Source organism: Mercenaria mercenaria, chromosome 15 (assembly GCF_021730395.1).
Source record: "Mercenaria mercenaria strain notata chromosome 15, MADL_Memer_1, whole genome shotgun sequence".
In the NCBI taxonomy this organism is placed as follows: Eukaryota; Metazoa; Mollusca; class Bivalvia; order Venerida; family Veneridae; genus Mercenaria; species Mercenaria mercenaria.
In genome coordinates this window covers 23,006,313-23,128,208 of record NC_069375.1, presented here as the reverse complement: position 1 = coordinate 23,128,208, position 121,896 = coordinate 23,006,313, and the positions used below count along the sequence as shown (strand labels likewise).

Below are 121,896 nucleotides of genomic sequence, written 5' to 3'. Positions count from 1 at the left end.
AGAGGAAATTACGTGAGTGTCTTTCCATACTGAATTTATTAAACGAGTTGAATAAAATAAAATAAAATAGACTCTGCGAAGCATTCTATCAATTTTATTCAACGAGTTTAATAAGTTCAATGTGGAAAATGACAAATGTATTATTCTTTTTATCACATGTTAGCTTTTCCTGTGGAAACATTAAAAAGTTATATTATAAACAAGTCAATTTGACCAACGTCTCCCATATTGTAAACGACGTCGATGTAATGACTTTATTACATTCCAGTGACGTGAAACATGTGATAAATCATACTGTTGAAAAGAGTGATGAAACCTAAAAACATCAAGAGGATTATTTTTTGTAGATAATAGATATAGGAATATACCTCTATGTCGCAAAAACTGAGAAATAACTAAATTGACAAATAATGACAAATTGTAGATAGAGGAATATTCCTCTTTGAAAAGATCGAAACTTACTAAATGGACCAAATATTTTAAAAAGAAGACTCCCCTTTGTCTGAAAAGCTAAAAGAGTTACATAATTTGCCATATTATTTCCCTATGTCCAAGAGACTGAAAAAAGTGAACCATTTTGTAAACAGAGGAATATTCCTCTATGTCTCAATAACAAAGAAAATTTGTCTCCGCGAATTCATATACACTTACAGTAGATGGACCAAATTGCAGATAGAGGAATATTCCCCCATGTCTGAAAAGCTGCAGTAGTCATATGATTTGCCATGTTGTAGATAGAGGAATATTTGTACTGTGTAATTTTAACGTCGAGTTGTTTTTCGGCATAAATGATAGTGATTGTTAGGAAAATGACGTGGGGGATGTTCCCCTATCTACGGCTATACTGTATGTGACTTTTAAAACTCGAGTTCTTAGTTTTTTATGCCTACCCGGGCGTAGAATATTATTTAAAGAAAAATGATTTTGATTGAACAAGACGTGGGGGATGTTCCAGTATCTATGGCTATACTGTATGTGTCATTTGAAAAACTCGAGTTGCTAGTTTGTTATACATACCACGAAGTTGTATACTATTTTTCAAAACATGAAAACTGATTTTGTTGAATAGGACGTGGGGGATGTTCCCCTATCTATGGCTATACTGTATGTGTCATTTGAAATGCACACCTAGACGTTGTATATTATTCAAAGAAAAATAAAAAGTGATTGTAGTGAAAAAGACATGGGGGAATTTCCCCAATCTACGGCTAAACTGTATGTGTCTTTTAAGACGTGGGGGATGTCAACCTATCTACGGCTATACTGTATGTGACTTTTAAGACGTGGGGCGATGTCCCCCTATCTACGGCTATACTGTATGTGACTTTTAAGACGTGGAGGGGAGGGGATGTCCCCCTATCTACGGCTATACTGTATTTGTCATTTGAAACTCGAGTTGTTACTTTGTTATGCATACCACGACGTTGTATATTACTTTTCAAAACATGAAAAATGATTTTGTTGAACAGGACGTGGGAGAATGTTCCCCTGTCTATTGCTATAGTGTATGTACCATTTGAAACTCTGAGATTTTTAGTTTGTTTTTCATACCAAAACGTTGTATATCATACAAAGAAAAATTAAAAGTGATTGTGTTGAAAAGGACGTGGGGGAGGTTCCCCTATCTATGGCTATACTGTATTTGCCATTTGAAACTCAGAGTTGTTAGTTTCTTATGCATACCACGGCGTAGTATATTATATAAAAAAAAAATAAAAGTGATTTCGTTGAACGTAGGGGGTTGTTCCCCTATCTATAGCTATACTTCTCATGCTATTTTGCCACACATTGTTGGTTTTTATACAAAGTGCATGGAGGGATGTTTCTCCATCTTTCCAGTAAAACTGAATAATTATTTCATGTATCTCTATATTTCAATATCCCCCAGAAAAAGGACAAATGGAATTTCCTTTTTTATTCTGGAAAGCCGTTTATTTATTTTCAATTTAAAATCATATTAAGGGAGGTAAAACACCATGATTTATTTCCCTTAAAAAGATTTTGTTTTCAATAAGAACACTATCTGTAGGTGTTTGTATCCCTGAGCTGTCTCAGTTGACTACAAAAGTCAGCGTTTTGGCGGTTAAGGCACAACCATGGAACGAAAGATCTCTGCGCTACATCCAGGCGAGTAAAATTCAGAAAACCTCGGGTAACATACTTCCGGGTCGTGACATCACCAGGTAAAAAGTCGTCTAGTGGAAGAAGCTAAAAAATGTAACATATGGTAAGCACCATAGCAAATACAAATAAGGGCATAAAATTGCACCTTTGGGTACATCATACCTCCGTAGACTCCCATAAATAATACGTGCTACTTATACAAAATATACGTGCTACTAACTTCATACGTCACGTGATTACAATACGTCACTTATTACTTTCATTATTTCTCAAATTAATTTCTTACTAGTCTAAAGTTAAAGTATGAAAATATATAAAAAGATTATGATGAAAAATTATAGATAAAGAAATGATGAACTGCAGCTATTATTTACAACCACAAATTAACAAAATGCAATGCAAATCAAACGTAACACTATAGCTGGTATGAATGTAATATCTACTACCATGCAACAAAACGAACATTTTATCGATATGCTATAGACTGGCACACAGTAATTTCAAATTACAATTACATATCAAATACACGGTACTATACTTGCCAACACATACATTTATACATTACAATGCATTGCAATACCGGCGTTAAATAATTTACAACGAAAAGATTGACATATACGATTTATGACAAAGATAACTTTCTAATTATCATGTTACACATTTCATTTCCTAAATTAACAACTTACCTGACATATGTACCTAAGGATTCCTTTCTTGAACAAATTTAACCCGCTGTACGGTAAAATACCGTATGGTGTAGGTTTTTAAACATACCCGGATATGATGACCTACACATTCGCACACAGTTCTCTCCATTTCACGTGGGCGCATGGATATTCACTTTTTTTCTTGTCGTCTTAGAAGACACACTATTGTTTGGTCGTTTATGACCCGCTGTGTTAAAATGACTGAATTACAAGTTCAGTGTCAGAGAGATGTTTCATCGGAAGTTGATGACGAGGAGATTTTGTCAGTTCATAGTCACGACGGTGAAAATTCGTCACGGACTACAACGAAAACCACGAAAAAACGTCGGTCGAAAGTCGACATTTTAGAAGAACGTTTTGAATCTAGATTTTCTAGTATGGAGAATAAAATAGACAGTATTTTAGCTTCTTTGTCACAAAGACAAGAACTTACGAGTACGGAGAATGGTAAAAGCCCCATAGATGACTCGCCACCCACACCTGCACAAAACCAGGGGAATGGTAAAAGCCCCAATTTTGAAATGGATGACGAAGATACAGTTTCTTTACATCCGTCTGGTAGTGAACAATTTGACAAATATGACAGTGACAATTGCAGTGACGATGAAAATTTAAATCCACATACCAAAAAATGTTTGTTAGAAATTTTTGGTGAAGAAATCTGAAACAAAATCAGGAATTAACATTGAGACCTCACAAAGAGAAGTGTTAGAACAGAGTTATCGTTCTGCTTCACCTAACAACGTGACAGCTTATGCTGAAGAAAATAATGATCTTTTCCCGGTAGATGAACAGACGGAATTTTTTTTACAGGTACCAACTTTAGACGATTCAATAGAATCTTGTTTGGTACGCAAGTATGGTGCGAAGGCAAATTTTAATAAACATGGGAAATATTTATTATCACAACCATGCAAAATGGTGGAGAAAACAGCCTACCGCGGCCAACAGGCGGCCTATATGGGAATAGTAATGCAATTATATATTCAACAAGGTATTGGTGCATTAATTAACATGTTACCAGATGACACTAACATTGTGCAGAAGGTTAAAGACATTTTTGCAATGTGCACTCGCAGTTCAGATCAGTTAGGACGTACTGGTGCGTTTTTCCATATCATACGCAGACAAGTAGCTATAAGTGATACGTCTCTATTTGATCTAGATGATGCCCTCATTATGAGTAATTTACCTTTAACAAGTGATGGTGTTTTTGGGGCAGACTTAGAAAAGACTCCTAAACAGAAGAAAGAGAAAAGAAAGACATTAGATGATTTGTTACCTGAAAAGTTAAACAGGAAGGAAACGCTGAAACGCAAATCTAGTGACAATTCTGGACAATTGGTAGTAAAAAAGCCATATACAGCCAGTTATACATCTTCAGCAAAATCAACTAGTTATGGCAAAAGTCACTCAACTTTTCGCATTCCAAAGTTGTCAGAAACACAGTCAGCTTTCAGAAACAAAATACGACAAAGCTGACAGTAGGACAGATAACAGAACCAAATCTTTTCAGTCCATTACTTCCAGTACTGGCAGCAAAACTAGGACCAGTGGAAATAGGTCCACAAAACAATGATAAGGTAAATATGTTAATATTGCATCCGTAGATACCGGAAGGGGGTCGACTATGCCATTTTCTACAAAACTGGAAACAAATAACTCAAGACAAATGGGTGTTATCTCTTATAGAAGAGGGTTACAAACTAGAGTTCATTCAAAAATCACCATTTTTGGGTATAAAGGAGACATTTGCAAATGCAAAAGAAAAATCACATTTAATGGAAAAAGAAGTAAATTCTTTATTAGAAAAAAAATGCCATAGAAATTGTCCAAAAGTCAGAATGGCAAACAGGTGTTTACAGTACTCTCTTCTTAGTCATAAAGAAAACAGGAGATTTAAGACCTGTCATAAAGGTAAAACCTCTAAATCAGTATCTCCGGAAGGAACACTTCAAAATGGATACGTTAAACAAAGTGATCGGCCTAGTTCAGAAGGGAGATTGGGCAATATCAATAGATTTAAAAGATGCATACTTCCATTTAAGAATATTCAAAAAACATCGCAAGTATCTCAGATTTTGTTGGAGAGGTAAAGTTTACCAATTTCGAGCTCTTTGCTTCGGTCCAACCGTTTCACCTCGTGTATGTACAAAAATTGTGACAGTAGTAGCAGCTTATCTGAGATCAAAAGCAATCAGAATGTCGGTTTATCTAGACGATTGGCTACAGTTAAATCAACTAAAGCAGTTACTTTTAAGAGAAAGAGAGATAACGCTCAATCTTCTTCTGAACTTAGGCTTCATAATAAACAAGAACAAATCATCCCTTGTACCAGTTCAGGTAATGACTTATCTGGGATCAGTTTTTCATTTAGACAAGGGTCTTGTTTGCCCGACAGAGGAACGATATATAGCTCCTATCGGAGCAATTCAGAAATTAATCCAGGGACATGCATTAGTCAGACAGTATCTGGTGATTCTAGGGATGATTGCTTCTTGTTTAGAGTTGGTACCGAATGCTCGTCTGTACATGAGACAAATTCAGTTGCATTTGTTAATAAACTGGAACCCAGCAAGACTACCGTTAGATTATCACATTCCATGTATTCCTTTGCTCATATCACATCTGAAATGGTGGTTGTCCAAAGCAAACTTTCCGAAGGGAAGATCTTTGGAGGGTTTTCGAGCAGAAATAACAATGACTTGCGATTCATCGAAAATGGGATAGGGTGGATATGTGAACAATCAGGTAGTTCAGGGCAATTGGTCAGAGAACATGAGTTCACAGCATATAAACTTCCTGGAGTTAGAAGATGTGTACAGGACTATGAGTCATTTTCTCCCGGTTCTGCAGAACAAACAAGTTCTTGTTCGTTCCGACAATATAACAGCGGTACAATATCTGAACAAACAGGGTGGTACTCATTCAGTGAAACTGTGCAATCTTGCCCAGAATATTTGGTCAATGGCTCTACGCCACAATATGAAGTTGAAATCAGCTCATTTCAGTGGACATATGAATGTATTAGCAGATTTTCTGAGTCGACACAAAATCAGCCGACAGAATGGTCACTGAACAAAACAGTAATCAAGAGTCTGTTTCAGATGTGGTCGGAACCAACAATATACTTGTTTGCGACAGCAGAGAATCGACAGTGTCCTGTGTTTTGTTCATGGATAAATCATCCAAAAGCCTTAGCACAGGATGCATTGTCGATAAGTTGGGAGAACATGATAGCCTATGCGTATCCTCCAATTTGTCTTATACCCAAAGTTCTAGCTCACATGATGAGATACAATTGCGAAATCTTTCTGATAGCCCCGATGTGACCAAGGCAACATTGGTATCCAATGCTTCTACAGTTGTTAATAGCACCTCTAGTCAAACTACCAAATTTATCAGATCTGTTGATTCAGAAAAAGGTAGTACACTCAAACAGCAAATTTCTAAACCTGACTGCATGGAGGCTATCAACAAGCAATTCAAAGCAGAGGGGTTTTCTAAGAACACTAGAAAACTTCCCAATACTTCATGGAGAGCTTGAACTCAAAAGGACTATAAATGCAAATTTAGGAAGTTCAGTAGCTGGTGCTGTGAAAGGGAGATTGATCCCTATTGTGCATCTTTAAATCAGTGTGCAAATTTTCTGTCTGATCTCTATAGACAAGGGCTTAAATACAGAACTATTGCAGGTTACCGCTCAATGTTTTCATCGGTTCTACCTCCAATTGATACAATCCCTGTAGGACAACATCCATTCATTATAAGATTTCTAAAAGGAGTTTTTAATGAAAGACCTCCTATTCGTAGACTAGTACCTGAATGGGATTTGTTACTTGTTTTAGGTATGCTGAAACAACACCCTTTTGAGCCGATGGAGAAAACAAGTTTGAAATATGTAACATATAAGATAGCCTTTCTGGTAGCCATTACAACTTTCCGCAGATGTGGAGATCTTCAATCACTGAAACTTGATGAAAATTCAATGAATGTACAGAAGAAAGGGGTAACTTTCATAAGGCATGGTTTGTCCAAACAGGACAGACAGGTTGTCACATCAAGGTAGCACAATATTCATTCCAGCATTTACAGCAAGTAAGTTGTTAGATCCAAAACGTGCTCTGACAATATATCTTAGGAGAACAGAAGATTTCAGATCTTCTGGTGAAAATGAAAAATTGTCTCTGTTTTTGACAGTTAACAAACCGCACAACAGTGCATCATCTCAAACTATTTCTTCATGGATTGTGAAAACTATTCAAAAAGCATACAAAATGAACAATAAAGATGTTCCAAAAGTCAAAGGTCATTCAACTAGGTCTATTGGCCCGTTCCTGGGCCATCTTCAGTGGAGCACCATTGAAAGATGTAATGGACAGTGCGGATTGGAGTCATGCTTCTACCTTTGTAAAATTTCATTTAAAAACTCTCAGTGCGAATTTTCTGGGAGATTAGACTTACTTTCCTTGCGAGTTAAATTTGGGATATTGAAGAGTCACAGTGTATATATTTTGTTGTTCATCGATAATCAGGTCGTATTCATAAAGCATCTTAAGTATAAGTTTTGACTTAGGTTGAAGATTTTACTTAAGTTTGTGGTGATTTCATCTTAAGTCTAAGTAAAAAACTTAAGTCCTATTCATAGAACAGCTTAAACTTAAGATATGCAAAAAATTACTTAAGTCAGAAAACAAAATGGCATCGTGAGTATGAAAAGTGTTGTTTTTCAGATAAAATCACTTTAAACATAATTGTACATGTTGTATCTGTCTGAAATTAATGTTGTCTTTTATAATGTTTTCGTCCACAATAAAAGCCAAGAATTACTTATTTAGTTGTTTTATGAATAACAATTATACTTAAGTAAAATAAATTTCTTACCTAAGTAATACTTAAGTAAATAATCAATTTCTTTTACTTATACTTAAGATGCTTTATGAATACGGCCCCAGATTAAGTTTTCTGGTGTCTTCTAAGACCCCAGATAGTGAATATCCATGCGCCCACGTGAAATGGAGAGAATGGTGTGCGCATGCGTTGGTTATCATATCCGGGTATGTTTAGAAACCTACACCATACGGTATTTTACCGTACAGCGAGTTAAATTTGTTCAAGAAAGGAATCCTTAGGTACATATGTCAGGTAAGTATAATTTACTCATAAAACTAAAATTTGAGTACAAATTAAAAAAATTTCAATATAAATTGTACAAAATAAACTAACGAAACATTTTAGATCCCTCTTTCGAAATAATTTACAAAAGTCTGAAATATTTAATAAATTAGCCTGACATACCGAAACTAGCTAATCTCTTGCCGAAAAGTAAACGTTTTACAAAATTCTGTAGAATGAACAAAAATTTACTTAATAAAAATCGTAATTCAAAAATCAAACAAAAATCTAACAAATAAATTTCTTACCTCGATCGAGCAAAATTTCTACCAAGAATATCAAAGAGACATAATTTCGTCTGACTGTCAAAAATGTTATGCACCAGGCATATCTAGTCCAATCTATTTGTAGGGTTATGTCCCGCCAAATATTGGATTATTGGAAATATTGGACGACATAGCCGTGAACTCATGCTTTTTCGATTTTCACGGGAATCATGACATAGCCGTGAAATAAGATTACTTTGGCGCGGATGTAAATTGGACAATTTAAGGCCCGTTATAGTGGTTTTGGGGATACAAACATAAATTACTGATGTTTAAAAGATATCAACTTCCTTATTACTGAACCGAATTTAATAAAATTTACATGGAAATTTAAGTTATGAAATACAGAAAAACATGAAAGGTATTTTATTTGTAAAATCTGAAATTTACCTCAATAACTCAAAAATTTACAAAAAGATGATGCAATACCTGCATTTAAACTACGGATACATTGAGGCCAGTATGTCAGTTTGTGACATAGGGTATATAGCTACGTCTTCCCGTGGTTTATACGTTTTTTATATGCGCAAACTTGTGTTCAGGACGAAAATTTCGATTTTCCGAGCTCCCTGTGTTGGAGCTCATTGTTTACCACATAAAATGTCATGTGCTCGAACAGAGAGGGATTTGTTTTCTAATTTACCACAGAGATGGCTTTGATAAACATACACACCGTGCTTCAGTCAACTGAATTGAAGCAGCAAATACTTCCCCTGATCTTGATTACTCACTATATACATTATTCACAGGGATCTACACAGGGCGAGTCAGCTGATTCACCTGAACTGAGCAAACAGATGACTCACATTTACTTATTTCTAGATAGCTCAGCCTATAACTTGAATTTATGGGGTTTATTTGGTATGAAAAGGGACAGACCCCTAAAATTAAATAGTATGTTTTTTTCCACATTTAAATGCTAAAATCCATAGATATCCAATTGAAAACTGAGAAAAAAGATTTAGAGTCTTTAGTGGTATCTATAGATGTCCGAAAGTGCATTTTTATGACAGCAATGCATTGCTGTTATGCGCAAGTTCTTGCAAAAATAATGTAATTAATCATTTTCAAGGTGTATCCCTTCTATCTGAAAAGGCATCGACCTCATTTCAAAGCATAGTGAGAAAAAACACCGATTAGCGCTGTATGTATAATGGAAATTTTAAAAAGTGATTTTAAGTACATATATTATATAGTTCCATTTAGTCTCCAGTTCAGGAATATGGATCTACCTAAACAATTGTATATTACTACATGTACAAAAAACCCTTCATCTTCAGACGATATGATAACGTCAGGTGATGGTAAACAGACGTGTGCGCATGGGCGACAGGAAGGCGATACTACAATGGGCCAATTCGTTTCACTCAGCCCGGGGCATGCCGGTCACGTTAGCGGCAAGAAAAGAATCATCGCCGGTTTATTAATAAACGAACGTTTCGGCGTACGCCGGCCACGTGAGCTGCAAATACAAAAAAAATAAATCTCCAATTTATTATGATTTTCTCTTGTGGCCTGTTCCAAATATGTTAGCAAAATGTTCTTGCAGTATGTTTCTAAAAATGTGTAATATTAAACATGGGGATGTATTACATATAAACGTATATATAGGTATAAACGTATGCTAACAATGAGGTAAAAGAACTGCATTTATATGCAACACTGGTCTTACGATTGAAAATGCAGTCAACCTTTCATAATGTTCAATGGTATAATCTGGAAAGTAGATGTCGCAGTACCATTATGACCCTGCGCTGTTTTAAGTAAAAACACGTAATGGGAATTTGCTACAGAAATCCCAGTAACCGAGACTGTTGAAATATCAAAATAGTTTAATGAAAAGTATTGTAAGTGTGCGGACATTAAAATATGATCGCTTTATGGATAGCGCTGCTGGGACTACTTGTTAGGTATTTTGTTTTATTTATTTAATTATCTATAACCTTTTTATTTCTTATTAATTAGAAATAAAATTTAATATGCATAGATTTATTGTGTATTTCTAAAAGGTACTTGAACTTTCATTGATTCAGGCCGAGAGCCCGCAATGTCGAGGCAGTCACTATTATTACCTTACACCTAACGGCTACTTTTAAAAACTGTATGTATGCCTGAATACGGCAACTTTAAACGAGTGTGAAGCATTACGTAGGTCTTGTTTATATTTTAATTTAATTAATCAGATCCTTGATAAATGATTTTTATTCACCTTTGTATTGGCCCTCTCAATTTAATAAACCAAACTTCTCGAATCCTGTGTTGGCCCTGTTTTCTCGAATTGGCCCTATGCTTTTCATATTGGGCTTGCTGTTTTCACATTGGCTCATTTGATATTTGTATATTTTATATAATATGCGTATTTTATTTTATACTGAGTTTATTACTCCTTCGCTGAATAATGAAACACAATGTCTCATCAATTTGAATAAAATAAATTTCATATATGTGAAATATAATCCATATCACTTATACTGCGAATGATATAGAAGTTGTTTACTTGTTTTGATTGTTTTGCATTAATAAGTATAGAAGAAAAGACAGTATGCTTTGTTTTTCGTAAATTTGGGATATATCTTGCCTTAAGTATTTTCACTCACATACTGTACTAGTAGAAATTTTTTCATGGAGAAGATTATCTCACTTTTCTGTGAAATATATCTGCTTTTACTCAGTTATATGCATTAAGGCAACCAAAACGCATCAAAATAAAGTTATTTCTCATAAAACTAGTGTATGTATTTAATATGAAGATGTAATAAATGAAAAAAAAGTGAATATTACAACTATTTTAGACAGAAACTATTAGCCTGAAAATTAGATTATTTTGGACTAATTTTCAGAAAACATGTACTTTTTGAAAATTTGAATTTTGAAACAATTTTGTAGAGTTTTTAAAGTGTCAAAATGATTGAGTTATTATTAACAGTTTATTCTATAGATCAAGAGACAGTTTTGAAGTTTAACAACAAATAAATAAATATTAAATAGATACCCACGAAGATGATTTTACTTTTTCGTACACACATGAGCATTGTCATATTGCATAGGTAAAAATGAAAGGTCTGGTGTGCATGAGTTGAAGATAGTTTAATCTTATATGTAAAAGAAAATATTTTAGTTCTTTTCTTTTCAATGTGCATCGTCACGACGTTAATTTGTGACCATGTTCACGCGGTACGAAACTATAAAATAATTTTATGAGATTTTCTTGCATTTCGATCGGTATGATGCGTGCACGTTATTTTTGTGCAGTAATTATGTACGTCTGTCTCTACTGAAGTGTGTTTTATAGCAATACCCAATTATTTACAATTTACTTTTTCGCACTCAAATGTTTAGATCCGTACTTATAAAGAATATACTCAACGCCTTTTCTAGCTCCGTAGCTGGGTTTTTGTTTTTATCTCCGCTAAATTTTGACAGATTTGAATGAAATTCTGGCACAATATTTAATGATTATTTTATTGTAATAAAACATAAGAACGATAATAATCAGAAATAAACTCATTTAGCCGTAAAATTGTTTGATCCCGCAGATGGCATTATTTGCCGCATAGCGACGAGCGAAAAAGTATATATTTTTGGGTTGCGTTAATTTCAATTGCCATTGCTCAGTGAATCTTCGTTGGTATCTACTAGTATTTATTTATTCATCTTTTACTTATTTTTATATGTTTCGATCATATAAAGAATCATCAGTAATTTTCAGGCTTCAAAAAAATAAACAAATTATAGCTTGAACGACACTGGCTTTTGTAGCTTTCTTCAGCGAAAGCATTCACTTTTTCACAATGTCCGGTTTTATTTATGTTCTGAAATGTTACGCAACAAAAATATTTTGATTGGTCAAATTTGTAAGAAAGAACTAAAAGATTTTATTTAAGACCAATGAAATGTGACGACTGAAAGCGTCACGCGGAATTCAGAGCTATTACTGTAAAGACGCATGTATTCCGCGTGCGGTTTCCAGATGTAGATAACAAAACCGCCTAGAAGCGGTGTAAGATAACAATCGGCGGACGCAATAATGCAGAATGAGTTAAAGCAATTAACCCGCCCTCTGATCTTTTGCCAAGTTCCTAAAAAAATCTGAACGTATTAGTGGCATTGGTCTGCTGATGCGTCAAGTGTGGTGTGCTGTTTGTTTTGTGCTTGTCACCTTCCACTTTCAGCCTCCAGCGCTGGCTAGCCTTCCGGTGAACAAGGAGTTAAGTGCGTAAGTCTTGTCTTCCCTGCCAGTACATAGCCTCTCTGCAGACAAGCCCTTTTGCAGTTACTCCCAGTTGGCGCCACACGGTAACTGAGCACCTTGCTGCCTCAGGCAGAACTGCAGGGGACTCGGAGGAGGTCTGCCCCCAGAATAACGTGGGGAACAAATGAGCTAATACTCAAGACAGTATATCAAGGAACAGTGAGACCCCATTTAGAGTATAGCTCAACTGCCTGGTCCACTACTGCAAAATCTAACCAACAGACTCTAGACAAGGTTCAGAACGAAGCATTGCGGATCATGACAGGACTGGTGCTACAAAGTCTACACCAATCTCCTTCATGGAGAAGCTAACAGGTACACAGCCGTTACAAGACAGGAGACATGCAAAGGTCCTGCTTCAAGCAGAGAAGTTCAGGTACTTTCAAGACCATCCCATGAAAGCCAAGCTAGATGGCAACACCAAAAATCGGCTCTGACGCAGCAGCTTCGTTTATGAGGCAAAGAAACTCAACCGAGAGTTCAAAACTGAGCTGAACATACCAACGACTCCTCTAGGTAGTGAAGACATTATAAACTCACTAGCGAATGATCTTTGACAATATTTTGCAATCTAAGATACAACATACTATTGGAAAATCATTTCTAGATGAAAAATTTCTCGTTTTTGTTAAACTGATGAAGTAAATTGAAAGTCAACAGAAAACATTGAATTGACTGATAATTTGTCATAAATGTAAATCTTACTAAAATATGTCAACTCACTATTAGTACGGGGGCCAATAATGTCTACCATGCACCTCTCCCAAGACATTTTTTTCGTAGGTACCAAATTGTTCAGCAGGACCAACTCTTTCAAAATAAAAAAAAATGTTCCCATGAAAAAACTCTTTTGAACTATATATGATTTCACTGTTTCCATGGCAACCATTCATGTTTGGAAAGGACAACCATATTGATGATAATCAGTCATATCTTGGTCAGTTTTGGTGATAAAACAATGAAAAATGGTGTAAAAATGGAGCAAAGCTATTTGCCTTTAAATAACAGCACTTTTATGTTAATTAACTAATTTACATATTCATGGATATTAATGAAAATGTTACAAAATGATAAAATTTTGTTAAAAAATAACATTTTCTAAGTTTAAAATCAATTTAGATGTACCAATCAGTTTTGATCTGGTCTTAAAGTCTCTCGGTGTTTTCTATAATATTATTTTGTTACTCTTATGGTAATTGGTAATTTGTTTTACTCCAAACTAGGTGTGCTTAGCTAATTTGCATAAAATAAACCAGTGCCACAAACAACGAATACAATTCTGAGACCACTAAAACTAAAATAAAATGATATAATTAATTGTTATCAGTGAAATAACGATTTTTATGTGATCTATAATGTTCGCAGACATAGCGTTAACACTTAACTGACTGAAGGAGGAATAATAATGTAACATACATTACACATGTTACGTTATCATTTCAACAACCTTGTTTCATTGCATCAATTATTCAGAAAATTTTCCAGACACAAAATTAATATTAGTTTTTTATGCTATAAGAGTATAATACGTTTCTTTACTTGTCAGACAGTGAGATGTTTTTCCGTAACACACTTTAAAATACGTTACTACGTCTACGTTACTACTACCATTGCTTTTTAAAAAGATATTGAAGAAGAAATTGAATGACCCGCCCGCTTAGCTCAGTAGGTAGAGCGTCGGTCTACGGATCGCGGGGTCGTGAGTTAGATCCTCGGGCGGAGCGTATGTTCTCCGTGACTATTTGATAAACGACACTGTGTCTGAAATCATTAGTCCTCCACCTCTGATTCATGTGGGGAAGTTGGCAATTACTTGCGGAGAACAGGTTTGTACTGGTACAGAATCCAGGAACACTGGTTAGGTTAACTGCCCGTCGTTACATGACTGAAATACTGTTGAAAAACGGCGTTAAACCCAAAACAGACAGAAGAAATTGAAACCATAATTGTCATATACTGATTGATCTAAACTGTTAGGGGTAATTTTAAAGATATTTTTCTTCTGTTATTTCAGAAATTGCCTAAAATATATATTGCACCATCCATGTAACTATAATTTTAGATGGAAATATTCCGTTTCAATAAAACACACAATAATATTTGCATTCATATGATCATACAGTTGAAATGTACAGTCTTCCTGTAATCAAAAATCCAGTTTTATAAAAAATACGTTTAGAATTTAGAATCAAGATATAAGAAATATGTTAAACTTGACAGATATGAAATAAAGAAGACTATTGTAGTCATTTTGAAACATTTACAAGAATGACAGAATGTACAAAATGTTTCTTTAATATTTTAAACTGTACAGACAAGGACTAAATTGCACCAAGAGAAACACTAAGAGAAACTATGCATCAATCATAACAAATAAAGTTTGATTATCAAGTGAATTTGGTATATAGAGGCTATGATGAAGGCATGACCTGTCTTGGTCTAGCAAGAGACTTGAGAGCATGATATAAAATGCTTCAGAATCAAGGTGTAATCAAATGTCATTCATAAAGAATAAATAGAATTCTGGAGAGCCTATGATCTTCTTTTGTCAGTTGCTTTCAATTTTATAAATAATATGTTATAAAGCAACACATTATTCAGAACAGCTAACCAACAAGAGAGCAAATATGCTATAGTAGATAACATTAAAGTGAAAATATCGTAAGTCACATGGTTGTAAAATGTCTTCGCTAGTGATGCTAGATTTTCTGGTCTTTTTGGATCATGTTTACTTAAACAGAATTCCGTTTTAGCTGGTGCTTGGTGATGTAAGGTGTGTTTCTCATGTCATTATCTCCCATAAACAGACTTGATCCAACTGAGTCTGCTATTTATTTACTTGGCTGCAAACTTTGCTTCCAAAGCATCTGCAAAATGTTTTTAACAACTCTTAAGTGTCGTTCAGAAGGCACTCAGTAGCTCTCTAGCAGTTTTGAATAGCATTAAATATTTGTTTTCTTAACAATTTTGGTTTTCAACCACTTAATATTGTTCACATGAATATTTTATTAGTATGCACATAAATATCTAAATACAATGCATGTGTTTCTGAATTTCAAAGACAAAATGCTTTATTTCTCACATAAATGACTGCATAGATACACTTCACAATCACACAAAACAAAGATAAATATTGATTAAAAACACATTTTCTATGTAAGACAGCCCCAAATTGTACCCTATTATCAGTGTATGGCTGTTTGCAGGGATGTGTACATAATTAATATATACAGAATATATACATAAAATACATAATCAATGTAAAATGTGATTATTGAAAACAATATTGAAACAATCAAATAAAAGAAAAACATAATTAAGAAATTGTTATAAGACTTAGTATGATAAAACTGATAGATACATTAATTCAAAATGAAAAAGGAACATTGAGAGTGTAATGATATTTCAGATGATTACTTTGTTGACAAAAGTAAAGAAAAAATGTTAGAATTACTACTTAAAAATTTAAACAAATCAATGATATCATAATATTGATAACAATGATTCAGGTTTCTTCCTACATACTTCTAAATATAACAAAGTACAGTGGTAACGTATGTCAAAGTGCCGTTATGGAAAAAAATCTCATTGCTTGAGAAGCATAGAACTATATTATTTTATAAGAGTATTTAATAACTTGATAACTAAATATTCCTATACTATTTTTTTTTTAAAGAAAATAACAATACAATAAAACAACATTACTGGAATGGTAACGTAACATGTGTAAAGTATGTCAGAAACAGATTCCTCCTTCAAATAAGTATTTACACTATATTTTCATATGATGCAGCTCAAATTATCACCAGTTTATTGATCACAGTTTATTTCATCATTTTGTTCAGTTTTAGTTATACCTCGTTTCCAGAGATGTCTGTGTTAGCATAGTTTCGTTATGTGCAAATTAGCTAAAATACCTAACGTAGAAAATACTATTCTAGAATACACTTAGAGACAGTAAAACCAGATCAAAACTGTACCATATATATTTTCTAAATAATTGATGTAATAAAACAAGGTTATTGAAATGGTAGCGTAACATGTGTAAAGTATGTTACATACGGATTCCTCCTTCAGATAGATGTTTAAACTATATTTCTAAACAATATAGCCCACATAAGCGTTATTTTATTGACAACAATTAATTATATTAATTTATTCATTTCTCGTATCCTGAGAGTTTGCTTGTGGCAGCGTTTCATTTTATGCAAATTAGCTACATATACCTATTTTTTAGTAAAATAAATACCATCAGAGTTACAAAATACTATCTAAAAAACACCGAGATACTATTTAAGCATATCAAATCTGTTTTGTACATTTAAATTGATTTAAAACTTAGAAAATATTATTTTCTAATAAAATTTTGTCATTTTGTAACATTCTAATTAATATTCATGAATATGCAAATTAGTTAATCAACATAAAAATTTGCTACCTAAAGGTCAATGTCCTAGCTCTAATTTGATACCATTTTTATTGTTTTATCACCAAGATATGACTGATTATCATCTATATGGTTGTTTCCAAAAACAGAACGGTTGCCATGGAAACAGTGAAATCATTGTTCAAAAGAGTTTTTTTCATGAGAACATTTTTTTTATTTTGAAAGAGTTGGTCCTGCCGAACAATTTGGTACCTATGAAAAAAAAAAGTCTAGGGATGGGTGCATGGTAGACCTCATTGCCGCCCCCCCCCCCCCCCACCCCCACCTATTTGGAAGTCGAGATATCTTCGGGAATTCACTTCCTGCGATTTTTCAGAAACAAGGAATGCCATTGTTCAGATATGACGAATTAATTGTCTGCTTACATTTCATATTTGGGCAACATTCTTTTGGGTATTAGCAAATTTTCAATATTTACAGATGCTGATAATATTTTTCGTAACGATAACGTCCTCGGCATTAAACTTGAAATAGCTACCTTGACATAAATCTAGAACTGCAGTGGTACAGGAAACGGATAGAAAAAATAGTAGAACTTGCTTTTGGTCAGGAGTTATGCTCAAGTTTTTTAATATGACATGTGTACATTTACTGAGATTACCCATTTGTGTTTGAGGCTTAAACGACATATATACTTGACAAAAATTTATGAATCATGTGACGTGACACTTCCTATAAAAATCTGGTATTAATGATAAAAATTTTGATACTTTCAAGAGTATCATGAGTCCAAATGTTAGCTGAGGCAAAGAATACAGTAGTTAAATTTCTGTCAAGTCATCAATAATGTCTTTAATAGTTGTAATATCCTTGCGGATAACTTATTAAGCTTTAATCACTTGGTTTAAGTGTTAAAGAAATAGTATATGTTTTCTCTGGCAAGAATAGTTAGTGTTGTATTGTTTTATTTCATATCAACAAAAATATATGCGCATAAATTATTATTAAATCGGTTTGAATCAAATAAATGTATAGTTGTGGATGGATATGGATATTGTAACATAGTTTAACTTTACTTAATGTATCTTCTAGGGATGGTTACGCTGGCTATTGCACACAGTCGTACAAAAATACTTGCTATAAATCGGACACCTACTATACAAGCTGCGGGGTGTTTGGTTGGAGCAGATGTCCAAAGCACAGGTAAATTATAGTTATATGTTGACCAATCGGTTTCCAGATAATAACTCAAGAACGCTTAGGCCTAGGATCATGAAAGTTGATTGGAAGGTTGGCCGTAACAAGAGATGACCTCTATTGATTTTGAGATTAGTAGGCCAAAGGTCAAGGTCACAGTGACCAGCAACATTTAAACGGTTTTTGGACAATAACATGAGAACACTTGGGCCTAGGATCACAAAACTTTATATGGTGGTTTATCATGACCCGCAAATGACTCCTATTAATTTTGACTTTAGTAGGTCAAAGGTCAAGGTCACAGTGACCCGGAACATTTAAACATTTTCTGGACGATTACTTGAGAACGCTTAGGCCTAGGATAACGAAACTTAATGGGAAGGTTAATCATGACCAGCAGGTAACCCTACTGATTTGAGGTCAGTAGGTCAAAGGTCAAGGTCACATTGACCAAGAACAGGTCTACGGTTTCAAGATGATAACTCAATAATGCTGAGGCCTAGGATCATTAAAGTTGGTAAGGTGGTTGGCCATGATCCGCAGATGACCTCTATAGATTTTGAGATCAGTAGGTCAAAGGTAAAGGTCACAATGATCTGGAACATTTAACGGTTTGCGGACGATAACTTGAGAACGCTTGGACCTAGGATCACGAAACGCAATAGTATTGTTGATCATGACCAGCAGATGATCCCTGTTGAGTTTGAAATCAGTAGGTCAAGGGTTAAAGACACAGTGACCCGGAACAGTTGAACCGTTTCCGAGTGATAACTTGAGAACGTTTAGGCATATGATCACGAATCCTAATAGGAAACTTGATCATGACCAGCAAATGACTCCTGTTTATTTTGAGGTCAAAGGTCAAGGGGGTGTCATTTTTTGATCTACGAGCTCTTGTTCAATATTTCAGTCTGTCTGTCCGTGTCTATACCTGTCAATATCCCAACACATTTATCAGTTTCTTGCCTTCCGCACCATTATTTAATGTTGTTTAAATTTGCGTAAGTATCATTTCATTTGACAGTAAAGAAATATTCAACAGTGTTTCCTCAGGGTCAAGAACAGGTTTAAACCTTCAGAACAAGGTCAGATGTGACTAAAGGCCGATAGATTATATAAATAGAGGATATTATATGAGTGTCTTTTCATACTAAATTTATTAAACGAGTTGAATTAAATAATAAAATGCGAGGCTCTGCCGAGCATGTTATCAATTTTATTCAACGAGTTTGATAAATTCAAGGTGGAAAGTCACAAATGGTATATTCTTTTTATCACATGTTAGCCTTTCCTGTCGAAACATAAAAAATTCTACTTTCTTTTACTATATAAACAAGTCAATTTGACCAACATCTCCTATACTATAAACGACGTCGACTTCAAAGTTTTATTACACTAGTGTATTATCATTTTTATTTAATGGCGTTATTACACTCCCGCGACGTCAAACATGTGATAAACATAGTTATTAGCCATAAGCTTGTCATCATTACAAAAACTTTAAGATGTTCCCTTAATGTAGGCTTATCGTTTGCAGGACATGATGTTAATATGATTTAACAATTATATAAAACAATATTATACACGTGACGTTTTAAATTCAAGTTAATCGTGAGTCAATGGCAAAGATAATTTTGTAGTATCCGCAAACGCAAAGTCTAAAATGTCTTGTTATAAAAGAAGATGTCAAAAAGTTTCTGCGTAAAATGAAATCGCGTTGTTACGTTTGAAATATGATTTTACGGTTTCTTATAGCCGCCGTAATCCTATTTTGTTGATTCCACGTCAAAGGTCATGTCACCAATTTTGAAAAAAATGACACATTAGATACATTTATATCAAATAATTTCTATATCAAGTACTTTAATATTCTAAGAACACAGTGTTAGTGTTTCTTATTGTCAACAGAATAAAGGTCAATGCCATTTGAGAAGAATTGCATTTTGACATTCACAAGTATTTAAAGTTAATCCTGTTAAAAATCACCGTTAAAATAAAGCATATAACTTTGTAGATTTGTAGAAAACAGTCTAATGAACAAATTCGCCCGTTAGTTAGACTCGATGGCCAAATATTGTTGAGATACGAATGGATATAAAACCATGAAATATTTAATGACCAGCTGGTCACTAATCCACTCGCCAAGCTTCGCCGAATTCCGTAAACCAACGAAAACAGTGTCACGTGACAAAAATTTAAATACGTCGAAAACAACAATGGCTGATCGGTCGTGATAGGATTTTGTGTAAAGACGGCGGATAAATGCAGAAATTTACAAATATTTTGCTTTTCGATGCCATTTCTACAAACAATACATTAATGTTATAAAATTAAGCCTGTTGTTAAATAAAAGGAAAGGCAGTTTACCAGAAAATGCGATACGAATGTGCTAGACATGTTGTTGTTTTGTTTCTTAAAATAGATTAACAATCATTTAGCGTGGCTCGTATTACGGTCCCGTACGTTTCACAATCAATTTGTCTACATCTGCACAGTAGTCCCTAGCTAAAAGTTCAGCTCAGAGATGTTTATATAATATGCTTTTACGGATCTCTGAGCTTAAATGAATCCCGTACTGACACCTGACCAGGAATCGTTCCAGAAGTCTGTCACGCTATAATTTTATCAAATGCAATGGACTCACCTTTTACTATACAATATTTCTAATCAATTTTCCTTTTGATCTGGCATAAATAACCCATGCAACACAATTTGAACACAAGTTTCAAATTGGTACCCCTGTCTGCAATATTTTGTCCGTCATTGCTGTTGTCACCCGATCAGGGTACTCTTCATTTTGAAAAACCAATAGGCAGTAGAGAATCGTTATTTATTGACATTTTCTAAGAAATTGTATGTTGTTTTATAGATTTTATGTGATTAAATTAAATTCATAAATAAGTAAAATTTTGATACTGATTTTCAAGAATAACCACGTGCTCTGAACTGTTGCATGACATCATGAGTTTCTCACGAAAGACTGTAACCTAATGAATGCGACCATCAGAAAATAAAAACAGTGTCAGTAAAGTTATGTTAGCCAGAACTAGATAGTCCCCATTGTCAATGACTGACTGTTACTGGGAAACTGTCTGGTCGACACTTTGATGATTAAGCCTTTATTGAAAACACAAATTAGTGTGCAATATCAAAATCAGCACTATTATTTTACAAGTTACAGGTTAAAAGATGATAAAACATATATTTCAGGTTTGAACATCAGTAATCTAGGCCACTCCGGAACTCATTAAGGGTAGAACTAAATTTAACACGATATGGTAGGTTGTTTCAGAGTCTAGTGGTTCTTGGGGAAAAACTGAGTTCTTATGATAATTGGTGCGAGAGGAGGGAATATAAAAGTGAAGGTCCTCAGAGTCTAGCCGGTACTGGTGATCTACAAAAAAACAACAACAAAAAAAACCCCCAAAAACAATCGAATGACGGATTTTATATAAAAGAATCAGGGATGTAGAGATGTGAAATTTCTCCTTGTTTCTAACGTTTGCCAGTACAGTTAACATTTCTGTGATGCTTCATCTACAGACATAGTTGATTTTAACATATCTGGCGGCAGCCTTTCGTACTCTTTCAATTCCATATGTTAGAGATTGTTGAATGCCAAACAGTTGAGCAATATTCCAATTATGGTTGAACATGTTTTATACGGAGTTTCTTAGATTTGTACATTTATTATCTGTTTGATAATTTCTTTTCATGTATTTTAGGGTCTTGGTTTTTTTTTTTTGGGATCTAACACTGCTGGTTTGCCTAAATATTAAGAATTTTTATAGTTTTAAATTCATGGATATGTAGCTTATAGCGAAAAGCAATGTTTTTTTTATTTCCTTTAATATACCCTAATCACTTCGCTTTATCGAAATTCAACTCCTTTGACTGGGTCTTTTTCCAAAGCTCTAAATTATGGAGGTGCTGCTAGAGAGTCTCACAATCATGCATGATATTTATAGTGAGATAAACTACTGTATCATCAACAACGAGTCTTACGGTGCTTTTAAGTGAGCCTGACAGGTGACTGATATGTTAAGAAAAGGCAAGGCCTAAGGACATTCCCTTGTGGTACCCCTGATACCAAATGTTGTATATCTGATTGAAGGCCTTTTGTGTTCGTATTTAAAGGAAATATTTAATCCACATGGATGTTTTTCTATATATACCTAATTGAAATAGCTTGTAGACCAGACGATTGTGATCGACTTTGTCTTGTCAAACGATTTGATAAAGTCCATTACTATTAGGTCTGTCTATTTACTAGCTTCAAGGTAATCAAAAATTCTTGACTAAAATTTAACAATTGAGATTCACAACTGTGCTTTGAGCGGAAGCCATGTTGGAAGGAATTAAGCAAATTTTATTATCTAGATGATTAATAATATTTGATACTAAAACATGCCCCATCAGTTGGAAGCAATTGCAAGTAAGAGAACAGGTTTGTGATTGCTGGCTTTGCTTCGTGGGCCCTTTATGTATACAGGGACAACGATAGCCGTCCTCCAATCTTGTGGAACACTGCCGGTACCAAGTGAAGACATGTAAATTTCAGTCTCATTTTTATAGAGGAGCAGTGTTTAAGCTGTGGGCGGACATTGTGTTGTAAGCTGTTTCTTTTACTTTCCTGTTTTTTTGTTTGTTTTTTGTTTTGTTTTGTTTTGTTTTTTTCCCCTTCTGATGAATCTTAGTGAATTGTTTGCTTTTGATGTGATGTTATCAACATATTCTGACCAAATGAGATACATGTATTTACTTAGTGTGACGCTCAGATATTTAGCAGCGTCTCTAGTTTTCAGTGGGGGAGAGAGAGGAGATAGATAGAGAGAGAGAGAGAGAGAGAGGGAGAGAGAGAGAGAGAGAAGACTTATTATTGTCAATAATTAGTTCCAGTTTATCAACCGAAATATGAAAGAAAAAGTAAGCATATTACATGATATTCAAACGATGATGTGAACTTCTATAGAAGACATTTTTATTATTCACACTTATTGTATATGTGTCATACGATGACAACAATATTGCACGCAGACATAAAATTAGCCTTTTTCTATATTCGAAATCATTTCCTGTTTATGTGCGACTGAAAAGTAAAGAAAAGTAAAGAAATCGGTTGAAAACATAACAGTTGAATGACTGCAGTACAATGTAATACAAAACTGCCGTACGAATAGCCACCTGCGGTTTATTTCACTATTCATACGGGACCGTACGATTAGCCACTTCCTTTAGCGTAGTTACGGATGTATCCGAATGATGGCGGTTGTGTCACTGAAACCGAAAGTAACATTTTTTTATATCCGTCTCCATCAGTGGAATCTATCAATTTACAAGTCAATTTATCCAGCCAATGTCTTCGTGAACGGATGTTTTATGCGTTGCTTTAGAAAAATGACATTCCTATTACTTTCACTACGTAATCTTATCTGGCCAGTATTATAACTTTAACCAATTATTATCTTATATAAAGAATGCGGTATCCTTTGTTCAGTTCTCATGGTATTACTTTGCTTTGATGTCATATTGTTTTAACCAATTGTATAGGACTCATTTGAAAATGAGACATATGTTGTCTGCCCGCCTCAAAGCATAACTCCAATTTGTCTCCATACATGCATATATTCATAATATTGAACTAAATTTAAAAAGAAGAGTTTATAAAAATCTACAAAACGAGTAGTCTTTGTTTGTTTGTTTTGGGTTTAACGCCGTTTTTCAACAGTATTTCAGTCATATGACGGCGGGCAGTTAACCTATTCAGTGTTCCTGGATTCTGTACCAGTACAAACCTGTTCTCCGCAAGTAACTGCCAACTTTCCCACATGAATCAGAGGTGGAGGACTAATGATTTCAGACACAATGTCGTTTATCAAATAGTCACGGAGAGCATACGCCCCGCCCGAAGATCGAACTCGCGACCCCGCGATCCGTAGACCAACGCTCTTACCTACTGAGCAAAGCGGGCGGCCAAACGAGTAGTCAGGTGATTAGAGGGGCATTATGGCCCTTGCACTTATTAACATTATCATGTTCTTCACATTTTATCGTCACTTATAAAACCCTGATTAATACATACGAAAAACCATTGCCGCGAAAATGTCAACTGATGTATACCTTTTTATTTAAAACTTGTCTTTTTGTATTCAGCCCGTTTAAACAAATTTCATTTCGTCGATGATAACATCTGAAACTCGTCGTCAAATATTTTGCTTGATGTTTTAATTCTTATACGTAATAAGTTCAGCATGTCGTCAGGTTTAAAGGCTGCCTGCCGTTGATTCATCTATGGTGGCTAGTTTAGAATGTTTCGTGATGTTGCGTTAGCTTGCGTGCGGTTTATAAAACACGTTTCTTTGTGTCGTTCTGGTACACACGCCAACACACCATAACAAAATTTTAAACATTTTGTTTGTTGTATTGGTACGCACGCCAACGCGACAAAACGAAATTGATAAAGATACACAGAACGCGGCAGAAGAATGCATTTAATTTAGTATTTAACAGGGAGCTCGAGTAACGTAAAAACTTTTATACCTTTGATGGATTCTAAGACTTTCAATGGAAGATAACGAGGCACAGCTGTTGGCGAGAGAGTGTTTTTCTTGTAGTGAAGAGAGAACGTCAACAGGTTGCTCAAAGTTACTTATCAATTTTAAGTCCCTAAAGAGAGGTTTCCAGCTAGATGAAACAAAAATGTAACATTTTTTTCAAAGAAAATTCTAGAAAGGAATTGGAAAAACAGAAATGTCAAAGGTTTAAAAATCATTAAAATTTTGGTTACAATAAATAATGTACATAAGCCGATTATCAGCTGTTTTGCAAAAGTTTGATAGAACGGTTATAATCTTACTTTTCTTATTTCTTTACTTTTCAATGGTCAGCTGTAAGTACTAGAAAAGAAGTCGATTTCTATCCTTGATGCGAACCCAAGGTACGGGGAACACCTTAAAAATCCGAATTAAGCCTAATTGCTGGAAAACAGTCTCAATTTTGCATTAAATATGAAAATGACATACCATCTTTTTCTTAAAATGGTGTTTATAATAAAATGCTGATAAGAAAATACTAGTTTTACATGAGTTAAAGCAATTTTCACGAAGTATTTCTTTTTAGGTTAAAATGTACTGAATGTCTCCGCTACTATTTTCAATGTAAAATGACAGTGCATAGCATCTTTTTGTCGGCATTTCCAGCCTTTCACGTTTTGCGAGATAGTCATTGTCTTAAAGGTTTGTCTATAGACAATAAAAAAATAAAAAAAATATTGGATTTTCCATAATGCAATGAAACCATGGTCACGTGACTGAGATACATGATAAAAACAATAATATTGCAAAGGAAGACATCGGCAGGTACATACATTCACTTTCATTCTATCCAGCGGGTTCTACACAAACTTGGAAGAATATAACGTTACGTAGCTTTAAATCATCCACAGACATTCTTCTTTAAAATAAAGTATTAATACAGCTCATATCTGGCATGAAAATGACCTTTACTAGGCGGGAAAATAGCATTATATACTGATATGGACTACTTTTTTGGCTTAATTGGCAAATTATTACCTTCGTTCCTTATTTGGCATGAAGATAGTAATTCGCTGGATATGCATCCTTGGTCCACTCGAATGTAGTCTATTTTATTTTAATATACAGTGCAATTTTCCCGCCTAGTATAGGCCATTTTCATGCCAGATATAAGCTTTGTCAATTCTTGATTGCAAAGAGGAATGTCTGCGGATGATTTTAAGCTAAGTTATATGCTTCAAAATTTGAGCCGAAGCTGTTGTGTAAAATGAAAGTGAAAGTAGGATTTCCTGATGTATACCTACGTGATATTAGCGTTTTCATCACGTGTCTCAGTCACGTGATCATGTTTTCACTGCATTATGGTCAACCCCATATTTTTCTGGTATTTCTTGATTGCCTAAAGACAGACCTTTAAGACAAGGATAGTCTCGCAGAAAGTGAAAGGCTTGAAATGCTGATGAAATATGTTATGCATTGTTATTTGTACATAAAAAATAGTAGCGGAGGCGAATAAACCCTTCTAACCTATTTGAATACTTTCTTACGAATCTCCATTTACTTTCTTTTGAGTAGTGAATGGCTTCTTTGTAACAAAATCGTCAAGCTTGCTTTGACGCTTTACCTTATTTCATATGAACGTCTTATTGGCTATCATTTGCATATTCTTTAAAAAAGTATTTTTTAATATTTACAAATGAACACGTGCATATAAGCAATAAATACAATTGTCACGGTCCAGTGGTTTTCGTCATAAGCTTCAGACCATTGTAGGACAAAATTGCAATAAAATTGTCAACCAAAAAAATTTTACATAAAAGTCTACTTATGTTTTACAAAATAGGTCAATGTCTTCATGTTTAACATGCAAAATTGCTTAAAACAATAAAGTACGACGCGCTCCAGTAATTTTGCATCTAACATCAAACAAATATATGTATCGCATTGGCATTTAAAAGACAAATATTTGTACAAAATATTTTTAGAATTAAATATTTTTTTTTAAAAAAGTACAATGGAAAACTCCACTGGTAGAGTTTCAAATTTGGCCTATATAGTGTTAAATACTTCATGCAGCGATGGGTTCTACATCAGAATTGCAATATTATGATATATTTACATTCGCCCTATTCTTTCCAATTGAAACCTTTGATGTTCATTTTGAATGAACAGTTAAAGGAAAGGCGCGAAATTTACGTTATCGCTGCTTTGTGATAACCGACCGCTGTTTTGACGATGTCCGCATATAGTCAGGGAGAACGTTCCTTAGATGACGTCGCAGTTGTTCCGTCTGGTGAACAGAATGGCCGGGAAGCTGATTTAAATGTTAAATGCTACAAATTATATGCAATTCATAATATTATATTGTTTACAAATGGAAAGGGAATATAATGTGAATATAAGAAATTAAACTATTTTTTTTCGGTGTTCATACGAAATGAACGACAGAATAGGATCGGCAAATTAAACATGAATCGCTAACGCGATTCATAGATTTACCGATCCTATTCTGTCATTCATTTCGCATGAACATCGAAAAAAAAAATTTTCTTTCTTAAATAATACGCAAGAATCATATAAAACAAATACTCTTCTATAAAGTATACAATCTTTCGTCTTATAACCTACACTAGTAGCCTTCTGGTGAACGCCTATTGTGTCTGGTCTTGCTGGTGGAAAACGGAGTTGTAGGGTTTCAACTAGAGTAAAGACTGAGTTATTAATAAGACATTTTACCCAGGATCACGGACCTGATCCCAGGATGGAAATAATCTTAGCTATGTCGGGGACTTAGGGTAAATGCTTTTCGGTCCAATCGACGAAGGTTGACACCATGACAACTGAGACAGCAGTGTTTGAATTCGATTCTTCTTCCATCTCGACCTGCGAGTGATCTAAACCCAGGTCCAGTTTGGAAAAGAATTTGGAACCTATTAGAAGGTCAACCGTGTCGAATATAGACAGCGAGTATGCATCTTTCACGATCTGGAATTTAGTATTCGATAGTCTAAACAGAAATGAAGCAAATCATCTTTCTTCATACCAAAACAACATGGGATGAAAAGGGGCTATTGCTCTTTCTAATGTCACTGCTATCAAATATTTCTCGGAGATACTGGCGTACTTCTTCGAACATTTCCGGAGGAATCTGCAACTCCGTGGACGATTTGGTGTTTCAATTGATTATTACAACCATGGAAAAATGTGTTTTCAGTTACCAAGAACCTGGGGTACACAAAGCAACTGATAGTTTCTCAATATCAATACTCAAACCAAGATCCTCAAACGAACTAGAAGTAGTAGATGGAGGTGTCGTGTCAGAGGCAAGATTATCTACTAGAGCTGTCAGAAGACATATTCTTAATATCAACTTTCTGAACATAATGACTAAAATGGAAAAAGTGGAAACTCCACAGGTCGCTTAACACGACAAAAACAAAAATGTTGCAGGCTTGGTTTGACTGAGCCTTGTCATGGGCGGTAGTGGAAATGCATGCTACCATCCACGTCCTCTTGCCCCAGGTTGAGCAGAACTAAACGTTTACACATGCTACAAGTAAAAAAACAATTTAGAGACATCCGCAGCTGTATTAATACGGCGGTGCACATGGAACCTTCAATGATACACTAGCGTAAAATTCCATGACAAGCAGCGTATATCCCCAGTTAAAATGGTGGCTTTGCCCGTAACCAGAAAGCAATGGGCAGAACTTAACTTGGGACCTGAAGTTATGGAGCCTGCATATCACAGGAACTGCCAAAAGACAAAATTTAAAAGTAGACACCATATCCAAGGGGATATTATACGATACCCAAAGCTATTAAAGCGGGAATATTGGAACCACCCGGGCCAAAATGTTCAAGCTGAGAAACTAAACAGTACCAGTAACACGACATAAAAGTCGTGCTGAACGATCTGAGAAGATCGAAATACAACAGCCCTGATTGAATGTACGGGGATACTTTTTAAGACTTTTTGCAATCATGTTCTTATACATGGACTCGTAGGGTCCAAGTTTAACTGTATGCTCATTAGTAGACTTAACAGTGACCGTTTGACAAATAAGACAATCAGAAGCCATTTTCCATGCGTCTGGCAAAGTATTTGCTACTGGTGCTGCAGCCGACTTGGTACGTCTAATAATGTTGGTGCCAAAAATAACTGGTCAAGACTTGTTACAATAAGTATCAAGAACAACGAAAATTTAAAATCTAAAAATGGTACTGCAAATGAAGCTTCAAGCCAGCCCGAAATATTGAAATAAATACCGTTGGAAACTGAAACATTCAAATTAACGCCAATGTCAAATAGATCAAATTAACGATGGCTTGTTAGACAATGACTGATAAAAAGAATTTTGGAAAGTTGTACCCATGGAAGTACTGTTATTAATATCAGTATCAGAAGCATTTCAATAACCTGTAAGTCTGTCAGTGAGACTACCTAAATATGCAACAACGTAAATGAATTTTGACATAATATCATCAGGGTTTGGTCGAGTACAAGTGTCAGTACTCGAGGCGAGTATTAAACAACTTTGTACTTTCTCATGTGAGTACCGAGTACTGATTTTGCAAAAACATTTGAGTATCACTTGAGTATTACTCTCAGTATTCTCGGGTACTTTATGGGTACCATGGTAAAGATTCAGAGTTACTACATGTAGTGAATTTTATACCAACCAAATAGTCACAGGCATATACTTCTTAATCCGTCAGTTCTACGCATTGTACTTTTAAATGATAATAGTTGCTCCATTTCACATGAAAACTTAACAGCACATCAGTGCCATTTGACAAAAAGTACTTTTTTGATTATATCCAAATTTTCACTACTAAGGCTTAGCAGTTGTTACTTTTAAATATCTGTTAGTGTTTTATTTGATTTTTAAGTTTCTGGATTGGGATTTCGTATGCATTTGCAAAATTGAGAGGGGTTAGGGGATTTCGTTCTACACTTCAGAGTTTCAAGTGTTCCAGTTCCTGATACTGGCTTTAAACATTTTCCATTGAATCCTTGAGAGCTTTCAAAAGTAGGGTATTGGGCATTACACTAAGATCCATTTTTTTTTTCCTAATGTTGGGTGGTAACAAGTATGGCTAGACTGTCGGATTAGACTTGTTGTTTCTTAGAAACTTCATAGAATTTCACACAATTCCTTCACATTACCAACGATAGCATAGGGTATGCCAAAATGTTAGTGTACTGATTATTTTGACATGTTCCAGTGATAAATACTAGGTTAATTAAATTGCCCAAAACCTGTGATTTAAGTGACTGCTGTTTTGGCAAGTGTTAATTTTGAAATATCAATATAAGAATTAATCTGTTAATCTGTACAGGTGATAATGACATAAATGGTGTTTATACATACTTTATATAATGATACAAAAGATTAAACGAAATATTTCAGAGTAGGTCAAAATTGAATGCCAAATACTTAGTACTTTTCAAATATAAAAAATATTCATGAGTAATGCACATAGTACTCAAGAGCACTGAGTATTTTAGAAAAGTACTCAGTACTCATGAGTACGAGTACCAATACGAGGAGTGTTCGAAAAGTATTGTGTATGGTGGTCTGTAGCCTTGAAAACTGATGGAAACGTGCATGTTGTCATTTCATAATATTTCCCGTGGTGGGAAATGCATAATTTTAGTCTATGGATCCATTTCCGGAAAGCGTCACTGTAGGCTGATTTTGGTATACTACGGGGGTACTGATGGACAGCAGAACCGAGAGCTGGTCGCGATCAGAAAGGAAGTTTTTCAGTTTTGGAAACAGAAAGAAGTCGCATGGCGCCAGATCTGGGGAATAAGGTGGATGTGGTAGCACATCTCTCCGACGTCAAAAACTATGTTACTGTACTAGAGATGTGCGCTGGAGCATTGTCATGCAACAGTCGAACATGTTTGAAACCTGTGACTGGGCGACGTTTCTTGTAGTACAACCTCTCCAGAGCAGCCCTCTCTTTAGCAAAAACCTCTCTATACCAACATCATCCAAATTTCCCTAAGCTGAAATATACTACCAAATTTACCTCTCCAGAACAACAACCTCAGCATAACAGTCAATATTTGTATCTCCCAAAGGATGTTGCTCTGCAGAGGTTGCAATGTACTTCTTTAATTTTTTCAAGATAACGTCACGGAAGTAACTACCAGTCACACTTTTATCCTTTTTTTACTGGAATCTGTACTGCTTTACCTTCAATGGAGAAGAATATGGCATATAAAACTTTCTTTGCACTCAAAGTGCGTTTTGCTTTTATTGGTCCTTTGGCCATGTTTGGTGGCCCATATTTTGTTCCTAACCTTTCTGACAGGTTCAAAATAATGCACCCAGGTTTCATCACCTGTAACAGCATTTGCAAAAACCTTTTTGTCGTATTTTGGAAACATTTTTAGCAATCTTTTGGCAGTTTCAACACGTAGCCTTTTTTGATCGTTAGTCAAAAGATGGGGTACCCACCCAGCAGAAATCTTTCTAACTTTCAAGATTTTGTTTGAAATAAAATGAACTGTTGATAGGAAATGCCCACAATGCGTGCAATATCGCGTACAGTATATCGAACATCATTTTGAAGAATTTCTGTGACTTTCAAAACATTTTGGTTAAACGTTGTTGTCTTTGGCCGACCTGATCTTGGGGCATTTTTAACAGACTCTACACCACAATATTTTTTTCCAACTGCGAACCGTCTCATAAGACACCCTACTAGACCATTACACGGGTTACTTCGGCAAAAAGCTCTTTCAAAGAACAACCGAGTTTACTGCGAACTTTTATATATGACCGAATTTACTCAGTATTTGTTATTCGTTTTCCAACCATTTTTGCTACAATGGTCAACGACTGTCCAAATTGAAATAGCGACAACTCGTTAAAACGGTTATTGAATGGATACATGTATATACCATTGTGTAAATGCTGCATAGAGGTAATCAGCTGTATAAACATCTTCGTGAAATTCCTCGTGGAAATGGCGTGTCACCACAATGCACAATACTTGTCGAACACTCCTCGTATTTTTCGTAAGTACTGATTACCGGCGAGTACATGTACTCATGATACTCGAGTACTCAAATACTCGACTCAATTCTGAATATCAGAAAGGGCAGTGGTGATTCTGCTTTTGAGTCGTATCTTGGCCTCGTAACGAACGTTCTTGACCGTGTGTAGGTTTCTGCTGTGTAGGTTTCTGAAAAAGCAATTGAGGCGGAAAATGCTGTGATTGCTGAGAAATAGGCATTGGAGGTCATGGAGAGGGCGTTGAGTGTTAAATGGAGCCATCGTGTCTAACCTGTTGCATAATAAATGCAAACATTTTGTCAATACTGGACTGCAGACTGTCTGCTGAATCTGTAGTTTACACGCCGCTCCAGAACTATTTTTGTAACTAAACACTAAACAAGTGAAACTTGATATTGCTACATGCACATAAGCATACATGTATTTTCTTGAAATGCTAGACTACTGACACACCGGTTACGGGGGCCATGCTATACAACGTCACCCTATGACATTAAAAGCATTGTAAAAGCGCTGCAACTACAGTAAAATTGTTTATTAGTACTTAACAAAATTAAGAAGCTCTGCATAGCAAACAAATATAATTTGTTTCAAATTGTTGATCTTGTTGATGTAGACTTTAAGGTTAGATTCAATTCCGTATAATTGGAAAGTGTTATAAATAGAAATCCGCTAACGTTTTGCTTGAAGTTACATTCATATTCCCTTTCAAGAAGTACATTAAATTCTCATCTTTGTCATCCTCTGTCTGTTGATGTGCCAAAGAAACAATTCTGGACTGATAATTAATCTTATAATGTACCTTTTCAAAAAAACAAAAAAACACACACAATATTTCACTATATATCACTTTGAATATTTTAAACTACATTTTGTAATTGGTTAAAAGTTTGACAACGAAAGTAGATAATTATTATTGGCTGCATGCTTCTTTAGAAAACTATTGTTGACGGTGAATTTAGTCGATTCCTGAATTGTCCGAGAAATAGCCTCCAACAAACTGTTCGCTGGTTGCTTTAAGCATTGCTTACTAGAGATAGGTAAACATATAAGGCTTTAAGTTCCTAAGTGATGTTTTCCTTCCACATTTTATAGGTAAATATCAGTAGCTTTTATTTAATGTATAGTATTGCATATATAAATATATGTCATAACACTCATATACAAGTGTCATTTCGGTTAAATAACTTCTTTAAGCTTTTCCAAAGATATATACCTATATATACTCTATTTTGATAGTCCCTTGTTTCACAAATGAATATAAACTGACAAAACTTAGATTTTGCAATCTTTATTTTGCCTGTGCCTAACATATTTTCATCAAAACTCATCACCCGATAAAGGCGCCTTTTCCTACCAGCGGAATATCCTTTTTTTCTGAAACATATGCGGATAGATATGGGTCTATTTTGGATTTCATTTTTTTATCAGGCCGGACCACACTTGTCGCTTGTGCGCCTCGTGTGATCCAGGCAAAGGAAAACCCACCTGGGACGAATAAAACATACCAGATCAAGCGACCGTTTTTTTGTTCACTTTTCTCCAAATTTGAAACCATAAATGTATAAAACTGAGAATGGATTTTTGTGTTTAAACAGGACAGTAAGCTACAGTTGTACAAAGTATAGACAGGTGTGTTGTTCCGGTTATACTGAAAGTGGCTGTAATACACGTAAGATTTTTACTTTTTGCGTCTTTTAGTTAAGAGTTTTATCTTCAAACAGCAGTAACAAAAACAAACCTTCAAGAAATTAAATCAGTACTTAAGGCAATTTCTATAACAAAATCTATCGTTTAATGGACAAAAGTCTACCATATGAAACATGGAAAAACACTACTTTTCACCTTTTATTCAAAGTATGACTGAAGCCCAGTGTGGCATTACAAATATGTTCTTTTAGAACAGACTTTTGTCGTCGGAAAATAGCAACAAAAGTAAAGTTAAGAAAGGTAATATTATACTGTTTCCAAAACACTTTCAAAAGTAATCTGTAATTATTATTCAGTTACTAGTTTCTACCCCCAACCATGATAACTTTGCAGCTATATGTTAAATGTACTCTGTATTGATAACTTTGAAATTACATTTGAAAAGTAAGCCTTACTGTGCAATTTCCACCCTCAGGTACACAAATCATATGTCAGCCTTTCAGTTTGAAGTTTTAATTGATATGTTAAAAAACACCACATTTATCAGTCAACAAATTATAGTAGTAATTGTACAAATCCCAAACTGTAGTTACCATATAACACCTTAAAAATAATTGTTACTTTAGTATCCTTTAGTAATCATACTAGTGGTCATTCGCAAAGTATCGGCTATTACATATTATTTAAATTCTGTATGGCTGAATATATTTGCAAAACTAAATATAGTAGCTAAATATATTATATTAATTTCTATTATGTGTGATGAATACCGGTTATGTTTTTTATATTTTACGCAGCTATGTGCTATGGATCAAAAACCTGTCCTAATGGAGGCACGTGCCGGTCTCCTAACATGTGCAGTTGTCCTAGCGGGTATTCCTCACCAAGATGTGATGGTAATATGACATACAAGTATCAAAATGACAAACAACTTCAATTCAACATTACGTTATTAACTTTCAAGGACTAATCATAAATAGTACAACTAGTTGATATACATTTTCCTTCAGACACTATTACTTTGTTCTTGCATATAATATTTGTACGCCCGAAGGGACGTATTATATTATGACGCTGGTGTCCGTCTGTCCGTCCGTCTGTCCGTTAGCAATTTCGTGTCCGCTCCCCTTGAAGGATTTCAAGGAAACTTGACACAAATGTTCACCACACCGAGACGACGTGCAGAGCGCATGTTTTGGATGTCTCGCTTCAAGGTCAAGGTCACACTTAGGAGTCAAAGGTCATATCAGTTTGTTTCTTGTCCGCTCTGTAACTCTTGAACCCCTTGAAGGATTTCAAAGAAATTTGACACAAATGTTCACCACACCAAGACGACGTGCAGAGCGCATGTTCCGGATGACTCGCTTCAAGGTCAAGGTCACACTTAGGGGTCAAAAGTCATATCAGTTTGTTTCGTGTCTGCTCTGTAACTCTTGAGCTGCTGGAAGGATTTCAAAGAAACTTGGCAGAAATGTTCACCACACTGAGACGACGTGCAGAGCGCATGTTCCGGATGACTTGCTTCTAAGTCATGGTCACACTTAAGGGTCAAAGGTCATATATGACTTTGCTTTGTGTATATTGCTCTGCATTGCAGTGCTCTTGTTTTAATTTGGCAGATCTCTTTTTTTGTTCACTTACAATATTTTTTTTTGAATTACTTCCCTTTTATGTTACTATAAATAGCTTATTTTGAAACTTTTTTATTGTTGGCCTTAGGGAAAACCTAGACCACTTTTCTGTGGTTCAACATGGATGGTACCTCCAATTTTAGGTGTATTTTTACATACCTGTACCTGATAAGGATTTTTTTGTGGACTTTGAATATTTTTTTTGTGGACTTAGATTTGTTTTTTTGAAGTTTTCCTTTTGTTGTTCCAGTCCTTTGGGCTACAACAGTCAAGTTCTTTAAATTTTGCTCCCATCCTATGATATAACCCTTCGGGCGTATATTGCCCCGCTTGGCGGAGCTCTTTTTGTTGCATGTTTTAGCTTCACATATATCCATCCGTGCCGTGCGTTAATCACAAAATTCTATTTTGACATAGAAAGTTAGGAAGAGTCTGCTTAATTATCTCTTTATCTTTTATATTTAAGATATCAATGAATGTGCCAGTAGTTCACATGGATGCAAACAGACATGTGTAAACACCCGCGGATCTTACTATTGTACGTGCAGAACTGGCTATACACGTAGTTCGGATCTAAAGTCGTGTCTTGGCAAGTATCACCACATGTTTTTGTCTAACCATATGATAAGTCAACAAAATTCTTTGTGGCATATTAAAAAGAACAGTCATTAAACATGTGTTATGTATTGTCTAAGTTTGCTAATGTTCGAAACTTAAAGACGGGATATATCTCGAATTCAAACGGATGAAAATTCCTCATATCTTGGAAGTCAATGTGTCTACAATTTTATTTTCCATATATAGTTTTAGTGTTAAAATGTTTTCCCTTTCTGCGGTATCAAGGCATGTGCAGGTCTTTGCATTTCGTTTCCATTTCTTTGAGAATAATTTTCTTATCCTAACCATAAAACATTTATATATGACACATTACTATATATGACATATTGCTATATGAGACATTGCTATAAGACACATTGTTTATATTTTAAGATTTGAACGAATGTAATAATAACAATGGTGGATGTGACCAAACTTGCAACAACAATGTTGGATCATACACGTGTAGTTGTAGAAGTGGGTACAGGTTAAGCGGACGAACATGCTATGGTACACTGTGTAGTCTTTACATTTTACCAATAACGTAAAAATCGTACTTGATAACATGTTAATTAATCTTCTAAATTTTAAGCAGCTTTTAAAATATGCGAGTTACAAAAAGCTGCATTGTAGAGATAATTCTTGTATTTACATGTTACAACGTTAGTGGAATCACGAGGGTTTTGTTTTTGCTTGAGCCCGTTAGGTGCCCCGGTAATTCTGCAGATGCTATGACAGAATGCAAAAATGTTTTAACTAGTTTCTATTTTCTAGTGAGAATTCGGAACTAGCATTTTAAAACATGAATATGTATATAGATCAGCGTAAAAATGTTCATGCAGTGCCAGGATACATCAGCTTTATCAGCGACGAGCCTTGTAGTCCTTTCAAACGTTATAATTATGCATGTTAGGACCAAAGTAAACATTGTATTCAACCATGTTTAACAATGCTAGCGATATTTTGTATTTTATTTTAATATTGTGAATTAATTTCTAAGAAGTGATCTGCATCTCAGTTTTATTTCTAATCAAATTTATTGTGATTCTTTTGCAACTTCTATATCAGACCTAGACGAATGCAACCTTGGCATATCAGGATGTGAGCATCAGTGCAGAAACACAGTAGGCTCCTACGTATGTTCGTGTAAGACAGGTTACACATTGGCTGTTAATGGAAGACAATGTGAAGGTAAGTTACTGAATTGTTCGTGTAAATCCCTCACAACATAAAATTTGTCAACACTTTATCCTGTCTGGGAACACAAACTACACTCAACAAAATTCCTAATCGGTCAGTTTTTATTGTATTACTATTTTGTTAATAATGCATGTATTTACACGAAATTTCACATACAGACATCTAAATAGATACTGCAGCTAATTATTGATTCATTTTTGACCGACTCACTGCCAAAGTAACCGCATTAGGCGTATTGACCAATTTAGCATATTTTGCACGTGCAGTGCATGTGCACCAACGTGCACGTGTTAATGAATACTTTTGACATTACTGATGAAAGTCCTTTGGAAACGTAGAACGCAAAAAATAAATGAAATATCTAGCATATGACCGAACCGCTGGAATGAGGACGGGATACTGAATGTTTATGAAGAAGTTTTTACAAAAATATACACATCATGCAAAACACTGTGTCTAGACCATTAGTTGTGTTTAACATAAATTTATTAATGAAATGCAATTACAATTTTCGATGAGAACATTAACACAATTTAGAAAGTTCTTATCGCAATGAGCTTTTGTTATGACATTATATGAATTGTGTTTTCTAGTACACATTATTGGTAAAGTACAACATTGTTTTTCGGCAGATAAAATTACATGCATTTAAAAGCTGTCGGCAGATAGAAAATCTATTTATGTTTTAGACATTGACGAGTGCGCTGAAGACACTGCTCTTTGCAAAGGTTACTGTACCAACAACCTAAGGTCTTACACTTGCTATTGTAGTTCGGGCTTTATTCTTGAGGGTGATGACTATTCTTGTAAAGGTAGAACAAACTTTATGTCCATGTATGCTGTTGTTACTATGCTTTTTGATCACATTTTATCAACTTTATTTTAGTAGGCGGATTTCTGTAAATTCATCAACAATGAATTTTACACGTAATTGTCTTTTATTTCTGACAAAAATTATTTCTGTTCGAATCATTCAGCAGACATATCATAAACGTTAATCGAATTAAAGCGGCGATTGCAATAGCTGAGCTTCGATTTTTGCTTGAAATACATTTTAGTAATTTAAATTAATTAGCCAAACTTCAGCATTCTGTTGGAACTTAGATTTCCTCAAAAGATCTTTTACAGGTTTGGTTTGGTGTGAAAAGTAATGTTTCCTTTGCCATCAATGAAAGTCAGATCAGATTTGAAACAGTCTTAATTATCATCATATGAATTTATTTGAGATATAATTTATAGTTTTTTGTTGACTTGTTAGACGTAGTGACTGAATCAGTGGAGAATAATGAACTTAGCACGGTTGTGAACTGCTTTCCTTTTAATTGTAGATTTAGATGAGTGTGCTATCAGGAATGGGAACTGTGATCAGCAGTGTATAAATGAAGCCGGTTCACACAGATGTGAGTGTTACAGCGGATACAGGATAACAGGAGAAAATTCAGGCAGTGTGTGCAAAGGTCTGTCGCGCTATTTTTTAGTGTCATATTAGTTTCAATTTTTGCATATATAACTGCATTTGATTTTACACTTCCAACTTGCACTTTCTGATACACCATCTTTTCTTACTTACATTCTGCCGTATTTGGGGCACATTTTTAGATGCGAGAGTACATATGAAACCGTGTTTTAGCTCAACAAAGCAAGGTGCATGGGGTTAGATTTTGTGATTACACGCCGTTCGTCGTACGTCTGTCAACATTTCTTCAAGCGGCATCTCCTCTTAAATCTTTAATAGGTAGCATGGTTATTACTTTGGTAATACTCTTCAGAAATTGTTCAAACGCTTTTGTTTAGCAAGTGCTTATACATTATAAATTGAAAATTGCTACTATCCGTAAGACAAGAGCACATATATTTAAATTGTTTTGTTTAGGTATTAGTAGCTTAAAGGCAAATTTCGGTGTTAACAGAATGCAAACTTCTTCACTTCACCTTGATGTTAAATACAAATTTAAAACGCACTTTCACATCGTTCATATCTTTGTTCACAGACATTGATGAATGCTCTGAATCAAGTGCCAGATGCACACAGATTTGTAACAACACTGATGGATCTTATACCTGCAGTTGCAACTTGGGATACTATCTTGATACAGACGGGTACACTTGTATGGGTGTGTATTTACGGGTGTTGTTTTGTATTTCAAGAAAGATTGCATATGTAAGTACCTATTTTCAGATTAACATTTATTATTTCTGTTAATGTCTTATTTTAAATCAGCAATGAAAGTCACAAGTCAATATGTAATATTAGTTTCGAAAGTTGATGGTAAATAATATTTAAACTACAAGGTCACCCTGTTAATCAAAGGAAAAGCTTGTGAACAGTCTAAAGGCCACAATTGTGACCCTATCTTTATGAAACTTTGTCAGAATGTTTGTCTTGATGATCTCTAGGCCAAGTTCGAAACTAGGTTATGTGGGGTCAAAAACAAGATCAAAGGAAAATATTTGTAACACTCTAGAGACCACAATTTAAGTTTGAAACAAATGAGAATTAGTCAGAAAGTTTGTCTTGATGATCCCTACGTTATATGAAATAAAAAACAGCCGGATTTAGTGGTTTTCAGCCTCAGTTCGCAGATTATTCCATAGAAGTAAAATTGGTCGATTTATGGTAGTAATTGATTTTTTGTCGGAATCCGAATGCTAGTTGTCAGGACCAATGTCATTTGACGGAATTGTTACAGAACCGTCGATTGATATCAGGAATTCATAGGTAGATCTAGGTGGTAATTTGAAAACTAAACCGACAATTGTTCCCTTGTGTCAATTTAACAGATGCCCATATTTCCTTTCAAGAGCAATGATGGTAATAAGTGATTTTTAAAACACGCCGAAATTGTAACAAAGCCCGTTTTATAGATCGCCATCTTTGCTCAATACGTGTTATAATGTTAAGCAATATTTGCAAACAGTTGGCATGGGGCGTGTGTGTGTGCGGGAGGTGGGGGGGGGGAGGTGTGAAGGTGGAGGTGTTCCTGAATACAAGTGTCCGCGAATATATATAATTACTCGCTCTTCATTGTGTAACTGTAATTAAAACAAATTTTCAACTTGAATGTAAAAACTAAGTCTATAATTACCTTTGATACAGACAGCAGTGAAAATAAATTTATACCTATGTCATTTGTCCGAATGTTCTTATAACCCAAATAAATACACTTTCTGTTTAAAAATTACTGGTTTCCTTTTAAATATGGATACTTCAAGTAATTCCAATTAAGGGTGATTATCCATATTTTTGACTTAGAATATGATCCCTCAATAGATTTATATAATATTCATGTAAACACATCTGTTTACACAAAAAAATATTGAAAAATAAATTACAGATACAAATGACTGTGAAGGTGTTACATGCGAGAATGGTGGTTACTGTGTTGATAGTTTAAACTCCTACACGTGCATTTGTGAAGCAGGTTTCAGAGGTCAACATTGTGAAACAGGTATAAGATAAATTTGTTTCATTTTAACCATTGGCTAAATCATAGCTATAAACTATTATTCATTTTCATCTGTTTCTTTGATAAAAGTCTTAAAAAGAGAACATAGTGCTAAATAGAAATAAGTGCATGCATGCTTTAAGTGATATACCTGTGGACTTTATTTAGCAGTTTACTGTTGTTTACCCATATGCTAATAGCTACGCTGGCATTACGAGTAAATAATCTACATTGAATTAAAGGATTTCAAAAACACTCGAAACCATTTTCATAAAGTTATAAAATATTACCAGTAATAATGTTTGATATTAGTATGGAACTACACATGAATGTGAAAGAATTTGAAAGATAAATAATCAGAAATTCTTTCCAAAATATACTTCAGTACATATACAAGTATAAATTTTACCTTTATGACCATAAAGATATATGTTCCGCTGTCTCAACATGTAAAGGAAATCTAGAAATCGCATAGAACTATTGTGACGTCATGACATTGTGACGTAACGACGCAATTCACGTGCCTTACCACGGGTAAAATTAGTATAATTGGTTAAACCATTGAAAATAGGAAATCATCTCAACACTGCGATTTAATTTTGATATTCTCTGAAAATTTAAAATCAATAGATCATCTATACAATCGGTGCCCACTAAATAACAATAGTACGCACCCTGCTCAGCACTGAACTAGACTGGTACTATTAAATATAGTCATGTTTGATCACCAGTAAACTTTGACTAGTATCGCAAGAGTTATAGCCCTTGAATCAGTCAAAATTACCATTAGTGGCAGCGCCCGCTCGATAACTTGTTTGTTCAATCTCCACAATAATAATACAGAGGATGCCTCACTCTAAAATCTGGGTCATGTTTGGACTCGGTTTTGTTATATTTTCTGGTCCTTTGTGATCATGGTGTCCATTCAATGTTAATGGATAATAGAGTTCCGCTTAAGCCGGTGCTAGGGGGCGTGATGAGTGATGCATATTTCATTACCTCTCATGAACAGACCCAATCGAACCAAGTCTGATATCATTTTTACTTGATTGCGTGCTATGCTCCCAAAGGTTCTTCTTATAGATTCTGTTGATAACCAGAAAAATCGAATTATTATCTGCAGAATTATAGCCATTGAAATACATCAAATTACTAACAACTATCTATGCCCACCCAGTAACTATAGTATATTTTCATAAAATGTGATTCAAATTTAGGTGTTCGTCCTGGTATATCTTGAAGTATTGCCCTTTTTTTAAGTAAACAGTGTCAACATTGACTGTCCGTTTGATAACCACAGTATTTTTTTAATTGCCCTCAACCATATCTATCAAGAATAGCCAGTTAGAATCATTATCTCCAGAATTATGGCCATTAAATTAGTTAACATGAGAAATTTGTCGGTGTCCGTTTAGTTGATACGTTCGATAACCAGCCAATTCGGACAAGTATCTCAAGTGTTATGATCCTGTAATTAGTTAGAATATCCAAAATTAAATGTGTAGACACGATAACTAGTATATTTGTTCTTTGATCTCAACCATATTTATACAGAAGGGTGTTCATTATTAAATCTAGATCAAGTTTGATATACTGCCAGTTCAGACCATTCTCTTTAAACTTACACCGTGAACTTAGTTAAAACAGACAAAGCCACTGATTGTCCAAATAACCTACTTCTCGGAACTAAGCCAGAGTGTGTGGGATTAACTTAAGTTACAACTAGAAAAGAAGAGTACGAATGAAAGCAATATTTCGTATCATTAATAGCAAGTTTTGTCTCTTCATTTCAAACTAATCGAGTATAGTGTTATCCATAATTTCAAAAGCAAGGTTGATATATATTTTTAAGATATCAATGAGTGTGACTTAGCAAATGGAGGTTGCCAGGACATTTGTATAAATACAGAGGGTTCGTTTCAATGCAACTGTTCCGGGGAGCGTGAACTGCAGGAAGATGGGGTTTCCTGTGCCGGGGGTAAGTACTTATTAAGTGTTTGTGTGTTTCGACACGTTTCCTAATTGAACATGAAGCTTAAATAGTATCTAACGAATAAGCGGGAACTTAAATCAAGTCCTGAAATGACTGATAGCCAGTGCTTATTGAGTGATATTTCAACCGATACACCTGAAGAATCAACATTAACAATTTGAATAATGTTGGTAGAGGTCCACTAGACAATGATATATGCCAAATATCTAAGCTCTGTGCATTGTGGTTCAAGAGAAGATGTTTGAAGGTTTTTCCTATACAACTCGACGTAAAACTATGTTTGCCCCAGGGCGGGGTCCATTTTAACCCTAACCCTTACCCTAACCATAGAGCAGAGTGATTCCGAATTATTTCAATGTAAATATAAAGCTCATAATTATTCTAGAATCCGTTGCGGCTTGTTTTTGTTGTTTAATACAGCAGTCCTCAGTTGCTCATACACTCACACAATACCAAGATTATAAAAGATAAATATGGGACTATTTTTACACATCCAGAACATTTGTGTGATGCGGTCAAATAGAAATACATGTAGAATGAAAGCTCAAACGACGAGAGGTTGAAACTTGTTAGTTGATTTAGAGCTATAGCCAGTTACTAAAGCACTGGCTAAAAACAACTGTGTCATGATCTTAAGTAAGTGCACTAGCTGCTGAGGATATCTAAATACAAAATTATGCTTGAATCGGTACCCCATTTATTGAATGATGTAATTTTATCATTATTGCCTTGACTTACGAATTTTGTCGCTTGATCACATTTATATTGACATAACGGATGAATTGTACTTTGTCTAATCCAAAGGTGAAGCAGAAAAAGACACAGTGTTTAAGCGGCTAGAAATACCTCGGCAGTTACTTCCAAAACCATGTTTTACTGTTCAACTTGTCCATTGCACAGATGGTAATGATATCAAAATCTACCTCGCTTCAACCTCAGAGTGGTACCGACTGACTGATGATACCGATGTCATGTATACGCTTGGCATAGTCTTTGTGGAAGTAAATGATTTATCGATTCCAATGTCTCTAAAAGGAATCGAAGTTACTTTAAGAAATGACGAATTCGTCTTTAACTATGGAGTGCAGTACGGGTCGGCGCAGGGAACACTCATAGAAAATGATTTGACACCAGAAGACTGTCGATCTTTTGAACTAGTGGAGGCTGATTTCTTTGATTTTACCAGCATGGACTCTTTTATGAAAACGTTTCTTTTATCGCTGTTTCCGGCACTTCCTGACTGGTTGAGATTTGAAAAGTCTAGCACTGAAATATTGTCTGTACAAAACTTAAGGAGCGATCTAATATATGGCAGAAATATGGAAAGGGTTTCATGGTGCACAGGGGCGCCCGTACTCCCAGACCATTTATACACAGTGTTTAGATTTGATACCGGATTAACACTTAGTGTTATGGGAAGCGAAGTTGATATTCCTAAATCATTGAATTCTCGAAAATTTTGCCTGATTGTAGACCTTTGTCACAGCTACGGTGGAACAGTGTTTTTAATGATTCCAGAAGAGTCTCGTAATTTCCTGTTAGATATAAATATTTTTCAGACACTTAAGGAAGAGCAGAACATTCACATCCTTCCTAGAGGAATCGGTATTTCATTAGTAAATGGAATAAATGCTAATTATCATACATTATCTCGTCAGCTTTGGAATGGAGATTTGATGTTCAAGCCGTAAGTATCACTTATGCTCTACTTCTACGGCATTGTTCTGTAAAGTCAGGTTTGCTAAAAATGGGAGGGACATGTGTCTGAGTTAAATATGTAACACACATACACGTGTGTTAAATATATATGATACACGTATGTTGACAATGATAACATTATAACGCCTTTTCAGTCGACTAAAATAATTTAAGACATAACCACATAAAATGAGATTTATTGTACTTACTTCTTCCAGGGCGTTGACGTTAGCATGCATTTCCACTTACGTCTATGAACAGGCTCAATCAATCGTGTAATAATTTTCTTTTTGTCGCGTTGGGCGACCTATTGGTTTGCACGTTTCAAATTTGTTATCATAGCATCGGTGTTTTTGCTTCGTTGCCGCTGTTTCCCAGTAGATTCTATATTCAGTCACAGCGATCTTCTGATCTTTCACCATCGCATGAACACAGACATTCCGTGGATGACCCTCTTCGACGATTCTTCAAATTATTATTATGTGTATAGGACATGAATGGACAAATTGGCAAATGCAGTCTCCTCTTTAACCACTGGTCGGATTTCAAAATAAATTTACAGAATTATTCCTTGGATAACTCTTTACTAGGATTGTTAAAGCCATCTCAGTTTGCAACGAAAATGGCTGCTGGTGGGGTGGTTGCTTGCAATGTGTATGATATTGCTTCGTAGAAAATTTTCTCTGAATGAGCAGACCCGTTTTCAAAGTAAATTGGCAGAAATGTTTCTTTGATGACTCTCCGCTAAAAATGTTACCTGTTTCAGCCGTACAACTTATGCGAACAACCGAAGCCCATCATTGTCATCTTTTTACATTGTATGCAATAACCATGTGTTTGATATTCAAGCTTACTACCGGAAGTAGGTTTCTGGATTGGCGGCAGCTTCATCAAATATGATGAATATTTCACAATCGACGGAAATGCAAATATTTATTTAGCCGTTCCGAGTGTTCAGACGGTAAGTAATTCTTCCTCACAAGACTTTAGTTACATTCATCAACTCTTCTTTTTTAATATGTCGCAGTATACTTACCAGTGTCTGATAACTATGGTGGTTGATTTCTACCATTTCGTGTTGGGGTATTGGCGGGGCGAAAACACAACACGTTCTACGCGAAAACTCGACGTTTAGAGGGCACCGACACGACAAATTTATTTGTCGAGTTTTCATGTTGTTGGGTATGAATATGACGTACTGCCGCCTTTTATTTGTCGACTTTTGGTGTTTTCGTTTTTTCGCCCCATCGGCACGAAAACACGACAAATACCTTATTTATCAAGTTTCGTGTTTTCGTGTATTCGCCCCGCCAACACGAAAACTAGACAAATATCTAGTGTTTTCGACCTTCCGACACGAAAACATGACAAATACTTTTCCGCCATCTCTAATAAAACGTAGAGTTATTCGGAGGTTTGAGAAGCATTTCTCTTTCTATTCAAAGGAACCTTATTTATATTCACTAAAGCTGCTTTAGGAGATTTGAGATTATAAAACAGTATAATGATATGTAAGATGTTCTTTTATCGTTGTAAGAATACGTAGTGTATGTATAACAGGCCGGGATCCAAAAATATTTCATTGGGATTGGGGTGGAGGGCACCAGTTAAGAATAAAGGCGGTATCGGCGAGCCGTGTGTGGGTAGGTAAGGAAGGGGGTAAACCCCACTGTTAGATGAGTCAGAAAACCCGTCTGGAAACGTTTGAAATATAGGTATAAAATGTTGGCTCCAGCTACAATTTTTGAGTACAAATGTTGAGGTACGGGAAGAGTTAATCCCATCTCTTCCTGGTAATTCTTTAAATGTAGGTATGAAATGGTGGCTCCTGTTGCATTTTTGGAGTCTAAAATTTTAGGTACGGGAGAGGTTTATGCCCTCCTCTTTAGAGGTTTAGAAGATATCCCCACGGCAATTTTTGTAATATAGCCTAGGTATGAAATATTGCGTCTAAATTGTGAGAAAATATTATTCCTTTGCCGAATGTTGGGTACAATTTTGGTTAGTACAGGACACAATTTTGGGCGTGGGCGCGGCTTCGCTCGGGGTCCCCAGGCTCCGCTTTTGATCTGAGCCTGTATAAATAGAAAAAAATAGAAAACAATACGTATACGCGAGGGCCTCTGCATGAAGATTAACTTAATAAAATGAGTTCCCTCGTTTAATAATGGCTTTGATTTATTTGATATGATATTGCTCTTATAAAACACTATTTTTTTTTGGCAGAACACAATATTTCTTTGCTGCGTAAACATAAAATGAGATGATTGTAATTATACCCATAGAAACAAAATTTAGTTGGTGGGGGGGGGGGGGGGGGGGGGGGGGGGGGGTGGAGGAGATATATAGGAGTGAGCCGTCCGTTGGTTTTCATGGTTTCCGGACAGTAACTCATGAAAGGCTTGACAGATTTAGATTAATTTTAGTATACATCATAAAATACAGGTCAAGTTTGACTTTGCTTACAAATCACCATTTTTTGACGTAGTTATGGCCCCTTTCCAACTTAAAATTTGACAACCCATGGTTTCCGGACAATAAATCATGAAAGGCTTCACATATTTAAATAGTTTCTGGTACACAGGTCTAAGAACATAAAATACAGGCCAAGTTCGATTTTGGCTACAAACCACATTTTTGACGTAGTTTATAGCCCCTTTCCAAATTAAATTTTGCCAAAATCATGGTTTACGGACAACAACACAAAGATTGTTTATGTTTGACATATGTCTATTAAATAAACAATAATCGATAATTTCCAACCTTGAATATTTTGAATGCTATTATAACAAACATTTACATAATTAACTGTATAATCAATGAAATCATTGTTTAATTATCACACTAGGCTCTTTCAGAAAGAAATAACACTCTTTTCAGTTTTTATACCTTCAAGTTAAACGACTTAGATTGCACCTTCTTGTGGTCATTTCTTTCTTTCTTATTGTTGCCATACTTCTGTGACAAGGCCGTATTGTGGGTGTATTATTCGTCACTCCTGTGACAGTTTTAGTTCTGCATTGTCGTCATGGGATTAATATCAGGTATATGGAATATTTATCCTGCAATTTTATAATAATGTTAATATGTGTATAACACGCCACTTTCGTGCTCGTAATTATCTTCGTTGTAATATGTGTAGAGTTATCAAAATTAACAATAAACTGTCAAAAACACAGACTTTATCAGATTTGGTCATTATCAAAGAACGTTTTCATTCTAGTAAGAAATTGCTTTGATACATTATGAGAAAATACATAAAATGTAGGTAAGGGGTAAAAAGTCAGGAGTAAGTAATTCGATATTCGACGTTCGTCTTTTGATATTTTGTTTAAGAAATAATATGTCTCATCCAGTGATTTGTCGTTGAATAAAATCATTGTTTGGAGTTTAGATGCAAAGAAATTATACCACGAGGGCAAATCACTAAATGATATATATTATTTTGATTCTAACACGTTACCAAGGATTTTTAAGTATATGCTTGACGACATCCATCAAATATTTACCTGTTTTTTTGTTGGCTTCTTTTCCAACGCGCCGCTATGCCGTTTGACGCTATTGAGACGTCAGAACAGGGCATTGTTGTAAAATAACACACAATTTTCATCCTTCTTTGTTGAATAGGAAAATGAATCAAGTCGTGTTAGAATATGTAACAAAATGGTATTCGGCCGAAATATACACTAATATACAAAAATGCTATCGGTCAATCCTTATTCTTAAACTTACACTTTCTAGTTGTTTTGGCATATGTTTGCATGCAGTTATGTTATGTTTAGTTCAGTAATTGTTGTGCGCATGTCTTGACGAAACGAAACGAAAATACGAAACTAAACAAATTAGACAGTTGTCGTATATTCGTGCGGCGGGGCGAAAACACGAAAAAACTTAACGAATTACTAGATATTTGTCGTGTTTTCGTGTTGGCAAGGCGAAAACACGAAAACTCGACAAATTAGGCATTTGTCGTGTTTTCGTGTCGGCGGGGCAAAGTCACGACAACACGACAGCACGACAAATAAAGGTCGCCAACACGACATATTCATACTTGCCAACACAAAATCTCGACAAATAAATATGGTATGTAGGCGCCCTCTAAACATCGTGTTTACGTGTAAAATGTATCGAGTTTTCGTGTTGTCGTGTTTTCGTCCCACCAACAGGCCAACACGACATGGCAGAAATCAGCCACCATAGATAACAGTGATGTAAACACAGGTTCAAACATTCAAAACGCTTCAAAGATAACTAGTATGAACATTTGTCAAGACTTTTAAATGTAGATAACCTGTTTTCATACAATGTCTTGTTTAATTGATCCGCTATTAGTGACTTTACTGTAGTCGAACTACTTGTAAACTGAATTTATAATGAAACAACTTATTATGCCTCCTTAAAGAAGAAGGGGTATATTGTTTTGCAGATGTTGGTCGGTCGTTCGGTATGTAGACCAATCGGTTTCCGGACTTTAACTCAAGGACGCTTAGGCCTAGGATCATGGAAGCTGATAGGGAGATTGGTCATGATCAGCAAATGACTCCTATTGATTTTGAGGTCAGTAGGATAAGTTAAATGGTTTCCGGACGATAACTTAAGAATGCTTAGGCCTAGGATCACAACATTTCATAAAAATATTGATTATGATCAGCGGATGACCCCTATTGATTTTGAGATCAGTAAGTCAGAGGTCAAGGTCACAGTGACCCGGAACATTTAAACGGTTTCCGGATGATAACTCAAGAACGCTTGGGCCTAGGTTCACGAAGGTTGATAGAAAGGTTGATCATGACCAGCAGATGACATCTATTGATTTTGAGGTCAATAGGTCAAAGGTCAAGGTCACATCATTAACCCAGAACAGTAGAACTTTTGTGTACAGTGACCAAATAATTTCTGTTCTTTGTGCAATTACTGAATGCATCAAGGGGGTCATTTCGTGTTCTACGAGCTCTTGCTTTATAAAAACATATGATTCAAATACAAAGTATATCGGTATTTGTAATTTTCAGATGATGACATCAATTTTTCGAGAAGAATGGACAGGGTTAGTTGATATACAGCTGTCCGTGTCACCAGTCCTGAGATTCAAACTTTTTGGCAAGGACTATTCAATTTCCCTACAGCTAGTCACAGCATCATTAAATACTTACATTTCAATTGGAGGTAAATGTTAAATGAAATCCGCATTAAATAGTATAACGCATTTTGTATCAGTGCTCTAACATTTATCCGTTTCTCCGATTTTTCATAGTTTTGTCATGCTTCTTTATAAATACATATATTCTTATCAAATGTCTTATTAAAAATGATTTTTACCATCAGATTACTTTATCATGTCTGAAATATGAACAGGCATTCTTGTTAGGATTCAAAACTTTAAGATTGTGAGATATATTTTTTTACCACACTCAAATTTAGTATGTTACCCAGGTGTTCGACCGTACCTGAAATAATACACGGAGGGGCTTCTTTGGTCTTCCTTCACCGTGAAGAGAAGAAAAGTTGTCACATGACCTATAGTTTTACCGATGTGACGTCAAAAAGCAACAAGAACAACAACAACAAAAAAAAAAAACACAAAAAACACAAAAATCATTTAATTTATGTCCCCCGCCGAATAGGTTTTTTTGTTATTGATGGGGACTATATTTTGAAAAATGTTTGATTTCCAGATATATTTATGAATTTTAAAACAACTAAAGGGCAAAAACTATGCAGTTACTGAAGAGATGCTGATTAAAGATGTGCATGTACCTCCGCCCTATAGTAATTCATATTTATTTTAATTTGATAAAGATCCATCAATAGATTACCTTGTTATCTTAGAATTCATAGATTATTAAACAATTAAAGGGCAGAAATGTTACTAAAGTGATCCTGTCGAAAGTTGCCCACCTTCCTATAGTGACGTGCATTTATGTACAAAGACAAGGACGAATATTCTACAAGTAAATCCACATTCTTCCATTAACGCAGCCTTCTCAAAGTGCAACCCACAGCACGCGAACGTGCACAAGACCAGTACAAACAAACAAACTCACGCACGGACAAGGGCAAAGCAACCAGATAAGGCGAAAACGAACAAATAAAGGAAACAGTGATACACAGGCACACCCTTCGAACGGTCTGTGGCAAAACCACCACTGGGGAGCATACATTGATTTATGGTGCACCTCGCCTGACTCTTATCTCCACTAGTTGATCCCCGCTAGTTGAATCCCTAACACACGCAATGGCAAAAACAACAGGCAAATTATGTTAAGCACAAAACTGCTCTTGGAAATTTATATAAATAGCAGACATGATAAGAACCAGAAAACGCATGTACTAATATCTTTGCAGAAGACAGAGCAACAAGGTTCCGACGAAACAGGTCAGAAGACAGATATCAAAACAGTTCCATACTGACTGTTCTGTCATTCATGACGATTCGTCAATAGGTTATTCGGATACAGTAAAAAGCAGGGGAAAACCTCTGCTTTAGCTGTGTCCTAGAAGATAATTCTATATTAGAGCAAAGGGCATGCACTTATTAATAGTTATGTAATGTTTGATTATTCTATCTAAAGTACATTTTGAATTATAAACATTTTCGTTTTTGACACTGATGCAAGGACAGACGGACTTACAGCAGGGCGGGTTACATCTTAAGCTATATTCTACCTTTCGGCGGGGGAAAACAAAATGAAATCGATATGTTTTAATTGAATATTTAATGCATTTCAAAACGTACCTAAAATAGTGACATATATATTACACTAATTCAAGGAAATTTCCTTTCTGTATGTAAAACAAGGTATGAACATACCGCAGATATAGTGTGTTTAATTTCTATTGATTCAGGCTCAAATCGAAAATGGTGTGGCGAAGATTCAAATCCTCAAGGTATATTTCTGTCTGCAATGGTTTTAATTAACCCGTTTAAAGGGGTTCCTTACCTTGAAGATTTCGTGTTGTCATTAACAAATCATTTGCACATGTTTGTGACTACAGACCCGCTAGAAAATCCTCTTGAAGAAATTAATTTCAACATAACACATGATATATTAAAAGTAGACAAGCTGCTCAACAACACTGTATCCATTCTTGACGACGCGATCGACAATATTGAACTTGCCCTATCGGAAGCAATAAAAGCGATGGTTGTTGAAATAAAAGAGAGCATAGTAGCAATAAAGAATATAATAACTATAAATTTTAACGATTTACTCTCTGGAAATTTTGAAGAGATAAAAGGTCACCTTGAAGATATTCGACCAAAGTTTTATCAGATGAGGTCTGCTGTTTACAACTTTGCCGATGAAACTGAATTTATTGTCAACGAAGCGAAAGATAACTTCACAAATTTACTCGAAAGCCACGTCAAAATCATTGAAGAAAGTATCAGAAACATTTTTAACGAAATAACAAACAGTATTATTTCATCGGTTGGAAACTATACAGGGGTTGGTTTAAAGTTCACAGCGAACTGAGTAATATTTGGTTTGCAACTATTTGACTTTGATATAGAAATCGTGTATTCAAAGGGAGATTTATTTCGATGCAGCCGGTTTGAGGAAGTAAAGCAGCTCCTCGATGGGGAAAATGCTTTACGTGTTTTAGGTAGGGCATACCAAGAGAGAGATCTAGGCAAATTTCTTACATATCAGAAAGGATTTGGTTTAGGCGGAGCCTTCGCTATAAACTCTAAAAATGTTATTTTACATTTGCAAGCGTTTGTAAATATGCTCGGAATAAAAGCAACTGGAGACCTCTTCATTAGCAAAAATGGAATATATTTCTATTTAGAAGGTAATATCTGGGATATCTTTCTCGCTCAAATAGAAGTTACAGCCGAGATTGGAAAAGAATGGTATCAGCTGACATTTAACCTTCGTGGTCGTTTTGTTGCAAAGGCGCGAAGAAAACGTCATTTACAAGAATATACTGAAGATACGGCAATGCAGTATAAAAATACGGATGTGTTTCGGCAAGCGAGAGAAAGGCGACAGGTTCAGTCCGATAGCTCTTCCTTTCAAGGCAGTTACTTAGATGGTTTAAAAAAGGCCATACGTCTGGTGTCCCAAGAAGCGCAGAAACGATTGTCCCAAGCTCAAGCAGAATTAACATCTGCGCAGAGTGGTTTGACAAAGGCACAGAACTGGCTGGATGAAAAACAAATGGCAGTTAGAGATGCCAATATCATATTTGACAATGTAGTTGAAAAGCTTGAAAGAGCAAAAGAAAAACTTGAAGCGGCAAAGGGACCGTTAAAAGAAGCGATAAAAAAATTAGAAGACGCACAAATATCTGTTGATAATCTTTGTAGAATAAGAACATGTTCGAAAATATGCATTCCTGGAATTAAATGTAAAATTTGTCATATAAAGGTGTGGGGTGTTAAGATACCATACCCATGTTGCAGATTCACAAGTTGTATGATAAGCTTTCCTAATCCTCTTTGTGTTCTTGCTAATTTAGCTTGCCGGATTATACGAGCGGCCGCTTATATATTGTTAGAAATCGCAAAAATATTTGTTAGAGCAGCAATGCTGGCTTTTGATGTTGCTAAAGCAGCAGTAACTGTAACACAATTTATAGTAGACAAGTCTCGTGTTGTTTTAGTAGTAGCGGAAGGAATATTAGAACTAGCAAAAATTGGTCTTGAAGTAGCAAAAGGCATCTTGGAGGCCGCTAAAGGTGCACTGGAAGCAGTAAAATTAGTAATAGGTGCCGCATTTAAGGTACTGGAATTTGTTATAGAATATGGTTTGAAAAGTATAATAGAAGTTCGAAACTGTGAATTTAATATTGAATTATCTACTCACGACTTGCCGGCTTTCGAGGTTTCGTGTGAAGTAAATGCTTTTCGGTTGGGCTGGACAGAAATTAAATTGAAAATAAACTTTAAAAACATTCTACAGAGTATATGGCAGGCAGCGAGGGCAACAATAAAAGCTATCATTGACATTTTTGATGGAATCTTTTCTGGACGAAAACGAAGGGACATTGAATTTGATGGGGCTTCACGTATGCATGTGCTGCTCCGGAAGATACGGGAATCAGATGGTTTAAACAATGCTGATACTTACTTGAATGAAACTATCAATATCATAAACAATATAACAGGTTTTCGTGATACAGGAGACAGTGACTCTGAGAACAGAATAGAGCTTTTTCGTGAAAAATGTATAACAATTACTGTTATACAGGACTTCATGCAGGATGCCTTTGATTCCTTGCAAGGTGTCGTAAACGAATCAAAATCTTATATTGATGAGATTGACAATGTAAAGATGCAGTTACAAGAATACACCAGTATTAATGTAACGACTGAAACTGTTACTGCAGACAGTGTGGGAATAAGTACAGAATATGCTGCTAACGATTATAACATGACAGAGGAAGACATAGACAAGGCTATAAATGATTCAAAAGCGGCAGCGGCTGACGATCCATTGCTTAATGAAATACAGTCAGCAGCAAATATTTCTGTACAAAGTGTTGATGCTGAAACAAAAGCAGTTGAATCTGTGAATTATCAAAGCGCTTGGTTTTCCTCAATGAAAAATATGACGCGAGGATACTTTAATGAATCGGAGTGTGAAAATTTCCAAGACTGCATTTTCTACGCAATTTCAAGCTTGTATGTCCTCTACGAATCAGAAGATCTTCCAAATATAACTTTTATACAGGAATCTATTTTAGAATTGGAAAGCATATTGATAGAAACGTTTCAGAACGAATCTTCGTCAATTATGGATACCTCAGTAGCTATGGAGTATGTTGTACGTCATATCAACAATCTTGTTAGTATGAATTTGTTCTGTTCAAAAGCTCCGCAGTTTCTGACACGTCTAAAAAACCTAACTGCACTGAACGGTAGCGAAGTACAATTTTACTGCCATGTTACTGGCGATCCGGAACCAGATTACACTTGGCTGAAGAATGATACAATTATTCCCGGAGAAATTTCAAGCAGGATCACTATTACAAACGTTACAGAGAGGGATACATTTGACAAGTACAACTGCGTGGCTGAAAACGTGGTTGCCAACGTAACGTCTAATGATGGATACATTACTGTTGTCTTGGAAGGTAATTTCACGAATTATTTTCATCATAGCAAATTTCAAAATGTCCAGTTATGCGTCAAGGTGTCTTATCTTTATATTAGAAAACATTTTTAACATTTTTAAACAATGCCACATATGTTTTACTCATCTGTGAAGAGAGACTGGCTCTAAAGTTCCGAGTTAAACATTTGCAATGTATTTAAATGTGACTTAAGATCATCATATTTTTATTGTTCCAATCATTTTCTGTTTATACAGATATGGCACATGTGATGAAATTTTAACGTTTAATTTTCAGATGAAGACGAATGTCTGACTGAGGGTAGTGATTGTAAACATTATTGCAACAACACGATTGGGTCATACACATGTTCTTGCTATAACGGATATATGCTTGAGGAGGATGGGATCTCATGTTCAGGTATTACATTTCAGTGGTAACGAATATTTACCGGATAATTTGTAATACACTTTCAACGGAATGTAAATAAAATAAATCTATAAGAAGATTGTTTTGAAGCATAGAACGTAAATAAACAGCAGACTAAGTTCGATTTGGCCTGTTCATGAGAGGAAATTAAATATGCAACACCTCTCACGCTGCATGATATGAAATATATGACGAAGGTAATGCTTGCGCCTTTTATATCTTGAACAATGAAATGAGTACACTCGTTTAGGTGACTATGTCTAAGATTAGCTGACAAACAATGTTGAATGTCCTTTGTTTAAACGCAAAGCTGGTTAGACTTTCTATGTTGTATACTATTTCATGATGTTTGCCTATGGTCCGTTTCTAATTCCTTCTTTGTTAATTTGTGTCAAACCAAAAATGTCAGTTGGTAGATCTAAGTCTAAGTCTTTCTACTGAACTCAACACAAAACGTACAATTAATTGACAATATCTTGGGATGCCAGACGTTTTTATTTTCATAACATCATGTATTTATAGTATAAACATGTGGTCAAATAATAAATCAGAAATAAAAGATCAAATTAATATTAAGTAAATTACATGTTATCAAAGTTGGATATCAAAAACCGTGTTTCCCGTAAGTTAATGCAATTGCTGGATTGGGTTTAAAGTGGCATTATGCGCATCTTTCCGTACATAGTGTGTTTTTGGTGAATGTTTTATAAAAGCAAGTTTTAGTTGCTTTGCATTTAAATGTGTTAAATTAACGATATGCCGCATAAGTATTTGAAGTTGATGCTTTAGAAATAAAGAAATCGGACTAAGAAAATAATAGTTCCTTTATTCAATCTTCTTCGCAGAGATCTCCCTTACCTATAGGCAGAGATTTCTGAAGTTGAAAGGAAGCAACTCCTGCGTGCAGTTTGGCTTCTTTAAAAGACTACCCCAGTCAAAATAAGATAGTAATATTTGGAAAGTTAATATTTCGTACCGGAAACAGGAAGAGTTTGGTATATTTGGTTAAAAGCTATCATTCTCTCCACCCTTTTTACACACACACTATTTCAGCTGGAGTTTTACTTGAAAAATGCGCATATTTCCACTTTAAAGAGCCGTGCTGAAATATATATGTCTGGTTGATCTTCAAGTTGAGCGGTAACGGCATTAACTCTGTGTCCACTAGCAAGCTGTTTTTAAACATAGAAAATGTATTCCATATATGTATTACTTGATATGCCCAACACCCCTCACGCCAACTAGCATAGGTTTAAGAGGAACTATTATTGAATAGAATCCATTAAACCAGAGTGCCAGAAAATATTATAACTCTAAACTTGATATTAAAACTGACCTAAACTTGAAAATAGCAACTGTATTATAGACCACACAAACAAGAAAATGGAATGTCTTACGTGATATCAAACTTACTTTAATTTCTGTATTCATGAACGTGTTCGCTATATCCTTTGCGCACCGGTAACGTAGTGAAACGAGTAAAATTTTTAAGTCCTCAAAAACGGGCCAATCTTTACAGTGAATGCCTATAACGTTTTAAAACGGGGTAAAATTTCTATCCTCAAAACCTGACCCCATTTTAGCGTAGGAACCCTGAAACTTTTATTTTTTTTATTTTTAATTCCTGAAATTGAAACGTTTATTACTTATGGTTCTGAAAAGCGGATTTAAATTTTCTTTCACTATTTTAATATTTTACCTGTTAAATTCATGATAAATGATTTTTGTTAGGAATGTCTTTATTAAAAATACCTATTTTTATCGATATAAATCAATAAATATCAAATTTGCATAATTTAAGCATTCTTGAGAAAACCCTGGCCTATTTAAATTCAAATCACGCATAATAAAGCCTTATAAGACAAACATAAGACTTACGTAGATTTGGAGACAATATATGGGTTATCTCGATAAAATTATAAAAGTGATCAATAAAATCGATAGTTAGGACTCCTTTTGCAATACCCGAAAGAGCACTGTACCGTTGAAGAACGTATATTTGGTTCTTACCCGAAAGAACACTGTATCGTTGAAGAACGTATATTTGGTTCTTACCCATAAGAGCACTGTATCGTTGAGGAACGTATATTTGGTTATTTTATACGCTTTTAAATGGTAAATGAAGTCATTATAATTGTATATCTGCTCTTGAGCTGATGAACAGTGACAACAGAAAGAAAACGTACTTGGGTTCATTTCAACGTTGTTAAACGTACCTTTTTCTGAAAATACGTCAAATCTCGCGTCCGGTTTTAAACCTGCAAAAAAGGCACCCGTCTCATAACGCTGCAGGCAATCGCTGTAAAGATTGGCCCGGTTTTGAGGCAAGGATTTTTTTACCCGTTTCAATACGCTACAGCCCATCGCTGTAAAAATAGGCCAGGTGTGCAAAGGATATGTAAGGTCATTGAATCCAAAAGCGTAGATGTACATTTTGTATTTTAATCTGATAGAAGATAATTTCGAAGCATTTGAAGGAGATTGTTCAGAAAACCATATCACATTTTCAGATTTGAATGAATGCAATGAAGACAATGGGGGTTGCAAACAAACATGCAATAACACAGAAGGATCATTCACGTGTTCTTGCAATACTGGATACCAACTCGATGCTGATAGGAGAACATGTAATGATATAAACGAATGCTTGACAAACAATGGGGGATGCCAACATACGTGCAGTAACTTGGCAGGAACATTAGCGTGTGTTTGCAATGACGGATTCGAACTAAATATTGATGAGAAAACATGCAATGATATAAACGAATGTCTGACAAACGATGGAGGATGCCAACACAAGTGCATTAATGAAGAAGGATCTTTCACGTGTTCTTGTGATGATGGATACGAACTACATACTGATAGGACAACATGCATTGATATAAACGAATGTTTGACAAACGACGGCGGATGCCAGCACAAATGATTTAATGAAGAAGGATCTTTCACGTGCTATTGTGACGATGGATACGAACTACATACTGATGAGAGAACGTGCAGTGATATAAACGAGTGTCTGTCAAATAACGGAGGATGCCAAAATACGTGCCTTAACGTGGAAGGATCATTTACGTGTTCTTGTGATGATGGATACGATCTACATACTGATGTGACAACATGCATTGATATAAACGAATGTGTAACAAACAAGGGTGGATGCCAACACAAGTGCGTTAATGCAGAAGGATCATTCACGTGTTCTTGCGATGATGGATACAAACTACATACTGATGGGAGAACATGCATTGATATGAACGAATGTCTGATAAACAAGGGAGGATGCCACCACAAATGCATTAATGAAGAAGGATCATTTACGTGTTCTTGTGATGATGGATACGAACTTCATACTGATGGGACAACATGCAATGACATAAACGAATGTTTAACAAACAAGGGAGGGTGCCAACACAAGTGCGCCAATGAAGAAGGATCATTCACGTGTTCTTGTGATGATGGATACGAACCACATACTGATGGGGCAACATGCATTGATATAAACGAATGTCTGACAAACAAGGGAGGATGCCACCACAAGTGCGTTAATAAAATTGGATCATTCACGTGTTCTTGTGATGATGGATACGAACTACATACAGATGGGACTACATGCATTGATATAAACGAATGTCTGACAAACAAGGGAGGATGCCAACACAAGTGCGCTAATGAAGAAGGATCATTCACGTGTTCTTGTGATGATGGATACGAACTACATACTGATGGGACAACATGCAATGACATAAACGAATGTCTAACAAACAAGGCTGGATGCCAACACAAGTGCGTTAATGGTGAAGGATCATTCACGTGTTCTTGTGATGATGGATACGAACTACACACTGATGGGACATCATGCCATGATATAAACGAATGTGTGACAAACAAGGGTGGATGCCAACACAAATGCGTTAATGGTGAAGGATCATTCACGTGTTCCTGTGATGATGGATACGAACTATATACTGATGGGATATCATGCAATGATATAAACGAATGTGTGACAAATAAGGGTGGATGCCAACACAAGTGCCTTAATGGTGAAGGATCATTCACGTGTTCTTGTGATGATGGATACGAACTACATACTGATGGGACATCATGCAGTGATATAAACGAATGTCTGGAAAACAAGGGAGGATGCCACCACAAATGCGTTAATAAAGAAGGAACATTCATGTGTTCTTGTGATGATGGATACGAACTACATCCTGATGGCACCACATGCATTGATATAAACGAATGTCTCACAAACAAGGGAGGATGCCAACACAAGTGCGTTAATGGTGAAGGATCATTCACGTGTTCTTGCGATGATGGATACGAACTACAAACTGATGAGGCAACATGCATTGATATAAACGAATGTCTGACAAACAAGGAAGAATGCCACCACAAGTGCGTTAATAAAATAGGATCATTCACGTGTTCTTGTGATGATGGATACGAACTACATACTGATGGGACAACATGCATTGATATAAACGAATGTCTGACAATCAAGGGAGGATGCCAACACAAGTGCGCTAATGAAGGAGGATCATTCACGTGTTCTTGTGATGATGGATACGAACTACATACTGATTGGACAACATGCAATGACATAAACGAATGTCTAACAAACAAGGCTGGATGCCAACACAAGTGCGTTAATGGTGAAGGATCATTCACGTGTTCTTGTGATGATGGATACGAACTACACACTGATGGGACATCATGCCATGATATAAACGAATGTGTGACAAACAAGGGTGGATGCCAACACAAATGCGTTAATGGTGAAGGATCATTCACGTGTTCCTGTGATGATGGATACGAACTACATACTGATGGGATATCATGCAATGATATAAACGAATGTGTGACAAACAAGGGTGGATGCCAACACAAGTGCCTTAATGGTGAAGGATCATTCACGTGTTCTTGTGATGATGGATACGAACTACATACTGATGGGACATCATGCAGTGATATAAACGAATGTCTGGAAAACAAGGGAGGATGCCACCACAAATGCGTTAATAAAGAAGGAACATTCATGTGTTCTTGTGATGATGGATACGAACTACATACTGATGGCACCACATGCATTGATATAAACGAATGTCTCACAAACAAGGGAGGATGCCAACACAAGTGCGTTAATAAAGAAGGATCATTCACGTGTTCTTGTGATGATGGATACGAACTACATACTGACGGGGCAACATGCATTGATATTAACGAATGTCTGACAGACAATGGAGGATGCCAACACAAGTGCGTTAATGCAGAAGGATCATTCACGTGTTCTTGTGATGATGGATACGAACTACATACTGATGGGACATCATGCCATGATATAAACGAATGTGTGACAAACAAGGGCGGATGCCAACATAAGTGCGTTAATGATGAAGGATCATTCACGTGTTCTTGTGATGACGGATACGAACTACATACTGATGGGACATCGTGCCATGATATAAACGAATGTGTGACAAACAAGGGTGGATGCCAACACAAGTGCGTTAATGTTGAAGGATCATTCATGTGTTCTTGTGATGATGGATACGAACTACATACTGATGGTACATCATGCAATGATATAAACGAATGTGTGACAAACAATGGAGGATGCCAACACAAATGCGTTAATGAAGATGGATCATTCACGTGTTCTTGTGATGATGGATACGAACTACATACTGATGCGACATCATGCCATGATATAAACGAATGTGTAACGAACAAGGGTGGATGCCAACACAAGTGCGTTAATGAAGAAGGATCATTCACGTGTTCTTGTGATGATGGATACGAACTACATACTGATGGGACAACATGCCATGATATCAACGAATGTCTGGAAAACAAGGGAGGATGCCACCACAAATGCGTTAATAAAGAAGGATCATTTATGTGTTCTTGTGATGATGGATACGAACTACATACTGATGGGACAACATGCATTGATATAAATGAATGTCTCACAAACAAGGGAGGATGCCAACACAAGTGCGTTAATAAAGAAGGATCATTCACGTGTTCTTGTGATGTTGGGTACGAACTACATACTGACGGGGCAACATGCATTGATATTAACGAATGTCTGACAGACAATGGAGGATGCCAACACAAGTGCGTTAATGAAGGAGGATCATTCACGTGTTCTTGTGATGATGGATTCGAACTACATACTGATGGGACAACATGCATTGATATAAACGAATGTCTGGCAAACAAGGGAGGATGCCAACACAAGTGCGTTAATGAAGAAGGATCATTCACGTGTTCTTGTGATGATGGATACGAACTACATACTGATGGGACAACATGCATTGATATAAACGAATGTCTCACAGGCAAGGGAGGATGCCAACACAAATGCGTTAATGAAGAAGGATCTTTCACGTGTTCTTGTGATGATGGATACGAACTACATACTGATGGGACAACATGCATTGATATAAACGAATGTCTGACAAACAAAGGAGGATGCCACCACAAGTGCGTTAATAAAAATGGAACATTCACATGTTCTTGTAATGATGGATACGAACTACATACAGATGGGACAACATGCATTGATATAAATGAATGTCTGGCAAACAAGGGAGGATGCCACCACAAATGCGTTAATGAAGACGGATCATTCACTTGTTCTTGTGATGATGGATACGAACTACATACTGATGGGATAACATGCATTGATATTAACGAATGTCTGACGAACAAGGGAGGGTGCCACCACAAGTGCATTAATGAAGAAGGATCATTCACATGTTCTTGTGATGATGGATACGAACTACACACTGATGGGACCACATGCATTGATATAAACGAATGTCTGACAAACAAGGGAGGATGCCACCACAAGTGCGTTAATGAAGAAGGATCTTTCACGTGTTTATGTGATGATGGATACGAAGTACATACTGATGGGGCAACATGCGTTGATATAAACGAATGTGTTACAAACAAGGGAGCATGCCAACATAAGTGCGTTAATGAAGAAGGATCTTTCACGTGTTCTTGTGATGATGGATACGAACTACAGAATGATAATAGAACTTGCAATGATATAAACGAGTGTCTGTCAAACAAGGGAGGCTGCCAAGATACATGTCTTAACGAGGAAGGATCATTCAAGTGTTTCTGTGATGATGGATACAAACTACAGTCTGATGGAACAACATGCATTGATATAAACGAATGTTTGACAGACAAGGGAGGTTGCCAGCACAAATGCATTAACGAGAAAGGATCATTCACGTGTTCTTGTAATGATGGATACGAACTGCATACTGATGGAACAACCTGCATTGATATAAACGAATGTCTTACAAACAAGGGAGGATGCCAACATACGTGTAATAACACGAAAGGATCATTCACGTGTTCCTGTGATGATGGATACGAACTACATACGGACGGGAGAACGTGCAATGATATTAACAAGTGTCTAACAAACAATGGAGGATGCCAACACACATGCCTTAACGAGGTCGGGACATTCAGATGTTATTGTGACGATGGATACGAACTACATACTGATGGGACAACATGCAATGATGTAAACGAATGTATAACAAAGAAGGGAGGGTGCCAACACACGTGTCTGAACGTGGAAGGATCGTTCACGTGCTCTTGTGATGATGGATACAAACTACATACTGATGGGAGAACGTGCAATGATATAAACGAGTGTCTAACAGGAAATGGAGGATGCCACCAAACCTGCAGTAACACTGAAGGATCATTCATCTGCTCTTGCATTGACGGATTTGAGTTTTATATTGGCGGAAAACAATGTTTGGATATAAACGAGTGCGAAACAAATAAAGGAGGATGCGAACACTCGTGTTCTAACACGGAAGGATCATTTAAATGTACATGTAATAATGGCTATGAGTTGCAAAACGATGAAAAATCTTGTACAGATGTAAACGAATGTTATGCAGACAACGGAAATTGTGATCATGCGTGCATTAATATGGAAGGGTCATATAAATGTTCCTGCAAAGAAGGATACGAACTTCAAAACGACGCAAAGTCTTGCACTGACGTTAATGAATGTCAAACAAACAATGGAGGATGCTTACAGATGTGCATGAACACAAATGGATCATTTGTGTGTTCTTGTTACAATGGTTACTATCTTCAAAATGACGGTAAAACGTGTAGCGATGTTCAAGAATGTCTCACAAATAACGGGGGATGCGAGCAAATGTGTGAAAATACAGAAGGGTCATTTAAGTGTATGTGTTGGGATGGATACGAGCTTCACCCGAATGGTTTATCCTGTGTTGATATAAATGAATGTGCTGTCGACAAAGGAAAATGTGAAGACAGATGCCACAATTTTTTTGGAACGTATACTTGTGCTTGCCCAGTTAAACATATTTTAAAAACAGATGGATTAACCTGCACTGGTTTGTATTATTTAAGTTCAGTTTTTACGGTTTTTTGAAATCAGTTTAATAGCAAAAAAATGTAAGCTCAGCTTTAGTATAGGAATCAACCGTGAGTCGAATCTTTGCATAGAGCTTCTAATACATTTGTCAGATGATTTTGCTCTGCTGTACATAGAGGTTTGGAGAGGCTGAAAGTGAAATTAATCCTATCAAAGGACTTCTTCTATCTGACCACTTGATACATTTTCCCAAACTTGGTAAGAAGCATTCTCAAGTGTGTCGCTAATAGAGCTAAAATAGAAAAATGAAAAAATGCATTTATAAATGATGCAGCTACAAATAATTCAACTTAATTCACACAAGGGTCAATAGACAACATTTTAAGGTTGAAAAGTTAAGGTCAGGTGAGCACCATTTTTGTTAAAATATTCCTACATAGAAACTAGAGACTATACAGACTTAAACTATTTCAAATGCTATAAAACGGTGTTTGTTAACAGCTGATTATTATTTCTACGTTTATTATAATTTTAATAACAAGTATTGGGAACGGTTTATTAATATTCTCTCCTAATCACTTGTCACAATGTATGCAATGAAGTTTCGATTTACTTAATATATTTTTATGTATCTTTATTATTCTTTTAAAGACGTCAGTAAGCGGTCCGTTTCATCATCGATCAGACTTGCCTTAGATGACGAAACAGCTATTTCAAACTACACGGTATATGTTGAAATACAGAAAATGGTAAATACATCTTATGTTTAAATCCATTTTATATTTTTTGTACTTTAGTCAATTACAATTTGTTTTACTGTTGATACATTTAGAATATCTAAATATTATTTTGATTTATTTAAATGTTAACGAAAAACGTTTAACAGAGTGACCATCAGTTTAAACACTGCGATAAAAGCTTTTTTTCAACTAGCTTCATTACAGTACAGTTCTACAGCATGTACATTACTAGTATTAACCCAACGACATTAAAATGACTCATGCAGTAGGGCAGTTATTTCGTTCATGCAACTTGATTTCAAATATTTTGATGTTTAGTTGTCATTGTTCATTACATCCGATCCAATATGCTGGTTTATGTTGTGATTCTGGAAGCATAACCGTCATCTATGCACGTAATTCATGTCAAACAAATTTCACAGCGCGCATTTACAAAAAGTAAATGTTATTACATGTTGAAACAATAAAAAATGCATTTTTCAAAGTGCCCCAGCTTATATTAATTAAATAAAAGGTATATTCATCAAAATCAGTACTGACTTTTATTTCTTCTAATAGTGGGCGCTTCTTAAAATCTAATATTGAAACGCTATTAAGCGACAATATAAACAAAGAATAATCCCCAGTTATTTTGGTAATGGGCACTCAACACTAACTTAAAAAGGACAGGCTGCGGCTGATGTTTTGCACTTTTGCTTTTCATCGTTAAAAAATGGATCAATTTATTAGTCCCCTACTGGTTGAATACCAGTTTCGGGGACTATATGAATGCGCCTTTCCGTCATTCCGCCCGTCCGTCCGCGATTTCTTGTCCGATCCATAACTCTGTCATCCATGAATGGATTTTAATATTACTTGGCACAAATGTTTCTCATGATGAGACAACGTGTCATGCGCAAAACCCGGATCCCTAGCTCAAAGGTCAAGTCACAGTTGGAGGTGAAAGGTCAACAGGGCTTTTTTTCCTATCCGATCCATAACTCTTCCATCCATTAAGGGATTTTAATATTACTTACCACAAATGTACCTCATAATAAGAGGATGTGTCATGTCCATTTTTAGACCCCTAGCTCAAAGGTCATGGCATGATGAGACGACGTGTCATGCGTAAAACCCGGACCCCTGGCTCAAAGGTCAAGGTCACAGTTTGGGTCAGAGGTGAACATGGCTTTTTTTCCTGTCCGGTCCACAACTCTTCCACCCATTAAGGGATTTAAATATTACTCGGCACAAATGTTCCCCATGATAAAACGACGTGTCAGGCACAAAACCCGAACCCCTATCTCAAACGTCAAGGTCACAATCGGAGGTCAAACGTTAATAGGTTTTTTCCTGTCCGCTCCAGAACTCATCCATCATGGAATTACAATATTACTTGGCATAAATGTTCCCCATGACGAGACGACGTGTCATGTGCAACACCCAGAACCCTAACTTAAAGGTCAAGGGCACACTTTGAGATCAAACGTCAATATGATTTTTTTCCTGTCCGGTCTATAACTTTGTCATGCAAGACGGGATTTAAATATCAGTCGGCACAAATATTCCCCTGGATGAGAAGGATTGTCATGCGCAAAACCTGGGTCCTAGGTCTAAGGTCAAGGTCACACTTAGAGGCCAAAGGTCAGATACAAAAATGACTTTGTCCGGAGCATTTCTTCTTTTATGGAGGGATTTTGATATAACTTAGCACAAATGTTCACCACCATGAGATGGATTGTAATGCGCAAGAACCAGGTCCCTAGGTCTAAGGTCAAGCTCATACTTAGAGGTCAAAAGTTAAATTTAAGAATGACTTTGTCCGGAGCATTTCTTCTTCATGCATGGAGGGATTTTAATGTAACATGGCACAAATATTCACCTCCATGAGGCACCCTAGTTTTTAGAATTACGTCCTTTGTTTTACTATAAATAGATTATATTGTTACTATTTTATTATTGGCCGTAGGGAAAAATCGAGACCACATTTTTGTGCTATAACATGCATGTTACATCAAATTTTTAGGTGTATTTTGTTTCTCTACCTGTAAAGAGTTTTGTGTGGACTTATAATAGATTTTTTTATTTTAGGATTAATTTCCCTTTGTTGTTACTATAAATAACTTATATGATAACTTACTTTATAACTGGCCAAAAGACTTCCATATGAAAACAACTGTATGTTTTTATATATGCAAATTTTAGTGTTTTGTTATAACATAATGTATATATATTGTATAATATTGGTTATACATCGTTGACAGATATCAATTCATTATGTTATACTGCAGTAAAAAAACTTAGGTGCCTTTTAGTAGGGGACTTTGTATTGCATGGCAATACTTCATTCACTTGTTAATTTTTCTATATATATATATATATATATATATATATATATATATATATATATATATATATATATATATATATATATATGTGTGTGTGCATGCGCGCGTCTCTGTGTATGCGTTTTGCAATAACGTTTTAGTTAGGAACTATACAACTTTGAAACAATGTATTTTCAACATTTATCTTTGCCGTTTATTGTGTAATTATTTGAAGAAAATCCTGTTTAACCACATTGTTATTACAGGTCATGTAGTAGCCTTAAAATTTATAACACTTAGCCGTGCAAGCTTTTTGCAATATCAAATTAAAATTATGAAATTGTAATTGTAAAGCAAATGATGCAGTAGGAGGCTCAAAAGCAGGAGCTTAGGGCTGACAGCAACCGTTGATTGTTTGAACTCTTTTTCACAAAAATATTATATAAAAGCTTAACCAAAAATTACTTAGACAAAATAAAGATATAACTTTGTAAACATGCTACTAGAGTTATGAATCCTGTGCATTGCATTTTTAAGCATCACAGTGAACAAATGCATGCAAACGAGTGGTCACTGAGACTCCAGTTTACACGCAACGACTTAACCAAACATTACCAAGTCGAAAAAGGGGAATAACTTTTTGGCAAAAGCAAATATTGCGCATCACCGACTTGACCTAGGGTGTTAACAGCCCAATTGTTGACAAGCACAATGACTGACTTATGGTGATCACAATAGCTCACATTGAAGTAACTAGATGGCAACACTGTAACAAAGACACATGTGCAAATCAATTTGCATCCCGACAGGGTAAGAGCATGGACTATGGAGACATATTAGCCTTCTTGTGCAGGCTTGATTTTTTTTATTTGTCTTGATTGTAATTTTGAAATTACTCACTCTTTGGTACCATGCTCGGTAAAACAAATACTAATTTTGCTTAGACATTACAACGGACTTGCACCAAAACTTAATTCATTTATTTTGAATAAGCTGTCCACTTGTTTAAGTTTTATCTATATACACATTTTTATGATGACAGATCACATAATTTGCTTTATCCATTCATGAAATACAGCTGATATGTGAATAAAAACTGTTACTAACAGTACTGGATGCTTTTCGATAGAATTTCAAGCTTGAAATAAGTTTGTATCAAAATCAAAATAAAGAAAAAGTGAATTGCTTTAATTTGCATTTTATAATGCACCAGTTTGTCAACAAAAACAAACACAAAAAAAACATTCTCTTTAAAACTGCTTGGAAAATATTACTAAAATATAAGTATGTTAATCAATAGACAACCTTTGTGACAATTATCGGAAATAAGATTTAATGAAACATTAGTGTACCATTTTTTTCAACAATAACAAATCAAAATAAAACATTCTCCTTAAAATTGCATGGAAAATATTACTGAAATATAAGTATGTTAATCAACAGACAACCTTTGTGACAATTATCGAAAATAAGATTTAATGAAACATTAGTATACTTTATGTGTATAACAAAAATAATGTGATAATAGTAGTTTATCTATTAAAGTAACAGAACTACTGTTCTCATTATAAATGTAGTTTCCGCGTATATCATGAATTCATATCTTTAAAAGTTTATTTAATTCAACTTCCCTTGCTCTTCTTTCTTTGCATATTTTCTGGTGTATCTTTCTTGCTTTTTAAGTATACTGATTTTGTTGACCTTCCATTCTGTAGTAGCCTGCACTCGAGAAGTAAGCCTGTAAAACACAAATCAAACATTGTCGATTGATAAAAGAGACCCTAACAAAAAAGACATGCTTATTTCCAGAAAGCAGGCAAACTTAAACAACAATATCAATATAAAATTTCTAATACAAATTGGACATAATGAGGGACTTTGGTGGGTTTCAAATTGTCTCCCTCATTGGATTATGTCAAAGATAATAAAATTGTAAGTAGGTCCCATCATTTGGAATCCTCCGACTTTATCGATGTTTTGCCTATGAGATATCTCAGTTTTAAAGTATGAGATATCTTGCATTTTTGTTAAATTAAATGTCTGGAATGTTAAAATTAGACACTTGAGTGTTTATAGAGGATGTAATTGAAGGCATTTCTAAATCAACAGTCATGATGATCAATAACTTAGCTTCATTTGCATCATATTGTTACAAATAACATAGCGATGACAACAGAGTAATCCAAATGAAAGGACCTTCTTACTTTAATAGAGTATGAAAGGGGGATAACTGACCAAAGTCTCCCATTCTGAACAATTTGAAATTACAACAGTTTCAATACAGAGTTGGCCTGCCCCCTGGTAGCCATCTTATGACAAATTGAGTTGTCTTTATATGAAAATCAGACAAATTGCTTTTGAGAAAGTGATTTGCTAGATTTTCCCATCCACAAATGGCCTGTACATGTGATCAACCAAGTAGCTTGGTTTAGGGTGGCCATGTTTATGTGACCAACCAAGTAGCTTTGTAGAGGGTCACCTGATGCTCAGATCTATGAAATCACATCATATTCTGACTTTTAGCATTTGAACAGAAATTGTTTAACAGCTTCAGACTTAAAACAAGGTTTTCCAATGATTCAACCTAATGGCCTGGTTTATCACCTCAGTTAATTTGACTTGAAACTTATCTATAAATATATATAAACACTTTTATAAAGTTTCATTACCATTAGGCAGAAAATGTAGCCTCTGAACTGTTAAAAGTGTGTCTAAGATTTGACTAAATGACATAGTTTTTGACTCAAAATGACCAAGTAATGGTCTTTTAGATGATTTATGAGGCAAATATACTGACAAAGTTTAATTAAGATTAGATAAAATTCTGACCTGAAGTGTTTACAACTAAAATAGGTGACGGCATATCACGATGATGACAGACACTCAGCAATAACAATTGCTTAATGGTGTAAAATATTAATTGTTTAAATTTGCATGTATAAAATTTTGTGGTTTTGCCCAGAAATGCTTTTTCATTCAGATATGATATCATGCATTTTCACTTGTCAAGATAATTAATGGGAACTTTAATTGTTCATTGGGATTTGATTTTGTGAACTGACACAACCACAAAAATTTATCCACACTAAAATTAAAGATTTTAGAGTATACCGTTCTCTTTGAATGATTGAAACTGCTTCCAACAACCGCAACTAAAGAAAAAGAAAGACGAAAATACATACCTTATGAACTGCAAGCAAGTGGCTTCAGTCTGTTTGCAGTACAACTATACTCTGTATATTGAGACCATATCTATAGACCCAGCGTTCATTTTAGGGAAAAAGCACTCTGTGACTGAGATGCCTGAAAATAGTGAAAAATGTGCCAATTAAGAAATATGGACAACAAGTGTTTTGAAATTTTCTAAGATCTAAGGGCTAACCTCTTTTTGGCAAGTGCTGTTTTTTTGAGACTCTAGTCATTAGTAGATAGTTAAATTAATGGTCATCAAAACATATTTTGGTATCTCTTTTTGAAAACAAGAGGGTCATGATGACCCTGGATCGCTCACCTGAGTAATGGGAGTTACATGTTTCAAATGTCAATCTGATGCTAAAATATAAAGAAAGTAGGTCACCTTCATGGTCACTGAAAGTCAGTTTTAAGATCGGTGAGCAAAACTGTATATGTCATTCAAAGTTCAAGGCTGTACCTTAAAAAGGTCGAGCACAGTCAAGTGACCCCTAACTACTTGAGGTCATCAGGTAATTATAACTAAATAGTCTTGGAAATATGATCAGATAATTTTACCTATATAGCTCATATAACAAGTGACCCCCGGTGCGGGACCTCTTTTCACCCCAGGGGCATAATTTGAACAATTTTGTTAAAGAACCACCACTAAGGCAATGCTACATACCAAATATCAAAGGCCTATAGGCCTTGAAATTTCAGACAAGAAGATTTTTAAAGGTTTGTTTTTTTTATAATTCTATGTAAAACTTAGGACCCCCAGGGCAAAGCCTCTTTTCACCAGGGGCATAATTTGAACAGTTTTGGTAGAGGACCACTAGGCAATGCAACTTCGATGTTGGCAAAAAGCCAGTCAATATGAGTGCGGTCAATACTGGTTAAAACCGATCAATACTGGTCGATTCAGTACTATGGTGGTCAATACTGAATTATTCAACACTTATACATTCTTGTGGTTTTGGATAAGAAGATTTTCTAAGTTTTTCTTTTCGGTTGCCAAGGCAATCAGAGTTCTGTTTGGAATTCAATTCTTTGAACAATTTTGAAAGGATGCCACCAAAGGATCATTCCTGTGAAGTTTGGTGTAAATCTATCAAGTGATTTTGAAAAAGACTTTTTTAGAAATTGTTGAAGGTCGCATGCTGGACTACTAACATCAAGCGGTCACAAAAACTCACAATGAGCCTTTTGCTCAGGTGAGCTAAAACACATAACAAAACGAGGATTTGGAAAATATGAATGTTTCATAACTAAACAGATCAGCAAAACGATACCACAATTTGACCATTTAATACAAAAGCAAATAAAACAAAACAACAAGAGCTGTCCGTAATACAACCAATGCTCGACTTTTCGAATTATTGTCCCAGAAGCAGGAAAATATTACCCTAAATGTTAAAATATCTATAGAGTTTCAATCCAGTTTCTGCATTAGTTTTGGAGATAGTAACTTGCATGCAAAACTTTAACCAGAAGTGTTAAGTTCAGAAGGGGATATATTTTGACCAAAATGCATGTCAGAGTTATGGGACTTGATGCAATCAACTAGTATTATAACCCCGATGGCACATGTGAAATTTCAATTTAATATCTGCATCTGTTCTGCAGATAGTAACTTGCACGCAAAACTTTAAACAGAATTTTCTAAGTCCAAAAGGGGGCATAAATTGCCCAAAATACGTGCCAGAGTTATGGGACTTGACCCAGTGAGGTTGATAATTGATCAAAATAAGTTTCAAATCTATATGCCTTTAAGTAATAGTTGTATGTACTTGCACGCAAAACTTTAACCAGGAGTTTTTAAGTCCAAAATGCGTCATAATTTGGCCAAAATGCAGGTCAGAGTTATGTGCCCTGATGCTATCAACTAGTTTTATAACCCCGAAGACACAAGTGAAGTTTCAATTCAATATCTGCATTAGTTTTGGAGATAGTAACTTACATATCAAACTTTAACCAGGGTTTTCTAAGTCCAAAAGGGGGCATGATTTGCCCAAAGTACATGTCAGAGTTATGGGACTTGACCCAGTGAGGTTGGTAATTGATCAAGAAAAAGAAAAATAAGTTTCAAATCTATATGCCTTTCAGTAATAGCTGTATGTACTTGCACGCAAAACTTTAACCTAGTCCAAAAGGGGGCATAATTTGGCCAAAATGCAGGTCAGAGTTATGGGACTTTATGCTATCAGCTAGTTTTATAACCCCGAAGACACATGTGAAGCTTCAATTCAGTATCTGCATTAGTTTTGGAGATAGTGTCTTGCATGTAAAACTTTAACCAGGATTTTCTAAGTCAAAAAGGGGGCATAATTTGCTCAAAATACATGTCAGAGTTATGGGACTTGACCCAGTGAAGTTGGTAATTGACCTAGAAAAAGAAAAAATAAGTTTCAATGCTATATGCCTTTAAATGATAGACATATGTACTTGCATGCAAAACTTTAGTTTTAAAATGCGACCAAAACTAATGAATAACAGCACAGACCAATGTTACAAACAAGAGATATAATCCGCCGTGATAATTCATTCAAAGGATCAGTTAACGCCGATTAATTATGTGCCAATTCTTTGTCGCCAGCCTAAATCAATCATACTTCACTGCATACTTTCAGGTTAGAGACCACCAAATGTTTTTCAAAAGAATTCCATTATAACATTACGGCGTGTATTGCCTTCCATAAATCGAAACATTACGTTTTTCAAGAAATATCTTAATTCCATCAAAATATTGGACAAAAAACATGAATACTGATACTTTATTTAAGTAATTTTCGTGTGAATGAGATAACCCGGTTTACATTGTTGGCATGGTGGGAGAAATTTTGTTTGATAAAACTTTTCTATATAATTTAACCAATCTTAAGCAGCCAGCCAGGGGAAACAGACAATTTGGCTGCTAAAGCCAGGTGACCGCTGATTGGAGGGACAGCCAGTATATATATATTTCAGACTTCTGACCAGTATTCAGTCATGACTTTAGGCCCGTTTCTTTTTCGTTTTACTCTTTTCAGATTACCAGGATATATTGACGTGCAATTAATTTCGCAATACTTATGGTCTTCTTAGCAAACGACAACTCCGGCGTGTGTTTACAACCAAAAATAAATTATTGTCATTTTTGCCATTTTGGTAAAGGGAAACTACTCTCCATGCTTACTGTCTACATTAAAATCTAAGATTGCCGTTACGTTTCATAAAAGACTGAGTGGTTTTATATCTTTCAAACAAAGTTAATTTCATATAAATTTAATAGTTTTTGATGAAAGAAATAAAATTTGGTTTTGGAAGAATCATTGACGCTGAAAAGGGTCAAATAAGGCGGTGTCCAGAGGCAAATCCGGTTGCTGCTGACTGCGGATGGGTGGTGACCTCTGAATAAATGATGAAATAGAGGATTTCAAATCCGTGTGGGGAGTCACAAAATGACCGCTGAAAGGAGGTGACCACTGATAGGAGGTGACCGTTAGTACAGGTTAGACTGTATACATAAAATGTAGCAAATTTTGTAAAAATGTATAATGAAAGACTGTAAATGCAGTAAAAAATTACAGTTTTGATAAAAAAATCACTGTACGGGTTTGTTTACACAATTGACCAGTAAATTTCCTGTACTTTTCTGACTTGGTGGTTTCTGACCTTCAGTTTGCTCAATACCATTGAAAGGCAAAACCAGATTGGTAAAGCGGCTAGAAGTATTTTTCTGCCTTCATCAGTTTAGAGTGAATGTAGGGGCCAACAAATTATTAACTGCAACAATTGTTTATTGGTATCTAACGGCCATGATTTATGAACATGAGTATGCGTGCATGTTAAAAGCTAGTTCAATAACATTACACTTGCACAGGGTGCCTTTTAATATATGGACGTTCAAAATGTTCCTGTGTCAAGTTTAATCGAATGACAATCGTTTGCATAGTAAATATTTCAACCTTGTTTTATTGAAGCGCAATGTATGAAAAGTCCAAAACACGTTTTATATTGGTTTACAGTAATTAAAACTGCGCTACCAATCACTTCCCTGACGCATTACACAGACTCTTTTAGCTAAATTTAATGAAATATTATGCACAGTGCAATACTATAAAACATACATAATCAATTTAACATGCTTAGACGAAAACGAATACATTTAATCTACGGTGCCCACTAGTAAAAAAAAATGCGGTCATTATTGGACGCAAGGGTACCGCCGAATGCAAACTGACTGGCCTTTGAAACTGCTTTGATATGAATGTGTTACTATATGAAAAGAACTTTTAATTAAATTACTACAGATAAATGGTGGTAACACGTATCAACTATATATACACACTACATAGCCAACGCAACGTTATTTATAAAATCCAACCAAGAGAATATTTTTCATCTTAGTTCATTCTTTATAATAAAGAATATTTGACAGTTCTGTGTTCTGCTGCAAAAGTGAATGGATGCTAATTTCAATTCAAAGCGTGGACAGATCTTCGGTGCTTTCAGTAAGACAATAAATTATGTTCAGTGGATGTGTAAAATAGGTTTCTTTGTCAGTTGTTGGTATTTAACTTTCGCCTGTTTGTCACTTTCATCGTGATCTTGTAAAATTTACCGGGAAATATAGAACTTCGATAAAACGTCTGACTAATGAAATGTCAAAATCGTAAAATATTGAAGGCCGACGTTTATTTATAGAACTAGACAAAAGCATGTATACCTGGGATTCATTGTTCAGCTAGCGTTTTAAATCAGATGTGTGCAATTATTGGTTAAAATTATTTCTTGTAGAAAAGCTGATCAACGAGCTCAAATTTTGTCAATTTACTAAAAAATAATGCAGTTCATGCAAGATTCTGCTTACATGAATTGCACATACAAAAAACACGTTTTAAAATATTTTGCGTACAAATATACATGAATGGAAACACTGCAAAACCCCCGGGTGTCACACCTGCTGCACCACCCACAGTTATTAAAAACTGCATCAGTTCTTTTTTTCAACTCTTCAATTTACAATGAATATTTCCTCATTTTACCGGAAGCAGGTATCATCTGAAAAAAAAAATCCGTTTACACAGCACATGGGCAGAACCATTAGCTTTAATTACTAGCTATGCAGTGAACCATAAGAAATAGAAATCTAATAAGCCGATTTAAAATTTATAAATAAAAAAAAACAAATCTTTGTGTCTTCTAAATGGATGGGCTATTTGTTTACATTGGAAAATTAGTTACTTACGTTTCTATAAATGTCAACTGGTCCAAACAACATGCTGTACTGAAGCGCTGATCATTTTGTACATATGAAATTAGAATAATTCCATCCGTCAGACTGACGGTCAGTCATGTCTGCAAGTAAAATCACGGATTTCTTAAAAATCTGTATGCAATTTTTCTAAATGTGAGTAACAGGGAAGTACCAAGAAATAAAAAGTACCGACAAGGAATTAAAATACAAATTGAAAAGCGACAAAAAGGTGAATCTATTCTTTTATTCCCAGATATAGAACTCGTTGGAGAAAGATTTTTTTCTCAAATTTTGAAAATGTTGGCGCCAGTGTATCAGTAAATCATTGCAAAATATACTAAAATTCAAAATGTTCGAGAAATGGGCGCCGTTTAAAAATTCTAATGAATAGAACATGGTTGTACCACAATACCAGTGTAGTCATGTTAGCGGCTGATTACAACAAACGTAACAGCTTACTTCAAATATATTTCGTATCGCAGACATCTTATTGTGCGGATATTGCGATTGGCCTAATGATCCCAAGGACGCTTATTGACATTAACGAAGACCGGCGACGGAAGTGATATCCCGAAATTTCATCGGGGTCGTCGCACGCCCACGGTCTAAACCGGAACTCCGTACTTCTTTATAGCAAAGCATGCGTTGTTTGGAATATCTCGGATGATACCGTAGTGGGATCAATCGGTAGATCGATTCCCTATTAAACGATTAAAACGATACAAAATAGAAATTCGAATAAACAAAATATTCCAATTCTTTGTTTCCGCCAGCGCTTCCTCTATTGAACTCTGGCCTATGCACCCAGTGCAGTTCCACTTAATCAAGCTATTTTATTGACTGTGCAAAGTGCGTGCAACTAACCAACTATCGTTAATGATGGATATTGGGATTGTTATCTACATCTGGATCTAATTAACTGGTCAGGCAGGATGTACATACACCGACCACTCATACATGTTCACTGTCTATAAGCTAACCACTCAGTCAAACATAAACTGCAATTAAAATATTTGCCCTGACTTTTTGATGCTCAGCACATATATGCTACCATTTATAGCATTCAGCTACCATGAATGTATGTCCACGATGCCTTGGCTGTACTTGGCCAATAAAGCTGACCCTGTATATATGCTGGATCTATGCTCAGCTTCTCGATGCTCAGCTTATATATGCTAACGTCTATAGTATTTGAATGCAATAACGGTATAACCAGTCTATACTATATACTACATCTCGATCTCAATTTGACAATGGAGCCCGCCCGCTTAGCTCAATAGGGAGAGCGCAGATCTACGGATCGCGAGGCGTATGTTCTCCGTGACGATTTGATAAAAGACTCAAATAATTCGTCTTCCACCACTGATTCTTGTGGAGAAGTTGGCAGTTACTTGAAGAGAACAGGTTTGTACTGGTACAGAATCCAGGAACACTGGTTAGGTGAACTGCCCGCCGTTATATAACTGAAATACTGTTGAAAATCGGCATTAAATCTTAATAAACAAACACACAATAAACAATTTGACAATGGAACTATCACTTAAAGTTGTTAGATAGCTGCAACAGTAAGCTACAATACCCTATTGTGTCGTGATCCCAACAAAAATTGTTTGAAATGAACACTCCACAGACAGGGTTCAGAATACTTCCATATATCAAGTCGTGATGATTAAACCTAACTCAACGTTTGATCCAAAAGTACCGAATAGACCCCAGAACAATCTTCTATTAGTATTCAAATACCTTAGCTTTTTTTTCCACAGCTGATCATTTCTTTAATTACCAGATAGATTCACCTTTTTTCGATGTGACCTCGGCCGTTGCTGGATACCGAATACCGAATCACGGATCTCATTGCCTGCTGACTGTCCTACTTTTTATATCTCAGAACTCCTGTACTGTTAGTGGAAGTGCGTTCTGATTGCTGTTAAAGATGACGGTTGTGATTGGTCCTAGTATTTTACAACAAGTATTGTCTTCAACAATTCGTTGGCTCCCTTTAACTATGGTATATACTAGCAGCTGAAGTGGAGCTTTATAGTTCAAATACACTGAATAGAGTCAAAGTTCGGGTCCGCCACACGGCATTTATTAAGCAGACTCAGTATGATTGAGTCTGTTCGTGAGAGGCAAAGGAATGTGCAACAACTCCCACGTCCCCTTGCATAGGCTTTTATTCAAGCTCTTATGTCCAAAAGGAACAGAAAATATAAGATTAGCCCAAGTATGAGGAGATTCCTTACGCACGCAATACAGCACTTGAAGACTATTGTGGTGATAGTAAATACAATCGTTAAGCAGATCCTTTGGAAGCATAGAACGCAACCAATCAAAATAAAAGCAGACACGGTTTAATTTAGTCTATTCATTAGAAGTATTGAAAAGTGCATTACCTTTCATTTCGTTGAAAAGTGCATCATCTTCCTTTTCCATTTGCACCGACTACAGCGGAACAATGTCATCAAATGGACTCCATGATCCGAAAGGAACAGAAAATAGAACAATACTGAGTCAAAGTACGGGGAAAGTACAATGATAACACACATTATAAATACAAAAATGACTTTCAACATAACTGTCTTTCATAATTTTGAATTTATTAACAGAAAATGTTTGAAGGTAAGCGAAACTTCGAAACTTCTCTCTCTAATTAATATTATAATGTCGGCTAGAAAGTTATGAATCGATACATTAAAAACAACAACTCATTTTAAGTAAACAAATGTTAAAAATAGGTAGATTGTTGTAATATGGCCAATTTTTTTTAAATTCTACATTGAATGTTTAGTACGCGACTTACTGTCCGAAAATTGATATTTTCCATAGTTTTCTTTCACATAGACTGGCTGAATTTAAACAAACTATCGTAAATAATTGTGTTATAATAAACTTATATTCATAAAATATTTTGATAAAATTTTACTGTATTTCGTAAATTGTCTGTTGGCTTTGAGGTAGAGATAATTTCTGGTTTATCTTCAAGTTGAGGGTTAGAGTTAATGCCGTTAGATATTACCTCTGTGTCTACTAGCAAGGTGTTTTTAAACATAGAAAATGTATTTCAGATATGTACATGTCAAAAGTTTTTCCGCCACCAGAAATGTATATTCAGATCAGTCATAATGAATGTCCTTTTTAAGTGTGAGCAATGTTTTGTGAGCTAATGATCTCAAAAATAATTGGGGTCATCTACAGGTCATGGCAATCTAAATATATTAAATTATATCCTAAAAAAAAAAAAAAAAAAAAAAAAAAAAAATTGGGGCCTCCGTGGCCGAGTGGTTAGAGTCGTTGACTTCAAACCATTTGCCCCTCATCGATGTGGGTTCGAAACCTCATTTGGGGCGTAGAATTCTTCACGTGAGGAAGCCATCCAGCTGGCTTACGGAAGGTCGGTGGTTCTACCCAGGTGCCCGCTCGTGATAAAATAGTGCACGGAGGGGCACCTGGGGTCTTCCTCCACCATTAAAGCTGGAAAGTGCCATATGACCTAAAATTGTGTCGGTGCGACGTTAAACCCAACAAAATAAATAAATAAATATATCCTAAAAAATCTAATATCTATAGTTTATGCAAACTAACCACATTTTCCTAAACAGAAGCCTAACAGAAGTAATGTAAACACATTTCCATTACTCAACAAACTTTACATATCTCTATCAAAGGTTATCATCTCACTGAACAGCTGATTATTTGGTACATGTTATTTACGCAGATATTGATGACGTCATACACATCAACCTGCTTTTACAATTTAATATTAAGAAAAAGCATACTTCTACAAATCTCCGATAATCGTGGTAATCATACATTACCACCAAATTATAAAATTCTTGTATCTAAGCCAAATGTACCACATGAAAGGCGAAAATGTAAAAGTAAAAATGTAAACAAAAGGATCGTGTGAATTAGGTCACGGTCATCCGAAAGCGAAAGATGAAGATGGTCGTAACTTACGGTGTGATATAAGATGGTCGAAACGTGTCACGTGACCCAAGTTGTCTTCTTATTTTTTAAAAAAGTAATAAAATGTATAAATATAAATAGAATATTTTATCATTTAAATAAAGAATTAGTGTATCACACATCTACGAATAAAACAAATCTGTACAAAATCGAAAACCTGTCACATGACTTGTTCCATGTCCCACACGCGAAAAAAAATTAGCATACCAATAAACCTGCCGCCTCCTGGCGGCGGGTAATGACTTGATATGACCAACACCCTTCACGCCAACAAGCATAGGTTTAAGAGGAACTATTATTAAATAGACTTCATGATACCAGAGTGCCAGAAAATATTATAACTCTAAACTTAATATTAAAAGTGAACTAACTAAAAATGAAAATAGCAATTGCACTATAGACAACAAAAACAAGATAATGGAATCCTTTACGTGATATCAAACTTACTTTAATTTCTGTATTCATGAACATGTTCGCTATATGTAAGGTCATTGAATCCAAAAGCATAGATGTACATGTATTTCAATCTGATAGAAGATAATTTCGAAGCATAACATAACCAGGCAAATATTGAACTATGTTTGAAGGAGTGTGTTAAGAAAATCATACCATATTTTCAGATTTGAATGAATGCAATGAAGACAATGGGGGTTGCAAACAAACATGCAGTAACACAGAAGGATCATTCACCTGTTCTTGCAATACTGGATACCAACTCGATGCTGATGGGAGAACATGTAATGATATAAACGAATGCTTGACAAAAAATGGGGGATGCCAACATACGTGCAGTAACTTGGAAGGAACATTAGCGTGTGTTTGTAATGACGGATTCGAACTAACTATTGATGAGAGAACATGCAATGATATAAACGAATGCACTACAAATAGAGGAGGATGCCAACACTCATGTAGTAACACGAAAGGCTCATTCACGTGTTCTTGTAATGATGGATACGCACTACATACTGACGACAGAACGTGCAATGATATAAACGAATGTCAAACAGAAAATGGGGGATGCCAACATAGGTGCATTAACGAGGAAGGATCATTCACGTGTTCTTGCGATGATGGATACGAACTACATACTGATGGGACAACATGCATTGATATAAACGAATGTTTGACAAACGATGGAGGATGCCAACACAAGTGCGTTGACAAGGAAGGATCTTTCACATGCTCTTGTGATGATGGATACGAACTACATCCTGATCGGACCAAATGCTCTGATATAAACGAGTGTCTGTTAAACAAGGGAGGGTGCCAACACAAGTGCATTAACCAAGAAGGATTATTCACTTGTTCTTGTGATGATGGATACGAACTGCAAAATGATGAGAGGACATGCAGTGATATAAACGAGTGTCTGTCAAATAAGGGAGGATGCCAACATACGTGTCTTAACGAGGAAGGATCATTCACTTGTTCTTGTGATGATGGATACGAACTACATACTGATGGGACAACATGCAATGATATAAACGAATGTCTCACAAACAAAGGAGGATGCCAACACAAGTGCATTAACGAGAAAGGATCATTCACATGTTCTTGTGATGATGGATACGAACTACATACTGATGGGACAACATGCAATGATATAAACGAATGTCTCACAAACAAAGGAGGATGCCAACACAAGTGCATTAACGAGAAAGGATCATTCACATGTTCTTGTGATGATGGATACGAACTAAATACTGATGGGACAACATGCAATGATATAAACGAATGTCTGACAAACAAAGGAGGATGTCAACACAGGTGCGTTAACGAGAAAGGATCATTCACGTGTTCTTGTGATGAAGGATACGAGCTACATACTGATGGAACAACATGCATTGATATAAACGAATGTCTTACAAACAAGGGAGGATGCCAACATAAGTGTAATAACACGAAAGGATCATTCACTTGTTCTTGTGATGATGGATACGAACTACATACTGATGAGAGAACATGCAAAGATATTAACGAGTGTCTAATAAACAATGGAGGATGCCAACACACATGCCTTAACGAGGTAGGGGCATTCAGGTGTTATTGTGATGACGGATACGAACTACATACTGATGGGACAACATGCAATGATGTAAACGAATGTATAACAAACAAGGGAGGGTGCCAACACACGTGTCTTAACGTGGAAGGATCGTTCACGTGCTCTTGTGATGATGGATACAAACTACATACTGATGGGAGAACGTGCAATGATATAAACGAGTGTCTAGCAGGAAATGGAGGATGCCACCACACGTGCAGTAACACTGAAGGATCATTCATCTGTTCTTGCACTGACGGATTTGAATTTTATATTGCCGGAAAACAATGTTTAGATATAAACGAGTGCGAAACAAACAAGGGAGGATGCGAACACTCGTGTTCTAACATGGAAGGATCATTTAAATGTACATGTAATAATGGCTTTGAGTTGCAAAACGATGAAAAATCTTGTACAGATGTAAACGAATGTTATTTAGACAACGGAAATTGTGATCACGCGTGCATTAATATGGAAGGGTCATATAAATGTTCCTGCAAAGAAGGATACGAACTACAAAACGACGCAAAGTCTTGCACTGACGTTAATGAATGTCAAGCAAACAATGGAGGATGCTTACAGATGTGCATGAACACAAACGGATCATTTGTGTGTTCTTGTTACAATGGTTACTATCTTCAAAATGACGGTAAAACGTGTACCGATGTTCAAGAATGTCGCACAAATAACGGGGGATGCGAGCAAAGGTGTGAAAATACAGAGGGGTCATTTAAGTGTAAGTGTTGGGATGGATACAAGCTTCACCCGAATGGTTTATCCTGTGTTGATATAAATGAATGCGCTGTCGACAACGGAAAATGTGAAGACAGTTGCCACAATTTTTTTGGAACATATACTTGTGTTTGCCCAGTTAAACATATTTTAAAAACAGATGGATTAACCTGCACTGGTTTGTATTATTTAAGTTCATTTTTAACGGTTTTTGAAATTAGTTTAATAGAAAAAAATTGTAAGCTCAGCTTTAGTATAGGAATCACTCGTGAGTCGAATCTTTGCATAGAGCTTCTAATACATTTGTCAGCTGATTTTGCTCTGCTGTACATAGGGGTTTGGAGAGGCTGAAAGTGAAAGTAATCCTATCAAAGGACTTCTTCTATCTGGCCACTTGATACATTTCCCCAAACTCAAGTGTGTCCAGATGTTTGTTTCAGAATCGCATAGGAGCTACTAGAGCTAAAAATAGAAAAATCAAAAATGCATTTATAAATGATGCAGCTAAAAATAATTCAACTTAAATTCACACAAGGGTCACTAGACAGCATTTTAAGGTTGAAAATTAAGGTCAGGTGAGCACCATTTTTGTTAAAATATTCCTACATAGAAACTACAGACTATACTGACTTAACTATTTCAAATACTATGAAACGGTGTTTGTTAACAGCTGATTATTATTTTATAAAAAAGGGCTTTTTTCGTTTTCTGTTAAATTGTATTATTTCTACTTTTAGAATATTTTGGAAATTATATTTCTATGTTTCTACATTAGTTATAGTTTTAATAACAAGTATTAGGAACGGTTCACATGTCACATGTATGCAATGAAGTTTCGATTTACTTGATGTACTTTTATATGTCGTTATTATTCTTTTTAAGACGTCAGTAAGCAGTCCGTTTCATCATCGATAAGACTTACCTTAGAAGACGAAACAGCTATTTCAAACTACACGGTATATGTTGAAATACAGAAAATGGTAAATACATCTTATGTTTAAATCCATTTTATATTTATTTACTTTAGTCAATCACAATTTGTTTTATTGTTGGTACATTAAGAATAACTAAATATTATTTTGATGCGTCACACACCGTTTATTTAAATGCTAAAGAAAAACATTTTACAGAGTGACCTTCAGTTTTAAAACATACTGGGATAAAAGTTTATTTTCAACAAGCTTCAGTACAGTACAGTTTTACAGTATTTACATAATAGTATTCACACAAAGACATTGAAAATATCTCATCAAGTAGGACAATTATTTCATTCATGCAACTTGATTTCAAATATTTTGATATTTAGTTATTATTATTCATTACATCCGATCCAATATGCTGGTTTCTATTGTGATTCTTGAAGCATAACCGTCACCTATGCACGTAATTCACGTCACACAAATTTCACAGCGCGCATTTACAAAAAGAGTTGAACTAAGGCGTAAAAAAATTGTTTGTTTCCTGTATCCCGACCTACCTTAAATATTTGGCCCGATCCTAAATGTTTTATGGCCTTGGTTTTTTTTTTCAAATTTTTAACAAAAAGTTGCAAAACTGCACTTTTTATGCTTTAAACATGGTCAGTGATGTTAGAAATCAACTTACTGATGCTCTACAGGCATACCCTCCTTATTTGTGTTCATTTTTGACACGAAAATAATTTCCGAAAAGTCCCACTAAATTTACCAACCTACCTACCCTATTTTTTTAGCATGTTACCGGAAACAAACATTTTTTTACGCCAAACTAATGAACTACCATTTTTTCAATGTGCCCCGGCCTGATTAAATCTTATATTGAAACGTTATTAAGCGACAATATCCAAAAAAAAAAATACTGTGTTTGTGCGCGCGTGTGCGTATGTTTTGTTTTGCAATAAGGTTTTAGTTAGGAGCTATACAACTTTGATGCAATGTATTTTTAACAAATATCTTGACAGTTTGTTGTGTAATCATTTGAAGAAAAACCTGTTCAGCCACATTTTTATTACATGTCATGTAGTAGCATTAAATTTTATAACACTTAGCCGTGCATGCTTTTTGCAAGATCAAATTATAATTGTGAAATTGTTATTGTATAGCCAGTGATGCAAGATGCATGGCTCAAAAGCTGGAGCTTAGAGCTGATAACAACCGTTGATTTTTCGAAATCTTTTTCACAAACATTATTATATAAAAGCTTAACAAAAAATTACTTAGGCAAATAAAGACATAACTTTGTAAAAATGCTACTAGAGTTATGAATCCTGTGCATTGCATTTTTAAGACTCCAGTTTACATGCAACGACTTAGCCAAACATTACCAAGTCGAAAAAGGGACATAACGTTGTGACAAAAGTAATCGTTGCGCATAACAAGTCTGTGAAGTTTCAGTCCATTTCAAAAAGTGGTTACTGAGATACAAATTTTATATGCAACGCCATAACCATACATTACTTAGTCAAAAAAGGGGCATAACTTTGTGAAACATTAAAAACGGAGCTGTCATAAGTGCGTTACATGTCCTATCTTCACAATTAACAAATCTATGAAAATGCAATTTGTTCCCAAAAGGGTTACCGGCTTCTTTCCAAAATTGTTCAAAATAATATTCTTTGGTCCAGCTCTTTTGTCTGAGAAATGTAGCTAGCCTTAAAAGAAACTAAAACTGTTTTTGAGATTTTCAGATCTTAGGGTTGGACTAGATAAGTTGTCAACGTCAGTTTTGAATGAAAGTTATCAAAACCCGGACATATAAAATTGTTATTTGTCAAGTTTTAAATAATTTAATAGTTTATTAAAACGCTTTATACAGCCAATATCATATGGAGTCTAGTTAGAAGTTCTGTTCATGTAAATGATAACAGTAAAACTTACTCCTCGTTTATGTTTTGTACACATCTGCATGTCACATGCTCATTTATTTTTCAGTTGTATCTTTACTTTAGCACTGTTACCGCAGCACCACTATCTGTTTTTGTCAACAGTCTAAGGTTTGTTCCTGTTCTCTGCACAAATATGTTGTCATAATACAATAAATCACATGGTACTGTAATTTGAAATACGTTGACTGGTGATAATACCCGTGTCGTCTCCGTTACCGGCATATATTTTGATAAGATAAGACTTCCGAAATTACAATATAGATTACAGTGATCACTTGGTAAATCATCTGACTTAATTGAATAGTAAATCATTAGGAAATAATCCTGTTATATTGAATCGTTGAATTTTACAAACTGATATATTAGCTTCAGTGACTGACAACGTTTAATTTAGTACTCGTACATATATCTTTCAGACAGGGAAGCATTATTGCAGACTATACTGTTGTATTTGATGAGAAAGAAGATGTGAATGGGACAGCAGATTTAATTGTTCGTGCAATAATGGATTTAGAGGACGATGGAACTCTTGTGTTTGATGAAAAACAAATCCATGCCAAATCACGTAAATTTTGCATGTTAATAACTTATACTCTTCACATTAAATAGACACAATCAATTAATGACTTTCTCTTGCATCATTGAATATTATTAAGCCCTATACAAATATATTTCTGTTTACCTTTAATTGTGATGTTCATGTCTAGAATTAATTTATCTTGTAATAGTCTGAATGAACAAGTATACATTTCCAGGTGGAATGTTTAGGGATGAATGTGACTTCCTATTGAACTTTTGACACTTACATGAAATGATAATATCTTTTAGTTTTACCGGTCAGCGCTACTGATCCATGTGATGTACGTGAAAAACTAGCTGGTCAGTGTGAAGAAGGTTCTTATTGTGAAGTTGTTGGCAGAAATCCAAGTTGTCGGTAATACACAATGAGCAAATCGTATTTTGACACACAGAGATATGTCGAACATTAATATATGAAACTAAAACTGAAAGAGATACCTATACTAGTACACAAATTGGGAAATATTTTTTACCAGTCATAATTTTCTCCTGTATAAACACTATTAACAGGTTATAAATTGATACTGCAAAAATTTGATTACTCTAAATAACTTAGAATACAATCTATTCCACAGAGAAATACGACACTTCTCAGTAAGAAATAAGTGGAAATTAGTGTTTTATTATTGCGGGCGTAAATAATCAAAATAGTTTAATTAAGCGAAATTATTACGGATAGATAGTCGAATATTCTTTACACGAAGGTTATGATTGTACAAATATCTAGTGTTTTAGATCATTGTTGATTTTGCCTGTATTTATTTTCAGAAAAGTATCGGATTCCATTCACAAAGGTAAGAACAATTCAAACATGCTGCTGTTTATAGAAAGTGAGGGAATATTCAAGACACAACAAAGTAGTTACTAATCACTGGAACAGCATACGAGTATAAATAAATATATGTAGTGAATATCAAAATAAACCTTAAAATACATTTATATCAATGAGTCTTACCTCAAAATGGCTTCATTATTTAACATTATTTATTCAGTATCATTAGCGGAATACATTAAATTCAAATGATTCTGAATAAATAAGACGTTTTCCCTATGACCAAATTGAATTTAGTTTATAGGGTGAGAAAAACAGAAACAGTTTTCCGTATTATTTAATGAACTTTAGCACATATTTTGCGACTAATAAATCAAAACACTTTTCACAATATTTAAACAGGCAGTCTGGTAATTGTACGTTTTAGAAGCAGAACAGCTTTTTTGAGGTTTCGCGACAGACTGAAGATGAGTTATTTATCGTCAGCGAAATGTTTATAGCACACTTGTCAGGTGTGGTAATAATGTTACAAAGATATCAAGCCCGAAAATTGCCGACTGTTTCCACAGGATAAATGCACTCCAGAAATATTTGACGGCGTAGAACAGAAATCGTCCTTATTATATTTTCTATCACCACTTTCAGATTACAACATAATATACGCTGTAATTGGTGTAGTTGGTTTCCTGCTCGTACTAGTGCTGCTGACATTGTGTGCCAGACAGATAAGATTATACCGCAATGAAGACAGGTAGGCATTATGGCTGGTGTTTGAACGAACATATTATATTTATTCAACAGATTAGCAATGTTCTCAAATATACATGAGATTTTTGTACATTAACTTGATTTATATAAATTTTATTGTTTTATCGAAGATAAAATAATGAAAACATGTACCTCTTTTACATTGATTGTCTAGTCCGATATTGCAGATATAAGCTTATTTAAGAAGTTACAAGCATTTTGTTAGTATTTGGTCCAACATACATTTTTTATACATATTTTGGGTATGCTGAATCCAAAAATATATTTTGGCCATCTGGCAAATGCCTCTGAAAGGGTTTAAAATGGGGGCAAAAATGACCACCATTTTAACAAGAAAAAATCCATTGATATTACTTTATAATACAAATGTTTATCTATAGATATGTTTGAACAAATCATTTTATATTATAAGTATAATTGAATAAATATTTATCAATAAAATATATCACAAATTAAAAATGTGTACTTTATGGGGTTCAAAAAGGGGAATTTGAAGACAATTAAAAAATATCCAACGTCATTTATAGAATAGAAAAATGAGAATAAGTATTAGATTGAAAAGTCTGCTGGAATTTTAATGTCAAAAAGAAAATGATATTTTTGATGAAATGGCTTTGCAGTCTTACAATAGTCATTCAAGACAAAAACAAAGGGGACATTAAAACTTAATTAACATGACATTGCCTATAATGAACAGAATACCATATATAACATATTGTATCTTGGTAAGATCGTTTTATTAAATAATCAACTTTTTAATACCTAAGCATCATAATAATTGGTGAAAATAAAGTGTCACAGGGATTAAGATTAAGGCTAAATGTGAACTTAATCAGTATAAACAATCCAGAGGCCGTATTCATAAAGCATCTTAAGTATAAGTTTTGACTTAAGTTGAAGATTTTACTTAAGTTTGTGGTGATTTCAGCTTAAGTCAAAGTAAAAACTTAAGTCCTAGTCATAAAACAGCTTAAACTTAAGATACGGTAGAAATGACTTAAGTCAGAAAATAAAATAGCGTAGAGAGTACGATTAAAGTGTTTTTTTTCAGATAAAAGCACTTTAAACATAATTGTGCATGTTGTATCTGTCTGAAATTATTGTTGTTTTTTAAATGTTTTCGTCCACAATAAGAAACAAGAATTACTTATTAAGTTGTTCTATGAATAACAAATATACTTAAGTAAAATAAATTTCTTACCTAAGTAATACTTAAGTAAATAATAAATTTCTTATACTTATACTTAAAATGATTTTTGAATACGACCCCAGGTCTCTATTGCAATAACACTCTGAGTCTGATCATGTTTTTGTTAAAGTCCTTATCTAAACACTTTTGAGTGCTTTACCTGACAGGAACACACTATTTCATGATCATTAGGGTTTTGGAGGTGTCAGCAATACTTCATGGAATCAGGACTTTTCGCAGGAATTTTTACAGGTAGGACAAAAATAAAATGTACATTTTTTGTATATTTTATTTCTAAAAAAAAGGAGCTGCTTTGATTTATTTACTTCGTTATATTTTAAGATTTGGTGAAATTGTATTTATTTTAACTTTCAGTATCTGTGATAAGTTCATTTATAAGAATCTGTTAAAGTTAGCTTTAAATATACCATAATTGCCTGTAAATGGTAAGTAATAAATATTGTTTTGTTTTCATAGGTGTAAAAATATTCCACAGTAAGAATGGACAAGAATTTGCATCTCAAGAGACCATTTCAAGGTAGCGCTGGAGGCAAAATCTGACAAACTTGAAACTTAACAGCCTCAAGACGTAACATCTCTAAAACAGTGTGCTGAATCAAGAAAGTTTTTAGACAACATTCCAACTATGAAGCCATTAGTAGAATTAAAAAAGAGCTGAAAATGACAACATACTTTGCCATAGGGAGTGTTATTTTATTTTTTCCACAGAGAACTAAGACAAAAGCTTCAGTCAAAGCTAAATGTTAATATAGAACAAGCCTCCACACAAACATCAGATAAAGCTGCATCCTCATCAAACTTATCATATACTCCAACAAGAAGATGGTTAAGCCAATAAATTGGGAAATGTGTATGTTCTGTCAAAACAAAAACATGAAAATCTCTTTAACATAACTACCTTCCAAGTCAGTGATAGTATTTTAAAGGATGCTAAACTTGACAACACAATGCAATTGCGACTCTCTGATGTCAAGGACCTCATAGCTACGGAGGGCAAATATCATAAAAAATGTTTAACTTCTTTTAGATATGGAGTTCGCAAAACCAAGTCGGACAACTCAAATACAGATCTTGCCATGATCTTTCTTATACATGAACTTGAGTATGCTGCAACGAACTCGCAAATACTGCAACTTTCAGACATTTGGAACAGATACCGCATACTTACTGAAGAGACTTCTTCAACAATTCCTTTGTCATTTAATTCCAGAAGATCATCATTCAAAGGAGCCCTACAACGTTAACTGAGAAACCAGTTTCAGTTTGTAACTCCACTACATAGATCTTCTGATGAAAGGAATACACTTCTTTTTCCATATGATTGTGGTTTGTCAATCCTTAGTGAAGCCCATTATGATACTACTGACAATAGTGATGAACGGCTGACAATAGCGAAATATAATTCCAGTGACGACTTCTTGTCATTGGTACACATAACACTTAAATTAAGGGCTGATTTGTTCTCTCTGGAAGGACATTTTGGACTGAGTGTGAGTAAAAATCATGCAATAAACTGTGTTCCGGAGAGTCTGTTCATGTTTCTGAATTTAATGTATGGTGGCCAAGAGCTTCTAGATGAAGAATTTGACCATAAAGATCCTAAATCTGATAATAAAAGTGTAACACAAGATATTGTTTATGGAGTGAGTGATGGTAAAAAATGAACATTGGTCTTGCAAGTGCACTGCACCAGATGACTAGGTCAAAACATTTAGTTAACTTACTTCGTAGTGCAGGACATACATTGAGCTACAGATATATACTAAGAGTAGACACATCTTTTGCTGAAAAAAGACCTGGAATCAATGGATCCTGAAACTGGTTATGTTTTTCCGCTGAATCTTACTGAGAATGAGATATCGACACATTAAACACTGTTGTTCAGAAGTGTATGCATATATCAGAAAGACTGGGACAGTCACATACAGTTAAAACTGTAGACACAGTTAAACCGCAGACCAGCCTCTTTACTTTAAGCTTATGGATTTGAAATGGGCAGTGCCTGCATACAGAGACAAGCTTATACATAGAATGGGTGGTTTGCATATATCAATGAATTATTTGAAATCTGATGTAACTTTTTAGAACTTCTTGCAAATAAAATTGACCAAGCTAGATTTTTATCAGAAGAACTGATCATGCAAGCCCCTACAGAAAAGACGGTGGTTGTTGGCGGTGGTTTTCAGGAAAAAGAAACTGTCAGTGAACTTAATTTGGATGAATTAAAGGCTAAACACGAGGAAGCTGACGGAAGAATCATTCTCCATGCTGTTCACTGCAGTATATGATCAAATTGTAACACTGCTGTTGTTTTTCTGCCAGAGATACTGACGTCTTTTTGCTCTTACTATGCCGCCTGCAGGAAATAAATGCAACAGTATGGATGACGGCTGGAACAGCGAAAAAGACGAAAATACATTCAAGTCAACACAGTGTTAGATAAATCATCCATAACTGAAGAGTTGCGTAGAAATTTACTTACCTTCTATGCACTCACTGGCTGTGACACATCATATTTCTGTGGAATCTCTAAAAAATCTGCATTTAAAGTTTATACAACCAATGCAAAACTGATAGAAGGTCTTCGATATGGACAACTGTCTGATGAAGTAATGAAACACTGTGAATATTTCATTTGCAAAATGTATTGTCAAATACTGACAGTGCTCGGAATGTTATGTTTGGCAGGTCTGCAAGTCCTGAACACATGCCCCCAACCAGTGATGCTTGCTCATTTCACATTAGAAGAGCTCATTATCAAGCTTTGGTATGGAACCAAGCAACTGTTCCCAATTCAGACCTGCCTGCCCCTACCGACATGGGATGGAAGGTGGCAGATGACACACTTAAGCCAGTTTTTATTTCCCGTGGTCCAATTCCTCAAGCTTGCATTGAGTTCATTGCTTGCATGTAGGAACCTCAGATATATATGTAAAAAGACTGAGCTCTTATGCACAGATATATGTAAATGCGATAAATGTATTACCAGCTGTATGAACTTGAGGCAGTAAATTAAATGAAATGGGACTGTGAAAGCATACCTTAAGGTTCAAATATTTCAATCTATATTATTTTGAAATAATTATATCATAAACAGTATATGGATTTAGATTCTTTCCTGTAAACTCATTCCGATATAGAATTAGTGTACTGTATTCAACAATAGCTTTACAATTATAACCAACGTGAATTGTATAATTATCTTTTTGGCGAAATAGTAAAGTTCGAGTGGTTTTTAATGTTGTTCTTTTTTCTCTCTAGACGGAGCACACATTTAAATTAAAAGTTGTTTATCTTTGAAAAAAGTGTTGTTTATTTCATCTGTTACTATGTTACACATTACTTTGATAAAGAAACCCACATATATTTGGATAATTACAATACTATTACATATTTATATTAGAAATAACTTAATTTGGCGGCCATTTTGTTTTCTGTCAATTGGACCTTTAAAAATCATTTGTCAGATGGCCAACATATATTTTTGAATTAAGCATACCCAAGTTATATTAAAAAGTATATGGGACCAAATACTAACAAAATGCTTGTACCTCTTACATTTATTGAAATCTGGACTAGACTGTTAAGTAATCACATTCTGGTTGTTGTCACTTGGTAGTTAGTTTTGTGACCCTGTATCTGTATTTAATCATAATAATAGCAGCCTACGAAGTGTTTTATAATTTTAATTCTAATGGTCGGGAAATACATTTTCGATTATGTTATGGTATTTTATGACAATTACAGGCACTTGAACGGGATGACAATAAATTCAAGTAAAACAGTGCAAGATTCAGGTATGCTTTTATTGGCGCAAACAGTGGCATGCTTGGTTTAATAGTGTTTGTATTATGTACGTATCGTACATGTTATCATTTTTGTAAATATATATACTAGTATGCAAATATAACATATATATAAAAAGATAATTGGCAAAACTAATAATTATGGAGAATATTTAAGAAAAACTTATACAAACTCGATATACAGTATGACTGGCAGTTACCATGGGAGTCTTACAACACTTGTCGAACCACATTGCTGCAGATAGTTACCACGGTTGTCATAAAATACTTGTTGATACGCATTGCGACAGATAGTTGGCAATAGTCATACAATACTTATCGATCGCGACGGATAGTTGGCAATAGTCATACAATACTTGTCAATGCACATTTAGATGGACATTTAGCACAATAGTCATAAAATACTTGTCAATACACATTCAGACGGACAGTTAGCAATAGTCATACAATACTTTTCGATACACATTGCTGCAAATAGTTAGCACGATAGTCATACAATACTTGTCGATACACATTGCTGCGGATAGTTAGCACGATAGTAATACAATACTTTTCGATACACATTGCTGCGGATAGTTAGCACGATAGTCATACAATATTTGTCGATACACATTGCTGCGGATAGTTAGGAATAGTCATAAAATACTTGTCAATACACATTCAGACGGACAGTTAGCAATAGTCATACAATACTTTTCGATACACATTGCTGCAAATAGTTAGCGCAATAGTCATACAATACTTGTCGATACACATTGGTACGGATAGTTAGCACGATAGTCATACAATATTTGTCGATACACATTGCTGCGGATAGTTAGCAATAGTCATACAATACTTGTCGATATACATTGATGCGGATAGTTAGCACGATAGTCATAATAATACTTGTCGATACACATTGCTGCGGATAGTTAGCAATAGTCATACAATACTTGTATATATACATTACTGCGGATAGTTAGCACGATAGTCATACAATACTTGTCGATACACATTGCTGCGGATAGTTAGCAATAGTCATACAAGTCTTGTCGATATACATTGATGCGGATAGTTAGTACAATAGTCATACAATACTTGTCAATACACATTGCTGCAGATAGTTAGCATGATAGTCATACAATACTTGTCGATACACATTGCTGCAAATAGTTAGCACAATAGTCATACAATACTTGTCAATACACATTGCTGCAAATAGTTAGCACGATAGTCATACAATAGTTGTCAATGCACATTGATACGGACAGTTAGCAATAGTCATACAATACTTTTCGATACACATTGTTGCGGATAGTTATCACGATAGTCATACAATACTTGTCGATACACATTGCTGCGGATAGTTAGCACGATAGTCATCCAATACTTGTCAATACACATTGCTGCGGATAGTTAGCAATATCATATAATACTTGTCGATATACATTGATGCGGATAGTTAGCAGGATAGTCATACAATACAATACTTGTCAAGACACATTGAGACGGGCAGTTAGTACGATAGTCATACAATACTTGTCGATACACATTGCTGCAAATAGTTAGCACGATAGTCATACAATACTTGTCGATACACATTGCTGAAATTAGTTAGCACGATAGTCATACATTACTTGTCGATACACATTGCTGCGGATAGTTAGCACGATAGTAATACAATACTTTTCGATACACATTGCTGCGGATAGTTAGCACGATAGTCATACAATACTTGTCGATACACATTGCTGCGGATTGTTAGCAATAGTCATATAATACTTGGTGATATACACTTCGACAAATAGATAGCTCAATAGTCATTCAATGATGTGGTTATCATATTAATCTAGTAAAATAAGATAAGACACAAAGTTATACAAAATAAATTCAGATTAATGATGTAACCTCCAGCCTGCTAGCGATAAGTGATTCTGCCTTTGCGACCAGACCAAGATGGTCAGCACTGTTTGCTATTTAGTCAGTTAATTTTCAGGGAACACCCCTTGAAATAATAAGTGGTACTACCCAAATTGAATGATGGAACAGGCAATTTTAGAAATTTAGCAATTTAAATCGTATGTTCAGTGTTGACATAGTTTACTGTCTGTATGTCCTGCTGAGAAATCAATTGGTATTACCATATTCCTTGCATTTAAACTTTTATAGGTGACTACGAAGATCCACCTTATTTGAATAGAAAGGATCTGATCTGGAATTTTCGAAGGAAGGCGCATTCTTCTAGCTCCACATTTAACGTAAGATTTATGATTATCTTTACAAACATCACATCCGGAAGGAGAAACGTCTCTCGAAATATATTTGTGCAAACAAAAAACGTTTCTCAGCAACCGCTGCACCACAAATACATTACCCAGTGCTTACTTTAAAGCAGGTGTACTGAATAAAGTATTACATAAAAATGTCAAATTGACTGTGATGCAGTCAGCCGAAAAGGATTCAGAATTAAAGGGATACATCTGCAGACAACTTTCACATTTTCGAGGAGCATGTTTCGAAAATATTTGTACTTTCATTAATTTTGTTTGTTACGTCACAAAACATATTTCAAAATATAATGTTAGTTCGTTTTAGGCACAATCTATTTTTAAAAAGCTCATATGGTGAACTTCTAGACTCAGAACTTGAAGCTTTAAAGGATTATTGGACATGCCCAGCAGACGATCTGTAACGATTTTGTGCTCAGTAGGTTAAAGGTCAAGCTAACAAGGCCTAGAAACAGTTTCTGATCTATAACCTGAGAACAACATGACCCAGAAACTTCATAGCATGATTGGACTTATCGAGTAGTATGACTCTTCCCTGTCCCCAAATGGACATGAACAATGAAATCCATTTCCATATAGATGGCCTAGATGATCGCTATTGCTTTCAATCGCTTAGCCAACAATCAGGAGGGTCACTTTGCATTTGATTCGTGCCCACTATTGACTTCTTGCCTATGACTATGCTTTCGGGGTAGACATCTGCTTTTCTAAAAAAACACCTTCTATTTCTTCTTTGCTATTGACATGATCCGTTGAATAAAACAATAAAACAGTGGTTGTTATACGCGTGATGTTATTGCTTATTATTTCAGTTTAAACGTGAAAAGGGTAAAAACTCTATGTCTACAACATAAAGCTCTACAAAGCAAGAAGGAGTAAATGTTGACCATAGTTTAATGCCATTTATTTGAAATTACTCGAAATAAAAATAAACACACATTGCCTCCTCTATATGTTTAATAATTACCTTGCAAACAATTCTATCATAACAACAAATGTAACAAAATAAAGTGATCATAAGTTAAATAATTAATAACTTTTTATGTCAAAAATAAGTAACCTCCTCAACGGGACCGGGTACGCCTGAGGCTCCTGCCCAGCTGATGAAGGTTAATGAACTTAACTGCCTTGCCAACAATTCTGAACATACTCAACAACAAAAATTAAATATGACAAAAATAAAGTTATCCGTTAAGTAATTAAAACCTAATACGCAGTAACATTTTCAACGAGACAGGGTAGGCACAGAAGCTCCTGTCAAGTTGGTTTGAAGGTTCAGTTCCATTTACATAATATTATAACAAGATGGGATAGTATTATAATAAGATGGGTTGTTACGGCCGCTCTAATTAAACTTGATAGGGTAAGCGCGAGGGCTCCGACCAAGTTGATGAAAAATTCACTCGACGGGAAGGAGACCAAGCGTGACATGCCAGTCAGTCCGAATAATCAAAAATCATACCTTAACGGAAAATATGTAACTTAACTGCAACGCAATGCAACAACTTAAACAAACTAAGGTTAAATACCAATTGCGGTTCACGTTACTTGAGAGAAGTTTGGGACTATAAACAAGCGAGGCTCCATTCAAGCTCATAGTCTTGTTACTCACGTTGTTGACGTCGAAAAAACAAATCATCGAAAGAAAGATAAGCAACCTAACATTACCTAAATCCAATTATTTACTACAGTGGTTTACTGTTTATTAATGCCTGTTACACAACCCGAGCAATATAGGTCCTACCACACTATAAGAATCGGTCATAATACTTAACTAGGGAACGGCATCAAAACTGTGGTATTCTACTGCAATCTTACACTACATTACTAAATATTTACTGTAAATATCTTTATCTTATTTAACGATGCCTTTTTACGCAACGCAAAGCAATCTAGGTCCTACAGTACTATAAGAGCCGGACAAAGTGATCCAAAGCAACTTCGAGTCATACGACTTTATTAAAGAATGGCATCAAACCTGTAGTATTCAATTGCAATCTAAACTAATTATTTACTGCCGAAAACTTTGTACTATTTACTGATGCCCTTTACGCAACTCAACGCAATTTGGGTCTTGCCGTACAATAAAAACCGGACCTGTTGATCCAAGGCAACTTCGAGTCACAACAGTTTATTAAAGAATGGTATCAGACCTGTAATATTCCACTGCAATCTAAACTAAATACTTCCTACAGAAAACTTTGTACTACATACTGATGCCTTTTACGCAATGCAACGCAATCTGGGTCTACCGCACTATAAGACCCGGACCTAGTGACCCAAAGCAACTTTTGAGTCATAACATTTTATTAAAGAATGGCGTCAAAGAATGGCGTCATATATTCCACTGCACACTTAACTAAATACTTCCTACAGAAAACTTTGTACTGTTTACTGATGCCTTTTACGCAATGCAATGCAATCTAGGTCCTACCGTACTATAAGAGCTGGACCTAGTGACCCAAAGCAACTTCGAGTCATAACATTCTATTACAGAATGGCATCAAATCTATAATATTCCACTGCACTCTTAACTAAATACTTCCTACAGAAAACTTTGTACTATTTACTGATGCCTTTTACGCAATGCAACGCAATCTAGGTCCTACCGTACTATAAGAGCCGGACCTAGTGACCCAAAGCAACTTCAAGTCATAACACTTTATTATAGATTGGCATCAAACCCGTGACATTCCACTGCAATCTTAACTAAATATTTACTGCAGCAAACTTTGCACTATTTACTGATGCCTTATACGCAATGCAACGCAATCTAGGTCCTACCGTACTATAAGAGCCGGACTTAGTGACCCAAAGCAACTTCGAGTCATAACACTTTATTATAGATTGGCATCAAACCTGTGATATTCCACTGCAATCTTAACTAAATATTTACTGCAGCAAACTTTGCACTATTTACTGATGCCTTATACGCAATGCAACGCAATCTAGGTCCTACCGTACTATAAGAGCCGGACCTAGTGACCCAAAGCAACTTCGAGTCATAACACTTATTAAAATATGGCATCCAGCCTGTGAAATGTCACTGTAGTCTTAACTAAATATTTAGTGCAGAAAACTATGTACTAATTACTGATGCATTTATACAATGTAAAGTAATCTAGGTCCTACCTAGCTATAAAAGATATACCTAGTGACCCAAAGCAACTTCGAGTCAAAACAAATTATCAGAGAATGGCATCAAACCTTTGGTCTTCTACTGCAATCTTAACTAAATACTTACTACAAAATCTTTATACTATTTACAGATGCCTTTTTTGCAATGCAAAGCAATTTAGATCCTACTGTACTACGAGTGCCGGACCTAGTGACCCAAAGCAACTTCGAGTTATAACACTTAATTAGAGAATGGCATCAAAACTGTGGTATTCTACTGCAATCATATAAATACTACATAAATAAATTTTCACTGAAAAAATCTTTATACTATTTACTGATGCCTTTTATACAACACAAAGCAGTCAATGTCCTACCGTACTATAAAAACCGGACTGGGTGATCCAAAGCAACTTCGAGTCATAACACTTTATTAGAAAACGGTATCAAAACTGTGGTATTTTACTGCAATCGTAGATAACTAAATATTTACTGCAAAGTGTTTACTATATACTGATGCCTTTCATGCAACGCCAGGCAATCTAGGTTCTACTGTACTATAAGACCCGGACTTAGTAACCCAAAGCAACTTCGTGTCATAACACCTAAAACATTATGCTATTATGTATTGTAGTCTTAGGCAAAGCAAACTACACAACAGCGATTAAACTCGTACAAGCAACGGTTTGCAAGAACGTATGTGGCAATTGCGATGCAACAAGCTAACTACATTATTGAAGCTGTCATGTCCCCTCGGGTACGAATTGGAAACGACCGATGAGAAATGATAGCTGAATGTCTAACAAAGATGCTCTAGATTAGATATAATTATAAACGCTTACTAAATGCATTTAATATAGATATCACGCAGTCTCCCCCCTGCCAACTAGAATTCTCCAGTAATATATCATGATAACGTAGAGCGACAATTAAATTATTGTGTCGTAGGCTACCATAAAAGCATGAAATAAATAATTTTATCCCTTCAAAAGCAAGTTCCATAACAAGCTTTAAAACAATATATTTGTAATGAACGTTATCTGATTGAGGATCCAGAGTATACAAACACTTGGCATTTAAACGCACATAATTAGATAACACACATTAAAATTGATAACACATCTTATGTTACTGTTTATCTCCACACTTGCTGAATGGCATATTATCCGTGTTCCACATCTAATCATTGTCTTCAGCAGTCCAATACTTCGAGCAAATATGTGTGAAATCGTCTTTGGAAACCTTTTGATTTATTTGTACACTCATCCTCGTCAAGTAACGATCTGAAATATATGACTAGAGCAGAAAATCTGTCTCAACTCTCCTACTGAAACAGCTCGAGATAGAGAGAGGATAATATAATAATGTTGACAAAATGAACATGTATGTAAATTATGTGGAACTGGTAAAGAAAATTAAATGCACTTCCTTTTGCTATGTCCTTGTTTACAGAAATTAAGAGCAAAGCATATTCCAGGAAATATTGTATCAATTTATGTCTACTCATTTATTATCCTTATAAGCAGTAGCAATAACTACAATAAAAATGTTGCCATGTACGCATACTATGATTTCATAGAACGTAAACGTTTGCTTTAAATATAATAATATGTACTATATACATGAAACTAAAGTATACAAGTTAATAGGTTTATATTATGAATAAGATTTGAATTTACGTCCCGTATTCCCAGATTGTATATACATGCATATTTTAATTTTGGGCCAGTGGCCGCTACATCAAATAAACTTCGTCATTATCATTGTCATATTGAAACTGGACGGAAACGCATTTTATAAAACAGAACATTGCAAGCGGCGCCTTTGTAATCTCATTATGGGGTGTGGCGGGTGGGCAAAATTGTCAACTTTACATGTACTCGCTCAGCCAACGTACAAAAACAGACAGAGAGCTGCACGAGAATTCTCAGCTTTTTATGCAAGTTTAACAGACTGTTTACCGATATCAAATTTAACTAGCTACAGGCTTGTATAAACTCGGGTACCAATTTATAACGATAAGAGCGAGGGCGTATCGGTTCCATAGCAACGGACGTGACATTTGATTTCTCTAAAAATAAATCAAATTATTTTAAAAGAAAAATAATTTTTATTATTTTTTTATGTTTTTCAGGCTCGTATTAGATACTTCTCAGAAAGATTCGTCATAAGGCTGATTACTTTCTTGAAAATATGTGATGAAATATACAGTGAGATAAGTAGCACTGAAAATATGTAAATGAAATCAAAAATGAAATCAGCGACGTTGAAAATATGTGAATGAATTATATGAGATAAGCGACTTCATAAAGAAAAACTGAATTAATCTCTGTCTGTCTGTCTGTCTCTCTCTCTCTCTCTCTCTCTCTCTCTCTCTCTTTCTCTCTCTGTCTGTCTGTCTCTGTACGTGTGTGTATGCGTGTGAATATAGTCATCAGGTTAATATAATATGAATGCATGGAAATCGACATCTTTTCTAATCCATTTCAATGCTACTTCCTTACAATCCAGACAATGTTTATCAAATGGTATAAATATCATATAGTGCTGGTGAAATTTCGCTACGTCTTGAAATGTCAATTTCTTTTTATTCAAAACTTGTATTAAAATCTTACATAAAACGGGTGTGTAGCCGATTATTGCCACAGGGTAGATGATAGAACATGGAAAGTACTCTTAAAAGTAAACTTGCTTATAGCTCTGGAAATATGATGTACTTGTTTCATATGTTTATTTGTTATTTCAATCATATGTACTCATTTTTGTTTATATATAGTTTTGTTACACTTTTGGTCGTTTCCATATTTTCACAGTTTTATTTTACCCCTTTTTAGCTCATCTGAGCACGAAGTGCTCACGGTAAACTTTTAGGATCGTTAAATGTTCGTCGTAGACAAGGTCTATATACAACATCTCCGAAGCCACCAAGCCAATTGCAACCAAGGAATACCTAAAATAAGGTAGCTAATTTGTAAAACTGGGTCTTTTGAAATGATACTTATGCAAGCATTTACACCTGCACCGAGGAGTGCAGTTTCCCATGATGCCGTTGTCTTGTCAAATTTTTCATGATCTTACAGTAATGTATTAAGTGCAAAATATACACCTCAAAGACAGGCACAAGGGAAGCAATATTCGTTGCTGCTGTCTAAAAGAACACTAGCTTTGAGATGTCTACCTGTTCTTAAGATCTTCCTAACCACAACCCTGAAAATAGTTCAAGGCTTTCCACAAATACATTTCTTTCTACAACGTGCAGTGCACTAGGAATAACTTAAAAACTTTTCATTGTTGGTGACTACATACAATATAAACTGAAGATTACGTTTTAATTAAAACATGCAGCCGTATGAATACACTCGTATGAATACACATCTTCGAAACAAGACCTCGCTGTCACCGTATTTTCCTTATCATCTTACCATACCATAATACTGTCCCACAGGTCACGTAGCTAATAACAAAGATGGGTGGAAATCCACTGGTCGCCAAACATGACACAAATGAAAATGTTGCAGGGTCAGTTCATGGACGGTAGTGAAAATATATGCTACCGTCTTACAATTTGTGGGTTCGTGATGAACTGGACAGAATATGGACCGTATATATAAACTAAACTTATATGAGCCTACAGCGATAATGATTGCCTTTCTGAAACGGTAATATTTCTTGGTCAACGGAGACAAATATTCATATCCAAATATTCCCTTCGGTAAAATAATCGATTTGTAGACTGTAGTCGCCCGTGAAACGGTATTTATACCATCTTGTGATAGTCCTTGTTAATTGCCCAACTTTCTTTTAGACTACAGTTGCACGCTACGATTTCCTTTTTTGATTGTGTCTGACCAAACAAGCAGTGAAATTGTTTCCCCTTAAAACATTATCTAAGATTTTGTTAGCTGTGGCAGCCCCTAACATCAGTCAAGCAGAACCATTTGAACAAATATGAAAGAGGACATTACAAAGATGCTACAGACTAAGTTTGGTGACGATACATCAAACGGTTCACGAGAAGTCGCTTATAGTCTTTTCTATTTCCCATCTGCACCTACAACCAGTGAAAGAATCTTATATTGTACCTTGTATGTTTGGAACCCTTTCAATACGGTTAAAATGTCAAGGCCTTTTTCAGGTGAGCGACTTAGGCCAATTTTAGCCTCTTGTTTATGATAATGTTTCATTTTGATAACAAATCATATGTATGTATAATATAAATAGGAATTATTTAAGCTTTATAAAGCTTTATAATTATTTGGTTATATAACTGCTGACAATATTCAAGTACTGTTTGCAAAATATTAGATATACACGTACGCTCGTAGGAATAACCGTTTTGTGAACTTTGTTATGTAACTGTAGTTGAATGTTATATGTTTGAGAAAACTTGTAAAAGTTATAGCTTTTCACCAGATAAATGCGTTCCCAGAATATGATATTCAGTAAATAATGTTTGTTTAATAAGGCATTTTTATTGTGTGTGTTTTTATGCCCCACACATTTATGTTGGGGCGCAAAGCGTCGCTGCTGTTCGTTAGTCCGTCCGTACGTGCTTACATTTGCATACATAGATGGCTATAGAAACAATAGTTAACTGTACTTTTTCTCTGATGTCATTAATTCCGTTAAACTTTCATATGGCTATTTTTCTAAAGGAACATAGAGGGAACTGAAGAGTAGCCACATAAATACCCTTATGTAAGACCTCCTGTCCGTACGTCCCGAAACTTTGTGTGTCCAACTCCTTCCACGCTATTAGCCTGATTTGCTTTAAACTTTCACAGATGAACAAGCTTCATGTGCAGTTGACCTTAAAAGATGGATATTTTCTGTGAAAAGTTTAACTACAGTTATGGCCCTTTGATAGGTTTGCTATGTAGAGAATGGCATATCATGTGGGGGCATCCTTGTCCTATTGACACAATTTTTCTTTTTAATTCTCCGCGCTCACAAACGCGAAGTATTTGTGATGTGGATGTCGTAAATGACCATTTTGTCCTTTCGATTTGCAAAATTTCAAATTTTTATCTTTAATGTCTGATCTGGCCCATAAAAATGGCATCAAAATTAACAACACAAAACAGAACAATACGTTTCATTAGAAAGAAAAAGAAGCAGGAAAGGAATCAAAGAGCAGTAAAGAATGCAATTTGTGTCGGACATCACGCGGACAATTCCTTTCGTTTTCAGTTTGATGAATGCGCAGAAAGAATGTTACCCTTTTCGTGTGTAATAATTTTATATGTTATTTTATTTTAAATATTGATTTATTATGTTGTAGACATTGTTATTTGCCACATTTCATATGATAGGGGGTATAGTAGAGATCGGTTCTAAAATTTTCAATGATAATATTACATTAAATAAAGTCTAGAAAATAATTTCCAAGTCTTTGAAATAACTAAAAATGATTTCACAAATGTGGAGTTTATGATAGTTTTGTTAATATCAATAACAGAAGTTTTAATTTTTAATTTAAAGTTGTGATCCACAAAGAATGACAACTCTTGCCTTAAGCTAGTGCTTATAAGTTGAGATCTATAAGTTTACTTCCCTTGCAATTACACAATTGAGTGGAAAATGAAAACTGTTTTCTACACTATATCATTCATTTTTGCACAACAAAATCATTAAGGATTTATTCATTTGTGTTTGATTTACCCCTCAAGACATGGTTCCTATGATTCTGTCAACTTACATATGGTAAAAAATTAACTTTTAACAAGCCAATAATAAAACGAAGTACCAGTAGGTAAATATTAGAGCAGATAATACAGTTTTGCTTGTATCAAAATGTCACAATAGATCCACTTTTTGTAATACAGAACACCTGGTAGGATTAGCAAAGGTGCAATTATATTGATCTCTATTTCCTATGCCTAGGTATAGGCCTTTTATTCCAACCGAAATTCTGGATACTGCTCTGTAAAGTTAATTTATGCTTATTTTTAAACCCATTTTATTATGTTACTTTTATTGGATTGTATACAAGTAAGTTTTATACTACTACTTCTATATAAGCATTTGTTAAGGATTGTTGTATATTTTGTATCGTGTTGTTACTATGTCGTTGTTCACTCTTCAACTCCCTATAGGTGCAAAGCTCTGTCATCTTAATGTAGGCATGACCTTGCCCATTCGTCTTTCGGTCATCAACACCAAACTTATTTCTGGAACAGTGTATAATATTTTTAGTTTTATACTTCGATTTTGTTTTAAGTTAAGTATCGATGTGTTTAATGTTTGATATGCATAATTATAATCAAACATTTTACAAATGTCGCCTAACAATAAGGCAAAAAACTGGCCTTTGAACCAAGATGACTTGCATTTCAAAGTATCCTTGCTCTTTTATGTCAATGTAGGTTTCTTACAGGCTGACCTTTAGCAATATCAGAACAATGGTCTTTCCAGAGAGTTGGCTGGTTGCACAACATTGACCGAGTATACGACTGTATATAGTGGTAAAGGTGTTTATAGTGAACTGTTTAGTCAATATTCATTGCTTCTAAGTAAATGCACCAACGTAATCGTCAAAATATAATACTACAGTTATATTTATCTTGTTTTCTTTTTTTAAACTGTAGGTTTTAGCCCCTAGGCGGGATAAAATGATATTTGTTCTGTTTCATTCATTGTACATCTTAGTCCTTCATCATCATTTAACTTAAAAGGTATCATATAGAGCCCACATTCCTGATTAGACAATTATCAGAATAATAGTCTTGATACCATTTGAGCTAAGTTTGAAACTCATTCATTTCAGATGAACAACTACGTAAGTCTGAATTTAAGCACAATACACCAAAACTTGGAGGTCAGTTTCGCATAACGGTCATGGTCAGTCAATAATTAGGTCAATAAATACAACACTAAAATCCTGCTCACACTACAAATTTTAAGGCAATGATTTTTCTCCAACATACATGAAACACTATCAGACTGTCTAGGGTCTACAACAAAGACACAAGTATCGTTATATTATCTCCGGTTCTTTCAGTACTACATACACTGCTTTGTTTGATGCGGAGTTTCCTTTAGCTGAATCTTGCAGCAACTTTCGTACTTGTTGTATAATATTGATTGGTATAATTCTAACATCAAGAACAATACTAATGCATATATAAAGCCTGCCATTTTTAAATTATGCTCTTTAGTGAAATACTGAAATTTATCAGTGAATATAAAATTGATATTTTCACTTTTTCAAACAGTGGAAATATCATTTTTATTTTTCACTGACTTGAATGCGAAAGAATACGAATTATGAATAATAAAAAATTCCTTGTAAATATACTTCAGCAGATCTAAAGATTTAGATGTATAAAAATAGTAACAGGATCATAAATATATACTTTCTATCATGATAAAAAGTAAAACAAAACCAGGGAACGTAATAGAACTATTTACAGTTTGTCTATAAAAATATCATGACTTCACGACATTATGACGTCATGACGTTGTGCGGACAAACTGGGTATAATTTGGCTAAAATCATTAAAAATACATTAAATAAATAGAAAATTTGCTGCGCCACTCGTGAAAATATTACATTATAGTGTTCACTCGATGAAATATATTTCGATCTTACACTAAAACAAACAAATATCCTCTTTTTATTCAGATTGACCATTTAGATTATACAAGATCTATAATGATAATGTATTCAAGCCCATGGTAACACCACTGCATTCCACCTGGCCATTTAGATAACTTCGTTTGAGGTCAAGTAGAGTTTATCTTAGATTTGTGGCACATTTGTATGTCTTTCTCTTACATGTGATTTAATAGTTTGGCATTTGCTTTGTTACAAAAGATTGTTACATAGTTCAAAAATATATTACTAATAATGTAATTTATATTCGAGACATTTATAGAATAAAGGCGGTGGAGGTTAATATTTTATATTGAAGTTTGTTGTTTTTGCTTTATAAAGTTACTTTTAGTACAGGTGACATGACATTTTAAATAGACAAAACGTAATTTTAGATATTGTCTGCTTTATCCTCGTTGTTAATGAATGGTATTGAGGTACACAACAGTTATTATAAAACAGAAGATAAATCTACCAAAACCCGTCCACACCAGACGTCTCAAGACTTTGATTATTTTGTTTTACATCAGTCATTTATTATGGTTTCCTTCATAAATGGGCACTTTGAATAAGAGGCAATAAGTCAACTTAGGCCATGCCAAATTGATACGTAGCTTTTTTTCAACAACCTCAACAAAATTTCATCTTTGAGACAAAGAAATAAAATTCACTGGTATTCACAGAAACATTAAGGACAATGTGCGGCTGATTAGTAACACCAAAATGATCAGGTAATGTATTTTAAACACTAATTATAACTTTAACATAAAATTACTTAGCCTGTTGAAAAAATAGCCCTGTACTGGGGTTGGTTTCAAAAGATAACAGTGTCACATTTTGAAGCAATTCACATACTTTCTTTCAGTGCACATTGTTAAGTAGAACCATTAGTTAGATGTTGTCATAATTTTTCACAATGATCACTGTGTATCGAGTATAAAAACAAACAGTATGGAAGAATGTCAAGATTTTAATGGCCAAGTGGTAACATTAATTCACTTTAAATCACATTCCCTGTTACCTGTGAATTTGAGAAGAAAAATACCTTCAGTATTTGTCAGTTTGTCGTAAATTGAAACTCTGTTTAGCTGTTTCTTTAAAAACACACTGTACAGAAGAGAACAAGTGTACCAAAATATTCAGCCTAAGATTCCAATAAAAGCAGAAGTTGGTGAAACTTGGCTGTTCAGGAACTCTGTGGGTTAGCTTTAAGGCATTGAGCGTATGCACGTATTAAATGTATACTATTAAACCTATCATTAACCTTTAACCAGTATATTGTACACTCAATACGTGCGTACATCCAACAGAGGCGATTTAATGTTAGCGGAATTCGTGCCGTATTATCTAAGACTATAAACATTATAAACACGTGAAGTTTTACAGGATTCAAGCACCTGCATATTTGACACTGGATTCAATAAGTAAGAGCAGAATCATTGCTCTTGCATTAGACAAAATGACATTTTCGGACACAAAATACGTTTTGGTCGCCATTTTTAATCAGTAACATAGTACTCCATGGGGTTTGTAAGTAGTTGTGAGTTTGTAAATGCAAAAAAAAAGAAAAATCAAACTAAACAAAAGTGTCTGAAGTTCACTCATGATCTTTATTTATGCGGTTATGCATCCTATTCGAAAGACAATTTCAGTCTGCAATTTTCGGGACAAATATAATTTTAGCAGCTCCATACAAGTCTGTAAATGTATATATTTCACAGACTTTCTGTGAATATACCATTTTCATAGACCTATATATGCTATGATTGGTATTATTTGGAAACCTGTCATTAAATTTGTTAAAGTAAATTTTAAGATATGAACAAATAATTACCTTGCTCCATAAAAAGTGCACCCGTGTGTCAAAAAGTCAAAACTAAGAAAAAAGAAGTGGAAACCAAAATTTCGCCAGCTCGCTTAATCTCTTTTTGAAAATTTTTTAGATAACTATTATTCAGTTTAAAGTGGCGTATGTTAGATTCAAGTTTGCAAATATGAGCTGTACTTCTCAAGACGATTACGTTCGAATCATATAATGGGTATATAGCCCCAAACACTTTTTAACAATTACTACACAATATTCAGTGCTATTATTTTGCTTGGTTCCAACGGATCTTCTTACAGATTTTATTATCTATTTAGCATTTGTATAATTTATGTACTTATCGCAATATTCATATTTCGCACTCTGGTTGCTTATATTCTGGTAAATTAATAACATGATTCTCAAAATTTGAACGAAAGGTTTTATCTGACATTTTTATAGTTTTTGAGAAAATCGACTTTAAAGGATAGAACCTCTGTATCAAATCGGGAAAAAAAACTTTTGTGCAAATATCATTTATATTACTTCAATATTACATATAATACTTCGAAATACACATAATAAGTATGCACGGACAAACTATTCCATTTAAATTTTCCGGTTAGCGGACGTGTTTCTGGTTTGGCATGCTGAAATTGCCGAAGATAACTGAAACATATACTAGACAATTGCATGAGGTCAAAACACATCATTCGCTGTAAATGGCGCACAACTGTAATATCGTCACGTGTCTGTTCGGATTGAATATTTTACGAGGATTGATATCAAAATACCCGAACAAATGCTGGTCATTTTTTTCATGTATCATAAAAAAATCAACGAAACTTACCATATGGTAGATTAGGGTATTTACTGTTGAAAATTAATAGTAAATGCTAGTCCCCATGGAAAGTCACGACATGGCCAATTTAGTCCTTTTTTATTTTGCATTCGTTAAGATACCTACTTTTACACTTTTACAATTACTGCAACAATATTCGTGCATTATTTTGCTGGTTCCACGACTCTTCTTAAGATTTTAATTATCTATTTAGCATTTAGTACTTAATTGCATATTCAATATTTCGCACTCTGTTGCTTATTTTCCTGGTAAATTTAATATATGATTCGCCAAATTAGAACGAAAAGGTTTTATCTGACATTTTTATAGTTTTTGAGAAAATCGACTTTAAAGGTTTAAACCTCTGTATCAAATCGGGAAACAAACTTTTGTGCAAATATCATTTATATTACTTCAATATCGCACAAAATAATTCGAAATACACATAACAAGTACGTGCGGACAAACTATTCCAGTTATATTTTCCGGTTAGCGGACGTGTTTCTGGTTTGGCATGCTGAAATCGCTGAGGATAACTGAAACATATACTAGACAATTGCATGAGGTCAAAAACACCATCTTCGCTGTAAAATGGCGGCAACAACTGTAATATAGTCACGTGATCTGTTCGGATTTGATTTATTTATACGAGGATTGTTCAATAAATACCCGAACAAATGCTGTCATTTTTTCATGTATCATAAAAAAAATCAACGAAACTTATATATAGGGTAGATTAGGGAATTTACTGTTGAAAATTAATAAGTAAATGCTAGTCCCCATGGAAACGTCACGTCATCCGGCCCAATTTTATGTCTTTTTTTTATTTTGCATTCGTTAAGATACCTATTTTTACACTTTTTAACAATTACTGCACAATATTCAGTGCTATTATTTTGCTTGGTTCCAACGGATCTTCTTACAGATTTTATTATCTATTTAGCATTTATGTACTTATTGCAATATTCATATTTCGCACTCTTTTTGCTTATTTTCTGGTAAATTAATAATATGATTCGCCAAATTAGAACGAAAAGGTTTTATCTGACATTTTTATAGTTTTTGAGAAAATCGACTTTAAAGGTTTAAACCTCTGTATCAAATCGGGAAACAAACTTTTGTGCAAATATCATTTACATTACTTCAATATCGCACAAAATAATTCGAAATACACATAATAAGTACGTACGGACAAACTATTCCAGTTATATTTTCCGGTTAGCGGACGTGTTTCTGGTTTGGCATGCTGAAATCGCTGAGGATAACTGAAACATATGCTAGACAATTGCATGAAGTCCAAAACACCATCTTCGCTGTAAAATGGCGGCAACAACTGTAATGTAGTCACGTGATCTGTTCGGATTTATTTTACTTATACGAGGGTTGTTCAATAAATACCTCAACAAATGTTGTCATTTTTTTATGTATCAAATCCGAAATGCTTGATAACTCATGTTAGTATTACGTATTTTATTTAGTTCTACGTACGTACGCCGGTAAAAGTGTAGTTTTTATGTAACAGGCAGAAAATATTTCTGTTTAATAAAGGTTTTGCATTCAATGATACTTGTCTTTTGTGTGTTGCTGTGTGTTGCTGTGTGTGTGTGTGTGTGTGTGTGTGTGTTTGTTTTGTCTTTTCATCGTTATGTCTGACTCATTAAAAGAGATATCAAAAGGCTCAGCATTAATTCATGCGTTTCTAAAAGAGGTTTCAACAATGTTTCTAATTAGAAATGTGAAATGTAGACTGTATAAACATTTTTTTGATCGACGCATCCTGGTAAATCAAATAAATTACCAATGAATGGTGCTTGCACATGTATCAGATTTTTACACGTATCAAAACTGTCACCGATATAACAGGTCCGGGGAAAATACTGAAATATTTTGTTATTTTACCAGACTTATATAGCGCCAATTACATGATAATTACGTTCAAAGGTTCTTTACATATAGCAAACGCAGCCAAAGAGGGCGCGAAATTCATCCTCTGCTAGTACAGACACAGAGCAATCTGACCAGATAAAGCCCCCAGAACAGATCTCACGTTTTAGATACAGGCCTGTCCGGCTAACTTAGCATAACTCTTTTCGAATACATAGTCTTGTTATTTAACGTGCCCGGTGTATAGCACTGATACACGCGAAGCCGTCTTTCCTATCAAGAACCAGTACAGGCCTCTTAGGTGGGAGACACTCGAGACCATAGAAATACTAATAGGTGTCTTCCGTAATAAAGACGACAACTTTTTGAGTCTATATAACAGCGAGTGAATAAAAGTCTTACATACTGTATATAAATAACTTCTTATCTAAAGTCTACTTGTAAATATTTTAACTGAAAGTTGAATATAGCACATTTTAGTCTGAACTTTCAACACACACACAAACATTCTGTTTATATTAAGTACTTTGTTATATAAGTGATGTACGTCAAAGTATTTTTCATCCTAGGGATTATATGCAATGTTTGCGACGCGTTTCTTTTTGATGAGCCTTGCAACAGGACGATGTAAGTAAAAGAAAATTTTCTGTGCGATGAAATCTTATAGATAGTCAGATATATAGTGACTGTTTACTTCGCTTATCTTTATCAATGTTCATGGTAAAAATAAAGATTAGAATCTACAGAGTGCAATGTTTTTGTCCAGATATCTCAGTACTCGGTGGTTTCAGTATCGGACTGAAGTAAAACGTGTGTGTGGTTTAAGAATATATCATTCTTGACACCGTTACATCCGCTCGATCGAAAAAAAAAACAGCAATTATCTCAAACCCACGGAATGTCCTTATTTTGTTCTTAACTCAACAATAAATTAAATCTGTGGGATCTTTGTTTACTTTAAATAAGGGGTATATTTCATTTGCTACAGAAAAACTCCTGAAATCGACTTTATCATCGGCAAGGATTGTACACATGGTATGATAAACATTAATCCCTCCGCCTCTGGATCACTGTCTGCACATATAACCAACAAGAGCCCAAATACCTGCAGCAACACCGTGTGTCTCAAGTCTTGCAACACGGTTTCAAGCTCCATGTTCGCTCTACCTCAAGACCCGTTTCAATGTTGTCATGCCTTTCCCCGTCCATCTATTGACACACGGGATTCAACAGATGTGAAGAACGGAAGTCTTCATAAAACCAGTACTTTTGGTAAATTGTATTGCTCGTTTTGCACACATTTTCGCTTTCAAGGGAATACTAGTATCAGTTCGCTATGTTGTACCAGGCCTACATGTTTCCCTTGTATAACTTATTGTGAACACGGCAGCTAGAATAAATTGTCAAAGTGACAACAGGGTCCAATCTATGCAAATGCGTACACATATGCAATATTTATGAAAGATGGCTTTCACATTCAAAGATATGCGAGTTGTCAGCACATTTTTCAGAACCAGTAAGTTCAGTCGTATCTTGATAACCTGGGCGTAATGTTTGAGTACATTTCTAACGTTTTTGCTATTTATAACTGATATTAGATTGTACAGTCAACATTCGTCTTTCGTCCAGACAGCATGGTATATTTATCTAAAATCCTGTATCTTGATCAGTCAGTTTATGAATCGTTTACGTCGTCTTTTTTTTTTTCTTTGAAGGTGAAGAATGGATTTGTACACTGCCACATACACAGCCCCGCATTGTGATTGACTTGAATGTACATACATCTCACTGCCCTTTGCTAGTGGAATACGATATTTTTGCTACATGTTGAAATTAGTTGTGTAAGATACTTGAATAAAATTTACATACTCATTTATCTTCAGTTGAATACATTACTTTATTATATACCTATATAAATTCTGTAAAAAATGGCCTGTATTTCACAATTAAATATGAACAGGCAGAAAAAAATCGTATTGTACCTTTAAATTCCAGTCTTAATATTCATGACTTGACACAGTCCTATAAATACTACACATTAAAACTTAGTCTCATTTTAATATCGATAAACATTAAAGATTTCGTTTAATAACAAAACAACAAACTAAAAGGTAGATGTATATAACAAAATGGTCATTATAACAGTAGCTAGATCTGGGAATTTGTATTCTGCTCTCGTGCATTTTGCAAGGTCGGATCACACTCGGCGCTTGCACGCCTCGTGAGATCCGATCTGCCAAAAATCCACTCGAGCCGAATACAGCATCCCAGATCGAGCTAATATTATATTCCATCCCCTGGTAACAGCTTATTAAGTGCAGTTGCAAGTTGCATTAATGCATTGGGAAACGGAGTTTATGGTACTCTAAATAGAAACAAAAGTCGTAGAAATTAGAGAAGCATAGCCTATTTCACCTGCGTGAGTTTGAACCTGACAATTTGTTCCATATAAAGAAAGAACACTCGTTTTATAAATGTCATTGGCATGTCGAGAAATTATTGTAAATGTATGACAGAACTGTTTTATACGCAGTCACAAAGAAAAAGACATGCTGCTTAAGATGTAAGAGTCAATGCTCTGAAGAAAAGAACATCTTATTAGTGGTACGGGAAGTTAAAAAGCGGTCAGGAAAATATGGCTGAAGACAAGTGGTCCAGACGTCAAAAGACAATTACGTTCTTGATATGACGTTGAACCGCTTTTGAGGTAGTAGCGTTGCCATACGCCACTGACATTTCGCCTTTCCATACCTCATGTTTTTATTCCGATGTAAATGAGATATGAAACCAAAATTTGTAGTCCTGTTTGGCGCCATATAACCTATACTGTGTTGGTGCGCCGTAGAACCCAAATAAATAAATAAATGACATTCCGCCTATACGCACCAGAACTTCTCTTTACTACAATGCCTTTCTACCATCTGCTCTTAGAGATCGGAACACACGATAGAAAATGGCAAGTATATCATGCTCGGCTCCATACCGAATGCAGCTCCCTAAACCAGCATTTGTTCAGAAAAAAACATTTCTCCGACACCTCTTTAACAATGTGGTCTTCCAGAGAGTAACCATCATTTCTTCTTTGGATGTCACCACTATCAGAGTCTGTCTTCTTGAAACCACTTCCAACTATTGTACCATAACATTCTTTTCTATTTGTGATGGCTTTTTGTGAGTGCAGTGTGCAGTGTTTGTCGTAAATGAGGATTGTTTCCTTTCGATTTCCAAAATTTCATATATTTATGTTTAATGTCTGATCTGGCCAATAACAATGGCATCAGATTAAATAACACAAACGAGAAAAATAAGTTTCACTAGAAAAAAAGAAACAGGATAGAAATTAAAGAGCAAAAAAGAAAGCAATTTGTGTTTGATATTTGTCTTACAGTTAGAATACAGTAGATACGTAGATACGTCATTTTGAATAAGTTTTGATAATGAAACTTTGCCAGTTAAATACGCATATTGTTACTTAATTGAAATATTAACTGATTGCCCGCTTACACGCTGTTTAGACTAACTATTGAGAATAAAATGCAAACCTGCTAACATTTGAATTGGATTAAAGATTAGATAACAGAAAAACAAAAAAGAAAAAAAAAACAAATCAAACCAAAAAAAAAAAAAACCCCAAAAAACAACAACGAAAAACACACACACAAACTAACCTGATTATAATTAATACATCGCCGGACAACAACAGGCTGATTTTCACACCTTACAAATAACATCGATATTTTTTGACAAGCTGTGATATCGACGAAACCAGGTAATCGATATCGAGGTAACGATATTCAACTGTATTTAACCTCAAAGTTATTACTAATATCATCAGCATTCAATTATCCTATTATATTTGAAATTTGAGTGGAAAAGTGCACAAATTGACCTTAGTGATATATAGAGGATATTATATGAGTGTCTTTTCATATTGAATTTATTAAACGAATTAATTAAAATATTAAAATGCGAGGCTCTGTCAAGCATTTTATCAATTTTATTCAACGAGTTTAATAAATTCAATGTGGAAAATCATAAATGTAATATTCTTTTTATCACATGTTATCCTTTCCTGTCGAATCATCAGAACCTCTACTTTCTTTTACTATATAAACAAGTCAATTTGACCAACGTCTCCTATACATTAATTAAACGACGTAGACGTAAAATATTTTGTTTAACATACTACATTTCATTTTCGGTAATCAACAACAAACATTTCACACAGTACGTACGTCTGGAACACAAACATCCATAAACTGTGTCTTATATATTTAGCTTTATACTTTGATACTTTTTTTGAGTTAATATTTATGTGTTTAATGTTTGATATGCATAATTATAGTCAAACCTTTTACAAATGTCAACTATAACAATAAGGCAAACGACTAGCTTTTGAACCAAGGTGACTTGCATTTTAAAGTAGGTTCTTTAGCAATATTAGAACAATATTGGTCTTTCTTGAGAGGTATCTGATTGTACAACATTAAATGATCGTTTGTCCTTCTAAAATACCAGTTGATCAATATGTATGACTGTATAAAGTGGTAAAGGTGTTTATATTATTGAACTCTTTAGTCAATATTAATTGTTGCGTATATTTCCGCTGAAGAACTCGTGCATATTTCCCGATACAAAGCAAATGACCTATAATAATTCAATCGCATCTTGCTTCCATTTGCATTTAAAAACGGCTAAAATTGCATTTTAGCCACTCTGCCGAAAATGTCCGAGTTATGTTCTGTTAGCTGATAAGAGTCTCTGTCTTGCTTGAAGTATTCCGTAGTAGAGGCAAAGATGTTAGAATTAACATAGCTGGAATATAATTGTATAGCTTAATTTTTTTAAAAACAAAAGATAACATTTTGCCTTTACCACATTTTGCGTTACATATCGTTTATTTTATGTAAAAAAGACTGGTGTAAAATATTACTGTGATGAAAAGAAATGAAAGAAAATGAACTAGATTTTTAAATAAATCATCATATTTCTGTACTAAAAATCTACCCTTTACCGTTGACTTTTTCGGAAATTTTTATGAATACTTTTGATCACAGAAATGCGAATTAACGTAACTGCGTGCAGTGTGCGCTATCCATACTGATATACAACCAGATGTTCTGTTGCGCAACATATTATACTTAATGCAAATGAGATAGCGGTCAGATAAACCTAAAAATTTAGTACTTAATTATTTGACTGGTGTCTTAAATTGTTATTTCTTTTTGTACTGATACATTTTATAAATATATGTGTTTTTAATTGCTGCAAGTAAACGTTTCCACAATGTCAGACTGCCTTAGTCCATTTCATAGCTTGTACTCAAAAATGAACTTTCATTTAATAACCAGGTATCTCCGCACCGAAAGAAAGCCTAGAAGCAAAATGATATTGTAACACTGAATGTTACAGATCGAGTTTTAAAAGCTGTTGATGGATCATAATTATCTTATCTGCATATCTTTAATTCACAATTTGAATGTTTTCAATTAAAATTTCATTCACATATCACTACTGAAAATGATTTTTATGATTTTAATTTATGACTAAACTTACATCATAGCTATGTTTTCATGAGGTTAATTATTGATTCTGTTCGTATTTGAGGTGATCATGAAAATATTTTATCCAATAAAATTCTTGCATTAAATCTACGGACTCCTATTTCGTCCTTCCTATTCTTTTATAGATGATAATGACAACACTGTTTATTGGTGATCATTCTCGCATACCAGAGCTCTACCATGGTTCCCTGGTTCGTCTCGGGTACCATGTTGTACATCTGATGAATCAGAATGATTGGTGATAAGATACGTTATGTTACCTTACGGGTAGATAAGGGGAGAAACTCGCATATCTAATTTGTCTTATCAATGGTAAATACAGGGTATTGTCCCTTGATGAAAGAAGACTTTAAATAGTTTGACATGACCCTCTTAGTAATTACACTAACGTAATCGTCAATATATTACACTGTGAGTTTCAGGCCACTAGTCGGGATAAAATGGTTTATTTATTTATTTTGTGGGGTTTAATCTTTCCAGCTTTGATGGTGGATGAAGATCCCATGTGCCCCTTCCTCCATTAGTACACCTCTAATTGGTAGCAACGAACTTTGGTAGTCACTACTAAAATTCGTCCGTGTTTTGTTAGCGACAAAATGCAATGCAAGGGCACATATGATGTGTTAAGGATCATGGAATGGAACGTTCTTTCAAAATTGGTAGTTTTTCTACATCAGGGGCTGTGCTCATTTTTACATTGCGCAAAAAAGAGAAACATAAAAGGAGGGAAATTTCTCCTATAAAAATTGCGTGGGAGGGGTTCCCCTCCCGAGATATAGTATTCGTATGAAAACAACCAAAATGTAGATTCCTTGCCTTAAACGTTATTTCCTATGCAATAACATTGTGCTATTTCATTGTTTTAATATGCTAGTGTAGTCAGAGTCTACCGAAATTTTATAAAGCACGACAATGTTGAATTCTGTAAAAGGAAGTATAAATGTGAGGATGGTGCATGGTTCCTTCATCTAGATATTTATAAACATCCCATGTGAACATAAATGTTGAATCATGTGCATGTTTTAGGGGTCTTAGATAAATATTTCCGACAAAATAGATTTTTTTTTCTCTTTAAAGGTGCGGAGTTTCGAGAGTCCATCACAGATATCTTTGAAACACAACGTAAAACAATGGTAAACTGTGGGCATGGGCTTACATGAATCATTTTCCAAAAACTAAACTTTCCGTCGTTAAATTTAGATTTTTTTCTTTTGGTGTAAACATGCGAGTTTTGGGGTCCTCCCCGGACAACACATGGAAATGGTAGGTTATGTGTTTTTAGATTGGTAAGAAATAATCATTTACTCAGAAATGACGCTTCCTCCGTAATAAGGTATATAGACGGTTGGCGAAAGCCCCGAGAAAAAAATCCGTAGGCATTTTTTAGTACAATATGGTATCATACATCAAAATGTTCGTTGGGGTATATGGAATTCAGCCAGGGTGGATACCAGGCTCAAATATCCGTATTCAAGTTTTCGTGAGGCCCCAAAAGGGAAGCACGTGATCAGAAATAATAATGAAAGTAAAATGTTGTTTAAATTACAGTTTAAGGTAAATCTGACTTAAATATAGAATAGAGTGGAAAGATTCAATTATATAATATAACTTGAGGTATAAATGTAATTTTCAAGTGAAATTAAAGACTAAGAGGCCCTAAACTGGGGGTTCTCCGTCATACGGCATTTACATGATGTGACGTATCCAATATGTTAAAATTTGCAGTACATCGGTATTAACATGTACTTATCCTCTATAGTATCCAGTGCATATAAAAAACTAACACATATTACATTTTCTTTGAAGTTTCATATATAATTCAAGAGGCCCCAAAAGGAGTTACACTCAAAATGAACAATTTTAACCGGACATGCTGCATATCATTTTTGCCATCAACGTAACATTCAGTTAAGTGTGTGGATATACTCACGCAGTCTTAAAACATTAACTGTACTAAAACTTACTGTGTAAATTAATTTTATTGTATTTATTATTGCAGCATCACTTTCTATTGAGGTCTGAGAACACTAAAACCGAGACTTTCGCAAAACACTTTGATACATATAGAATAAGTTACTGTTGGGATTTCAAGAAATTGTAGAGCCAATATATTCAAATACATGTTACTTCACTGCATTTCATTTCCTTATTTTCATTTAATTGTTACTAAAATAAGAGTGCGTAAAATATCGGTTTAATTGGTACTAACTTTTGAGACACATATAGGCAAATTGCTCAAATATGGAATACTTAACCGATATATACACTCAAAAAGTAAACACGTAATCACTTTCTGGCAAATATTTCTTTTTTTTTGGGGGGGGGGGGGGGGGGTGCAAAATATTGTGTGTAAATATTTGGTGTACATTGATATACACATATAAATTGCCAAACTTTTCAAAATTCTAGTGCATTTGAAAAATAGTGAGAGCTATTCTGTTCAGTCTGGTGTTCGTGTAGCCTTTGTTGACATCCTCACCTTGGATAAGACTTTTTAGTTTTGCATGTAAGTTCATATCTTAGCAACCAATATATGTGTTGGATTAAAACTTTATATAAGGCTTTTGTGTCATCTAACCTTTAAAAATAAAAATAATCTTGACTGAGTTTAATACAAAATATGATTTCAACCTGGAATATTTGGTAAAAGTTTAGCATGTACCTAAAAAAAGGTGTATTTCAGAAACTACATGCATTTGATTAAAATTTCACATAGTGCTTCCGGTCATCAAACCTCGGGAAGTAACCAATGGTTTTGTAAGTCTTGCCCAGTCATGGTCCTTGTTAAACTTAGAAGTTGCTGAATAGTCAAGCGCAAGGCTTTTGGGCAGCTATTGTTATTAAAATCGTTATCGGACTTTATCCATGGCCAGAACAGGCATTTTTCAAAAATATTTTGTTGAAGCAGTGTTATGACATAAGACCAATTGACATTCAGTTGTTATGAAATGGTGGAGTCACCAGATGTAATGATACTACTACAATGTAGAAAACCTCGTGTGACATTACACGTAAATGTTTGTAATCGCGTCTACATCACACAAAAGTGTTTTGCAAGGTAAAAACTTCAAACTTACCAAACTTAACCTCTTGGTCAATTTATTAATCATTTAACAGTATCAAGACTTTTACGGATATTTGGTATGTCATTCCTTACTGATGATCGAATTTCTGTATATCGAAATGTAATTAATATGAGTTTCTAAGGTGGTAGTGAAATGAATTACAACACAGGCACCATATGTTCATGTAACACTAAGTCATGCTTAGACTGTCCTAAAGAATGGATGTTGCACTTTTACTTTTTGAGAGTATTTTCAAATCACAAGGCTAGACAAAAAAAAAATGCAAGGACAAATATTCATTAAGAAAAACTACATTCGGAGAAAGAAGCTCCCATCAAACAAAAACCCTATATCAGTGATTGTATGGATGTGTACATGATTAACTTTACACTTAATATACATGAACAAAGTAAAATATATAGACAACGGGAAAGATACGGACACCCAAAGGAAAAAAGTGGAGCACAGATTTGGGACTGTCAGTTGCAAAAACACAGCTTGAAAATTAAACCAGTAAAAAGTGAAGTAAACCTTTCTCCTAATGCTTCCAACTTTTCAGAGTTGCATAACAGTGTAAATAAAAGACGTAATGGCAAAGTATGTACAATGTTTGAAATTTAGATACAAAGTAAGCCTAACAACTATTAAGACATGTACTCAGTTCTTTTAACCTGAGCAAAATAGGCTTCTAGAGTATAATAAGCCTAGAACTGAAAAAATGACCATGAACAATTTTTTAATGTTGAGCTGAAACTACATGGAGGGCCCTCAGGCACTAAGGTGCCAGGAAAATCATTCCATGCTGTCATTTGTACAGAAAAATGCTAACTCTCAGGAATCCTTACAAGTATAACTATCGTTAATAACGAAAACAAAATATACATACTTAATCTATTATCAAAATTGTAAACAAATAAATTTCACAGGTTCTGGACATTCTTGTTCCTATAGCATGAATAGAGGCGAGTATATGAGGATAAAGAAGAGCCGATATCTACAATCTGCAAGGCACGAAACTACACAAAATACTAATGATTACATCATTTTTGAAAATATTAGAATTTTCTAGCCCCTTTGTGACTTCTTCATAAACACCACCTACCAAAAACGTAGCTGGTTGGGAAAATAGGTGCTACATGTTCACATGAACATCAGTGATCCTTTTCAGGTAATGAAATACTTACAATTAAAAAATGTAACTATCAGCTGTGCAGTGTCATTGTGACATTTACTGAAGTGGACACACACCAGTACTGGTGTCATGTGGTACATGAAATGCTGACCTCCAGATTGAGCAGCCGAAACCTAAATACTTGACAACTGCTACGCTGATACCATTAGTTAAAAATGTCTTTGACTTGTCTCTCTGGCTAGCTGAATCAAGTGATGTGATTGTTGTATGGGGTATATTCCAATGATACAAGAGATCAGATGAATAAAGAAACATGTATAGGTGACATTGCCAATGAATATAATTATAGACTTGCTACTAGCATATCAAGAGGGCACACATTTAAGATTAATCTGGTCTTTGAGCAATAGTTATACTATGGCATATTAGTTAAAGTTTCACTTACATCCTATTAAAGAGATGTGAATACCACCATACATATAAAATGGTGAATCATAAATCGTCATATGCTAATTATATTTCAGCAATGATTCTTTTAATTAATAACTACTTATTAATCTAAATTATCATGAAATGTGAGTAACTTAAACCTCTTTGGAGCCTCAAAATTGTTTTTTTGAGGGGGGGGGGGGGGGGGGGGGCGGAGTAAATACCTAAGAACAAATATTAAATTGCTGTGAAGAAAATATACTGGTAAATTTTATGGTTTACAACATATGAAAGAAGAGGGCAATTTACGAAACATTTTCAACAAACTTAAAAATTTGCTTATCAATTATTCTACAATTAACATGACCCCACAGTGGTGCCTTTTTTATTATTTTGTGTATTAGAATGCCTGTTACACACCTGAACCTTAAATGCTTAACCTTACTATCATAGAGATTTCGCAAATAGAGTAAAAACAATATACTTCTAAATAATGCGTTGCGTATCAAAAATTTCAAAATATTTTTTTAAAAGCCCTGTAATGGGCCTCAAATTCTAAAATAATTAGTGTGATGAACATATTTATTCATATTACAATACATTTAATCTAAAACAGATACACATTTCATCAAATAATGACAAAAATGAAAATTTTCTTTAAAATCCCTTAAAATTGAGAAAAAAACTAATTGTCCCCATTTGGGGCCTCACAAAAAAAAATGGATTTTTGAGCCTGGTATCCATCCTGGTTGAATAGGAGAAAGAATAACGAACGTTTTAAGGTATGATACCATATTGTACTAAACAATGCCTACGGATTTGTTAACCAGGCCTCTTTTCCCAGTAAGCCAACTGTCTAATACAATGTCCCAGCCAGCATGACTTTATCGGCCCAATATAGGTATAATATCGGAATGTCGGCAAAATGTGCCGATGTAGGACCGACGTCGGGCCGTTATAGTGCCGCAAAATATTGAAATCGGTAGATGTAACTATTTCGTACGTTGAATTGACATCGGGCCGATATTGGATTCTCTAATATAACTATATTTTCAAAATATTATTGATAAACGTGAAAAAGTAATCTAATTGTTTATATGTGCTAATTTATTAAGCAAATATTATGTATGTCAGAATTAATCAAACTCGGTCCCAAACAAAATTTGTAGAAGGTATTCATCAACATTTTAATTTAATAAAGGGAGGTAAAAATTAAGATGCATTTTTATTTTTATGTAAAATGCCGCCATAGAAATATTTATGTTAACAAAAAAGTTGAAAATATAAAAATGTTTAAAATTCTAATTGAACAATATATCAATAGTGTTAAGATTAAACAGAAAGCTTACGTAACTGTATAAAACATGCTGTATATAATTGTGAAAAATATTTTGTCAATAAAATCAAACAAGCATCATACACATGCTGCGAGACACATCAGTTCTCAAGAAAATTTCCGTGAGAATTTATAAAATGTACATTTAAAGAAAACTTTGATAAAGCACTGCGTGTCACACTATTTTGCGACAACGGTATGATTTGCCAATATCGGGCCGATATCATTTTGATGTAGGCTAAATATCGTTTGCCAATATCGGACCAATGTTATTATGATGTCGGCTAGATACCGTCTGCTGACGTCGGGCCGACATCATTCCTATTTGCAGCCGACATTGAAGTAGATATCGGGCCGTTATAGACAACGACGTCGGTTTGATATCGGGCCGATATAGAATGCTGGCTGGGGTCATGTATCTTATTATTTATCTACATAATAATATATAAATGCGAATGATTTTCTCTAATATTTATCCCAGATTTTTGTCTTCCATTTGTATACGACGTATTACGAAAAGACATGTGGAGGATGGGCGGGTTGCTCCAAAAGTTGTTCGCTATCTAACTTGAGCAGTTCTTATCTATTGTTCACAGAACTTGGTCAGAATGTTAACATCTCGGGAAAGTTCGATAATCTGCCGGATCGCTCCAGTAATTCTGGAGATCCGTCCTTTTAATTGCTCCAGTATTGACAGCGTCCGCTCTTTCATTAACTTGAGCAGTTGTTAACCAATATCCACGAAACTTGGTCAGTATGCTGACCGGCTAAGATCGATAATCAGTCTGATCATCTCAGTAGCCCTCGATGTATGTCAAACATGTCAAAGTTAGAGATGCATTGACATTTCTCACGTATTTGCCAACGGTCCGGTTATATTTTCAAGGTCAAAACGGCAAAGTCGGATGAGCGACTAAGTTCCATCATGATTCTCTTTGAAATAATATTGTCCATTCGTCACAAAATATTTTTTTTGTAAATTATGAGATTATTACGCCGAGTGTAACGCATTTTGGTAGTGACTACCAAAACTCGGCCGAACTTTGGTAGTTTCTACATAAATGCGTTGCTACCATTTTGAGGTGCAACAGTGCATTATTTCATCACGAGCGAGTACCTGGGTAGAACCTCCGACCTTCCATAAGCCAGCTGGATGGCTTCCTCACATGAAGAATTCAACGCCCTGAGTGAGGCTCGAACCCACATCGATGAGGGGCAAGTGATTTGAAGTCAGCGACCTTAACTACTCAGCCATGGAGGCCCCTGGGATAGAATGATGTTTGTTGTGTTTCATTCATTGTACATCTCTGTCCTTCCTCATCATTTAACTTGAAAGTATCATATATAGCCCACAGCAAGATCTAGGATTTTGTATTCGGCTCTCGTGGATTTTGCAAAGTCAGATCACTCTCGGCGCTTGCGCGTTTCGTGAGATCCTATCTGGCAAAAATCCACTCGAGCCGAATACAGCATCTCAGATCGAGCTACTATTATAATAACCCTACTGTACTCTATCATGTAAAATGTATGGTCACCATTAATACGTCCATACTGTCCCGTATTGATAATCGGCATTTTCCGTTCGTTAACGTATTTTTCGTTTGTCATTTCAACATTCTCTCGTAATTATGAAAATGCAAGTTTCTTTTACAACCGAAGTATGCCGAAATTGCATACGGCTGATACGTAATTTCACGGAAATTGCCGAGTGACATAACGGTTTCATTACCTTAATGAATTATGTGGCTTAGTTTAAAGTTAGAAATTGGAAAATTTTGTTTTAGACTAGTTTAACTGGTATAGGTATTAAGATGTATAGGTTACAGACCATTTATTGTCCTTGTAATGAACCTAATCTTTACAATAAAGAAAAGCAACACAAAGT

The 121,896-nt window shown here is 34.9% G+C and overlaps 4 protein-coding genes across 4 annotated transcripts; all 4 read left to right on the top strand.

Annotated features, from left to right (window-relative positions):
- Nucleotides 1-6,184: 6,184 nt before the first annotated feature.
- LOC123547975 (uncharacterized) lies at nucleotides 6,185-57,451 on the top strand. The gene is made up of 16 exons (XM_053524127.1): nucleotides 6,185-6,422; nucleotides 6,680-6,859; nucleotides 18,004-18,114; nucleotides 36,622-36,744; nucleotides 37,443-37,565; nucleotides 38,082-38,210; nucleotides 38,664-38,867; nucleotides 40,089-40,202; nucleotides 42,052-42,177; nucleotides 42,997-43,879; nucleotides 44,740-44,851; nucleotides 48,903-49,056; nucleotides 50,887-51,273; nucleotides 51,403-53,970; nucleotides 54,247-54,369; nucleotides 56,889-57,451. The coding sequence occupies exons 1-16, from the start codon at nucleotides 6,185-6,187 to the stop codon at nucleotides 57,302-57,304; spliced, it is 5,991 nt and encodes a 1,996-aa protein (XP_053380102.1). The 3' UTR covers nucleotides 57,305-57,451.
- On the top strand, nucleotides 57,305-63,543 carry LOC128548735 (fibrillin-1-like; the record flags this gene model as incomplete). Its single annotated transcript, XM_053524126.1, has 2 exons — nucleotides 57,305-62,792; nucleotides 63,425-63,543. Coding segments are annotated over 2 exons (5,607 nt in total), but the record flags the coding sequence as incomplete, so codon positions are not given.
- Nucleotides 63,544-76,687: 13,144 nt separating this feature from the next.
- Nucleotides 76,688-94,099, top strand: LOC123548385 (fibrillin-2-like). Its single transcript, XM_053524125.1, has 11 exons — nucleotides 76,688-76,748; nucleotides 78,798-81,155; nucleotides 81,860-81,957; nucleotides 83,887-83,948; nucleotides 84,257-84,405; nucleotides 84,669-84,774; nucleotides 85,188-85,213; nucleotides 85,837-85,942; nucleotides 90,917-90,966; nucleotides 93,127-93,263; nucleotides 94,058-94,099. Exons 1-11 carry the CDS (start codon nucleotides 76,688-76,690, stop codon nucleotides 94,097-94,099), a joined length of 3,195 nt encoding a protein of 1,064 aa, XP_053380100.1.
- A 14,840-nt stretch (nucleotides 94,100-108,939) lies between these two features.
- Nucleotides 108,940-110,357, top strand: LOC123548357 (uncharacterized). Its single transcript, XM_045335559.2, has 3 exons — nucleotides 108,940-109,112; nucleotides 109,474-109,757; nucleotides 110,201-110,357. The coding sequence occupies exons 1-3, from the start codon at nucleotides 109,027-109,029 to the stop codon at nucleotides 110,314-110,316; spliced, it is 486 nt and encodes a 161-aa protein (XP_045191494.1). The 5' UTR covers nucleotides 108,940-109,026; the 3' UTR covers nucleotides 110,317-110,357.
- The last annotated feature ends 11,539 nt before the right edge of the window (nucleotides 110,358-121,896 follow it).

Bases quoted from the DNA above. Each gene is read 5' to 3' on its own strand.
- LOC123548385 (XM_053524125.1), top strand. From the start codon at position 76,688: ATGTCATCAAATGGACTCCATGATCCGAAAGGAACAGAAAATAGAACA. The intron at 81,156-81,859 runs GTTTGTATTATT...ATTCTTTTTAAG, and splicing joins AGATGGATTAACCTGCACTG to ACGTCAGTAAGCAGTCCGTT. The intron at 81,958-83,886 runs GTAAATACATCT...TTTATTTTTCAG, and splicing joins ATGTTGAAATACAGAAAATG to TTGTATCTTTACTTTAGCAC.
- LOC123547975 (XM_053524127.1), top strand. From the start codon at position 6,185: ATGCTTCTACAGTTGTTAATAGCACCTCTAGTCAAACTACCAAATTTA. The intron at 6,860-18,003 runs GTTTGTCCAAAC...TGTATCTTCTAG, and splicing joins GGTAACTTTCATAAGGCATG to GGATGGTTACGCTGGCTATT. The intron at 38,211-38,663 runs GTCTGTCGCGCT...CGGTGTTAACAG, and splicing joins TTCAGGCAGTGTGTGCAAAG to AATGCAAACTTCTTCACTTC.
- LOC123548357 (XM_045335559.2), top strand. From the start codon at position 109,027: ATGTACGTCAAAGTATTTTTCATCCTAGGGATTATATGCAATGTTTGC. The intron at 109,113-109,473 runs GTAAGTAAAAGA...CATTTGCTACAG, and splicing joins GAGCCTTGCAACAGGACGAT to AAAAACTCCTGAAATCGACT. The intron at 109,758-110,200 runs GTAAATTGTATT...TTTTCTTTGAAG, and splicing joins TCATAAAACCAGTACTTTTG to GTGAAGAATGGATTTGTACA.